This window comes from Ixodes scapularis, unplaced genomic scaffold (genome assembly GCF_016920785.2).
Source record: "Ixodes scapularis isolate PalLabHiFi unplaced genomic scaffold, ASM1692078v2 PGA_scaffold5__190_contigs__length_132052651, whole genome shotgun sequence".
NCBI classification, from domain to species: domain Eukaryota; kingdom Metazoa; phylum Arthropoda; class Arachnida; order Ixodida; family Ixodidae; genus Ixodes; species Ixodes scapularis.
In genome coordinates this window covers 12,107,254-12,251,432 of record NW_024609880.1, presented here as the reverse complement: position 1 = coordinate 12,251,432, position 144,179 = coordinate 12,107,254, and the positions used below count along the sequence as shown (strand labels likewise).

Sequence of the window (144,179 nt, the reverse complement as noted above, 5' to 3'; positions counted from 1 at the left end):
CTGGAGGACAGCAGCCTGTCGCTGATTAACAACATAAAGCGAGTATTTTGTCCCCCCCCCCCCCCCCCCCCCCAGTCTTAAGCGAGAAGGAAACACAGGAGAGTGTCCTCGAGACCCCTTTTAAAACCCCTTCCCCTGCCCCATCCGTACCAGTTCGAACCATTCTTGACGCATTGAGGTCAAGATTGTCAAGATTCCAGATTCAAAATCCACTAGTTCATAAATGACACCACCGTACGGAAAACTGGTTTCGAGGATTTGAACATGAAACAATGCGCGCATTCAGAACGAGATGAAAGAAACGCTTTTGGACGGGCTTCAAAACAAAAGTCAAGCAACAATAGCCAGATAAGGAGATTTGGCGGAGCCCAATCAGGGCCCCAGCAGCTCAATAAAACCAATCACAATCTAACTTTTCTTTCTTTTTCTTTTCTTTTTTGCCGAGGAAAGGCCTGTGTTCGCATGAAAGCGTTTTTGCGCATTTTCATATTGGAACCCTCTGAACCGGCGATTTCCGAACATGGGTCATTGTAATAATACATAGCGTTGGCGTCACAATTCTGCGCTGACGGAACCACTCTAGGTCCAGAAAAGGGGTGAGGTCCGAGTATAAAAACCGGATGACGTCAAAAGCACTTTGCTAACCCCAAGTAAAGACAGCTTGAAAAAAAGAAGTGCACAAGAGGACATCCTTTTGGTGTTATCCTCTTGGCAAATGTGGATTTCCATTTGGTCTTGGAACTTAAAGGCTGCGTTTTGCTCGTGCCTTGTTTTCTGTTTTGTGTTCGATCGCTTGGCTCCAAGTTTGCAATCAGTTCAGCTTTGCACTGGAGTCTCCTTGTTCCGTAGATTGTTCCAGTGAAATATTTTTTCAAGGCTGCAAAATGTTGTTGACGTATTGAGAACAAGATAGTAAGAAATGTAATTAAAATAAAGTAGAAAATCATCTAGAGTGAAAGTAATTTCAAGATATCAAAATACTTCCAAAAGTATTTTAAAGACACAATCTCGAGTTGAGTATTTGAGATAGGCACAAGTCTGCAAATTACCGATTGCAAAGTGAGAGCAAGTAAAATGCAGGAAATAAACATGCATTGCTCAACCTGCAGCCTCAATCGGTGGAACAGATTAAACCCAATGAACGCCGGGAGTGATACTGAGCACGACGTTTCATGTGCTTACGTCATGCTCAGTGTCAGGGGCAGACTTACTTTCAGGTTTCAAGTTACTTCCAGCCCCGCCATTCGCCGAGCTTCCTTTGCATATATCAGCGACTGGCCCTCGCGCCACAAGCGCTTTGGGGGGAAGTTTGCGGAGGCACTGGATTTTTTACAGCATGCGTCGGCAGCGCGCGCCGCTTGCAACCTTGGTTGCAAGCGGCGACACAAGACGACTCCTCTATATCCCGCTAATGGCCTCCCGTCGCGTGCCCGGTTTCCCATGCTATCTCTATGGGAGACATGCTTGTTTTTAAAGTCGTTTTCTGCGTGCAAAACGACATGAAGAACTTGGTACCTACGCTACGCGTGTTGTTTGACCCTAATTTTGTGACTCTACGGCGGCTGTAACCGTTTATCAACGCGTTGAAGAGAAGAAATCTCTGGCGTGGTGTTTAAGTCAGCGTCCGTCAAGGTCAGAGCAAGCGCTTTGGGCGGAAAGAGCGCACGGCCAAAAAAGATACCATTTTTTTTAAATTTTAGTGGCGCCATTTGGACGGCGAAGTCGCTGTCGTCAGAGGCTACTCGGGCTCACGCCAAGAGAACTATATCAGGTCCATCGCATTGCAGCGTTCGCCGTTCTGCTTTTTCTCACTTTATACAGTGTTTAATTTTAATGCGACCTGAGTTTGTTTTAAGAGGGTGAGGGTTAGATGAGTACCGTCACCGAAAATGTATTTTTCAGGCAAGGCGGACATTATACGAGTGTACAATCATAGTGCGAAATCGCCTAATTAACTAGATCCCTAGATTAACTTTTTAATTCTTGTTTTTTAAGGGTCATTATAGATAGGCAGCACACAATATTGGTGCGATATTCGCTTCGGGCCGGGAAAGTCGTGCGAGTATTGCCGATTTTTCCGTTGTATCGGGAAAATTCTGCCGGTAGCACTTTGATTCTGTCGATGTCGACAGAATATGTGTAATATTGCGGCGACGGAGCCATGATATATATGGTACACGAACCGCGTTTTTCCCTGAATATTGTTTCTGAATCGGCAATAACTGCGCAGTATTAGGCATTTTCGCCGATTCGAAAATGATATCGAAAGAAAGCTGGTACCATTTTGACACGGTCGATGTCCGCATAATATCTGTTATATTGCACCGACGCAATCCTGATATATAGTTTACGCAAACCGGGTAACCACGATTGACACGAATATTGCTTTTTTCTTTTTTTTGCCAAAAAGGTAACTTAGAAAGGAAGATGAGAGAGACGGGACGAGGCCAGTGAGAGAGGAGGCATGATAAGAGGGAGAGTGAGCCCAACCTTTTTAGTTCAACGAATTCCGAAACTATACGTAACCTCACGTGACCAGACTCGCGGGCGCCTTGGAAAGCAAACTTGTGAAAGGGAGAGGGAGAGTGGCATTTGTGACGTACCCGTCTTTGGTTAATCCTTCAAAATAGTACGCTCGGGCCCAACGCAAGATCCGGCTAGGTGCGCGCGCGCGTATGTATGGGTGTGTGTGCGTGTTTCAAGAAGCGAGACGCAACGGGCAGTGACTCATGGCTATCGGGACATGCTTTGGAGAAGGCGCCCCCCCCCCCCCCCTTTTTGGACGTGACAATCTGCTGGCCTCCTCCCCCTCACCACGAGCAAGAGGAGGACCACGTTGCCCAAGCAAACGGAAACAGGCGAGGGACATTCCAGCAGAGCCTACGACTGAAAAGATTTCAAGCTCTCCCCTCCTTTTCTGCGGGAGAAATGGGTCACCCCGGAGGGGAACAAAAAGGAAGGAAGAAAAAGGATTGGGAAGGAAGAACGGGGCCAGGGGCTGGGCGTACGGGACGATGCGGAGACCAGGAGGCAGATTTTTCCTCGGACGGGACGGCCTGGAGGCAGCGAGACATCGACGGACAGAGGGGATATTGAAGAAAGGCTGATTTCCAACGCCGTGGGAACTCGACGTGGCTTCTCCGAGACCACCAGATCTGCGAGTGCTTGCCAAGCTCCCCCCGCAAACATCAATCACCGAACTTTGAGTCAGCCACGAGTCTTTATCGCGGAAAGACTCTTCCATGAACTTCATGAAATGCTGCAGTCGATTTTTTTTTAAAATCTCGTGATAGAATGGATATTTGTTCTTCGTCGTTATCCGCGTGCTGTTACGTCGATATTTAAAAAATTGCGTGGTAATATTCTATAACAAGTTTGTGAATATTAAAAGCGTGTTGTTGGTGCTTATGTGTTTATTTATACTAATGTTACCTTAATGCCTTTACCGCGTTTATACTAGAATCTTAACTGTATTAAGCTAATAGTATTATTGTATACAAAATAAGTTATATTTTGTTTTAACGCAGTTTGAGCCCATAGGGAGAAGTAAATTAGTTGACTAAATTGTAACTTTAGTACCCCTGCCACACGGAAAAGTTAATATATTTTCATTAAATGATCTGGGATTTAATCAGTTTGCGGTCTTGAGTGATTATACAAGCGTCGAAAGCTGATTTGTGAACCCTATAATGTCATTCGATCGAAATCACATTATTATTGCCATGTGGCCAGGGTATAATGCAAGAATTCAGTGACTGCACGCGATAACAGTCACTTACATGATTCTAAATGACACTTGTCTAGCCGTGTCCGCGTTGACTGCGTCTACCTGATTCTTAACTGTGATTTGTTTTGCTGTGTCCAATCACTGCGTGTCTCGCCATTTTGCCGAAGTATTTCTGTATAAAACATGCATTCCTACTGCAATAATTGCATGACTCAATGTTTTCGACTTAAAACATTCCGATTTTTCTGTAGACGTCTTGTACGCATACCTCGTGCCATTTCGTACTGATTATTTAGCGGTGTAATGTTTTGCCCGTGTAATAAAATGTTCTCTAGATCCGTTTGTATGTGCGGCATTCATTTTAGCGAACAAGACACGCGTATGCGACTGAAAGCGCGTTACGACGGTCGATCCACGCGCGTTGCCTTCGCTTCGACGCGCGCCCCCAATGGCCTTCCGTTGCGACGTCACGAGAAGAGCGCTACGGCCTTCTTTCTAGGAGGTGTTGGTTAGTGTGCCGTTGGGCTGATGCTTGAATGTGCCGCGTATATGTGCGCTCAATGTATATGTTCAGCTGATGCTTGTGGTATGCATAATGTATCTACATGTGTGTGTAATAAAGGTGCCAAAAAAGCTCGAAGCGTAATGGTAGCGTGAGAAAATAAAGACATTTTTGTAGCACATAAATTGTGCGGTATCTATAGTCTGTTGCAACTCGAGACGGTGGGGCGAGGGTAAGACGGGCCGGGGAAGAGGAAGCAGACGGAACGCTAAAGAGAGAAGGAGGTTTCCCCCTCTCTTCTCCACCGTTCCGTCTGCTTCCTTCTCCCCGGCCCGTCTTACCCTCGCCCTACCATCTTGAGTCGACGCTCCAAGTACTCTGTAGATATACGTGCGATATGTGGCGGGTGCTCATACTGGATTTACATACGGGATGCCCGGGGGATACTCAGTCGACCCTCTAAGTGCTTTGTGGATACACGGGTGATATCTGGTGGGTACCCGGACGACAATGACGGCACTCGATTGACACGCGATGCCCGGCGGATGCAGAGCCGACGCTGGCAGTACTCCAGTGATATTGTGCTGGTACGGCCCCGCTTTTGAAACGATATTGTTTGGAAATCGAGTGGATGGGAAGAAGCGCATATTCGGAGTATTTGCCAACAATATTGTGTAGATGATCGCCTAATATTCTTGTGCCACTTGGGCGAATTTCAGTATAGACGGCAATTAAAATTACCAATAAACGGAAAAAATGCGAAACGACAACGGTATTTAGATATTAATCGATACATTTACGCGTTTCTTCGCCCGATTTAAAAATTGCAGACAAAAAGAGCGCAACAAGCCCTGCCCACAATGACGCTTGGAACAGTGACGAAGTCGTTTCAGTCACGTTGCCACCAGTGTCGTCGGCGCACCCACCAAAGACACGCTACTGAGCTACTGCAAAACCTTTAAGGTTCGAAAGCCCTTCATTTTTGCGAATTTTGAGTATTGAAAAATTCGCGAAATTTAATGGCACGCGAAAATTTCGACCTTTAATCGTTTCAATGCAGGCGTCTGGAATTCGCGAACTTTAGTGGCCGCGATTATGTCTTCTAGCTGCGACCGATCTGAGAAAACTATTGGCCGAGAGGATAAAGGGTTTTACATTAGCAGATTATAATTGAAACAACGACGTCATTCTTCCAAGCGTCGTCGTTGAAAGGGCAGGCGACACTTTTTTTCGGCGCAATTTTTAAATCGGGCGGTAAAAACGCCAAATATTGATCGATTAATATATAAAAAAAACGTTAGCCTTTTGAAGTTTTTTTTAATTGGCATGGCCTCTAATTGTAATGACCGCCAATACAGCACTTCTCCCATGTTCTCTAAGCCCACAATTATAATGTTAATGAAGATAATTTCGCTCATTAGTCTACTTACCGTGAATATTATCCCCTCATCTAATGTATGGTGAAGAGACAACTCGTCGTACCCTTACCCCTTACCTATGAAATTATGTTCGAACAAAAAGCAAACACCCTGTATATCTAGCACCATTGTATCTTGACATGTCCACAATTTTTTCCCAACCCCCCAAAAAATGTTTCGTGTATTTATTCCGAGGTGATCAAAACGTTTTATACCCGGCATAACCCCCCCCCCCCCCCCCCCCAAAAAAAAAAAAAAAAAAAATTTGAGGGCACGAGGCCGTTTTTGTTATGCAGACACCATTTAAAGAACTCTCGCTGCTAACTGTGATGGACCCTACTGGATATTTTGTACATCAAATCCAATATATAGACCGATCTCACCAAGCGTTCGCATGCGTGACGCCGCCATAACTGTAGTTCGTAGGAGGCAGACGCCAGTTCACGCGACAGCTCATGCCGCCTCGTGCTCTGCTCGCGCAGACCTCCAGCAGGGTTGTCGCGCGTGCAGAAAGACTACAGCTCCCACGATGCATCTCGGCAGCGGTGGCGAACTCAAACTAGCTGGTGAGATCGGTCTATTCTCACAGAACGCGATTCTTACCACGCTCCTATGCATGCTCCCACTCGTCACGAGGAGGAGCTCGAGGCTGTCAATTCATGCCTCATCCAAACACTCTTCTCGCTGACACGCGCCACAAGCCTTACAATGAATGACGTACGACTGATCACTGCCTGAATGGATTAAGGACAACACACCGCGCATTATTTTTTGCCGACTGCGCATACATATAAATTACACGCGGACGCTGCCAACACTGCTCGCGAGTCTTCGTGTGTTACATAATCTGGAAAAAAAAAAAAAAAAAGAACCTGGCCGAAAGCGATCGCCGATATTTCGAATTCCAGCGTTTGCGTCGAATGTTTCGCGCAAGCTATGTCCTGCAAAGAAGAGGCAGAGATGGTTGAAACACTTAAAAAAATGCATCAAAGCCCATATACATATTGCCTTGACAAAAACATATATAATTACAAATGCCATTACATTTTTTTAAAGAAGTGTTTTAACTTCAAGATACTAACACAACGAAAGTATTTGGTTCTCTTCAAATACTTTTACACATACCTTTTTCCCCACAGTCTGCCAGCTTAGGCTTAAATTTATCACCGGCTAAAAACAAGAGCTTGTCCTAACAAAGAATTGAGTCTATATATACCAAGAATTAAGCGCCAAAAGAAAGTTGTAACAATAAGAAATTAAATTGGTTTTAATAACGAGCGGGTACGCCAGGAAACACGATGTACTCAGTACAAACTTAATTTGAAAGGCTCACTTCAACTAATACCTCATTCTCGAACATCTCGTTAATGCGACATAAAAAATTAAATCAGCTAACGAAAAATAAATAATTTTAGCTTTACTCTGCTCTTGTTTTTTGTTATGCTTATTATGATCAAACGCAGCAAGTCTCGTGCTGTTCAAATATGACTGCCATTGCGAAAAGTACATAATATCGCATTGAAATGCGGTACTCGAAATTGTATTTGACTAGTATTTGAAATACTAAATTTTCAGTATTTACATACAATACTCAGATATGTTGGTCAAGATCTAATTAAGTAGGAAATAGAAAATACTGCAAATATTTTAATTACGTGTTTCATATAGCTGTGTATTGAATGCTGCTTCACCCTGGCCGAAGCTAGAAACCAAGCACAGAATGGAACGGTCTGGTGTCGCCATCTCTGAACCGACGCACCATCTATTTTGTAAAGGGGTTTAACTTTTGGCGGGAGGCTGTGCACTTCACTTTAAAGGGTCCGTGCAACGCTACTGGGTGGAAATGAGAGCGGTTTATATCGGCACAGCGAAAGAGCTTGTTTCTACACTTGCACAGGAGAACAATATCACAAGGGATCTATAGAGCCTGCTCTTTGCGACGGTAGCGTTTAACAGGTAGCGTTTAACGACACTAAAACGGTTTTTGCTTCAATTTCTAAAGCGGCCTTAGAATCTATGACAAAAAGTTATCAATGTGACTTGAGAATAATAAATTACAGCGAAACGTACATACACACACACACACACAATATATATATATATATATATATATATATATATATATATATATATATATATATATATATATATATATATATATATAAGTGCGACAACACTAAGGTGGCATAATGAAAATATAGAGGAGGTTACACAACAAAACGTTCGTTGTGTGTGGTTATGTCGAGAGTTATAAGTTGCAACACGCACATAAATAAGCTGAGCTCTGAGCTATCCCAAGACTTTGGATGAATTTATAAGATAAGAAATCTCATACCCTAATGGCTAAAAACAAATATATATTACGCATTACTTGCGTCCAAACTGCGGTTTTGAATTTTAGACTCGGGCACGACATCGGCAACCAAATATAATAGATTGATCATCTTAGAAAAACAAATTCTACGACTATTTGAAAATTATAAAGGTAAGCCTCGGGATCTCCTAACTGAGCCTCTATTCAGCAAATATGGCCTACTTAAAGTAAACCAAATTTATTATTTTAAATTGTTCCAGATAATACACACAAATAAATTCTATGTGATTCCGCCAGAAAACACAACCTATCATACACTTCGACATAGAATCAGACAACCTCCAAACAATCGTACGAATTATGGAAGACAAACGAGAAACTGTCAAGTCTCCAAAATTCTGAATGATACAGCAGATCTAATACATTTTAACTGCAATAAACTCCAATTAAAAAAAAAAAGACTAAAGACACTGCTGGTGGGCAGTGATATTGTGTTCTGATATGTGTGTATTTTATACTTTTTAAATCATGTCCATATATCCATTTTTGATATGTTAAAAATGTTCCTGATTAATTTAATTTGATCATTATTTGTTGAAAAAACATCCTGTGATAATTGATTGACCTGGTTTTTTGTTCGTTTCTGAGTTGTATAGGATTTTATAGCTTATTTTTTCTCTAACTCTCGTGTTCAAAAATCTATGTACCCTCCACTGCTATGTTAGAACTGTAAAGGGGACAGAGACCTCGTCAGGCCTCATGCCTTTAGCCTTTTCCCGGTCAATTTGGGAAAGGAGAAATAAAGAAAGAAAAGAAAATGCGTGGTGTCAAACGCCCAAGGGGACACTTCATGACATCGTGGCAGATATGCAACTACAACGGGAAGTCGAGAAGAAAATCCGTATCGCCCACAGATGCTTTGTTGAAAATACGAAGTCTGTTAAAAAAGTATCAGGCCTTATTTATTAATTTTTTTGCGAACACTTTCTGGATATTAAACAAACGCGGTTGCATCAGCCGACCTCGAACCTTCGTACGCATGCTTGAATTTTTTTCCCGCGTACCGAAAGCGTAGGTCGCAGCTTTTGAGTGAGGTAGTGTGTGGTGCTCTCGTCGGTTTGTTTAGTTGCAAGGGAAATGGCGGAGAGACTGGACCAGCGCTACTGCATCATATTTTGCCAGAAACTGGGCGACAGCCAAGTCGAAAGCATATGGAAGATTCAGAGGGCTTTCGGCAACGATGCTATGCGCAGCACAGAGATTAAAGAGTGGTACAACCGGTTCAAAGACGGCCGCACATCGGTGGACAGCGAGCCACGCACCGGTCGGCCATCAACATGCCGAAATGGCCAGGTCATTGCCGAAGTGAACGCTGTGGTGATGGGGGACCGTCGCGTGACCGTCCGATAAATTGCGGAAGAGGTGAGCATCAGCACTTTTGCTGCAGATTCCATTATGACCGAAGATTTGGCCATGAAGAGAGTTGCGGCGAAATTCGTGCCGAAGCTGTTCACGGTAGAGCAAAAGCAACTTCTTGTAGAAGTCTCACAGGACATGCTGGATTCCACAATCAGTGACCCCAACTTCATGAACACCATAATCGGTGGTGACGATTCATGGCTGTACGGGTGCGACCCGGAAACCAAATCCCATTCGTCAGAGTGGAAGCGTTCCACGTCATCAAGACCGAAGGAGGCCCGCCAAGTGCTCAGCAACGTCAAAGTGATGCTGACTTCTTTCTTTGACTCCCACGGTGTGGTACACCACGAGTACGCACCACAGGGTCAAAAATCCCCAAACAGTACTGGAGTGATGTCCTCCGTCGCCTACGTGATGCTGTGCGGCGCAAGAGACCGGAGTTGTGGTCAACAGGAAATTGGCGCATCCATCACGACACTGCTCCAGCACATTCCTCGCACTTGATTCAGAATTTCTTGGCAAAAAAACAGACTTCTGTAGTTCAACAGGCTCCTTACTCTCCTGATATGGCCCCCTGCGACTTTTGACTGTTTCCCAAAACAAAGGCGCCATTGAAAGGAACGCGATTTCAGACAAGAGATGACATTATGGTTGCAACGACAGTTGAACTAAACTCCATTCCGAATGAGTTGTTCTCGAAATACTTCCAACAATGCCAGTTTTGTTTTTTCGGCCGAATGTCGGATACTTTTCTAACAGACCTCGTATTGCCAGGAAAGTGGGTAAGGAACCGAAGATTTTCTAGACGTACATAAACTCACAGCGAAAACGGTCCAAGTGCCCTTCTCTTCTCATCAATGATGACTAGGTCTCCTCTCCATCTCTTCTCGCTAAAGCGATCAGCCACCACTACTCATCGGTGTGGGCAGCTGGTTCAGCCCCACCCTACGCCTTGCCCGGGCCAGCAGATAACGCTGATCCATCTATCGCACCCACACCTCCGAGACTGTTCACTCTGCGCAAATCTGGTGAAGACGGTTAAGAAGCTGTTTCCATATAAGTCCGTTCCAAGGTCCCGCGGTCCTGATGGTATCCACAATTTGATCTTTATATCCATGCGCAGCTCCCTTCATAGGTCATTTTTTCTGCTCTATGTTCAAAAATATTGTAGACCTGTGAGTGAACCCTGACGCATGAAATATTGCACATATCGCACATGTTCGCAAGGGCCCTGGTGCCCGTGTAGACCCGGTGTCGTCCTATCGGCCCCAACGCTTCCACCTCCATCATCTGTCGAAACTTCGAGTGAATTTTGAACACCAAGGTTCACGCCCACCTTGAGGAGCATGGGCTCTTGACTTCGGCCCAGGACTATTTTTGCCTCAATCGCAGCTGTCAGGCTGCTCTGGGAGCACTTGTACACACAGTCAGCGCCCTACTCGAGCAACGTACTCCTAGCGATCTCGTCCAGCTTGATCTGTCTCGTGCCTTTGACCGCCTGTCACACTCTGCACTATGTAGTAGCGTTCCCTTACAAAAAAAAGTTGCGCAGTCAATTGAAATCTTTGCGACTTCTTAACGATCCTTGCGACTTTCTTACCTACCCACTTTCTAACAACGTATTTGTATACATTGTGTATACACCTTTTTTAGACACGGTTCTATACACTGCAGTGGTTAATATTTTTATCGAAATTGGATTCATTATTATCGCCCGCCTTGTATATACGTTTTATCAATTGTATGTTTCAGTCTTTGTATAGACTTTGTTGAGGTGAACGTTTGCGCACTGCGGTTGTTACAATGTGTATCAAAATTGAATTCATTTTTATCGCTCGCTTTTTATGTACTTTTGATCAATGGTAGTGTTCAGACTTTGTATGGCCTTTGTTGAGACGAAAGCCTATACACTGCAGTTTTTCCAATATGTGTCAAATTTTGATTAATAGCTTATTAGTCATTCTACTATACTTTTTATCAACATCAGTGGTCTATGAAGCTAGATAACGTCACTATATCTGTAAAGTACGTAGTGTAAAGAAGTTAGCTCATTTACACTTTCTATGGACACGGAAATTATAAATACACATTGGGTAGTCCGATGCTGTTTTTAGTCAAATGAACACATATTTCACAAGATGGAGGGTTACATTGAGATCACATAGAAAGACATGTACAAATTACTCAAAAAAGGTAGTTAAGTTAAGTTACTGAGTATCGACGTTAAAAGTAATTGGAGTAGAGTAGAAATTACGCATTTGTAATAGTAATTGAGTAAACTACTAACTACTGTAAAAAGTAGCGAGTTACTTTGAAGTTACTTTCGAAGTTACTTTTTTATGTTTTTGTGGTAGCAAAATGAACAGCAGTTTTGATCAATGAAAAACCCTGCCAGCCTAAAATAAATACAGTCTATTTATGGCTTGCGTTTTCGCCAAAATAGTTTATTCGCTCGCAGAAGCAATTGACTTTCAAAGTTCTTGATAGGAGAGTTTTCTCCTTTTCCTTCTAAGGACCTCCCCAGCCAAGCTAAATAGACGTTCCACCGACGGGCTGGATGGAACGGCATGTTGAATTTGAGAAACCGGCTGCGCAGGGCCGGGTAAGCGAGTGTCGGCATCTTAGGTGTCTATCACTAAGCACGTGAGGTTTGCCTCGGGTAGATTGTCTTTTATAACAAACTTTCCTGATTTTTTTCTTTTTTCTTCGTGAAGTTGAGATTGTTATGACTGGTCCCTTTTTATTCCGACGTCGTTCTGAGTGTACGCTGAGCGAGTGCACCAGACCTTCAAGGGTTCAAGTCTCGCGCCACGGCGATGAGATCATCCGAACGACTGCGCCTCCCGTTGTAGTGCTAGTGCTACGCTACTGAAAATAAAATTGTTTTGGTTTAACAGAAGATGAAAAGAAGTATACTTCGCCGCTGACGCCGGGTCCAACAAAATGATTTCCCAAGGGTAACTCGCAATCCTCGCCGGCGACTACAATATTCTGATGCGCCTCACCATAGCCTCCACGCCTGACAAGTAAATCGTTTTAACAAAGAGGAGGTGTCCCAGGCATGGATGGTCGGAAGGACGCGAAGGATTACATGAACAAGCATCGTCGCTCGTATACAGTTGCAGCTGGAAGCGGGAACGTGCTCCCATGAACGGATTATCCGTGCCAGGGTTTGTGCGCGGGGAGTCCGGTTTTGCAAAGACGTATGCGCTGACGACAAGGCGACCATAGGAACAGGCGCCCAGCTGCGAGGTCATTCCAGTGGAGCCTCACGTGGAACCTACCGCTTGAGTCAGAACTCCGCTAAAGACAGACAACACGAAAACAACCCTCGGAGTGTCCCCGTCTTTCACGGTTGCAGCTGGAAACGCGGCGCCTGCGTGCATTACCGGATTAGGTCAATACCCGACCAAGGCTTGTTAAGCATCTCTTCCTGCGTTCGTGCGTGCCGGTGTTATATTTTGGCTGCTCGTCGCCACCTTGGCCCAAGGACGCCTTCCCGAACAAGGGGGCCCCTTGTTCGGGAATGCCACTTTATCTGCCGGCGTCTTATTCATTTCTGCGCTCAAACGTTCGTGATGGGCAAAATTAGAACTATATAATTTCGAAAGTAGTTAGTAATTTGAATAGAAGTTACCTGAAGAAAGTAGTTAAATTAAACTACTAATTACCCAAATCAAGTTGTAATTGAAAGTTACCAAGTTACTCGAAAAAGTAGCTAAACTACAGTAGTTTAAGTAGAGTAGTTGAACTACGTCCAAGTCTGCATGATAGAACCACTTTACGGTGTAAAGAGATAGGGATGCAAAGCCTGCTTTGGACAAAACCATGTCGGACGCAGTTATTAGTGTGCAATTATTCTATTTTTTTTTTTTTGCCATTACACTTTTTTATTTTAACATTTTGAGATAACTGTCTTTTCCGTGTTCCGAGATATTCGCCTCCGAATTTTCTACCTAATTTGACTTTTTTCCCCACTAAATCGGGCAAACTTTTGCTTCATTGGCCGTATAAAAGTGCGAAATTCGGGGTTCAATATCGCGGAACACACGCTGGTTACGCGAATCATACAAAATGAAATTCCTGGCACTCGACCGCCTTAAAGTTTGTAATATAAACATATATAGTAATTACAGTAATTTAAACGTTAAATACCGAATTTTAGTTGATTATTATGATAATAGTGATGGTTATACCCCCATCTAATATCCGTCGAGCTATATAAAAGGCCGTGAAAACCGCATTCATCTTACTTTTCCCCCCTCTATTTAAAAATGGGGCGTAGCTAATAAAAAAACACTGTGTTTTGACGTTAAACAGAGACTCCCAGATTCAGGACGAACGCAACCGTGGCGGAAAAGCGAGTTCCTCCAGACAGCGGTTTCTATCGCGCTGTAGCAGTCCGTGTCAGTCAAACCGGTTTCAACCCCCGCATACAGTGACATCGGTTGCCCCTGGCAGTGGGGGTCCTCCTCTCCCTCGGAGAAGCAGAGGGCAAAAGGACAAAGAGGATACGGCGAGAAGCACAGAACGGAATGGAAAACGAATCTGTGCACACGCCATTTTGACTATTGAACGAAAGTTGTTCGCAATAGAAATAATATAAGTGTTGTTCTTGTACTCAACGGAGCGCCTCATCTGCCAGCAAGAGACAACAGATGCAAGAGAAAAGTTGGTGCTGGAAACCCGGGATTACAGCACTGCGAACACTTGGAACGCCGAAAGAAAAGTGAGTGATTCTTCCTTTTACCAGAACGACAGCACAGAAGTTCACAAGAAAAAGCGCAAGGCGATTCGGTCACAATTGACGCGGCTAGTGAACGACGTTGAGGCGTTCCTACAGTCCGCGCAACCTAACAGCGAAGACCTAGAGCTACTTATCGAACGAGTGGTCCTGGAGCAAGTTCAACTTAAATGGGCACTGACAGGTCAAAATCATATGTTTTTTTATTATCTGAAACGGTTAAAAACCCTGTTTACACATTATCCTCAGAATTTGAAGCCTGGGGACTCAGTATTTGTGAAGTAAAAAAACAAAATCCAAAAGCCAAATTTGAAGTTCTCGCGCTCTACGGGCCAGAGGAGTGACGTCAAAAATTGAGGCGACCTGTGACTCGAGTTTTTCTCCTGCCTCCAAAACCGCCCCAAGCGGAAGTGGCGTTGCCCGCGGGATCCGCGCATCACGCATCCTCCTTCTCCCTTCTCCGTGCGTGTCGTCTTTCGCTGCAAGCAGACGACGCTGTACTTTCCAGTTCGAAGTTTCAGGGATTTCAAATTCTTTGAGATCCCAAATTGTTTGAAACTTTGTGAGGTTGAACGGGACGCGTAGTGGACTCGTGTCGGCGACGTGAGGGACCATGTCGCGCCGGTGCTGCGTGAAAGGATGCCCCGGCGGAATCGCAACCGAAAGCACGCTGCTGCACAGGTTTCCAAAGTGTGCGCCAGAGAAGGCGGCCTGGCTAGCTGCAATTCATGAACGACTACTCGAAGGCTTTGGATCTAAGTCCTTTATTTGTTCCCGACACTTTGTCGACGAAGATTACGAGGTCAGTCCAAGCGTATCTAGAGCGTTGGGGGTTAAAATGGTACCTCGGTTGAGGCGTAGTGTTGTACCGACGAACTTCCCGCAGCAGGTCACACCACGCCAAGCAAAGCGTCCAAGACTAGAGGTAAGTCTACCAAATATATCTCACTAAATGCAACTTGGACTTCACCAGAATCTCGATGAACGCCAGCCGACACTGGTGCGCGGCATGAATTAATATCTGCCTGCTCTTTGCTCGCCACTCGAACGTCGGCTCGTCCCAGCCGCTGGGACGGGCCAACAAATTTGCACCTCGTTAACGGAGCACACTACGTAGACGTTTAAATTTGTAACTAAAGCCGGAAGGTTGGGTATATTTATTTGCCTCAATTATATCCCGTTTTTTAACATCCTTACATATTAGTTTTAGAAAAAAGCCATGAAAGCTACACTCATGCGGTTTGCGCGAGTGAGTTATACGCCCAGGGGGACATTATGTGGGTGGCTAATTGTTGCGATAAGTCGGCTAATTAATTAAAATTCACTAATTAACTTTTTTATTAGTGAGAATATACATATGGTTCCAATTAGAAACTTGCTGAGCGTCGTCCTAAACCCCCAAAATCAGTAATTTTTAGAAAGACTGAGCGCGGGAGAAGAGCAGTATTGCGTTGAAGTTACCACTCGTTGAGCAGACAATATGTTTTGAATAAATTTCAAAAAACATATTTTGTGATAACAAACGGGTCGATGACGTGCTTATGACTACGGGGGGGGGGGGGGGAAGGGGGGGGGGGAAGGAAGGAAGAGGAGGAGGGGGGAGTATTTATTCATTAACATGTGTAAGTATTCATACTGCACTGAAGCCAATTAGCAGAAAATACCATTTTGTTGACCAAGGCGTTTGGGTACATGTTTGACCGCTAAAAGGTGATGTAAAAAAAAAAGAGATAAAAAAGGTCACTTTTTTTAAATTTTTTTTAATGATGTAGTTTTAAATCATTGCATTGGATAAAATTCAGTGATGGAATTTCGAATTTAATGCAAAATACAACGCAATTTCAAGTTAACCAAAAGTGCTACCATTCGATACTACACAAATATAGTGTTGAGTAAGCTGTGGGTATGATGCATCATGAGCTCTGAGGCCTCGAATATATCATGAGAATATCTGAATTTTGATATTTGTCACTTTATTTTGGGTATGTGTAAAAAAACTGCCGTATAAATGCAAAAATAGGTAGTGGATACCATACAGAAAACAAAAGGAATGCCAGATTTTTCAGGTGTTTGTAATTTATGCTGACAAAAAACTATCTACCTTGTCCATGGTAAACGCCACACTAACACGAAATAAAATAACTTCAACATTTTGGGTGCAGATTTTGTGAACCATACTATATGCTTTGTGGATTATGAAAGGTCACTTGCGACACGCGATGTACAAAGTGCATCGCAAAGATGTACTGGACAACTGTTGTATAGTACCCAAAGTGCACAGAATGATAATTTCATTACATTAGGAATCTCCGGGTGACAACGCTGCTCCAGGACTAGCTACTCCCGACCAGTCAGCAAGCTTGGCAGCTGGGCCAACTCATGTGAGTTCACACCAAATCACCATGACACCTTATACTTGTCACAAAGCAGCAAGAAAAATTATTAAAAATTAAAAGCCGTACTCCGAGATAAACTGAAATTACTTAGAACAGAATGTGTAGGTTAGACTGGTGACAGGCGATAGGTTCATTCCCAGTGTAGGAGCCAGAAAAAGAGGGGATGTCATCCAGAGACTTCATAGGATTCAAGGGGGGGGGCGACAGGCGGCCCCCCCCCCCCCCCCCCGCCCCTTCCCCCTTCTCCGAGGGCAATTTCACATGAGTGGACCCCCCGATGACATGAAGGAATGGGAAAATAGTCTTCTAACAAATTCACCCCCCCCCCCCCCCCCCCCGAAACGGAGTCCTGGATCCGTCCCTGGTCTTTTCTCCATCGTTATGCGATGGGTCAACACCACACGTGCACATGCCTGAACAGGACACACGCCACCAGCAAACACAGGGAAAACGGGACCGCAGCCCAAAGAAGAAAACAAATAAAAATTCCAAAAGAGTGCACCCACGAGCAGAGCCATGGGGGTGCTCCCCTCCCCACTACTCGGCAAAATTCCGCTTATGTACCACCCAAAAAATCACTTTTCCAGAGAAAAACCTTGGCGGAAGCTAACAATTCATAAAGGTACAAACAGATGTCAGGGTTATCACCCACATGACAGAGCAGTTCTCACATTCAATTGTCCCCGATGACAACCCACAAGACTGAAGAGCGACAGATATAATTTTTGTGGTTCCTAACCAGACTGAAAAATTCACACCTCTTTCCCACACAAAACACAGTACCTCGTCGCATTGGGGTGGGGCGGAAAGGTGTGCTAAAGATTAAAAGATTGAACCAACGGCTGCGGACAGTGCGCTCAGTGCAAAGAAATAAAAAATAAATGTCACCTAAACTCGTGACAATTGGGGACCATAAATTATCTTGTGCATGACCTATCAATTTAGAGAACCACAAGCACTGTTTCTAATGAGCACGATGTTGCACATCGAGTAATGAATTTTTCTGTGTTCGTCTAAATTAGGTGTAATGCAGCTAATTTCCTTTTCTTAGTGAGTAAGCCATATATCTTGAGGAGCCTGGAGGTGCAACTCCAACAACTTATAGCTGATTTTCCCCTACCTCCTCTCTTTAATTTGTAGAGGAATAAAGAATTTTAAGCTGAAATAAAAAAAAATCGAAATTTTTTATGTCGCGCCGTCTGGATTCTAAACATTGAGATATTTCATACTTCCAGGAATGTCGGGGCGAGGAGATACCTTCTCCAAATACTACTTCAAAGGATATCCACTTGGTAACTTGTGCCTCCACATTCAACACCTGCTGTCTTCCACTACAAGACGGAAGAATGATGAGGTTATTTAAATAGCATCATCATCTGTTCCAGAGGTGCGCTAACTGTTTAGGACTGCGACCCCAAAACCTGGGCCAAACACGCTTATTAAAGAGCACAGCCTGGTTTCGTTGACTTTACCCTCGGCTGTACCAGCCACTTTACTTAGGGGACCGTTATTTCTGTGCTAGCTTTATGCATAGTCATTTTTTTTTTCAGGAACTCTCCAAGGCCGCGTGACCTCGTACAATAGCCCGCGACTGTTTGAGGGGTCACAACACACACTTTCCACGTCTCTGATCTGTATAACGGATGCTGCAAAAGAAGCTCCCTCTTGAAAAGCGGGCAAAATGCATGGGCCAGGCAAGGGACATAGTTTTAAAGTAGCTTACCAGACTATGGAACTTTCCAAAGATTATTTCAATACATGTTGAAAAAATAAAGAAACAGACAAGCATTTTCATTTAAAAGCAGCAGCTGACACCAAAAGAGTGAAGACATGTGTTCATACACTTGCCCATTGCATTCCTTTCTTCATTCTTTTTGAGTGACACTACTCATAACTATGTGTAGTCATTGCTGTTTGCAAATATCGACTTTACTTGTGCAAGTAACATACTCGCATAATTAATTTACCCGCCATGTAATCATAAAGAAAGTTCCTTTTATTATTCCTGCAAAGATTTTCTAATGAAAAATATGATTGCAATCAAGTGGTTACTACAAGAACATGACTGAAGAGCTGCCAATATAAACATTGTTTTGTCCTGCAGTAAAAACATTGCTTTCTGTGGAAACTTTGTGTGCTTGAGCAAAAGCTTTTTTTTTATTTTTGCATTTAGGTTGTTGTGGTGCCACGCACTGAGCTCCCTACAAGCAAGCCACCACTGGATTCCACAGCCAGAAGACAAATGGGAACTGTAAGAGGTAAGCCCGAGTGTCTTTCTGTTTGAACGTAAACAAATTTAACAGAAGCCCCTCTGGTAGGGTTAAAGCCAGGAAAATTAAGAAGTCACCAACAAAAGACCAAGTTCCACGGTCCCAACATTTCAAAAATCGAATTGACTTCTTCAGGTGTGACTATATACAAATGTGAATGATTGCTTTCATAATTTGATTACTTCAAACATTACTAACTTTCTGGCACACCTATACTCTATCGAGCCAGCCATTCAGTTCACTGCGGAATGTGAAAAGGACGACACCTTGCTGTTTCTGAATGTATTTCTAAAGCGACAAAGAGAATATCTGAGGTTTACACCATACACCTTTTCATCTTAGCAGTTCCCTGACTGGCGCATAGTGTACTGCCGCCATTAAGTGGCTTCACTTCGGTCGGTTTTGGTTTTAGCGTACTCGTGGCTATTGTTCTGTGCTTTATTATATACATTTAATTTTATAATATAAATATCATGTAGCAAAAGAACAATCAAACAGTGTCATAGCTGCATTGAGAACTCCTACCCTTTTGCTTTTTGGTACACGTGGCCGTGTGCTTCCTTCAACGTTGACAGCCATGAACTGCCACAGCATTAGCAACAATGTTTTCGTGCTTTAGCCATTTATGCAAAAGTTCCCTGTACAAGAAACCAAATTACCAAAACCATGCAGTTCTTCGGACGAATAAAAAAATAAGAGTACGGAAAACCTAAAAGCTTCCGCTATCACACACGTGTATGCTTATAACCGCCGGCATCCATTGAAACTTTTTTTCAGTTTGTTTAAAGGCCCGAAAGATTGTGAACTCGCTGTAATTGTATCGTTTAAAGATTTAATAGCACCAGATAAAAGGCCGAGATAACCATCCACTATTTAGTGTCTCTGCGAGTTTCTCTTTTGATTATCAAAACTGCTTTCGTCTGCCTGGATGGCACAGCGCAAACATTTAAGATTTTCCTGTGTCTTTTTTTCTGTCACCTTCATTTCGAACACGAGGCAAGCGAGCCACAATCACTGAGCAGACGTTGCCTTCATACCAGTGAACTATACTTAGCCCTCGTGCTGGTCTTACCGTCAGCTTTCGATTCGACGACGTCAGAGCTAGCGCTAATCTCAGCATCCCGGCACACATATGCAGTGCGCCGTGGCTGGATGTAAAGAGTGCGCCGTGGCTAGATGTAAAGACAACTCTAGATATTGTTAAGATGATGATGTCCACTACTTGGAAAGCAGACATAAGCATGTAAAAAAGAATGCCACCACAGTAGAAAAAAAAAAAACCTGCTGCTCCTCGCATGTAAGTAGCCTCCCCCCTCAAAAAAAAAAACAAAAAAAGACAAGTCGGTTTTGAAACATAGGGACCCTGAATCTTTAAGGCTTTGTTGGCGAGTGTTTTTATTTTTTTTATCTTTGTGTTTATGAGTATGCAAATTTTCTAAGAGCAACTCACCCCAAAAAATTTCTCATTCCAGCGACACAGACTGACATGCTGACAGAGCTCAAGGTTTTAGTCAGCCGTGGCACTCAGACTGATTACATGCGGAGATCTTCGCCTGCCGGACTGGAGATCTGTCCATTTGACTTTGTACCAACATCACCTGTTCCATTTATCGATCCGGCATATCAGGTTCAGCCCGCAGAAGAACCGCAGCCTCAAGTGGAACCTGAGCCAGCCACACTGGCAGGGATTGACTGGTTGTTCTGTGGAACGGAACAAGACATGGAGGTAGAGCTGCCTTTAGAGATGGAACTGCCCTCAGAGCTAGATGGAGACGACTTCCCCACTGAAGGAGATTGCTGCTTTGAAGCCGACCCTGCCTTTGAGGATGGCCTCCCTTCAGAAGTAGACCCGCCCTCTGAAAGTTACCTTTTCTCCGAAGCCGACCCCCCTTCTGAAGCAGAGCCATACGTACGATGCCGCAGATCACACATACTACCCCTCGAACGAAGACAAGATTAACAGGTTCGCCTTGCTTGATATACTGCAATGAAGCTCTAAATAATTTATTTTAAGTTATGTAATTTGCAAATTTTATCATAACTGTTTGGTTTACTTCACACACTGTCTCAGTTATGGTGCTAATTGCTTTGGAATGGCACTTCCTGTGTTTCACAATCTGACCACCAAGCTGCACTAGTTTGCACAGCACATAACTATAGTCCGCCCATTTTCCTGCCTCAGATATTTATCCATACATGGCTTTATTTGGAATTTCAAATAAAGAATCATTATTTTTACAAGTAGTTTTAACATGATGCACAAAGCATTCAACATTACATGATCTTTTTTTTTAACTCTCTAAAGGTCTCCAGGCAAAAGCAGAGCTCCGACACCCGACAAGGAAAGGAAATATATAATCTATGGAGGATCCTTGTTGGTGCTGTTCAAGTTTTGTAGAGAGTGCCACAAGCCCTGCAAAGCGGAACTGCATCCTGACGGCACTTGCGTGACAGCGACCACAGGGTGCCAAGATGGACATATCAGGAAGTGGACAAGTGAGCCCAGTGTGTCGGGGAGGAACGTGGGAAGCCTTCTTCTCACCGCCGCAGTTTTCTTCAGTGGGCAAGCCCTGTCGTAACACTGAGGATGCTGCGGCACATTAACATTCAAGTAATCTCCGATCGCACCTACTACAGATATCAAAAGCATTATCTTCTGCCTTCAATAGCCAGGGTAAGGCTCTTTTTCAATACTATGTTATGATGGACAGTGTTCATAATGGGTGACAATCACACCCAGAATCTACAAGATATGGTCCTCACCACCTCAGACCACAATTCCAAATAACGGACGTTCATATCAAGAATTTGTTAAGGCCCGTTCACACACCTGCGTTCGGAGCGACCTCTATGCTTACGAACTAATGCAATCGCTGCGACTTCAACGACAACTGTGCGCGACGTGTACACACACATGCAACCGCATGCAACCATACGAATCAACAGCCAATGAGAAACGAGTTTCAGCTCTTGCTCGTAGCCAATAGTAAGCAACTCAGCTACGCTTACAAACATGGCGGACGGTTTCCTACCCGACGCGGGGTAGCGGGGCCACTGATCTCTATTGTAGTAGGCTGGATCACGGATCGGGAGCCCGTCGGTGTCGCCACCGGCGGCCATTGCTTAACACCAGGCAATACACGAAGGTCTATGAGAGAAACGCACAAAAGTAAGAATATTGAAGCACGTACGCTGTGCTCAAAGGCGAGTGTTTTATGGTGAGCTGCGATCCTTATGTCGGGTGTTTGGAGATCGAATCGGTATTTGTCAAACGTTCGAACCGTGATGGAAAAAAGGGAAACGTGCCGGAGCAACTACGGCTCTCGTAGTGGAGTAAACAAAGGAACTTGCTGTCAATGAGACCGTCCTCGGGGAAGCCCAGAAGTTGATGAATGACAAAGAAGTTCCATCTCGACAGCGGCTTTCTGGGAGTGAGCAAATTCCGCGTAGCAAAGGCTTCGAGCTAGTCGTCTGGTAAACCCAATTCAACGAAACCGCCACCGACTCCGCGGTAACTCTAAGTAACTCTCGCCTCATTGAGCTATACTACAGCGGAGTCACTCTCGACCACAAAATATTTCTTTAAAAGAACTGCGAGGGCTGTCAGTTTTAATATTTGTACGCAAGCTATTTGACGGGCTTATCGAAGAGCATCTTAAAAGTTTCAGTGCTACAACAGCTTAGAAACGAAAAAAACGGCAGTTTTTCTCGTTCTCCCTATAGAGTCCCATGCATTGGCTGGTGTCAATCAATGGCCGCCGATGGCGACACTCGGCCCCAGCTGCCGAGGCCGCGGTCCGCGATCCAGCATACTACAATAGAGATCAGTGAGCGGGGCCCTCACCGGAGCAGCCTGAGGTTTCGGCTACGGCGTACAGTCACGAAGATCTGCTGTGCGCCTACAATAGCTTTGTAAAGGTTGTTTCAGACATCTAATATGAACCCGTTATCCGCGACTGCGTCCGTTGTGACCGCAGTGACAGGAACGACCGCTCTGCGCCGCGCGTACACTCCTGCTGCCACTGCAACAAGCGCAGCGGGTCGGCAGCACGGCGACCGCCTCTCCGTTGCCGTCAGCTGTTTCAGCGGTGCCTCTATAAAGAAGGAGACGCGCTGCCACTCACTTGCGTAATAGAAAATAGAGAGACCGTCTTTTATGACCTCAAGCTTTATTACTGTTTTTTTTTTCAGGATACGCTTGCAGGTTAGTGCATTAGAAAAAGAAAACATGCAGTACGCCGTCTTGCACGATCACGACTTTAATACACGACTTTGCCAACAGTAGAAATCTCACCACAGTCTTTTCTACGATTATAAAAGATGATGTAATCTTAGCAACGCAACGTAGAAATATAATTTGATAGACGTTGCGAGCGTTCAGGATTGCTAACACTAATCACCTTTTTCGGGCGATGAAAACGCGTGAAAATTTGCGTCCTTTATACGGCACGCACCAGTAATACCTTGAACTTGAGCACACGCATGGAATGCGCCAAAAATCCGGGCCATGTGCGAGGACACAAATGCTAAGAAAGCACCACTATAGTCGAAGTAAACAAACATGACGACACGGGCGTCTCTGCCGTCTTGAGAGTGCCGCCACGAGATCGCCGCACGAGTAGGTGGATCTTCCCTTCTAGTACGTGCTGGGTTATCATAACGACACACAACGAAAATTTACAGTCAAGGATAGCGCTTTTACGGGGAACGATGAGCTTCCACCACGCCGTCCACGTCGAGGAGCACCACGGACGCCATGTTTGAAGATCGAAGGAACCCGGGACGACCGGCATGCAACACGCGCGACCAAGCTCTCTTAGACCTGTGATTGGTCTGTCGCTCCCGTCGTTCCCGAACGTAAAGAAAAAGTTCAGCCCGGCTCAACTCCTTGCGTTGCGAACGAACACGAACGAAACGACCGTTTGGCGCTTCGTTGCTATGGTAACTCGTCGTTCCAACCGGTTGCATTAGTTCGTAAGCGTAGTGGTCGCTCCGAACGCAAGTGTGTGAACGGGCCTTTAATGTTTGCGAGCCTCTCATGTGCTGCAGTCACTAGCATAATGAACATATTTTTTACCCACTAACAGTTACTCACATTTGATGCCGAAATGTCATCCTGCAGCAGTATTGCAGTGTTAAATCACATACTGGGTCCACTATTAAAATCTGGACAAAATTGAATTGGAAACTTCCACTCGACTACTGAACTCGAGAGCTTTGACTGACTATTTTCGCCTTACATGCGAGACTTCCTTTGGTTCATACCCGATTTGCAGGGACATTAGCATTGCTTTCTTTCTCCGTGCTAGAATTGTGGGGGGTTTGCAGTAATAAATAAAATAAAAACAGAATAATCTCTTATACCGTGAGGTTTTCAAATTTAATTTTGTCCAGATTATAGTGTTGGGCCTAGTGCTCCACAACTTTTAAAACGACTTGTAACGAACGACCGAGAGTATGCCCTCAAAGCAGTGAATGAAAATGGCAGCACTAATTATGCGTTTGAGTGGTGGCAGAAAAACACTACTTCAAGCTTCCTTGCATAATCCTCGCCAACATCCCCATCCGTAACACGCACCATCAACGTTTCACTGTTTACCTAAGCTTGGGCGCTTTCGTCAGGCACGAAGAGGCATTATGGGATATGCCGTTGTAGCAGGCGATGGAGGCACGGCAGCGCCTCTGTTGTCTGCTACGACCCGCTCTCTCTACTTGTGCCACGTGGTAGTAGGAGCAATGAAGGGGGTGAGGAGTAGGGTGCCCACCCGTCCTGCGACTCGCGGGACTGTCCCGTATTGAGGGCTCGTGTCCTGCGTCCCGCAAGAAATACCAAAGTCTTGAAAATGTCCCACATTTCACACTGCTGTAAACTTCACTATGCAACCCATGGCGCTGCTGAACAACTGGGCGCGTGGGAGTGCGGAGGTCGCTGGCAATTGTGTGAATCACGATGGTATAGCATTTTCGATCCAAGCATTGCGGGAAGCGTCCGTCGTTCTCGCATTAGAACTGACGGGCATGAGCCGTTGTTCCTCTCTTCTTTTGGTGGGAATATATTGGAGAGAAAATTGCTTGCCAAAAGTTGAAAATGAATTATTGTAATTATTTTCCAATCGTGCTGTGTCAAATGCAAAAAAGTGGCTGTCAACATTTTTTTTTTTTGTGAAGACGGTTACAAGACGAAACGACTGCAACTCACAACGGTCAAAAACAACAAGACTCAAAATTTCTGTTGGAGCATGTTGGTAAAAATAAGAATCAAAAGGAAACAAGAAGTTATAAAAGATTTACTGCTTCTTTTTTATTTCTGATGCATTGAATTCTGCTGCAGTCGATGTTATGGTTTCAACTTAGGCGCATTTGACAAAACGCCACGCTCGCAACTAAGATTTAAGGAAAAACCAAATCTCATATACTCGTGGCAGAATACACAGTCACACCCTTCGTAAAAAGCTTACTCTTTTGCCGATAATGACACGGACGTGTCACCAATGCAATCCATACCTTTTTCTTTTATTTTAAAGGCCTCGTGCAGCTCCCTAGGTAGCCGATTGGGTTATCTAGCCAAAAACCTTTTGTCGCTAAATGATGGTGCACAGGAGCAGAGGCTGCAATGTGAAGCAAATTGTCTTGACAGGTCTCTTCGTGTAGGCGCAGCATGTTCGCGCTTGTGATTAATAAAATATCTGCCCGTGTGGCCGATGTACGACGATCTGCATGACATGGCACTTTCATATACCAGTCCCGTGGTGCATTCTGTGAACCTGTTGTAGTGCTTTGTATCACAAGAATCTGTGGAATTTCGGAAATTGTTGATTTTGCGGCACATTTGCGATAGCTTATTGCGTGCAGAAAAAACAATGAGTGCATCGTACCGATCGGCAACCTTTTTAAGATTGTGGATTAATGAGTACACCCACGAGATTACCGCAGGACTTGCAGAGTCTCTTTTCCGAGGTTGCCTCAGTCTCTCTTTAGCTTTTTTTATTAGGCTGTCCACCACCTCCGCCAGAGCGCTCCTGCAGCAGCCCGGTTTCTGCAACCATGCTACCTGCTCCGTGAAGAAGATCTCTTAAGCACTATGCGCACAGGACCTTTTAAGTAACGCCTCGAAACATTGTTTCTTTGTGCCTATGTGAATGTGTGTGTCGGTTGCAGAAAGCGGGCTACCGTCGGAGCACTCTGGTGGAGGTGGCGGACAGCTTAATAGGAAAGAAAGGGACACCGAGGCAACCTCAGGAAAAAAACTAGGCGAATCCTGCATGAGCACTCATTAACCCGCAATCTTAAAAAGGTTGCCGATCGGTACGATGCACCCATTGCTTTTTCTACGGCCCAATAAGCTATCACGAGTGGGCCGCAAAATCAATAATTCCCGAAAGTCCACAGGTCCCTGTGATACAAAGCACTGCAACAGGTTCACAGAATGCGCCACGGGACTGGTATATGAAATTCCCATGTCATGCAGATCGTCAGCCACATGGGCAGATGTTTTAATAATTGCAAGCGCAAACATACAGCGGTTACACGGACAGCCCCCCAAGGGCACCTTGCTACACGTTGCAGCTACTGCTCCTGTACGCCATGATATTCCAGTTGGATATCTAGGGAGCTGTACGAGGTCTTTGAAATAACAGAAAAATGTATGGATTGTATTAGTGACTCGTCCGTGTCGTTATCGGCGAAAGAGTAAGCTTTTTTGCGACGGGCTACACCACACGTAGGCGTGACTGTGTATTCCTCTACGAGTATAAAGAGATTGGGTTTTTCCATAAATCTTAGTTGGAAAAGTGCCCCGTTTCGACCTTTTTTTATTGTCCTTGTGTAGTTTCAACTCCTTTTTATTGTCCTTGTTAGTTTCGGCACTTTGTAGGTGATAATGAGCCAACTAGCCCAAATCACCATTTTAATGCAACCGCTGTTTGTCTTTCTTTCTGTTCTCAGTCACGGGCTCTCGATGTGGAGTTTTGTTAATTATATTGCAGAAATAAATAAAATGATTCATGCCATTCAGGTCTGGAACGCCGAGCAGGAATGCATCCTTGAGGAGATGAGAAGTGCAGGAGGCGCCCATTTATCGGGTGATGGACGTTGCGACTCCCCCGGATTTAGCGCAAAGTATAGCACATACAGCTTTTACTCCAACACCCTGAACAAGATTGTGCACACAGAGCAAGTTCAAGTTGGTGAGGTGAACAATTTTATTCATTCATTTCTGTTATACCAATGTAGGACAAACCAGCCTCCATGTTAGCTAAAACTTCAAATTATCACTACACTTAAGTATCCGTCCATATAGGAACAATGCTGCAGTCCAGGCAGTGATAAACAATAAAATGATAAAATTGCCGCGATCAGAAAAGAAACAAACACTCAACACTGCATTACCACCAGAAACAAAAAAAACAGCACAACAAATGGCACACAAGTAAGTTATTAGACACAGTCGAAGGAAAAGAGGTACGCATGGAATAAAATGTAGTGGTGAATGTGTGTAAAGGAACGCTATGACAGCGCGGAAAAATTATGGAAGCGATTTCTACAAATCCATCTTGCATCCATTTACAAAGAACCTTACGTTAATGGCTTTTGGGAATGGATAGTGTGAGCGGTAACAATCACAACGGTGAGCTAAGAAAGGCAGGTTCAGAAATTTCTCTTTTGCTATAACGGACTGCGATACGACCAGTTGAGCTGCAACGACAGGTTGCTATGGCAACCGTTGCCCGTGCACATGGTGGAAGGAGACGAGGTTTGCTCCGTGGCGAGCCCACACAGTTCAGACACCTCCTCTATTCTTCTACCGCGCCTGTGAATAGTGCCAAAGGAAAGCCAAAATGAGCCTACCTTGTTACGGGTTTTTATGACAAGATTGGCAATACTGGAGCTCTGCATACACTCTGTGTCCTGGGGCTTTCACTAGTATATTTTATCTTTTGACCTTTGTGAACGTTTTTAGAGAACCAGTGTAAAATATTGAGACGAAAATGCATCTATCTGCATTAAGGTGGCGATGCAAGCGAGTTGGTTCATGACTTCGGAAATTTTTCGATAGCATGCGCTGGAGGCGCATGCTATCGAAAAAGCTGGCGCGGGGCACTGTGTCAGCCAGCCTTCGGTTTATCTGCACAAAAAAGAGATCGAATTTATAGATGCATGGTAAGCGACACGCCATTGGTTGTTTCGGCGTTGGTTAGCTGTGTGGTGTTTTCTTGTTTGAGCCGTTTTTAATAAAACTTCAGTTGATAGTCAGCGCTTGCCCTGTGCTCTTCTCTCGTCGTCTTCGTCTTTTTTTGCGCGCTGTTTCCAATTTCCGACATCGATCTGCCCAGTTTCCAAACTAGCTTTCATACTCTGGACTGCAGATTCCCATATTAATGGGACAGAACTTTGTGAGCAGAGACCAGTACCCCAAAAAATGTCTACATAACAAGGGGTCAATGTAAACGAGACATAGCTGTCTACCAGAATGTTACAAATGATGTACTTGTGTAATGGGGCAGTTCATATGATTGACTCACTGTATTTCTAAACATAAATAGATAGCATTTTACAGTAACTTGTAGTGAAGTTGGATATATTACCGACTGAGGTCACCACCTCACCTGCGCCCTTATGTTCTGTTTTTATGTCAATAGTCTGCATGTTTTATGGGGTGCTTCTTGTTTATTAGAAGAAAAATTGCAGCGATGAGCAGTCGGCATAGTCTTCCCGACGATGACATCATGAAGACCTAGACATTATTTTTTTAAATAACGAAGATGAGGGGAATACTTGTGATGGTAGCACCATTTTGCAGAATTCTGCCAACAACAAATACACTTTAAAAGGACTTGTGAGTCGCAACTACAGAAAGGCACTCCTAACTGTGACGCATCATCGTCAGAACTGTTGCTAGACGAGGAATGAGCAAAGCATTCCAGGTTGTAAACAAACGTTTCCTTATTTCGTCTTCTTTTCATTTATGCTTACTGGAAAGCATGCTAAAGAAGCAAAAGATTTGTGCAAGGAGTAGCTCAGCTCTAGGTGGAACAGCTTGTCATGTGGAGGGCCCGGCAGTGCACGCTGCATGCGGTACCGAATAGGTTAAGAGAAGGGCAACTGTGGTCAATGTATTTTTTACTCTGGCATTACGACTGTTTTTAGGTAAGTCAGTGTCCCTGAATAAAAAGGTACAATTTTGTTTTTTACATTGCGCATAGTTTATAAATATTACGGCTCAAAGTTTGCTTTTGGTCGTCTACGGCAAAACCAAAAGTACCTGTTAGAGGGATGGCAACACTGATCATCAGCCGTACTGCTGCAACGTGACGTCACAAGGGTGCTGCGGTACGTGGTACAACCAATGAACTGCAACTCCACCGTGGCATGACGTCACACAGGTGCTGCACCAGTTTTCCTTGATTAAAAGCTATCCTGCTTGCCGCGTGCTAAAGAGCAGCTGGTCGCGTCTTTAAAATAAGTTTTATTGGAGAATGCGGTTTCACTTTGACATAATATTTCAGCTGTGATCATATTTCGTTCTACTAAAGCGACACCAGTAACTTGCTTTGGTTTCATTTTCAACCAGAGTGGCCCTTTTTAGAGATGTTCCTGGCAATTGTGTACAACTCTCTTGCTTTTTTTTTTCTTTCTTCACTAGAATGACGCAGTGCAGGCAAGCTCGCACATGGAGAAGGTTGGCTTCATGAGAGGCTTCAACTACCTGCAAGAAAACAACATAGATGTGTTATAATTCACCACAGATCGGCATGTGTCAATCAAGAAAGAGATGGCAACTAATCATCCCGGTGTCAGCCACTACTTCGATGTGTGGCACTTTGCAAAGGGTGTGAAATAACAGAGCTCTGAACACATGCAGCTACCTGGACATATACAAAAGTACACAAAACAAAAGTGGTAGATGCCGGTATATATAATAAACTTTGCTGCTAGCAGATCAGATGTGGATAATAGGGGTTGCAGTTGAGGGCTGGATGTTACCCCCGTAAATCTGATATTATCATAAAATGTGTGTACTTGGGGAAAGCGTGTATGTGCAATTGAATGTGCGTCAAAAGTGCCTGTCAAGTTTAAAATATATAACGAAATGTTGTACATAGCTGGTTGGATGGATATGAAGCCTATTGGAGACTGGATGCAAATAACAAACCAGCTACCTGTGTGGCGAGATATTACAGTAATGAATATTCAGGAAAATACTGTTCTCATAAGGAAAGATTTGGAAGGGCCCCTACAGCACGGCATTTACTTTACCCTCGTCGTGCAGAATAAAGCTCACCAATCAGTTACTTGTTGGAGTTCTAATTACAATCCTCATTGTTCCATTCTACGAATACAACTCCTTAGTTCGAAGCACTAAAACCAGTCAAACTTTATAGCGTTTCTTCACTCTGTCCATCCAACACAGGCATCACAAACAAGCTGCGAGCAGCCGAGCAAACGCCCTCAGAACAAAGATCTAAAAAGATGGATGGAAAAAGTGACGAACCGCGTGTACTGGTGTGGAGCTATTGGGAATGGCGATGGCCAAGTGGTGCTTGATGCGTGGAAAACAATCAGGCGCCACATCATCAACGTTCATGACGGGCATGAGGGCTCCATCTCAAGATGCATGCATGGGCCGTTACACAACAAGTTGTGGCTCAATGCAGGTGGGTTCTTTTTAGAAACTGTTCAGAAGCTGAGATGACAACTAACAGATGCCATTTTTCTTTTCTTGCTGACGCTGACGATATGCTGACGAAAGAGTCATCAGCATATCAGGCTTTCATAAAATTTGCACTTGCCTCACTGCTGCTTCGGGACATCAGGCAGCTTTCGCTTTCCTTCTAAACCTACAGCTTGGAGTCATTCCATAGTGTGCTCATGGGATTCGCACCAAAGTCTACCGTATTCACCTATGAGGGGATGCGTGCCCGGTATGCTACGCCACACCTCACATCTGTACACTGCTCTGACCATGTGTAAATCTCTTCCAGAACCCTACTGGCTGTGCTGCATTTTAATGTAAATGCAAAACGCCTGCAGCCCACAACCAAGGACGGCCAGGGCAGGTACAAGGTCAAAGCATTAAAATCAAGGAAGGATCATCTGGCGGCATTCCAAATGGCAGAAGGGGCAAAAGTCGGTAAACATACGCAAAATCTCACTCTCACTCAATGTGTAACCAATAGCATTGAAATCTTCTCTTTGCAGAGTATATCAGTACACTGATGAACGTGCTTGAACGTCTCGAGCGTCTGCCATCTTTCAGGGCAGCTGGTTCTGAGCTGTCGACTACTCCCCCTCCTCCACCCATGATTGCCCGGGTGCAACCCAGACCGTCTAAGGCAGACTTGGTAGCTGTACACAAATCCCGGTTTGGCAAGGCCTAGACACCCATCCTATTCAACCTTTTCTGCCCCAACGTTACTAGATCGGCTCGGTTGACAAGCTCCGCATTAGCCGCGCTTGGGAAAGCCAGCCCCCTCCGCTCATGCGAGCGGGGTGGGCTGGCTTTCCAATCCGGACATTACCACAATGCAACAGTTGTTAGTAAAACACTTTCTAAACCCACACAGAAACTATGTGACTTCACGGTGTATCCAAGGGTACCCAATCGTTGGACCGAGCGGGTTGTGTGGGCTGCGACACGAATGCCGCTACACGGCAGTGAATGGCAGCGCGTCACTTTTTTCTCTGACCTTGCCAACTTAGCCGACCCAGTAACGTTGCTCTTCCCTGTACTTGTATATAACTCTACCTCGAGCTAGTTTGCTTTCTGTTGTGTAATGGTACCTTTTACAACTGTAGATAGACCGTAAGGCCAGCAGGACGTGGCCGGCTGAACAGAAATAAAGACGAGCGAGAACCGAACGAAGATTGCGAAGGCGATCCGGGTCAGACTTGCCAGTGACAAGAATGTCCTCAAAGACACAGCAATGTGTGGCTATCCAAAAACAAGTTCTCTATTTCTCGCTGGAAGATAGCTGGAGCAGACGACAGTCCGAAAGGAAGACGGGTGTGCTGGAACAAGCCCATGTGTGTTGAAATGGTCATTTATCAATCAGTATTTATATATACATTATTTACATATCAAGTGCAGATTGCTGTCACGGCCTTCGGAATCTAGCCGCACAACTTGCTCGCGAGCCTCTTCTACGTGTCGTCCTCTTCTTTCCTCTTTCAAGAGCTGGCGCGATGACCGCTACAGTACCCACCCTCTAGTCGGTTTGACGATTGAAGGTAGAAAAATGAACTTTGCGGTGCGTTGGTTTGAACACTTTAGTCTCTGGGGACTCCTGACGTGACGGTTGGATATGCGCGGGCTTGAGCCTGTCTATCGATACATTCTCTGTTTTCCCGTTTAACAGTATTTGGAAGTATTTCGGTGTCCTCTTCAAAACCGGAAATGGACCATCGTAGGGTGGTTGGAGACAGCGGCGTAGAGCGTCCTTTCTGACGAAAACGTGTGTGGTTGTTGACAGTTCGCGGCTCACAAAAACAGGGCGTGTCGATGACGGCCTTGTAGGTGTGGGGCGAAGTTGTGACATAGCATCCCTGAGACGGTGAACGTAGTCGGATGGATCGGGGGTGACTAGTATGTCAGGCGGGATGAAATATTCCTGTGGTAAGCGAAGCGTCGTTCCATAGACAGGTTCGGCGGCTGAGCATGAAAGTTGGTCTCTGAAGACCGTTCGAAGACCCAAAAGCACTAGAGGTAGCGATTCGGTCCGTTGGGTGTGAGCCTCGCGTGCGATGAGTGCGGTCTTCAGCTGTCGATGAAATCTCTCAATCATTCCGTTTGCTTCGGGGTGGTAAGCTGTGGTTCTCAGCCTGCTGATACCGAGGAGAGAAGTGAATGCCTCGAAGAGCGCAGATTCGAATTGTCTGCCCCTATCCGTGGTGACAATTGCTGGTACACCGAATCGCGAAATCCACACGTGTAGAAATGATTGTGCGACTGTCTGAGCCGTGATGTCAGAAATTGGAAGCGCCTCTGGCCATCTCGTGAACCGATCAATGACCGTGAGAATATATCTGGAACCTTGTGATTCCGGCATGGGCCCGACGATGTCTAGATGTACATTTTCAAAGCGAGCTTCAGGAAGTTGGAAAGAGCCTGTGGGGCTTTGTGTATGTCGCTGAATTTTCGCTCTTCGACATGCCAGGCAATTTTTGGCCCAGCTTCTCACATCAGTGTTTATGTTTGGCCAGACATATCGAGAGGTTATGAGCTTCTGTGTTGCTCGTATGCGTGGATGGGATAACCCGTGTAGCGATTCGAAACGTTGCCGCCTTAGCGAGTAGGGAACGAATGGGCGGGGAGAGCCGGCAGAAATGTCGCAAGCCAGGGTCCTTTCTAGCCCAGGGAGACTGATGTCTTTGAGGTGTAGTGCTCCCGGTGTAGTTCGAAGTCTATGAAGTTCTGAGTCCATATGCTGGGCATCGACCAGTGCGGCCGGAGTCAGAGGCGCGGCATTACCACCAGTGACTGGGGCTGTGCTTGGTCGAGACAGTGTGTCTGCGACTACATTCTCCGTGCCCTTTATGTGTCGTATATCCGTTGTGAATTCCGAGATAAAAGACATTTGGCGTAGTTCTCTTGGAGAATGATGTCCGCTGTCTGGCGTGAGTGATTGTATGGCGCCCGCCAGAGGTTTATGATCAGTTAGGGTGTGAAATGATCGAGCTTCCAACAAGTGTCGAAAGTGGCGGATTGCCGAATAGACGGCGAGGAGCTCCCGACCGAAAGTGCTATAGCGTCGCTCTGTAGTTGCAAGTTTGCGGGAAAAGAATGAAATCGGTTGCCATTCGCCGTTGATAAACTGCTGGAGGACAGCGCCTGCTGCGACATCTGAGGCATCAGTAAGCAGGCATGTCGGCGCGTCTGCTTTTGGATGTCGAAGCAAGGTGGCACGCGCGATGTGTGTCTTGATGCTGGTGAATGCCTGTGTAGCCGCATCACTCCATTTAGGAAGGCCTGTTTTCGACGGTGGAAGAATATCTTGAAGAGGCTGAAGCAATGTAGCACAGTGAGGAACAAAACGTCGAAAATAATTAACTAAGGCTAGAAAAGCTCTAAGAGTGCGCGCAGACTGAGGTTACGGATACTCTCGTATGGCGTCCACTTTGCTGGGAAGTGGTCTTAGGCCATGACGGTCAATTTGATGGCTCAGGAAAAAGACGCTCGTTGCACCGAAATGACATTTGGAAGTATTAATCATGAGGCCATTTTCGTCGAGTCGTTGGAAGAGGCTGCGAAGGTGGTGCTTGTGTTCGTCTTCGGATCTGCTCGCAACAAGGATGTCGTGGCGTACACAAAAGGTAATCCGCGGAGGACCTGATCCAAAAAATCTTTGAAAAGTCTGGGCAGCATTTCGTAGTCCGAAAGGCATCCGAAAGAATTCGAAGAGTCCGAATGGTGTGGTGATTGCCGTTTTTGAGATATCTTGAGGTGCGACCGGTATCTGATGGTACGCGCGAACAAGATCTACTTTTGAAAATATGATTGCACCATCGAGAATTGACGCAGCATCGTTGATGTGGGGCACCGGATAGCAATCAGGGGTGGTGGCTTGATTGAGGGCGCGATAATCCCCGCAGGGGGGCCAGTCGCCAGGTGTCGATTTTGGAACCATATGTAGCGGTGAAGTCCACGAGCTGGAGGAGGGCCGTATTATGCCCAATTCGAGCATATGGTCGAAAGCTTGCTTGGCGGTCCGGTGTTTTTCGGGAGGAAGCCTTCTGGGTCGTGAATAAACGGGGGGTCCTGTCGTCTCGATGTGATGTTGGACGTTGTGTTTGACTTGACTTGTGAAAGTGCAGGGACGTACTAGGGAAGGGAACTCTTGCATAATATCAATGTAGGGAAAATCTGTCAGGACGAGCAGTGGAGCCAGTCCAATTGATTGCAGCTTCGTGCGGGTCCCTGATACAGAAAGGAGCGTAGTGGCATCAATGAGACAACGGTTGCGGATGTCCACAAGGAGGTTGTAGTGTTGTAGAAAATCTGCTCCGAGGATTGGATGTTGGATGTCTGCGATAGTGAAAATCCAACGCAAAACTCGACGCAATCCTAGGTTGATCGTGAGAGTGCGGACTCCGAAGGTGGGAATGACAGTGCCGTTAGCTGCCTTAAGTTGCGAGGGTTGCTGATTACGACGATCTTGAGCGGTTGGAGGCAATACTGACACCGCGGCGCCAGTGTCAACTACGAAACGAATTTTTGTGTCCTTATCTGGGAGAAAAAACAGGCAAGGACGACGTTGCAACCGGCCAGGCGTACTCGTCGTCGCTAGTAGCTGGCGTTGCTGTTTCCCGGCGCCGTACAAGTGCATTTCTGGGCGCGGGAGCCGAATGTACGATGATACCAACATTGTTGGTTAGCAGGACTGTAGGACCTGCTACGTCGGCGGGCTGGCGAGTTACTTCGACGTTGTGATGGCGATCGTGAAGGGCGAAGAGCAGCCACCATTTCTGTCAACTGATCCATCGTCGCTCCATGGTGGTGCAGAAATCTGAGGGCTGTTGTGGAGATCGAGTTGTTTCGTAAACTTCTGGGCCCGTTTGCTCGAAGCGCTAACCGCGGCTAAAGTTAGCCGCAGTACCTAGGAGAGGGATTTTTTTAAATCACGTGACTGGCTCGGTAGGGATGCAGGGAAACATGGCGGTGCACCAGTGAGTGAGCGCCGCTCGCTTTGGAAATAATATGTCGTTGTAGCTGCAATATCGGGCGCGTTAGTCAGCAACGAATTGTGCAGGAGGCTTTCGCCTTGCTTTATTTCACTTAAACCACAAAGCATGGGCAATGACATCGCCGCATTTTTTAGATAGTCTTTCGATTCTGGGCATTCCTAAGCCTAAATGAACGCGATAATTGTCGGCATGGCAACCTTTGGAAAGCAGATTGTTGATAGCACACAGAAGCAGACAGCGTCCCAACAGACCTTTTTTCTTAATTATGTAAGCACCGAGGTGCATGCTACGACTGTAGTTGCACGCGTCGCACGTGCTGGCGTCTGCAGTAGTAACCGTTCTAAAGCAAAAAGTATAAAACAAATTTTGCATTGCACGCGCGTTCGTTAAAGCCTTATTATGATTTTTTACTTCGAATCTTTTATAAGAGGAAGGCCAGCGCGCGTGGACCGTAGAATTACACTTCCAGCGTTCTCCTCGCGATGCTTGGATAATTTAGAAGAAAGTCTGTTGGAACGCTGTCTGCTTTTGTGTGCTATCAGTACCCGGCCGATTGAGTCGAGGCAATCCGCTTTCCAAAGACGTTGCCATGCCGACAATTATCGCGTTCATTTAGGCTTAGGAATGCCCAGAATCGAAACACTATCTAAAAAATGCGCCGATGTCATTGCCCATGCTTTTCGGTTTAATTGAGGTAAGGCAAAGCGAAAGCCTCCTGCACCATTCGCTGCTGACTAACGCGCTCGATATTGCAGCTACAACGACATATTATTTCCAAAGCGAGCGGCGCTCACTCGCTGGGGCGCCGCCATGTTTCCCCGCATCCCTACCGAGCCAGTCACGTGATTTCAAAATCCCTCTCCTAAGTACTGCGGCTAACTTTAGCCGCGGTTAGTGCTTCGAGCAAACGGGCCCTGGACGGCGTGTCGTTGATACGTCGACAATGCGATCTGCCACCTTTGCGAGGTCATCCAGGCTTGCGCTGTCTGCTGACGCGAGCATCATACGGACGTCGTTGGGCAGACGCTGCAGGAACAATTGTCGCAGAAGTGAGTCCTCAATGGTGGCGTTTCCCAACAAGTGCCTCATCCGACGCAGTAACTGAGAGGGTGTTTTGTCTCCCAGCTCTTCTGTAGTCAGGAGCTGTTGTAGCCGTCGTTGTTCGGATAGGCTGGCGCGTCGAACTAGTTTTGCCTTCAGGGTGTCGTAGGGTGTTAGCGTGGGTGGTGCTAAGATAATATCGCGCACCTCCGCTCGATCTGCTGATGACAACGCGCTTACGACGTGATGGAACCGCGTCTGCTGGTCCGTGAGGCGCCGCAAGGCAAATTGTGACTCTATTTGCGCAAACCACAACTGTGGATCCGCGGGCCAGAATGGCGGAAGGCGGACGGCGAGGGCCGCGACTTGGGGCTGCGGCGCTGCAGGAGAGCCGTCCGTTGCCATTGCTGCTCACCTTGGTGTTCTGTCGGGACGTCCGGGTCACCACTTTTAGTAATCAGTATTTATATATACATTATTTACATATCAAGTGCAGATTGCTGTCACGGCCTTCGGAACCTAGCCGCTCAACTTGCTCGCGAGGCTCTTCTCCGTGTCGTCCTCTTCTTTCCTCTTTCAAGAGCTGGCGCGATGACGGCTACAGTCACATACTTTTTGGAGTCTTGTTCGAGAACTACTTACTGGTAGAGCTGGAGCAGACGACACTCCGAAAGGAAGACGGGTGTACTGGAACAAGCCCGTGTGTGTTGAAATGGTCGCATACTTTTAGAGCGCAGCTCTTAGGCGCCCGTTTCCGGCTTGAGCGGCGTCGCCGTCGCCGTCGGCGTAACCAAGGTCACCCCAACGTCACGTGACCCCGAGGTCACGTGACCCCTCCCAAGGTCACGTGACCCCCCAGGTCACGTAAGCCCTCCCAAGATCACCTCAAGGTCACACGACCCCCCCAAGGTCACCCCAAGGTCACGTGACCCCCCAGGTCGTGATCCCAAGGTCACGTGACCTCCCGAGGTCACGTGACCCCTCTCAAGGTCACCCCAAGGTCACATGACCCCCAAGGTGACCTCCACGTGACCCCCAAGGTCACGTGACCTTGGGGGGGGGGTCGTCCCCCCAAGGTCACGGTACTGAGGGTACTGAGAAGGAGGGGTCTACCCTCCCCTCAGTACCCTTCCCTCCTCCTCAAGAGCTGCGCTCCAATTCGGCGTTACGGGGAGTTGTAAACGGCTTTCACTTTTTGGAGTCTTGTTCGAGAACTACTTACTGGTAGGCATCCCTCAAATTCAACTTTGTGAATTTCTCGCCCCCAAAAAGCGTGGCCCACAGATCTTCGATCCTTAGAATGGGGTACTTCTCTAATGTTGCCACTTGATTTACAGTAACTTTAAAATCTCAGCAAATCCTCACACGGCAATCCTTCTTTGCCACAGGAACAATGGGTGCAGCCCAGGTTGAAGTTCCTGACCGGTATAATAACACCCTCTCTTTCTAGCCGCTGGTGCTCTTGCGTAACTCCATCCTTCAAATCAGAAGATAGCGGGTGTGGCTTGAAGTGGGGTGCATGAATTGTGGCTTCGGTGCTCTTGAAGGTGCTAAGGCTTTTCTCGAAGACTTCCAATAACTCGTGAACTAGACCTTTCACATCCGAGAGGGAATGAACGGTTGCCTCCACCTCCGAGAAATTGATTCCCAGCTCTCGAATCCAATTGCGTCCAAGCAGTGTAGGCGAACCATCTCCTGTACTCCTGAAAACAGTTTTTTTTTTTTACATGACGGACAGAGTTGCTTTTGTATCCATCTCCATGCAAAGTGGCTTGCTGCACACATTGACAGTGACGGTGAAAGGCGGTGAGGACGCAGCGCTGTCAATTCGCCACATGTCAAAAACCTCGGGACGATGTCACTCCGGTATCTTCAAGGTTGTCATCAAGAACGTTCATTGGAAATGTCTGAGGTGGACGGGACTTGCGTCCTGGCCCTTAAAAATGCTGCTTCGCAGGTTTGTTCTTGGACGATTGGGCGTTCTTCTATTTTGAATTACACTTTCAACAGGTGTACCCGCTGCCTGCAGTAGCTGCACGTGGTATTCAAATGCTTGCAGCTGTATGCAAGGAGTTCATCTCCGCAGCAGTAGCAGGTGACGTCTCGCGCCAATGCCGTGACACAGTGAGTCGTGAACGGATTGCTGCTAGGGCTTGCCTGGCGAATCTCTCCAATGTCCTTCTTCGCTGCTTCCATGGCCAAAGTGGTCTGTACAGCATCCTCGAACGTGAGGTCCAGCTGCTTCAGGAGCCTGGTCCAGATTGTAACGCTGATTATTCCTCAGACTATGCTATCTCTCGGCATGTTTCTTAGCGCTGTTCCGAAATTACAGTGCTCTAACAGGCTCTTCAATGCTGCAACAAAATTCCTTACGGTTTCCCCTTCTGTGGGAACACGCAAATTGAAACGAAAACGTTAAACTATACAAAAGGTTTGGGGCAGTACTGGCTCCCGAGAACGGTAAGAACTTTGCCTAAAGACTTATGTTGTGGTTTGGCGGGCTACACCAGATCTCGGAGTAGGGAGTAGGTTTCCACGCCGCAACTAAAGAAAATTTCCTTTTTCTTGTCATCGTCAACATTGCTCGTTGAAAAAACAAAAAACAAAAAAAAAAAAACTCTAAGACGTTTGACGTATGATGGCCTCTCCTCACTTTTTCCCTGAAAAGGTTCAATTCTGCCGAATGTAGGCATGGCTAACTCAGAAGCTTGAAGAGAACCTGATAGCTGTAGAATATGTCGTGAACTTACAATGCCCGAAGAACCTGAATGAATAGACCGATCTCACTAAGCGTTCGCCGCATGTGTGACGCCGCCATAACTTTAGTTCACCAGAGGCAGACGGCAGTGCACGCGAGGGCTCCTGCCGTCTCGTGCTCTCTACACACGCAGACCTCCAGCAAGGTTGACGCACGAGCAACGAGGCTAAAGTTTTCTCGATGCATTGCGGCAGCGGTGGCGTAGTGAAACTGGCTGGTGAGATCGGTCTATTCTTTTTCTCTTCATCAATCGTTCACGTGTAGACAGAACTTGTGACGCCTGAAGAACCTGAATGAATTATTTTTCTCGTCACCAATTGCTACAAGTGTAGATAGAACTTGCGACGCCTGAAGAACCTGAATGAATTCTTTTTCTCGTCACCAATTGTTACAAGTGTAGAAAGAACTTGCGACGCCTGAAGAACCTGGATGAATTCTTTTTCTCGTCGCCAATTGTTACAAATGTAGATAGAACTTGCGACGCCTGAAGAACCTGAATGAATTATTTTTCTCGTCACCAATTGCTACAAGTGTAGAAAGAACTTGCGACGCCTGAAGAACCTGAATGAATTCTTTTTCTCGTCGCCAATTGTTACAAGTGTAGATAGAACTTGCGACGCCTGAAGAACCTGAATGAATTCTTTTTCTCGTCACCAATTGTTACAAGTGTAGAAAGAACTTGCGACGCCTGAAGAACCTGGATGAATTCTTTTTCTCGTCGCCAATTGTTACAAATGTAGATAGAACTTGCGACGCCTGAAGAACCTGAATGAATTATTTTTCTCGTCACCAATTGCTACAAGTGTAGAAAGAACTTGCGACGCCTGAAGAACCTGAATGAATTCTTTTTCTCGTCGCCAATTGTTACAAGTGTAGATAGAACTTGCGACGCCTGAAGAACCTGAATGAATTCTTTTCCTCGTCGCCAATTGTTACAAGTGTATATAGAACTTGCGACGCCTGAAGAACCTGGATGAATTATTTTTCTCATCACCAATTGTTACAAGTGTAGATAGAACTTGCGACACCTGAAGAACCTGAATTAATTCTTTTTCTCGTCGCCAATTGTTACAAGTGTAGATAGAACTTGCGACGCCTGAAGAACCTGAATGAATTCTTTTTCTTGTCACCAATTGTTACAAGTGTAGATAGACCGCAAGACCAGCAGGACATGGCTGGCTGAACAGAAACATGACAACGTTACTTTCACTTCTGGACATGATGAAGAAGTGCTTTAATGTCTCGTGATGGTGATCGCGGTAGCAGACAACTACCACTACAGAATCCGGCAGTGCTACTAGCTTAATGGAGATTGTGACAGTACCCTATTGCTGTTCACAGATGACATCGGACTCTTCTCAGTGTTCATTCTCTTGCCAACTGCATTATTCTGATGTAGAGCAGCGACATGGCCTTGTGTATATTGTGTAATGCTTGCTCCTCCTTCAATATATTTTTATGTTTTTATCTGTTAATTTATGCAACGAAATGAAAACTGTATAGTGCTTCAATATATTTAGATTTTTTCATCTGTTGGTTTATGCAACGAAATGAAAACTGTATAGTTGTTTTGTGGCATATGAAAATAAACATAAGTAAAATTGTTGCACCAAGACTCAGCTTGGAAACCTTGGGTACCTAAACCCCGTCTCCTCTTCACTAGGAAATGCCTCCCTGATTGTCCGCACAACACAAGAAGGCAGGACAAACCTGGTGCCCCTGCCAAGTCGCCCCCACACCCAGCGCACAAATCGGCGATAGGCAACATACCTATAACGCCTGGAAGAAAAAAAAAATATACTGTAAAACCCTTAATGTTCGCGAGCCCTCAAGTTTCGCGAATTTCGCGAATTGTAGAATTCGCGAAATTTAAGGGCGCGCGAAAATTTCGGTTCTGAAGATTTTCAATGCAGGCGTCTGGAATTCGCGAAATTTAGTGGTGGCGATTATGTCATTTGTGACCGATTCGCGAAAAATAGGGGCCGCGAAAATAAAGGGTTTTACAGTATCACAACATAAGAAGAGTCCCAGTTTCTTCTGTCACATGTTGGGTAGAATCTATTCGACCCATTAAGCAGTCGTAATAAGCGCAACAATGGCCCAAAATTAATTTTGATAATTTCGAAAAAATGCCTTAGCAAAAATTTGTGAACACACTTTTTTTATGAGTGTTATGTGTTTATACTTTGAGATAATTAATCTACCAACCACCTGCGGGCACCTCTGTATAAATAGCAGCGTGACACGTTAAAAGGCCAATTTATTCGGTCACATCGGAGGACCAACGTGAACGCCCGAGAGATCGCATCAACTTCGCCGAGTCAAGTATACAGAATATATTACCTATGCATGTCGTGGTGCATGGCGAATCTTCGGTCGTGCAACTCGAAGTAGGCTAGCCTGAGCATCACTAGGTTGAGGCACACCAGGGGAAACTCCTCGTGCGTCGTGATGCAGCCCAGGCGCTGAGTCCGAGTCAACTTGGGACCCATATCCCTGCAGCAGCGGCACTCGTCGGGCACGAAGCTGGGCAACACAGCACATCGGCTGCAGCTGCACCTAGTGAAGGCCACGAAATAACAATATCACTTGGGTGAACTGATCTATGACTTTTAGATTGGTCTCACCAGTCAGTGTTGTCGAGACACCACAAATCAGGATGGGGCGAGAGCTCCGACGACTCGGAGACGGCGTCATCCGGATCGTCCCGTTCCCGATCAGGGGTATATCGTAAGGCACCAAACCCAGTTGTTTCGATCGTTCGACTATTTGTTTCTCTAAGTCTGAGAGGTCGTCGGGCACCGAAAAGGGAACTTCGTCCGATTCTCCGACCATCCTCACTATGGTCATTGCTACCCGAGTTCCGGCTCTCACTGCTAGCCTGCTACAGATGCCGAGCTCCGCCATGTTAACTGCGGGTGGATAAAATGCCAGGAGGCCGCATAACTTCTGGACTCCCGATTTCGGATATTTAAAAAAAACGGTCGATTAACGTTCAAAATTGCATTAAAAACATGTTTTACGAATGCCGGTATTAAATGTTATAGAAATGGAGCCTACAAAGCTTCTAAATTTTATGATTTTTGACGTCACCGATCAAAAGAAGGGAGGAGACGAGAGGCGGGAGAATCAAACGCCAAAAATAAAAAGGCGCGTGCGCGCGCGGGAACTTTTTTTTTTTCGCGATGCGTTTTTTTTTGCGTGCCTATGAATGCTACTTGTATCGTTTTAGACTATAAAAAAAATACGACCTTTGGGGTGTCAGTGCCCCTTTAACACCGCCGACGCCACCATCGAGCCGCTCATTTCGGAGCAAATGGAAACCTCAAATTTACCCACGTCCTCGAATATGCGGCCAAGATCGTGACCTACATAACAAAGTTGAAGAGCCAGCTAAAATGCAGTGCGGAAGGCGGCAATGCATCCAACAAAAGTAACGTGATCGGGAGCACAAACAGATCGCCAACGCCAACGAACTTCTGAACTTGAACTTCTGAAATTCAGCTGTCAACGGAAGAAATTTGAGCCTTTTTGGGACCAGCTCGAGAACGTCACCCATCTGAACTCGGACCTATTGCCGGCGGAAAGGTTCAACTATACCTGCGATCAGCGCTGAGTGGCGAAGGAGCAGCTGCCATTGCCGGCTTAACAGCCCACCACACAGTGCTACTCCGACGCCGTGGACCTCCTGTGGACGACGTTCGGAAGCTAGGAAGCACTCATCCAAGACCACACGGAAGGCCTGATAAATATTTTTCATGTGTCGTCGTCACGGAACACTAAAGTCCTCGTACGTTTGTACGACAACCTACACGTGAGCGAGGACTCAAGGAGTTGGGGGTGAGCGAGGACTCCTGTGCAATGCTCCGCCCGGTCCTACGTCGTGCTCTCCCAAATGACACGCTTCTGGAGTACAACCTAAAGATGGCTGCGGTAGACACGGAGGACGACATCAGCCGGGGCCGGCCACTTTGGATACAAACTAAATGGACATAAATCTCTGAAACTTCCAGAATAAAAGTCTACTGGAGTTCTAGCAAATATTTTTTATTCACAATGTATCCACCTTTTTATCGCGTTTCTTGAGCTAATTGGCCGACCACTAGGGATCGCAAAGCTGTAGACTGAAGTGTCTGAACTTTGAATAGAATATCTACAAACATTCTACCAGTATTTGCTATCCACAATGTATCTCCATTTTTAACGACTTTCTTCAGTTGATTGGCACGTCAATTTAGATACAAAAGGTATGCACTAAAGTGTTTTAACATTGGATAGAAAGTCTACAGGCATTCTATCTAAATCTGAGACACTTTAGTGAATAGCCTTTCGATTCCGAGTGGTCGGCCAATTAGCTCAAAAAAACGCGAAAGGCGGATACAATCTCAATAGGTAATCTATTCACTGAATGCACAATTGGGTATACAAGTTGGGTACACAGTCACTCATTTTTTTTTTTTTGTAAAGGACAAAAGACAGGGTGGTCTCTCCAGACATCACGAAGGAATCATCAGCGTACACACCTCATGCATGTTCCGATCATGTTTGCTTCATGTTCGTCTGCAGCCAGCTTTTGTGTCCCCAATATCATACAACAAGAAACACGCTTCAGTCAGACTGTCTTTTGAATGATGCTTTCATAAGTTTATTGCAGGTTTTCTTTGCAAATCATACAGTGTATTCTGTCTTACGAAGCACTTCCTTGCTTGTATGTGAAGATAGGCAGTTCATAAAATATCAAATGTCACGACTGTCACAACAGCCACGATATACTGTCACGATATACTGTCACAACTTTCTCGATATATTGTAGCACTAATCTGGGTACCGTTTCTTGCTCAATAATATTTCAAATTGCAAGATTTACTTTATTTTTCCTCTCATTCGTACATTTGTATGTACCTGCTCACATTCTTTGCGCCGGACAGCGGTATTCACAAGCTGCTTTTACAAGCACAAGTTTGAGTCGGCACCCAGGTGTTCTGTTGAACCTGATGCCGTCCATACGGATTTCCAAAAACATCTAGTTTTCAGTGACTTAACAGCCAAAACAGGCAAAGGTGAGCAAACTCTATTCAGTTTCTAATTAATGATTTCAGCTAACGCAGTGATGTGATTGGTCCAAGTCATTTTGAAGCGGCTAAAAGAACCTTTGGAGCGAAAGCATACACACAAGTCTCGTCCATTGCACAGCAAAAGCAATGTTAGGAGTTGGCTTCTGTGTTTAAATGACAATGCCTTTTCGCTTCTGCATTTCTGTTTAACCACTCTCTTGAATAATCTTGCACAGTAGTTTTATTGCCTCAAACACTGAACTAGTTTCGTTGTGATTGAAAGCACAAGACAAGTCAGCAATAATGCCGTGACTCAAGCCATTTTAGTTATTTAAAAATGATGACTGCAACAGCTTAAATATACTAACTTGCTGAAGGAATGAAAGAAACTGCAGGTTGGCTATTAGGGAATGGTTATTTTAAGTATGGAATCAAAGCTTAACAAAATAATTCCACGTATATAATGTTAATTTGCAGAAAAACGTTGACTATCAAAGTGGCTGCTCAAACCAATGGCCTGTTAAATATAGTTTTATCAGAATAAAATTCAGAATATGGGGTTAAATGTGTCTAGAATAACCCCGCCTAATTTGGTCGTTGTAGCGCTTTTATTCTTTAGCTGATTCTGGGTTAGTTACACGGGTACTGACTATGCACTGAAACATTGGAGGCACTCATATATTGTGCCTTCAGTTAAACATATAGCGGAGTCGAGCTTCATTTATAGTCACCGACAGTGGGAGAACGGCAGGGCGTGGCCTGATACACATACCATCGCTCTCCATCGAGCCTGACTGTCTCACAGCGCCATCCATAGAAGCCCATAGACTACCTAGTATTTTATAAAACACAAATCAAAACATAATCGATTGCTCCGCCCATCACACTACCAACGGGTAGCGTCTTCCTCTTTCAGGCCGTGTCGTCTGTTGGCAATTCGTCCCTTCATACGAAGGATTTGATTCGTGGTATGCGTGAGACGTTGAAGCGCGTGTGATCCTCCGCCGTGTTGTTGGAGAAAGAGGCCGAGACTCCCAATGCACGTCACTTGCGGAATGACTTCATTCTCGAGTGTGAGAGTAAGCTGTGGCGGGTCATAACGAACGTTCCGGCATTTCTTCTTTACAATGAGCAGTTGCGATTTTTCAGGCGCGCACTGAAGACCGCCACCACGTGCATACCTTTGAACCACGTCGGTCGCGCGCTGTAAGGCATCTTGGATCTCCCCGTCAGAGCCGGAGGTGGCGTGATAGACACCCTCTATTTCCGCGAGTTGAGCAGGGAGCTTCGTTATCGCCACGTTAAACAACATAGGCGACAGAACCGCTCCTTGTGGCGTTCCCCTGTTGGGAGTGGGGAGAGGCTGGGTCCAAAGGTCGCCAATGCCGATCGTGGCGGTGCGGTTTTGTAAAAATGCTTGAATGTAAGCAAAGGTTCGTTGACCACAGTTTTGATCACTGAGATAGGTAAGTATGGATGTCGTGACTCTATTGTCAAATGCCCCCTTCAGATCCAGCGTCAGGATGGCTCTAGTGCTGTGACCGGATACTTGTTGATTGATATCCTCTTGTAGTTGAAGGAGGATGTCTTGCGTACTGAGGTGTGGACGAAAGCCGAAGATTGTCGGTGGTAGGAGGTTGTTGCTCTTGATAAATGGCTGGAGCCGGTTGAGTATCACGTGCTCGAATAGCTTCCCGATACATGAAGTGAGGGAGATGGGCCTCAGGTTCTCCAATTTGGGTGGTTTGCCGGTCTTGGGGATCAGGATGATATCGGCATGTTTCCACTCTGCCGGTAATGTGCCTCCCTCCCAATGCTGATTAAAGAAATTGGTGAGGGCTTGGATGGAAGGGTCCTCTAGGTTTCGAATGATGATACGGTTTGTAATCTTGTCCGCACCGGGGTTGGTATTGCGGGTAAGAGCCTGGATGGCTTGATTACTTCGGTCAAAGTGATTGGATTATCAAGGTCCGCGTAAGGGGCACCACGGTATTCCATGGGCTGAGAGGGCGAATGTTGTTGCCCTATGTACTTGTCCCGCAGTGCCTTCGAGAATGTCCTTGTTTGTCCCCGGATATTGATGTAGGAGTTTTGTGATGATATGCCGGGTGGCTGACTTGCTTTTGTTGGGGTCAAGCAGGTGGCGCAGCACGGACCAGGTTTTGGCGGTGCCCAGGGTGCCCTGAAGGCTGTTGCAGAACTGTTGCCAGTTCTGTTGCATGAGGTCCACAGCGTAATGAGCGGCCTCCTCTGTGAGCTTTGCTATCTGAATCTTGAGGGTCCTGTTTTGCTTCTGCCGACGCCATCGCTTGATCAAGCTTCGTGGAGCTTCCCACAGATGGAGTAAGTGAGGGTCAACGACTTGTCGTTCGTCGGTTAACATGATATCTTTGGCATAAGCGGAGACGTCGTGTTGCAGAGTGCTCACTCATTCGCCGAAGGAAGTGATCTCTGAAGTGGAAGTGGCTTCTTTCTGCTTACGAAACTCGTCCCAATTAACGAGTCGTGTCTTTTTGATGTAGGTGTTCTTGCGAATGAGGGGGACCGTAGTGATGAGAATGCAGTGGTCACCCCCGAGCGTTTCCTCGGTGATGCACGCTTCAGCGTCTGCGAGCCTCTTGGTCATTGTCAAGTCGGGGCACGTGTCACGCGACACACTGTTGCCAATCCTGGTAGTGCAGGCAGGGTCTGTGTGAACTGTGAGGCCCTGTTGATGGATGAGCTCCCACAATTTATTGCCTTTCACGGTCGCCTTGCCGTATTCCCAAGCTGGGTGCGCCGCGTTAAAGTCGCCAAGGACGACGACCCCGTTCTGCTTTTTGCAGGCAAGATCTCGATAAGGTTATGATCGATGTTACTGCCATCAATTTGGTGCAGAACAATGGTGAGTGATTTGGCAGTGAGTGTGGCGACTCTACTATCGGCGGAGGTTGTGTGACAGTTGTAGCCGGATTGCGATGGAACCGATCCGGTTTCTTGAATTGCTATGACATCAGGGGGGGTTTCGGCATCGCGTATGTATTGACGAAGAGAGGCATGTTTTTGTTTGTACATGCGACAATTCCATTGCCAAATGGTTAGGTTGTTGGAAGTTTGTTGGGCCTGACCGGGTGTATGACCGGGTGTATGAGTAGGAAGGGAGGGGGATTCTAGGTTGGGTACTAGTTTTGCTTTTTTTTGCGGTTTGCGTGGTCGGAATCTACAGTCGTAACGAGAGTATGAAGGTGCTGGAGGGACTGTTTCATCTCTTGCAGCTGTTGTTGGGACTGCTGTTGGGACAGCTGCCTTTGCTGCGGGATCTGAATGATTTGCTGTTGCATTTGTTGTTGTGACTGTACGAGTGTTTCTCCTAGTCCTGTTTCTCTTTGCGAGGGCATGGGGGCAGTGCGTTCAGAGATTACAGCCACTTCATCGGAAGCTGACACTGGTAAGGGTGTTGTTTTCCCCGGTTGTGGTTTGATTGCGGGTATGACATGGGAGGGGTCTCAGGGTGGCGAGGATCTTGAAGGTGCGAGTAGTGTTCGGAGTTGCCTATTCTCCTCTCTAAGTTGCCGACTCTCCTCTTTAAGTTGTTGATTCTCAGCCCTTAGTTCCTTTAACTGGTTTAAAATTTCGGTTAGCTTCTGGCTAACATTCGGCGCGCAGGACGAGGAGGGAGTGGTCCGCTTCTTTTGGTTGTTTTCTGGGAATAGCCGCGCTTTCCAGCTCACCGTGTTGTTGTCTGTTGGTTGACGGAGTGCCGCTGGTGCCTTGTCGCATTGTGGGTTGCTTGATCATGACCTGGAATTGGATCTTGGTCTTGAGGAATACCGTTGCCTCAATCCTGTCCTTTGTGGCCCTCTGGAGCGGGAGCGTGACCGGGAATTGACGCGAGTGTCCTTTCGTCTTCGGTGGTGGTTCGAGACAGATGTTGGTGGGCGGTGAGCCAGCTTTTTAGGGCACTCCTTGGAGCCCGTAGGGTGGGAGCCTGTGCATAGAGCACATCGGGGCGTAGACTCGTGGCCTTTCGTAGGGTTGGAAAGGCCACACGTCACGCACTTAATAGTGTCCGGATTCGGGCACACATCGGCGTGATGACCGATCTCGTGGCATATGTAGCAGGCATGACGGGTGGGTAGATACCAACTGCATGGAAGTGCTGCGCGCTCGAAGATGACGTATTTCGGTAATTGCTTGCCGGTGAAAGTGATAAGAGCTGTCGATGTTTTTCCGATCATTTGGGCTGAAAGAATTTCATAGCCCGGCGAGTAGAGATTGTCGATTAGTACTTGGCCAGTGGTGCCGGGCGGGAAGCCACGCACCACGCCGCGAGCCGAGTCGTCGGGGGCGGCAATATACGCGGTAACTTCATATTCGTTTTCACCAAAACGCAGGGTTGGAATGCCTCTGATGTGTCGGGCAAGGTCTTCACTTGGGGTGTTTGCGATGGCGATATTTTGTATTCTGTCCGTGCGGACTTGGAATGTTGTCGAGTTCGGTCGGTCGCGGATATGTTGCTGAGGTTTCTCAGCGATGGCGCGAGAGAGGTGGATAGTCTCGAGGTTGGCAAGATTTAAGGCTCCTCGCGGGCGAATAATAATTTTGAAATCGTCTCGAGGGAGAGGAGGTAGTCTTGGTTGTCTAGTTAGGGCCCTCTGCGGCGTCGGTTGAGAGACTGAGATTGTGGCTTTGGTATTTTGTGGCTTTATCTTTTTGGATCTTCGCCTGCGTATTTCTACCCAATCCTCTCGTTCGGGTTGGTCTTCTTTAAGAAAAATGCCCGTAGCATCGCTTGCCTCCATGGCCGTTGCCATGCTTGGGTTGTAAGCCGGAGGCGGCGTGGGACGAAGGTTCACGGGGATAGGCTATCGCAGGTGCACCGGGTAAAATGCTGCGTACCTGGTTAGGCTTACCGTGGCGGCCGTCGCTTGGGAACTTCGAGAAGTGATATTTCCGAGGAAAATTCACTCATGCGCTGGATGATGGTGTGCACTTGTTCCTTGCGACGAACTGCGTTGATTGAGACCAGAATTGTTGTTGGATTATTCCTTTTGCCGGTGATTGAGACCTCTGAAAGCGGCAGCCCGTGAATGGTACATTAGCGCCAGTTGGCCCTCGTCTTCTTTTTATACACTGGCGAAAACAGCTTTGAAGTCAATGATAGCCTTGGCACGGCAAAAGACGTGCCACTTGAAACCTCGTTCGATAGCTGCGTAGCTTCTGATGTGGCTTGCTCGTAACAATGCACCTTAAGCCTGCCTTAGAAGGGACAACTCTCCCGCAGGTTCGAGGTTGCTGGCGAGTTGTTTCATAGATCCTCGCGACACGAATTGCTGGGTTTGGGTCCGTATCGAAACGGGCTAAGAACTAAGAGCAACTTTACTTTTGAAGCAGCATCAGCAAATCGGGAACGCGTTGGTTTCACGCGGTACTGCAGGAGTGACAAGTTTCAAAAGGCTAGAATTCATGGAGCGCATATGCGGCGAACAACCGACGAACTTCGCCCCTCGGCACGTTCGCTCCGCGCGCGGCACAACAGCTTTACTAAGCTAGCTACGCAACAGCTATAAACGCGCTAAACGGTCGTCGCCGGGCGAAATACGTCGCTCAACCGCAGCGTATTGACACCGTGACGTCTGTGTCCCAAACAAACCGTTGCTATAGTCGGGGTCAACTTTCTGTGGCAATGAAGAGAAAGCTATGGAGCGCAGCTAACAGCTCTGTGTTTCTCGGCTACGTAGTTCCCGATAAATTGGTTTCGGTTTCGGTATGGGCGTTGAAGGCGCTGAACCGCGATTACCGAGCATGCAGGCACATCGGCGTGTCCTTCCCTACGCTTCACCTGTTTCTAAACACACACAAATGCTTTGATTGGGGAACTCGGACCGACTTATAAGGAAATTATACCGTGGACGATATCGTCAAATTCTGCCTGTCTTGCGACCGACGCTAATATGCGGCGTCAGATTAAGAACTATCTTGAATTTCGTCACCACCGCAGTTTTGAGGGCGCTGATATGTAAACTCTTCTGTTGCTTAAAACTGGGACATGTGTAGCGTGCTTACATAGCGCGGGCGTGGTATGCCGGAATAGGAATACGCGCATCACTACGGCGAAAAGTCAAATGCCATTTGAATCGCGTTCAGTTACCGCCGGCCAATTGTCCTAGCGCCCCGCAGCACGGAAGGAGCATAGCGAAAGCTCGACCTGCAGAACCCATGCATCTTGTGCTAAATCCCCACCCGTTCGATTCGATCTTTTTGATGAACATTGTACCGGCGTCGACTGCACTCGACGAGTTGCTCATCTGCAGCATAGAGACGTGTCCAGCCCTGGATGGCTGACAAAATGTCACGCCGTCTAAATATTCTGCAGGTATAAAAGGGAGCACGTTGATCAGGTTATTGTCAATGAAAAAGTAATTGACGAAAGTATGGAGATATCAAATCAATTTAAAGAATTCTTTCAAACAGTTTTACGAAATACGGCGGGAGAAGACACATTACAATAGCAACCATTTCAGCGTAACCTCAGGTGGCCGGACTGACTACAACATATGACGAAATTTCCAAGCATGGATCCCAAAAATCTCAGGGCCCATATAATATTCCAGGAGAATTTCTTAAAAGATACGCTGAATGGTTCTCCTATCTTGAGGCAATTTTTAAGATGTCCTTAGAAACTAGTTCTCTTCCTTCTGATTGGTTCGAGGCTAAGGTGATATCGATAATCAAAAATGGGAATTGTTAAAAGATAAATAATTACCGTCCAGTCTCAAAGAAGCACCTGCTGTAAAGTGATGAAGCATTTAGTTGCAAAACATAACTCAATACCCAGGACAGCACCGCATTACTTAATTCAAAACAGCACGGCTTTAGGTCGGGCTTATCAACGACGACCGAACTGGTTGAACCTTTTCACGAATTAGCCACTGCAATGAGCTCAAAAACACAAATTGACGTCATAAGTACTGATTTCTCGGAGGCATTCGATCGCGTTTCGCGTGCAATTTAGTAAAACATATAGAACATTTAGGAATACATAAATATATCACCAGTTCGATCAAAGCGTACTAACGAAAATATCACAGACAGTTGGAATTCGAAAAGCCTCATCAGACTCCCTAAGCGTAAAGTCAGGTGTGCCACAGGGGTTTGTGATGGGACCGCTATTGTTTCTTTTTTATATTGATGACATCACCAAAATGATTAAACCTCCAATGAAAATCAACTTATTCGCAGATGGCTGCCTTATTTCTTCACCAATCAAGAGGTCTGACGACTAAGCAGTGTTAAACCAATTTCTGGATGAGATTAGTCCGTGGTGCCTTCATTGGCAAATGGAAAGTAACTTCAGCAAGTTATCATGCGCCCAAATCACAAAGAAGAGCATAACCTCTTTTCAGTATAAAATTGCGCGTTAAGAACTGAGGAAAGTAGAAACCTTTAAGTATTTAGGAGAATCAATAAGTCAAAATTTGGAAGGGCGGTCAAACAATATAAATATTTGTGCGACAGCGTATCGCAGATTAAGCGTGTTGAGACGGAAACTTAAGGATGCCAATATTGAAGCAAGACTCACAGCTCACAAAACTCTCATCGGCCGACACTCGAGTGTGCCTCCGTTGCTTGGGACCCCGTTACTAAGACCTATTTAAACATACCTTAGAGAACGCAAAGACAGTCTGCACGCTCTATACAATCTGATTACAGATCCACCTCGGTTACGTAAATGCTAAACGAGTGCCAGAGGGGTCAAAAGAAAAATATCGCGCCTCATGTGTCTGTTTTGGATTTTTCATGCTTAGCTAAAAAATAGATCCTGATGTTTACTTTGAACCTGTTATCAACCGGTTTCCTCATTTATATCATTCCAAAGCACTGCTATTATATTTTTTAGAATTGACCTGTTTACATACTTTGTTTTTGTGAAAACAATAAATTACTGCAACACACTTCCTGAAAACATTGTTAGTCGTGACGTGTCCGCATTTAAAAATGCGCTTCCACTTTTTTTATTTAGATTTAGACAGACGAAGCTTTCAAGTTCTCTGCTATAAGTTAACCCATGTATATGTCCAGCAATGAATTGCTTTCGTTGCTATGTTTTCAGTGTGTTTTTTTTTTGTATGATTTGTTTTACATTTCCGAATTGTGACACACCAGAACACGCATTTCAAAGATTTTTTTTTCGCATGTGCTTGTTTAATCTTCAAAATGCGACGCATCCGACTTGTCTTCAAATAAGTGTTTACTTTTATGTTAACAGAGAAATAACTATCATGTATGCTATATCTGGTATATTTCCCTGTAATGGTCCATTGGCATCTGAAAATAAACAGAAAAAAAAACAATAATTTTGAAATTTTAATTCATATACCGACTAAGTTTTTAAGAAAATAAAACTTGGTTTATTAAATAAAAATGGAACGTGTAGACATGCATGACTTCGGAGCGAGTGTTTGTGACTGTACGACCTCGCTTCATAACGGCCGCGCTGCGTGCGAGCGCCTTGCAGGCTTCGGGTATATGACGCCACCTCGTGTGCCGGTGGCAAACCGTAAAGTACACTCCATGGCCTCCAAGATTCCGAAGCGCGCGAACGCTTCTCCGGCCGTCCCTTTCGTACTGAGGGTGCGTAATCGGAAAAAGAGAAGGAGGCGGCGTTTCTCCGCGGGGAGGCGCTCTCAACCCAGGCATCGACAGCATGACGCGAGAAAGAAGAGTTTAAAAAAAAAAATTTTTTTACGTCGACTTGCTGCAACTTTTACTCACATATCTTTTTGTGTTTCGCGGTAGAACGGTGAACAGCTGCTCTGGGGAAATAAATAGCAAAGTTTTGATGCTTATTTAATTTGATATATTCATCTGGACATGTTGCCGCTATAGCTACAAGCGCGCCTTTTGATATATTTGAATGCAATCTGTAGGGAGTATAAACAAAAAGTAGCTCCGTACATGAAAAAAATTCGGATTTCCCTTAGTAAAAATAGTCATGCTGCACTTTCTTGTCTTTTATCTCCACACACTACTTGACGCAGCGTTTTGAGCCTGAGTTCGAGGTTTGATACTATATAGTACAGTCCGTGTTATAGTTCTTTCTTCTTTTTTTATATTTTTAATATTTATTACGCAGCTTTGGCGGGTAATATTCCGGTGTTCGCTTCTACTGGAAGCACCTTTAAAAGCAGGGGTAACACTACTTACACGTTATAAAAAATATTAGTCTGCAGATATCTGTCACCACGATTATCCGTGGTTCATTGCCGTGCCGCATTCGAACGTCAGATGTCGTGGTGACTTGTGTTTAAATCTGTTTGCAAACTGTCTTTTGTATGATGTATAAGCAGTGTGCCGCCGGCGTGAGGGAAAAAAGTATGGCGGTGAGATACGACCACCTCGTAAGGATTTCACCATTTGTTTATGAACTTTGTGATATTTGTAGGTACTGATTCAAAAGGTGGGGCGTTATCTTGTAAATGCCTAGTTTTTGGCACATGTAGCACACACCATTGTATCCCCTTATGCATTTTGTGATGTAACTTAATTGATATGCAAACCGAGAATTTTAGATTAGACGCGAAGTACTTTGCAATGCAGTGGCTTCGAGCAGTTTCTTTCAATACGCTACCCTGTCTGTCATAGTCTTGCCTATGTTGACCAGGAGTGGCCGTACAAACGTCTCCATTATAATCCTAGATTGTTTTTCATGGTTATCTCTTGTAGTGGAGATAAAAGTCCAGAAAAAAATTAGCATCATACAGGAAAAAAAATAAAACATATATATATATATATGTATGTATGGTCTCCTGTCTCCAGGGAAATATATACATTGTCTCCTGACATATATATATATATATATATATTTCCCTGGGTAGAAACAACCATGTTCTACTTTTTATATCCGCACGTTGTTTGGCGTATCTTGTCGATCCTAAGCACAAGGTTTGATAGTACAAATGTACTGTCCTCGTGTCATCCTTCTTTTCAAATATTGTTATCATTTGTTACGTGAATTATGCAGGCAATATTGTTGTTGGCTTGTTATGCAAGCACGTTTATGACAAAAATAATGGCGCTAAGATATGACCGCCTCGCAAAGATATTGCAATTTTGTTTTATAAAGTTCGTAATATTTGTAGGTACTGATTAAATAGAGGGTGTTTTTCTAGTACCTGTCTAGTTTGTGGCACATGTAGCTTATACCATCACATCCCGTTATGATATGAAATGGATGATTTTAGTATAAACATTGATGGTGTGATGAGTGCTATTCATCGGCTATCCACAAAATCAAGCTCAGGGCCTGACGGGGTATGTTCCAAGCTACTAAAACTGACTAAAAGTGTGTCAGGCGTTGTGCTTGCCAGCCTTTTCCAGCAGTCACTTGACACCGGTTGTGTGCCGACCGACTGGAAATTAGCAGATGTATTCCCAATTTTTAAATCCGGAAACCAAAACTGTGCAACAAACTACAGACCAATATCCCTAGCATCTGTTTCATTTAAGCTTCTAAAACACAATATATGCATCAGTGATGAAGCACCTTGCTACTAACAATACACATTTTCCGACCCAGCATGATTTTCAACGCGGTCCCTCATGCGAAACTCAGCCATTCGAGCTGATAACTGACCTGCACACCACCATCTATGCATCCTTGCAAATCGATGCAGTTTTCATAGATTTCGCAAAAGCCTTTGATCGCGTACCACACAGTCGTCTCATTAGGAAATTGCAATATCTTAAAATTAACACAAAGGTAATTACGTGGGTTCGAGAATACCTCAGTAACCAAAATCAAACCGTAATAGCAAATGGCATAAGTTCAACCCCCCGTAAGTACTAAATCTGGAGTGCCACAGGGATCTATTCTTGGGCCACTTTTTTTTTTAGTTTATATAAATAACCTCCCTAACAAGGTTTCATAAAACATTCGACCTTTTGCCGACGACTGTGTGGTATACCTTCATATATCAAATCAATCAAATTGCATTGCCCTTCAAAAAGACTTGAATAGCAAAATTCTATGGTGTGAAACATTGCAAATGCAAATAAATATAGAAAAAACGAGAACGATGACATTTATAAACCGTTCTTCCATCGTACATCATAACTACACCCTCATAGATTCAAAATTAGATAAAGTAACGTCCTTTAAATATCTGGGTGTTCATCTAAGTCCTAATCTTTCATGGAATAATCATATAGACTACATTCTTAAAAGAGCAAATCAATCTTTAGGATTTATGAGAAGACATTTGTACATGGCAAAAAGCAAAGACTATAATCTTTTCTATAGGGTTTTCCATGTACCCTCTTTTCGGTAGCACTTGTACGTTTCTCCTGTATTGATTTTTAATCACTTACACATTATTACATGCCGGTGTGCGTGACCATGCACCACGTTACGGGTATTTAGTTCTTTTAGCTTGATTATGTTTCCTTTTATATTTTCATGCAATTGCAACATTGTACGACTATTATGATATTCCATGTTCTCTCTATTTGATGCCCCTGTGGGCCTTTAGAGGTAATTAAGTAAGTGAATAAATAAATAAATACCTGGAACTTTGTGATGTAACTTGTTATGCAAAGAGACAATCAGATCTAAAAAATAATTATGGTTTATTCATAAATTCTAACCTTGTTCCTACCTGTATTTTGTTTTTTTATTATTCCAACTTTCAACCTGGTTTATATAGAGATTGAATGCTGTAAGCATCTTTTTTTTTTTTCTGCTATGATTAGTCGGACTAATCTGCAGTCCTAGGTAGGTTGTTAGGAAAAATCACCCCGAGTGTCCTTTTCTGCGACCAAACCAGCGCGGAAAGAACGGTAAAACACAAATGACAAGCAGAAGTTAACAAAACCATGTGTCAGAGTTGAATAAAAAGGGAAAAGTTGCGACGGGTTCGGACAAAACACGAACAAAGTTCTGAATTAGCGACTCTCTCTGCGTACAACCTAACAAAAAAAAAAAAAAAAAAGAAAAGAGATGGTCTTCGACAAATTGTTCAGGAAAAGCAGCTCTCAAGGGAACCTCTTCACCCATATTGGGCAAGCAAGCACTCGTACGCACAGGTTGTTTACACCGGCGGGGGTGCGCATTGTCTAGGCGCGTAAGTGTGCGTGTTAATGGGTGATCAATGTTATTAAGGTGGCGCCGCCGGGCACGAAAAGGAACGCCGCGCCGCTAGTCTTCTGGAGGAGCATTCACTGCACGCACACCGAACCGTACAAAACATGCACGCACATACACATGCCTCAGAATCTGTTTCTGCCGTAGTGTGGTTCCTCTCCCAACCCCCCGAACACGCTTACAAAAAACATGTTACTACAAAAAAAAAATTAATGGCTGGTTTGGCCCGCTTTGGCCCGCAATGTAGACTTGAATGCAAAGCCCGTACCCAGTCCGGGCCCTATTGATGTAGCTGTGAAGCCCGAGCCCGGCTCGGGGGCCGAGCCGGCCGTGGCCCGCGGGCTGGCTTGTACCAGTGCAGATTTCTACCTGCGACGCTGACGGCACGTCGCTTTGTTATGACTGGGCGGACGTCTCAACTTCGCGGGACTGCCAGAGAAGCTTTCGCGCGCACGCTTCGGGATCTCGGAGGCTATGTACACTCGGCCGTCCTGATTTACCGGTCGTCCCGGTCGGAATCTTCTGCGGACTCCTGCAAATCAAAGTCGTCTGTTCTCCACGGCCTGAGCTTGTCCACAGGCGAAATTCCGCAGTTGGGTCTTCGGTATCGCTGACTCCCTAAAAGGCCTCCGATGCGGTAGCTACCATCGGGGAGCCTTTCCGTGATAATGTACGATTTCTTGTACATTCGTTTCACTTTTTTGGACTCTCCGCTTGCTGTAGACTCTCGTTATACAAGTACTATGTCTCCTGGCTCGCATGTCGTCGGCTGAGATCTCTTGTTTTAGAGTTCTCGCAGCCTTTTTTGGTCTTCGCAGCTGTTCTGGATCGCTGTGGTTCTCTTGGCTTCCACCCCGCGGTCGAATTCCTCTGAAAGGGCGCCTTTCACACAGTCACCAGTAATTCTACGTATACGATAGTTGAACAGGAGTTCAGGCGATGTAGTCTTAATCACCGGGTGGAAAGTAGTGTTAATTCCCCGCTGTACATGATGCAATGTTGAGTCCCAATCCCGGCCGTCTTGGTGCGTGGTGAAACTTGCCACCGCCGGAGTTATCGTCCGATTGTACCGCTCAACGTGTCCGTTAGCTCCAGGCGTGGCCTTGGCATTTTTGACGTGCGTGATTTGGAAGGATTACATTGTCTTGAATTTTTGCTGGTGAATGCAGTTCCTCGGTTCGTGATCACCAGAGTCGGGGGCCCAAAAGTGCTGACCCAGCTGACGCGTTGCGAACTGCTCTCAACAGAACACACTTCTCGAAGCCGTCAATGGCTACGATTATGTACGCGTTGCCAGACTGGGTTCTGACAAACGGTTCGAGGTGGTAAATATGGATGGTATAGAAGGTTTTCTCGATCTCCTCAATGCTTGCAACTTTCCCGGTTTATTCCTGGAATGCGCGTCTTGTGGAAAAGACACTCGGTGCAAGCCGCGACGTATTGCGCACGTAGCTTTTCCTACCTACGAACCAATACGCCTCTCTGGGTTTCGCGAGGGCCTTAACCACGGCAAAGTGTCCAATGCCATCGTGCCTCCTCTTCACCGCCCTCCAACGTGCCTTGCTTGGAACGACACAGAGAGGTTCCCCCACAGAGTGGCTGTCTCGAAACTTCCTGAAGGCCTTACCGTGACGCCATCAGTATTTCTTTCGAACGCGACGGTTTTCTTTGGTGAGGTGTTGCTTTCTCTCGAGTATCCCCTTCAATGCCATGATATTTGGAATCATTCCGCTGGGCGATAGCGAGGCAGTCTTCGATCCCGACGTTTGTGGCGAAGAACTGTAGAACGTTGAAAACTTCCATCCAATCTGGAGGGTCATAATTACAGCAACTTAACGAGTCGGTATGAACCATCGTTGTCCGCTGCTGGAATTTGATTTCAAAGGTAAACTGCCGGAGACAAAGCCAACACCTGCCTATAAGCGTTATTTTGCTCATAGTTGTGTTCACTGCATTGCATTTGGTCACCACTTCGAAGTTCAGTCCAACCAGGTAGGTCCACAACTTTTCGAGCGCCTACGCGACTGCTAACGTTTCCAGCTCATGCAAGTGATGTTATGCGATGGAATTAATACTGACAACCTCAACGAATACAGACACAGGGACACTCCTTTGGTTTGGAAAACCTTCTTGTCTTCTTCCGCTTGCCGTGCGAGTGGTCGCGTAACACGAGGCACACACAAAATATCAAATCTCCCCCGAATGAGCTGTCGAACCTCATTAATTACACAAATCTAAGGGGTACAACAACTTGTCCCCAGGGCAACAAAAGTCTGCAAGAACGCAGCCTGCCATCCCTTCCCATGAACGGCTCCTTGATTCGGCACGTCCTCCAGAAGTGCCTAGGCAGGCGGTCTTCTTTCAGGAGCGCCAAATCACTCACCTGGAGGTCGCTTGACGTGGCAGGTCTACAGAGCTGCACCGATCTCAGCTCCAGTAGGTACTCCCGATGCCACCTCCGCCAGAAGTTTTCCATGGTGGTAGGACGGTACCTCCAGCGCCGTGACAACTGTGCGCCGTGGTCGCTGAAACCGCTGGTAAGCGGTTAAGTTAGAAATAGCTCGTGCCGAAGCCTAAAACATGTCGCGGTTCTCAAAAGCACCCCCGTTTTTTTAGTTCGGCGTACTTGGACTGAACTATATCACTGTGGCGGAAACAGTACAGCTTTAAATAAGATTCCATGCACAAAAAAACAAAAATAAAACAAGACAAACTTGGAACGTAAGACGGACCGAACGGAACATCTCACTAGAACTGAAGTTCACTCATTAGGTCCACAGTCGCGAGATATGTGGCCCTGCTGGCCGCAGATGTAGCACGTCTTGCCGTCATCGGGGCGCACTGGCGATATGGCCGGTTACGCCACAGTTGTTGCAGGACATGGGACCCGAAGAGAAGGACCGTAATGACCCATCTGCTTCGAGCCGCCTCGTATGCCACCAGGACCACCAGGACCACCTCCGCGACCACCACGAGAGCCGTACCCGCCGGAACGGTAGGAGCTGCCGAACAAACCACCGTCCGCGTAGCCGCCACCACTGTAGCCGGCTCCGCAACCGCTGTAGCTTCTGCCGCCGCCGCCATAGCCGCCGCCGCCATCACCACCATATGCGCCTCCGCCTCCGTAGCCGCCGTCTTAGCTCCGGTTTCTGTTGCTGCTGCTGCGTTTGTCACCTTCCGGGCACTCGCGGGCGAAATTGCCCTGCTTGTGGCACCTAACCACTGATGTCCAGCTGTCTCGGCAACTAGGGGCGAAAAAAACTCGAGATTCAAGCGGAGAAGGACTTGAAGCAACACGCCGGTCGGGTTCCTTGCAGCGAACAGATTGCCTTTGATTGGGTTGTTCCGACCTGGCCCTCCGGAATCCATCCAAACACCGTGTCGACTGCCATCAATTTGCGGCTCAGGCGCATCACGCTTCCGGTGACGACATTCCAGTAGTGATTGGCCCCGATCAGAATCCCGATTCCGTCCTCGACGGCATTGTCTGGTGCAACGTCCGCGATGGTCTTGCCCTCCATATTCATCTGTGTCCCCACGACCTCCAAGGGGGCCATCATGAGGTCAGCGCAGATGCAGGGCACCTCGAGAGTCTCCACCCGGACTTCTTTCCTGTCGAGCCAACTCTGCAGCCAAAAGCTTCACCCGGCGGCACTTTGCTGGATTTGTCGTTGCGTTCCCGCCAAAGGTAAAAATGCTGAGGTCCTCCTCGCCCAGCATCCTGAGATGCAGCCTTTCTGATATGTAGCGTCGGACAAATGTGCGCTGACTACCACCATCCAGCAGGAGTCAGAGGAGCGTAAGGCCCTAAAGACCTTCGGCCCACACATCTGCTGTCTGCAGGAACGCCTACTTCATGCTTGGTCCGGTTGTGTTGTCTTAGATTCCGAGTGATGATTGCAAAACGTCTCCTCCCGCTACCTCCTCCTTCACCGCTGTGATCGCTGCGTCCCTTTCTGCTTGCGCACCGCGTCTTGTCACGTTCGGACTGCACATGGTGGTGACGTGTCGTCCGCCACACCGCGCACATCTCAGCGATCTGGCGCCTCTGCAAACTTGTGACAAGTGCCCTCTTTTTGGTGCAATGAAGACAGCGGTTTTCTCGCTGCAGTACGGCTCTTCAGTCTTCCAGCGATATTCCAGAAGCACAGCCGTCCGGGCCGTGACCGTTCGTGCGACAAAATACGCAGTTATTGTCTGCATCGGTTCCTCTGGTCAGCGCCGCCGCCGATGCAACTCGGGGTCCCTCTGCGCTGTCGCTGTGGCTCCGCCGACGTACCGTGCCCTCAGTTGCCGGTTGCATCGTTTCGCCACACTCCACCTCACCTTTCAAAAACCTCAAGAAACCTCGCAGCCTGATCTCTCGGTTTTCTGACTGCGTGTTCACCTTCCGGCTGTACTCCAGCCCAATATCGGCAGGTGTCGCCTTACGTAACAACGTCAGGAGCAGCACTGCATACGATTTCTCGTCGAGCCCGAGGGCCTCAAGGCTGCGGACACCCGTCTCGATTTGATCGTACATCGTCCTGAGTCTCTCGACGTTCCTGGATTCGTGCACCGCTCGAGTAGCCATCAACCTAGACATGTGGTCTTCGACAATTAAGGCCCGTTTGGCCAAATCTTTGGGTAAGAAGGGCGAGGGCAACCTTTTAGTTTTCGGTTGTCGTTGGAGTCACCCGATGGGCGACGGAAGTCCTACCAATGAGGTAGCTTTTCAGGTATTTACATTTGTCAGTGTCGCAGAGCGACTCGTTCTAATGGATCGTTGCGCGCAAGTGGCCCCAGAAGCCGGACCGTAACCGAATGTCCCCTCCGATTTTAGTGATCTCTAATTTCGGTAGCCTTACTGTTGTCAGGGTGTGGTTAAATGAAGGCTTTCCTGAGTCGCTGCCGTGTGTCTAAGAACCGAACGCTGTATTACTCATCGTCTCGTGTTCCCTGAACTTCCGCTTCACTCGTGTTTTTGGCTACGCTGATGCGTTCAGCATACCCTGCAGAGCCACTCACTTCCTCTTCCAGAGCTTCACATTCGACCGACGGCCCGATTTCTCTGTCGAACTTTTTTAGGGAGGCTTCTTTTAGAAGAAGAATGTGAAGCTTTTCTTCCAGCTCACCTATTTCAGTCGGATCCGAAGTCAGCAGGGCGCCGATCTCGTTGATCACTTACGCTGTGGCGGCGCGCAGTGTTCCTTTTTTTTAGGGCGGTCGACACTTTCCTGGCTAGTGTGCGGCATGTCCTGGTTGTAGTTAATTACCGGGTTTCGGTACCAAATGTTATGTGATGGAATTAATACTGACAACCTCAAAGAAGACAGACACGTAGGCGCTCCTTCAGTTCAGAGAACCTCATTCTCTTCTTGCGCTTGACATACGAGTGCTCGCGCAACACGAGGCACACACAAAATACAGCAAGTGATGCCTTTCTTCGTAGTCGGTTGTCCGTCGGCTGGCGTAGATGATTGGGAGGAGCTCTTCGTTCGCTTGATCTTCTAAGACGATCGCCCCCGACCTATACTTGCTTTCACCTGCACTGACTTGTGTTCTTGAGTCGAAGAAGAAATGTACCAGGAGAGGCTTTTCAATCAGTCTCTTTTTCAGCTCGTCAACCGCGGCCTCGTGCTTCGTCGTCAATCTCCGGTATTCGTTCTTGAACGTCAGCATTGTCAGAGGCTTAGCGATGATGGCGAACCCCTTTACAAATGGTCGGAAGTAAATCGTAAGACCCAAAGATGGATGCACCTGGTGGACGTTCATGGGCTTTGGAAAGTCGAGGACACACCTTAGCTTGAGTCTTTCAGGTCACACCCTTCCGACAAAGTAGCGATATCCGAGGCAGTCCACTCGGTCCCCCCCCCCCCCCCCCCCAAAAAAAAAAAAAAAAAAAAAAAAAAACTTCCTCAGGCGTAACGTTGGTCCTGATCCCCGGAGGACGTCAAGCACCATCCAGAGATGATCGAGTTTCTCCTCTACGATCGCTGTCGAGAGCGAAATGTTGTCCATGTACGCGAGTGCCAAGGAGTAAGGCAGGGGTCACAGAACAGCGTTGATCATCCTCTGGAACCCCGCCGGAGCATTTTCAATTCCAAATGGCATTCAGACGAACTCGTAATGGCCGTCCAGAGTGACGGATTCGGTCTTGTGTCGCCACTCTTCTGACATGGGAATCTGGTAGTATCCCGACGCCAGATCGACGCTCGTGAAGAAGCACATTCCTCGAAGACAGTCCAACAGGTTGTCAATCAGTGGATGTGGGTACCTATCTTTCTTTGCCTGGCGATTCAAGGCGTGATAGTCCACGCAGAGTCGTCGCTCACTCGCCTTCTTCCGCACCATGAGGATAGGGTTCGCGTATTTCGAAGGTGAATCGGCGACGCTTCCCGCTTCTTTGAGTCCTGCGATAGTGTCCCTGGTGTGAGCTCATTTCGAAGTCGCCAGTTTGATCTTTATTTCGGCCATTTTCGCATGACGAATTTCAGAAATATTCTGTGCGTAGCAGTCACTATACTCGTCGATGCGTTGTTCGAGTACCTCTCGCTGCTTTGAATTACACCCTGTCTCGTTTGGATTTTCTCGTTTGACACGGGCTGCGACTCGGCCAACCCACGGTTACTTACACAGATAAAATGGAGTCGATCTCTAGGCAAGCTGGGTGCTCAGCAGCGCTTCTGTGGTGGGAGGGACTCATCACTGCAGCGAGTCGAACACACGTTGCTCAATCGATCAATTGCAAACTGAAATAAAAAGCAAACACCATGTTCATAAAATGGTACGCTAACGTTTTAACAGCCCCTTTCGACGCCGTCGAGCTAGGATGAGCGGCTGCTTAGCCGTCTGCGAAAGCGAAGCCTTGCAACATTTAACCTGGCGCAGGCACTCAGACGTGCCATACCGCTGCTCCCTACCAAGGTACCGGCGGTACCGCTGCTGCGGTAGGTTTCACTTTGCAATTTACGGTTCGCGCTTTTCATGCCATTTGTTATGGTGAAGAATCGCAAGTTCTGCTTGCCTACCTTGCGTTCAGCAGTTGACAGTCCGCTATGCTAAAAGCTGCTCGACTCTTACCACTTATCATTTCCGTTGCTGAAATTACGAACGCACAAGAAGGCAAGGAAGCCCTGGATAACGCAAGCGCTCTATAAACGGATTAGTGACCGTAACATGTTATACGACAGATTCATTAAGAGCAGAGACAAATGTGTTCTGGCAGAGTATAAGAGGGTGAGAAATAAGGTTAATTGTGAGATTAAGAAAGCACGACTGGAATATTACAAGCATAAGTTTTTGAGCATTCAAGGCAATCCAAAGAAGATTTGGGAAACAGTATCAAGCTTTAGCTCGAAAGATGTACATAGATTTCCGGACCAATTAACGATTGATGGTGTCCTGTTCTCTGGTGAATCATTAGCAAATAAGTTTATTTCCCACGTTGTAGCCTCTGGTGCATCACCATTCTCGAGGACCACGATGGAGCGGAATCTTACGTAAGCAAAAATGTACCTGCCTCAATTTTTCTGTCTCCTACATGTGAGGAGGAAATATTTACTATGATCAATGCTTTGGCTAACAGTACCGCAGCTGGCGAGGATGAAATAAAAGCTGAACCGATTAAAGCGGTGTCTAATTTAATTTCAGCACCACTCGCTCACAATTTTAACGCCGTATTAAGCTAAGACATTTTCCCAGAGAGAATGAAAATCGCTAGGGTGTGCGTGTTGCATAAAGGGGGAGCACCAAATAAGCTAAATAATTATCGACCAATATCGGTTTTACCATTGTTCTGAAAAATATTAGAGAGACTTGTAAACGCAAGACTTACCAGCTTCCTTACAGCCAATACTCTGATCGTAAACCAGCAATATGGGTTTCAAAAGGACAAATAAACCGAAATGGCGTTATCGAAAGTAAAAGATAAGATAATCAGCAATATTGAAAATAAAATCTTTACACTTGGAATTTTTTTAGATTTTAGAGAAGCTTTTGACTCGATTAAGCATGATATTCTTTAAAAAAAAAATGCCAAAATGCGGTATAAGAGGTACAGCGTTGGAGCTAATTCGAAGTTATCTGACAGAACGGTCACAGTATACGGTAATAAACGGAGTGCAGTCCAGGCTTGAAACTATTGAGTATGGTGTACCTCAGGGATCTATCTTAGGTCCCCTGTTATTTCTGCTCTACATAAATGACATTGTTAATCTGCCACAAACACCCGACATTATTATGTACGCAGACGATACAAATGTATTTTTTTTTTCATTTGAACTTGATGGAACTAGAATTTTTGTCGAATGAGTGGCTGAACAATTTGTCACTATAATTGCGGTCCAATAAGCTTAAGCTTAACACTGGTAAAACAAAATATATTCTTTTTAGACCAAAAAATAAACCGGTTATAACATGAGTATCACATTTGAAGGAACTATTATCGAAAACGAAAGCTCACATAAATTTCTTGGTGTCTGGTTTGATGAAAGTTTGACTTGGTCGCGCCATGTTGAACACCTCTGCTCGAAACTTTGCCAATCTGTTGGCATATTACGCAGGCTTAGATTGTTTCTTCCATGTTGGTTAAAACGTCAATTATATTACGCATTGTTATACTCTCACCTAAACTATTGTTTACTTATCTGGGGTACAACAGGAACTACGAATTTTAACAGGTTACTTGTTCTACAAAAGAAAGCGATTCGATGCATAGACAATTTAGATTTTTGCGCTCACGCCGCTTCTTCTTTCTCCAAATACAAGATTTTTACAATTCAGCAACAACATAACTTCAAATTAGCAATATTAATTTATAAAGAGATAAAAAACAGCGGGTCCTTGTCTATAGATCTATATCCAAGGAAAATTACGACATATAATTTACGGCAGGAGTTATTCCTTCAGGAGAGAATTCGCAGAAATTACGGGTCAGAGAAATTGAGCTTTTTGATTCCGGAATATTTAAGCAAATTTTCAGAAGTATTAGATTTTATAAATTGCTGTTCTTCTTTGTGGAGCTTTAAAAAGGAAATAAAAGAGCACATTTTTACACTCTCGGCTTAAATATTGGGCCGCTGCTTCTTGCTCTCCAGATTCAGGAGATTACTATTTTATGAATACATTTATGAATCGATTAAAGGCAAATCATCTCAGTTTGTGTCTGGTTTGTGTTTAGTTTGTGCTTAACTTGTGTTTTGTTTGTTTTTAATTTATGTCAAAACAGTTTCTGTGAAAATATTTTCACCTTGAATTTTATATGTATGACTTCCACACTGCTGCTGCGACCGCTGTAGCGCCGAAAAGGGGAGTGGAGCCTCGTCAGGTAGCTTCGGCAACCTTTTGCTCCTCCCTCCCCGACATTTCATATGTCAAATAAACTTCAATTTAATTCAATTCAATGCTAACGGACATGTCGTTGGCGTGTTCGAGGGAAATGTAACAAAAACAGCATTGTTCGTACTGGTTGACACATTTATTCAGTCATTTGCATGACAAGACAACATTACGCCGTCACTTTGAGCAGGTGTTTCAATGAAAAGAATAAATAATAAGCGCAGCATCTACGTTAGCAAGCGGTACTACTGTGAAGATACAATGAAGGGCGCTCTTAACGCGAACACGACATAAATTCTTTTTTTTTTACTTTTAAAAGCTATCAGTGCGCACCAAACATTATTAATTAGGTTAGTTCTTCAGGTAACTGTTTAAAATTTTGTACACACAAGTGCAAATATTACGCTAGAACATCTGTCTTTGTGATTTTAAAGCAATAGTCTCATATCTTGTAAATATGGACCCTGTTTGTATTGTATGGGGAGTGATATCTGTCCCCATATATTTCTAGCTCGCTATGTTCATACAAAAACACGGACTATGGAGAGCTAGTTTGGGAACGAATGGTTAAATACATGTTCTTTTATCTTTTTTATTGTCAACACCTTTGTAAAGGCGTAACAAAAAACGCAAAAAAGGAAAACAGATTAGTGAAGCCTTTGGGTTACAGAATCCACCCAGAGCCTCACTATTTTCAGATAAAACTTGGGCACTGGAAAGGCTTAAAGTTTTAAGGCTTTGCGGCATGGGTCACTTGCCTTTCTTTCCCTATAACGGTGACAGATGACGATCGTATGGAACAAACCACTTTGTTTATTATTTGTGATCTCGGCTTGATTAATGAATATGCATGGCTAAGAATATGGACGATTGTTCTGGGGAACGGAAGGGTCCATATTACCGTGACATGACAGAAATAGCAAATAGAAATGTCCGTTCCCGCGTCATAAAAACACAATTATTATAATTTGTGATACTTTTTACATCGAAGCAAACCCAATGTGAAGTGAATGTGCAGCCCTGTCGGAAGGGGGTATGCAAACACCACTATCGGTGAGGTATGTCTAAAAAGATATTTAAACTGATTTTAGCTCCAATTGCTCATTCCTCTTGATGTTATTGACTGTGAAATATCAAATACCACCCTGTATGTAAATTTGTGATACAAAGTCAATTGTTTTAGCTGTGTAATAAAACAACAAAGAAAGTTAGGTGGGCCAGATATTGATCAGCAAACTTGACATCTGGAACAGTTCAACTATCAAAGTAGTCTAGATTCTATCTGCCATAGGTCTTGGTATCACCGGTTCGAGAAAACGAATGTTCCTAAAAAAATACACCCAAAGATTGTCGACCACCAGCAGGGCAACAACTCGTCTGAAGAAAGTGGATGCGTAGAGGCTTCTGTTATCTGTGATCTTGCTCCAGAGAAAGTACGTAAGGAGAAACCTGCAGACGTAGTGAACAACATTGTCCCTCACTACCGAAGGGTCTCAAGGAGCGCAGCTGACTGACTTTCTGCCCAGTTTGAAGCTCATATCATTCTGACTGTTCCATGGAAATAAAAAGGTAATACACGGCAGTATTATTCAGCCAGACTTCTACCTTGCTTTCAAATAGGCCAGAACCAAAATCTTTCAAGACATATTCCTCAATGCTTTGTAGAACTTGCTGTCTGTAGACCACTTTGGGTTTATCATTTCTGTCGGCGTTTTGATGGGCTTCCAAAACCTGTCGCTTGTGCCGTCAAGTTGAACTATGAGTTATGATGATTAGGTTTCCTTGGTGTTGCCACCGAGATCCTATGGTGCGCATAGAATGGGCAAGTCACAACATTGTTCTTTATCATTTTTGCTGGATGTGTGTTCTCTATACTCTCACGGTCTGCACAGGACAATGTATACTCACTAAACTGAGCGTGCTGGTAAAGTTACGAGGATAAAGGTAGGTGATTAGAACGCAGGAATGTTGGTTTGCTTTATCCTCGTGACAATTTAAAAACACATTAGTTTTGTCATGTCACAACACACACTTACAGACGAGGAACTGGGCTACGAAACATTACATATGGTTGCTCCTAAGCTTGAGACTATCGTTACGTTTTTATTATCAGTCTTTTTCCCTAGCCATTCACGTTTTCAATTACAGCTGATCATAAATTACACTCCATAAGTCACTATGGCAGAAGCTACCATGCTGAAGGTTACATATTCAGCTTGACAGGCCGTCCAGCAATCAAGTGCACTCCACGAAAATTGACCACGGACACTGCTTTCTATTTTTCTGGGTACTTGTCCCTAAGGCTTGTTGGAGTAATTTGCATTCCTTGAAAACATGTACGGATAAACAAAAAGGAACACAAAATGCAAATAATGCTATGTTATGTGCTTTAAAAGAAACAACGTAAAACGTGAGTTTTAGTTCCTTTGAGGTGAGTGCGCTAGTGGGTGTAAAAACTTAATTACACAGACGAGGACGGACTGCACATCTCACGAAAGCTGTGCTGTGTGTGTTCTGTTCATCTATCTTCAATCCTCACCCCTGCCCGTTTCGTTTTAGATGAGCATCGTACCGGCGTGCGGTCGTGTATCTCTACTGCGTGATGCACGGTAAAGAACCCAGGCTAGCGGTTGCACTGCACTGGCTAAATTGCTCATCTACAGCTGAGAGAAAAGTCGCCCGTTGAGGCAGGCCAAGTTCAGGTTGTATGAGCATACACACACCCCGATTCTATGGCAATTCTTTTGTGAGTTTGAAAGTCTTTCGGAATGAAGTTATTTTACTAACCTTTTATACATTTATCAAATAAATAAGCATGGTGGAACAGTTGCAGGAGTGCCGTGGCCTCTACAACAAATAAACTAGCACAAACAGGCAGATATTGTAAGATATGAACTCTATAAAATAATATAAACCTGGAAGAGCTATATTTATACGTAAGCTACAATTTACTCGACGGAGATTTAAACCGTTCTGCGCAATAGTGTGAATCTCTGCCGAGATTTACACTGTTGCGACCAGAGTTTAGAGAAGGGGAAATTGCGCCAACAGATCATAACATATTTGCAGGACGATCTTTATCCGCAGAAGCACGTGCTGAAAACGTTCGCCGAAATGTGTGCTGTCGCAATGAAATCACAGTGGTATCTTGTGAACTTCAAACATAAAGCGATATGTACAACTACATAACCTTCAAATGATGCATGTTATGGCTAGACAATCTGTTTAGGAAAAGCCTCAATAAAGGCGCAACGTTTCAAACTCACCGTTGTCACTTAAGATCCGAACGAACTGCCGCTTTTTGTCTCCAACGCTGCTTGCGCACAATTTTGCGTAACCGCACGAATGACGCAGTCCAAAGACACCGAAAACATTACACTCGCCGTATCCAAAATCCAAAACTCGCGCAGAGCGATGACCGACGCGTCGACGCACCGAAGGAGAGCGAAAGCGCCGAGCAGACGCCAGGATGCACGGACTCCAGAGCAACGGCCTCCAGGTTTCGGAGCGCGTTGAGCACAGGCGCGAATGCGCACAAGTAGCGGTTTCGTTTTAGAAGCGCGAAAATAAAATCCGACTAAAAAATGTAGCCAATTCGATAATGAAGAAAACCTGAAAAAAAAAATACATTGTCACGAATAAAACATAAAATCGATTGATAAAAACTTGCAATGAACGCTTAATGCGTCAAACTTGTGCCAAGAAACCTAAAGTGAATAAGACCGTTCAAACTATGACGGCGACGGATGGACAACTGACTCAAGCAGCCATGTAAGGCTGCTTTTGTAAGCGCGTGGGTAACTAGAAGTTTCCGAGCTCGAGCAAACAAGAAGATTCTCGAGTCATCTGTAACATTCCAGTCATGCGAACACAATAACTATAAAGAGGACAAGCGCTGGCGGGGATTCAACCCAAGCCAGCGGCGTGGGAGTCGAGCCCGCTGTTGACTCAGCCATTTGCACGCCGCAATATATGTTATAATTTTGGAAATACGCCATTTATATTTATTGAAATAATATGCAGTTATAACTGCAGCTAAATGAAGTCTGATTCTTTACTGTTTTCTTTAGGTTTTATAAATGAGCGCCACCCACCACACGAGTGCTGCTGTACACCTTGATGGTGGCGCCATCCGTGTTCGTGCTGCGCAACTTCTTGTCTGGAGGTTGGCTAGGCTGCGTTGATGTTAAGGTCTCTTTACATAAAGGGCTCGTCGTCTGTCTGGATAACCAACTTACACTCATGCTAGCCGTTCGTGCTCTATGATGTCGAGGTTTGGACTCGCCATGTTCATGATGGGGGGGAAGGGGGGTGTTTAGTTGACCTCATCGACGCTTGAGACGCCGCATGCAATGCAGTGCTCACTTCATTATTGGCATCTGCACTGTGCTTCGACTACATATTCGTGCGGGGTGCCCTGCCCGTGATATGGAGCTTGACGAATCCTGCATACTTCGGGGGCACTACTTGGCTCAGAAACACAGATGTTTGCGATAAGTCGGGGCTCTCGATTGAACGGAGCGTGTCGTCGTTTTTGTGGACGTTCTCGCGCTCTTCGAAGATTCTAACCCTGTTCCGCCGTTTTAAAATCGTAACGGGCGATGGCTCCGTGGAGGGCTGGTCCACCAAATGTGGTATGGACTGTGCTCCGCTGGGCACGACATTCACTTGAACGTCCGCCGTCACTTGGTTGACCGTGATGGAAACATTTGCCTCGCCGCATAGTGTGACACGTCCAGATCCATACCCTCCGACGGTAAACGGCGTTACCAGCTTCGTGTAGGCGATTCTCGGGAGCGCGGGCGGCCAAATCACAGAGCGCTCGGCTATCGCGTCGCGATTGTTGATTCAGAACTCTGCCTACCCCATGACATGTGCGCGGGTGTTTATAAACGGCTCCTCTCGACTGCACGCGGGTGAAATGAACCAAAATGAACAGCTAACAGCGCGATAGGAATCGGGAGCAACGGTAGTACTCACCCGGGGAACGACGCGCGAAGCGGCGTGTTGTCCGTCGGCACTCCCGTCGAAAAAGGCGAAATAAAGACATAAATACTATATATATACAAGAAATACCGCGCGCAGAAGAGAATAGAAGCACTTAGAAGTAATAAAAAATATACTTGAATAGATAAAAATTGGTAATGGAATCGAAAAACAAAGGATTCAGAGGAGGCAAGCAACAAGGCAATGCGATGTCAAGGCGGAGCGGCCAGGCGAGGGACAAGCTCTCCCATAATTCCTCGCGCGCGGGCCGGGGCACTTGGGGGATTTCGCAAAATGTCTATTTAGGAGTGTCCTGAATTCCCCTGGTAAAATATTTGCTAGCCTCCTCGTTTCCTTCTCCGTGACCTCTCCTCTCTCGTTTCCGTTCGTCTTTATTTTTATTTGTTGGCTCGCGTGTCGTTGTGTAGGGTGCAGAGGGCGTGTGGCACTTGCTTCCGCTTGTCTCATGCGTCGCTTTCGTATGTTGCAAACGGCGATATCGTACCGTGCCAATATCCGAGTTTGGTGTGCTACAAATTGCGATGCTTGTTCACAAGCGCACAGCCCACTGCCCCGCCGATGCAATGAGATATATTTGGAAGAACATTGGGATGCATTTAATTTGACACATTCTACAAATCAATCGTTCATAGACTTGCCAGAACACATTACGATAAGAGCTGGACAAGTAGTAAGGTAACTTCATGTGAGATTCAGGAATAGCAATAAATATATAAAACTGCATAGCATAACAGATGTTGCCTGAATGCCTTTCAAATTTTTCTCGGTTGTTTAATGCGTTTTGCAAGATATTAAACAAAGAAATATTCAAAATGCCAGACACACAAGTTTAAACCCCAGCTCACAGCAGTCAATTAAAAATTTACAATATTCACACATGTCAAAAAGCAAACTTGAAGCTCCAGCTCCTTAATACGGACACAAATGGACCTTCGCACACGATGTTAAGAGAAAAATATGTACACCAAATGAAATTACACGTAAAAGCAATTACAAAGTTACTTATAGAGGCAATTGCTAAAACCCCGAGCTACAGAGAGGCATCAGCTTATTTAAAATGTTTTAAGAGCCAAAATGTACACCAAACAAATGAATGGCACGAGTTTAAAACATAAAACCATTTACTGACAAAATTTTTCAGTTACAAGTATGTACAAGTACCCCTAGCTAAAAAAAGTAGGTGTCAGGTTGTTTGCAAAATTTGAAATACTAAATATTTACATTAAATAAATGAGCAACATGAGCCCAAAAGAAATTAAGCTATTTACAGGACTTTAAGTACGAAATGTGCACACCGTACCACCTTTAAATGCACGAACAGACACTAGTACAAGTCTAACCTAAAACAATGAATCAGCTAGCTAGTCGCAAGGTTTCTAGGCGCAAGGAAAACTACAAGTCATTCTTACTGTCTGGAGACGTTTTAAAAAGTGTAGAACCAAGAAACGAGATTGCATACAAGCTGTAATAGAATTTCAACTAAGCAGAATATTTTAGCATTGACAATTACGACGAAAGTGTTTTTCGTTTCCGTTGCTCAGGTGGTTTAGGGGCATGAAACTTCAGTATTCTTAAATTTCACAAGTGCCACCGTAAACGCACATTCACATAAAAATCAAGAAAGTGCCCTGGTACAAAAATGATGTTCAGGGGAAGACATCAAGATATGTAAAACGCGCTCCACAGCTGTTGGCATGAGAATGTGGTCCTGTACGCGCTGAAAAACAATGTGTGATAAGCCCCTGAAGTACTCGAAAAACGAAGTGGAAGAGGCGGAGAAGGAACCAAAAATTGAGCCTCGGACGTGTGCTTAAAGGCGAGAATGAAACTGTGCCTCTGATGTGCAGTTCTCACTTGCAGCCTTCAAAACGTTTTGATGAAGCTGGCATGAGCTTTTCTGAAGGAGCGACTGAACCAAGTACCCAGCAAAGCGATAAATAACATTTGCTTCCACAATGATGTAATCTGGTTCATTAAGTGGCAATTCGATTTCTTAGCTTCAGTGCCAATTGAATCCAATGGTTCATGGCTGGTAACTGACTGCAGTGGATACAAGGAGACGCCTTAATCGGACCAATTGTGGTGAAGTGTCCCATTCACCGTTCCCTTTAAGGGAAAGCTGGAACATGTTTCCGAGGAAAATCTGTTTTAGTCCTTCCACAAACTGGAAGGGTAGGACGTCTCGCTGCATTCATGCTGCTATCTGATCATGCCGAACATGTTTTCCAGTGGGTCCTGGTTCCGTCGCCTAGTTAGAGGGTGGTTGGATCCGAAGTTTTGGCTCAGATTTTCCCACAGCGAGAGGATGACATTAATGGTAGTTTGCAATTCTTTCACTGTGTGAGGCCGTCGTGGCAACTGAAACAGATACTGCGAGACCCTTCAGCTTTTTGAGAGAATAGATTCAGTATCTCCAGATGAATAATTTAAAGCAGATCTCATTTTTCGGCGTACCGACTGCGTGCTTGAACTGTTGAGAAATCAAAATTTTGTCCATATCTTTGAGCAAGAAGCAAATATTATGTGCCGCCACTTTTTGGTCAGCCCGGGAACCTCGGAGCTGCATCCGGCCGGCGGCTCGTCAATTTCACGGACAAAATTAATGCAATTTGGAGACAGTCTCCCTTCAACGTCTATGAAGCCGAGGACTCCATGCTACTGTGGCGCATTTCTAAGTGGTTCAAGCAATGAAAGCAATTCTTGTGAGGGCTCATATGTGCGCACGCTAACCGCTTAAATAGCGTTTTCGTCGCCGAGTCTGGTAATGATGTATTCGAAGCACGCCTCGTCATTGAGGTTACGCCGGCGAGCTTTCCAAATGTACCTTAGTAGTACGACTCCATTGGCTCACCTTGCTTGCAACGCAAAGCTTACATGTCGCGATGCACACACTGCACCGATACTGTCGATGGAAACGCACGCTTGAACTCTTCCTACTATTCCGTCCACGTTTTGTCCACCAACAACAAGGAACCCTACCTGCTGTTCGCTGGGTCCTCGAGCTTCGTGTGCGTGTTACAGGACGTCAACCTGTCTGACGTCCTGCAACTGTCTATTTGTAGATGTCCGCAGGGTTGTCAGTTCGTAGCATCCACGCGCCAACCGTCGGGCATCTCGTTGAGAGCATGTCGAAGGCATCAGCCGGCGCCGTCTCCTCCGCGCCGATGACGGGCACAGCAACCTCCGGCTGCGTCAGTAAAAGCGCCATGCCACTGATAGCTTCTCTCACAACCGTCTGGACTGCCGCCTAGACAGTTGCCGTTACGTCGGTCTCTGAATCTGGTCCCGTCGCTGACGGAGTCAGGAGTTCGTTCCCAGAATCGTATCTGCTTGCGTTGCCAGTCCTTACGCTTTGTCTTGGTTCCCACCATTTTCTTCGCTGTTCGTGGCGGTCAAACATGCTGCGTGGCGAGTCACAAAACCCATTGTCGGGGTGAGCAGACGATCTTTTACGTTTGGGGCGTTCGCTGTTGACTTCACTTCTGAGTATTTAATGCCGGATAAGGGAAAATAAAACTGGGCTTAGTACCTCAAGAAAGGAACGGCGTGGAGCGACATAGTTCCGCTCCCGCGGCCATAGCGAGTGTAGGTGAGTATCAGAGTCGTTCTTACCTTGGGGTAGCGCAACACCATCTAGATAAGTAGAAGGAATTCACACAGTCATCACAGTCAGATCGATCGAGGCCTGAGATTTGGCACGAAAGCTGCATCAGAGTTCGGCCGGGGCTCGTGTTCAATCAGCGCGTCAAAAGTAGGACTCGGACCCAATAGCCGAGTCACCGCGATCCGACTGTGATGATGTTTCATGAAGCGAGAAGAGGCGATGCGGAGGCTTTGAATATTCTAGGTGGTGTTGGGTAGCGCCGCTTGCGCGCGCCCCACAGGCTTCGAGTATGTAACGCAATCTCGCGCACCCGTGGCAAACCGTGGGCTACAATACAAAAGAAACGAATTAGGTTCAAAGACTGATCTCTTAGGAGGATTCCGAAATTCACCTTAACTATTTTTGGTGAATCAACCCCCCCAAAACGAAGTTTTCATCGTGGTTGTTCAGGTACCTTAGTAAACTTTTGCGAGCTTCTGGCTCACACTATGGGATATATCGGGTCATCACATAAGGTCAAGAAGCAAGCAATAGCATTAGGACCGTCATAAACCTAGGCCATTGGGATATATATAATACTGGGTAGCGGTAGCACAGAGCGGGTGGAATCATAAAAAAATAGCCTTAAAAAAGAAACAAAAATGTTCCCTTTTTAACCCTTACGTTCATAGTTAAACCTTGTGAGGGGTATGATCTATTAAATATGAAACGGCATTCACGTAACCGTCATGCCTGTTTTTATAATCAAAATATTCTAATTAAAAGAAAAACGTTATATTAAAATTATACAGTTTCGATATAAACAAGCTATATTAAATATTGTTAGAAAGGATCTTAAAGGAATCATTACTGTAATGAAGTTATAGGACACATCAAGATGTCAAATTAAACTCGTAGTTAAAAAAAAAAGAATACCCGCAAAAGAGTAATTTTGTAATGGAAGGATACTAAAGAACAGTAAGAAGCTTTAACTCTACAATTCAGTTTGAGTATCATCTTCAAAGTGTATGTTACTAAGAACAATGATAATCGACGTGAGAACAGCATTTGAGAATAGGAAAGTACTAGTAATCCATCAAATCATGTCATTTGCAAAATGACAACTAGACCGGCCTCAAATGTTTCCTCTTTTCGAGCTATATAACGGGTGCCGCAGCTAATGCACTGCAACTGCAACCTTGATTCATAACATACATTAATTACGGGGTAAGGGTTGTACAAATACAGATCGAGTTAGCGCACTCTATATCGAAACATATATGCTGTTGGAAATGAGATTCGTCTTCAATTCAACGAACGTTTACTGCTTGTGAAATAATGAAGGGAACGCTGATTATAAACATTTGAAACGTTCTTACGGCAACAACTAAGCACGCTAAGGTTTTCTTCAGAATCTTTAAAAAATTTTAATCGAGAGGCTTATGCCTCACGTTTATACTCTTTTTCTGGAAAAACACTCACTCATCGGCATAATACCTCCATGCCCCGAGCCACCAGAAGAAAGGCGACACGTTCCGCCCCTGCAGTCATGCGCACGATATGGCAGATTATACACATCCGCGCCTTGAAAAAGTGCCATCCGGGTAGGCGTGGCGATGACCTCGACATTGAAACGCCGGCTGCCAGAGAAGGGCACCCGAAGACGGAGCTGCGATAGCGCGGAGCAACCGACATGTAAGCAGCGCCGACATGGAGCGCGTCCCACGCCTCTCCGGCGCCTTAACAATAGCAAGTCAGGTACCATCGTACGTCAGCCTCGCAACCTTGATAAGTAGGCCTACAGCCGCGGCGGAGGACCTCGACCATGGCGGAGTGAACGACACGGCGGGTAATGCGCGAGTTCATCCGGACTCCCTGGAGCGGAGGAGTCGGTGCTCGGCTCTTGCAGTAACCGGCCCCGACTTTGAAGCTTCGAAGACGGGCGCTTGTTTCTCCCAGCGGAAGGCTTCGAAGATGGCCCGTGCAGCTGCTGCGATTCAGGCTGCTGTATCAACGGGAATCGGAGTGAGTCTGGTTGTGGGCCTCGTTTCCGCCATGGTGATGCCCGGGCTGTGCCCTACGCTCAAAGAGAAGGACGAGTTCGAAGTGAACAGGGTGAGTTCTCGAGGAGGGGCTCCAAATCAGATGACTTTGGATTCTATTCAAGACAGCCTTCAGCAGATTATCGCGGATTTAAGCGGATTTAAGCAGATTTAAAAATAGTCTCCTTCTGACTCTTGGGTACTACCTCATGTCTGACCCTAGGCGAGCAACGTAACTATCCTCCGTCTCTATATTGCATTTGGTTGGTTCGCTGCACGGATTACATATGCCAGGGTGCCGAGTTACAAACATTACGAAGCATTGACTGCATTTACATGGATGCGACCGTAGCGTATCGAGTCGAGATTTCACGATTTTGATTGGTAGCGGTTGGGAAGAAGAGGAAGAAGTAAGAAGAAAGGCTGCGTGTGATTGGTCCCTGCTCGATTCGATGCGCTACGATCGCATTCATGTAAACGTAGCCATTGTCAAAGGGACTGTGCTCCGTAACAATACCTTTTGCGACGCAATAGCACGACACAATATGTTGTACGGATCGTACTACATGTAGTGTCGTGATTGGTACTTGTAAGAAGAAGGCCTAGCGGCTTCACCCCAGCTGAGGAACATGACCCTAGATTATTATTAATCACATGTATCAAGTTGTGGGAAATATTCCTCTCTGTTTTCATTGCTGCGCCGCCGGAGGTCCCATGCTATAGGGGTTTGCCCCCTTTTAATTCAAGACTGGGCGCTTTGCAGTAAGCTCTTTTCTTATAGTACCTGGTTTCTTTTCAACAAGGTTATCTTGAATGTCATCTCCGTTTGATATCGAAAATATGCAATACATATAGATATATATATCCCAAAACAGTGAAGCAAACAAAATGTTCAAAACACGAATAATAGGGGTCACAGAAGTGTTTTATTATTTTCTGTAAGCAAAATATAATAAAAAAATGAAAACCGTTTCCGATCCCCTGTAACCCCGAATTAGAGCGCAGCTTTGAGGAGGAGGAGGAGGGAAGGGTACTGAGCCGAGGGTGTACCCCTCTTTCCTCCTCCTCACCTCCTCATCCTGCCTGCTACTCCTCCCTCCGAGCGGCGTCGGCGTCGCCGTCGCCTTCGGCGTAACCGTGAAGTCTAGTCACCCTCGTGATGTCGCGTGACGCTCGTGACCTCACGGGAGTCACGTGACCTCACGAGAATCACGTGACGTCACCCGGATAATGAGACCTCACGGGGCTCACGTGACTTCACGGGGGTCACGTGGCCTCACAGGGGTCACGTGACGTCATTGGGCTCACGTGATGTCACCGTGGTCACGTGACCTCACGGAGAGTCATATGACCTCATGGTGGTCACGTGATGTCACCAAGGTCGCGTGACCTCACGGTTACGCCGAGGGCATCACCGACGGCGTCGCCGACGGGGAGGGTGACGTCGACGCCGCTTACGGCGGGAACGGAAACCTAATGCCCTTGTACCACTAGAGCGACATACAGAAACAAAAGACAACGAAAAGCCTGAGACCAGAGTCTTTCGCGATTGAGAGGCTTCGTAGAATGAAGGAGGCTATGCTCAAACACGAGCATCATGCACGCGAGGGTATTTTTGGCAGGCTTGCAATCGCTTGTGCTTACTTCACGAGCACCGAACGACTAAACGCCTGTCAAAGGTACCATCGCGAGCATGGTGCATGGGTTTGAGGCTTGTCCTTGTCATTTTTCTCTGTCTGTCGCTCTAGTGGGAGACGGGCATTCGAGCTGCGCTTTAAAGTTGCTTTCATCCTTTTTGAACCAACCCTCAAGCGTTTTACCTGTATTCCAGTCGCTTATCGGGTACCGCGGAGCTGAGAAATATAGGACATGAATGGGCATGCGATTTCATAAAGAAATTGTGGGGATTGGCGGTTGAAAAACAATTCGCATGATTCATAATATTAACGCCTATATCCTAGCCACTACCTAGTTTTTCGCAGTGAAGCAGTATCTATGTTATTGGTTGATATTTATTTATTTATTCGTGTTTCTTGCATTTTAATGACGAGGTGGGATTGTACTATTTTTTTCGCAAGGCATAGCATATGCTGCGAAATGATTGTAAGGGATCATGATTATACACGTGGATGACACCTGATTGTAAATAAATAAATATATGTTTGAAGCATTTGAACATTTCAGAAAAGTTTCAGAAATACTTCTCCGCACAATAAGGCACATTAAATACTAAATCTTAAAAGCGCCTAAGTACTGTTAGTGAACACGTTACTTCAGCTGTTAAGCCTAAATCCAAATATTTGAAAGGGGGGAGGAGGGAGGGGGACCTTGATGCTATATCTACATTCTTTATGAAATTCTTGGGATGGTGTAAAAAGTAGTTTTTCATATTTCAGCACGGTCAAGTAACACATGACTTCATATATCCTCTACTTTAAAGAGCAGCTCATAAGAACATCACTCTAAGTTTGCTGACTGTTTTGTGCCATGAAATTTTGCTCTGCTCGTTCAATTTGCGATTGTTCCAAGACGCGTTTGTAGTATCGACCACAAGTGGTTGGAAGCAGACATTTACACGTCACCCAAAAAGTAACCAGATAACTTTACTCATATCTCGCTCAAAACGTACCTTAATATGTTACTCGTTACCGATTCTCAAAAGGAACGCACTACTTTACCTAAAAAGTAGCTTATATTTCTCGTTACTTTGACGACCAAAAATGCAACTTATTTTGTTTTATTGTGTATTGTTTTGTTTTCAGCACTTCTTGCACTTAAGCAGTAGCTATAACTCGAAGTTTTTATCAGTTATGTTTTCCCGCTTCCTTAAAAATGCATCTACGGCTACGCTGAAGAGTCGTTCTCGTGACGCGCTCGAAGGTACGGCAGTGTTGTGCTTTAGGAAGAGCTGGTGAATCTGGGATCCCCCTCTCTCTTTTGTTCTGCACGCTTCTAAAGTTCGAAGCTGACAAGGGGTTCTGTGCCTTCCTGTGTTGCCAGCCACTGGGTTTACATTCGGTCTGCACACAATATTGAAAGGTTCAACCAACAAACCTTATTTTGTTCGCTGGGTGAAGGACATTCCAACCTGTAGACTTCAACTTACCTGTTCAGCGATAAACGTTGCAATACTGTCATACTGTTTAGCTTCTTTTCGGGTTGTCCATCTGCCTTTTTTTTATAATCGACGCATACTCAAGTTAGAATTACTCGCTACTTGGCCTTAAGAGTAACTAAGTACGTTACATGTTCCTTTTCGAAAAATGCACCAGTCAACGAAAAAAATAACAAGGTAGAAGTAACTCGTTACTAGTAACACGTTAGGTACATGTCTGGTTGCAAGCACATTGAGTGACACATATTACAGTGGTATATATTGTGGAAGGTGCCGGATAAGGATTCCGTGTTGAATATGGGGACTTGTCATATCTTTGAGGATAACGCTGGCAAAACATGTCTTTCCGGTGCAGTTCATGGGAACCTGGTTTGAAATCTTTCGAACGCCTTTCATCGTCGAGTACATGGTGAAATGCGTCAGGTTCCACTACTTGGACAAAGGTGAAGAACAGAGCGTCGCCGTCAGGCTTCTGGGTGAACGAACCACGTGAGCATATTGTACACATTTTTAGGTGACAGAATTTTTATTTCAGCGGTGCAACATATGACTAGAAGATAAAGGACGTTTTTTTGTCATTGAGTATTCGATTCCGACGATTATGAATAGCTCGCGTGGAAAATACCTGCTACAAAAATTTGGTTGATAATATGTTTACAATGATTTAAACAACCATAGATCACAACATGCAGGTTACATTTGCATTCTTTAAATGGTTGTCATATCAGTAGGTGGCATCGCCACGTTACAGAGGATGCCAAACGGTCACTTTTATTATAGAGTAACCATTAAAGCACGGTTTGCTGAGACGAAATTGCGTTGGCAGTAGTCGTGAAAATGCATATTTAAAAAATGTGCGACCGAAGATAACAAGTAAAGGAGTGCGGTCATCAAGAAAGATACGTCAATTTATGATGAGAGAACCGGGCATGGCAAAGTCAGTTATAAGCAAAATTTTTCATTTCACAAAACAAAGTGTTGCAAAAGAAAAATCAGTTATTTGCATTTCTCTACGATTGATGGATATATACTTCTGTTTAATGTTTTAAAGTGGGGATGCAGGTGAGACTGTTGATGATAATGCCGTGCGCGCAGCTATACAAGTACGCAGCATGCCCGTGGCCGAATGGTTATCGTGCTTGGCTCCCATGCCAAGGACCGAGGTTCGATGCATGGGAGCGGAGCATTAGCCCCGACGCCATGACGAGCAAGTGCCATCCGCCCACCAGAAGTCTCGTGCACCCTGGAAGACCGACGTGCGGGGAATCGCCGACCGTCGCCCTTTTTGCTACCATTGCGGACAGGCCGGCCACTTAAACCGACGGTGCAGCTTCCGCCAGGTGGCCCTCCGATGGTTTGTGCCGAATGATCCTCGGCCCCGCCTTGGTGAGCGGCCGAGAGACGTCGACAAGTACCGGCTCCGATCGCCGTCCCCGATGTCGGCTGCTCCCCAAGGATTTCTTTCGCCGTCCCCGCGACGTCGAAAGTAAACACTTCACCGTTCCCGCCGATAAAGCCTGTCGCCCATACCAAGCCGGGAAAACTAAGCGCGACAACTCCGGGAGGTGGAGTTGCCGTTCATCGACGAAGTAAAGATCCTCCCCAAACATTGTAGGTCTCCCACTCTAACGACGATAGGCCACGGAGGAACGCCTCTGCGACGGTGCCGAACAACCTCAACATAGTTATCGATGGCCACGACGCGACGGCACTCATCGACACCGGAGCAGACTACTCGGTTCTCAACAAAAATCTTTCGGTGCTTTCGAGAGGTTACGACTCTATGAGATGGCCCACATATACGAACAGCTGGAGTAAACCCGTCACACTTGTCGATGCATGCACCGCTCGCGTCGATATTCAGGGCGAACCTGTCAGTTAAGATCGCCGCTCTTGAGGACTGTGCGGGGGTCGTTATCTTTGGATTGGTCTTCTTGTGAGTGCCGTTGTCATTGATCTGGGAGCGAACAGGCTGAATATACAAATACCTGTCCCACCACCGGAGGAAACGAAAACGACGTCATCCATGGTCCGTGACGTTGCCGACCTTGTAAACCTGACTCTGCGGTCAAGTGTTTTTGTCCTTGTCGGGACCAATAAAGCTTCCTGCGTCGACGTTCTGCTTGAGGGTAGCGTCCAGTAGAATCTAGGAAGGGGGCTCGGAGTCGCAGGGGGTTTAACAGAGTTGGAGACGGGCGCGCCACAGTCCTCATTACAAACACCTGATAAGAACCACAGCTCCTTACGAAAGGTACCGCCATGGGCCACGTAGAGGGAATTCAGGACTCAGTCGCCATCACTTCACTTTCGGAGGAATCGAATTCATCGCCGGCGCAGAGAACGCCGCTGTCAGAATTGGGCATCGTTCTGAAACATCCTGCAACAGAGCGACGGCGCATCCTTGAACTCCGCGGCGAGTTCACTGAGTCCTCTGCCACCTCTTCAAGGGCGCTACAAACAACGGTTGCGAAGCACCTCGCTGTTACCGACGACGACGCGCTCCCTGTGCGCTATTCGCCGTACCGAGTCTCCATAGAAGAAAGAAGGTAATCCAAGAACAAGCACAAGAAATGCTCAATGACGGCATTATTCAGCCTTCAAGTAGTTCGTGCGCGTTACCAGCCGTCCTGGTAAGGAAAGATGAACGCCGTGATGGAGGAAGACGTCTACCCGATGCCCCGAGTCGACGACACCCTGGACCGGTTGCGCCACATCTGATATTTTTCGTCGATGGACCTGAAGAGTGACTTTTGTCAGATCGAAAGGATTAACGAGGCCATGAGAAGAGGAAAAATGATTTGTTGGCCTAGTTGGTTAAACATTACGAAAATTAAAAAGCGCAAAAGACAAGGACAAGAGGGAGACAACACAGGACAAGCGCTTACTCGCAACTGACGTTTTAATTCGGAAGATAGGAAGATGAAGAACCCTAACGTTAAATGTTAGAAATATTTATGAGAAAGGAGTGAAAGGATCTGAAAAGATTGAGAATTGAAAAAGAAAAAAAAAATGTGTAAAACCAATAGGAAATGGTGGGCATGATTAAAGTAACAGTGAAAGAAATGAGTGAGTATATTAAGAAAAAGAAAGAGGAAAGTAAAGCAAATTAAGAATATCTAAGGAAAATATTTCATGTACTCTAATTCTTTTGATGACAAAGTCGCCGAAGGAGCACTGATGCAGGCGTTTCCTTTGGTCGCAATCACTTCAGCCTCAAGAATTTCTCGAGTTCGCTTATCTGGTTACCTCTTCAGGATCCTTGTGCTGGACAGTAGCGGGGCGCATCTACAGTCCCTCACACGTAGAGCGAGATGCCCCGACGGAGAGGATTTTAAAGATAGCGCATGTTCTCTAAGCCTTACGTTGATGCATCTTCCCGACTGTCCTACACACCGCATCTCTCACAACTTCAAGAGAATAGCCTTTAAATACGAAGTGCCGGTTGTGTTTTCAGCCCCCAACAAGCTTAAAAAGCTCTGCGCCAAAGTCAACACCCCGCGCACAAAGCCTGACATATGCAGTGTCATGCAAGGCAACAAATACGTCAACTGTTGCAGCGCGGTAGTGTATTTGATCCCGTTCACCTGTGGGAAGATATATGTAGGACAGTCGGGAAGATGCATCAACGTAAGGCTTAGAGAACATGCGCTATCTTTAAAATCCTCTCCGTCGGGGCATCTCGCTCTACGTGTGAGGGACTGTAGATGCGCCCCGCTACTGTCCAGCACAAGGATCCTGAAGAGGTGTCCAGATAAGCGAACTCGAGAAATTCTTGAGGCTGAAGTGATTGCGACCAGAGGAAAGGCCTGCATCAGTGCTCCTTCGGTGACTTTATCATCAAAAGAATTAGAGTACATGAAATATTTTCCTTAGATATTCTTAATTTGCTTTACCTTCCTCTTTCTTTTTCTTAATATACTCACTGTCATTTCTTTCACAGTTACTTTAATCATGCCCACCATTTAATATTGGTTTTACACATTTCTTTTTTTTCTTTTTTCTTTTTCAATTTTCAGTCTTTTCAGATCCTTTCACCCCTTTCTCATAAATATTTCTAACATTTAACGTTAGGGTTCTTCATCTTCCTCATCTTCCGAATTAAAACGTCAGTTGCGAGTAAGCGCTTGTCCTGTGTTGTCTCCCTCTTGTCCTTGTCTTTTGTGCTTTTTAATTTTCATGAGAAGAGGGCCTTCGTCACGCCCGACGGGTTGTAAGCGCTTAAAGTGATGCCATTTAGACTTTGCACGGCGCCCGCAGCCTTTCAGCGTGTCATGGACACCATGCTAGCATGTCTGAAATGGCGTAGCTGCCTTGTCTACATAGACGACATTGTTGTGTTTTCACGAGATTTCGACGAGCACCTGAGACGCCTCCGAGCAGCACTACAAGCGATCAAGACTACTGGATTCACACTAAATTCACACTAAAGTCGACAAAATTCCGTTTTGCCTATGACGAACTGAAGTTCTTAGGCCACGCCATGAACAACGAAGGTGTTCGTTCTGACCCCAAGAAAATGCGGGCCTTAACCACATTTTCGTCGCCACCGGACAATAAGGCCGTTAGGAGAGCCATGGGTTGATGTGCCTAATATAGACGCTTCGCTTAAGGTTTCGCCAAGCTTTCTGCGTCGCTCACGCATCTCAAAAAGGAAGCTGTGAAGTTCCAATCGGAAGAACAACAGCGGGCATTCGACGAGCTTAAGCAGCTACTCCAGACGCCACCGGTCCTCGGTCCTTTCGACCAGTTCGCAGAAACGGAAATCCACACCGACGCAAGTAATACCGGACTGGTCCAAGGGCAGGAGGGCACAAGTCGAGTAATCGCTTACTCAAGTCGGTCGCTTTCTAAGACGGAGGGAAACTTCTCAACGGCAGAAAAAGCGTGCCTTTGTCGTTGTCTGGGCGATAACGAAGTTTCGCCCGTACATTTAGGGTAGTCTATTCCGCGTAATCACAGATCACCACTAGCTCTGCTGACTCGCGAACCTAAAGGATCCCCTGGACGCCTTGCTCGCTGGAGTCTCCGAATGCAAGAGTTTCAAATGACTGCCTGTCGAGAGCCCCCGTCCGACTGTCTCTCGAGAGCTCCCGTCGAGTCACCACCTGCCAGAACTGACAACGAGGAGATTGAAGGTTTCCTGGGCCCAGTCGAGGCAGCCGACATGGCAGGCATTTGGCGTGACGACTGCGAACTCCGTGTCATGGTTCAGCACCCGGAAGGCCAAGGAAGTGCCGTACCCTGCGTTTTTCTCCAAGGCTTGTCAAGCTTCGCCATCTGACTGGGTGTTCTCTAAACAAAAGGCTCGAGGTACACCTAAGCACTTCTTATGAGCTCTGAATGCGAAAGCATGTACATCCTTCCTCCGCGCCGCTCTGCTGGCAAGGGCTGTTACCTTGGACGTTTCATGTTGGGCAACGCCATGGGGTGGCCGGTCGTTGAAACAGACGCGCAGCGTCCGTTTCAACGACCCCATGGCAGTGCGTGCCCGGCCAAAGGAAGCCTCGTCGACGCGAGCCAGTCAATGGAACTGAAGCCGAAAATTCATCAGCTTTACTCCGCTGCTTCAGGATCGGGTAATTTTGGTGTTGTTGGTTAGCTTTGCGCGTGGTTGTATAGCTGGGAGCTAGCTTCGATTGGAGAAAGGATTTAAGTTGCCGTTTGGCGCGGTTTCAAAGCTGAGGACGTCGGCTCGCTCCATGAGACAAATAATGCTTTCGCATTAAACACTTCCGGATCAGCAACCTGGCATGGCTACCAGTAATACCTAGCAGACTCAGGGAAGAAATCTTCCCAGCCTGCTATGATGATCCGACGGCTGGGCACCTTGGCTGCAGCAGCACGCTTGCCAGGATTCGTGAAACGTACTACTGACCGAGGCTCCCAAGACCGTTCACCTCTACACTCGATCGTGCCATGAGTGTCAGCGACGCAAGAAACCACCGACGAAGCGGTCGACTTATGCATTCGATTGCCCCCCGTTCATGCCGTTTTAGCAGATCAGAATGGATTTACTTGGCCCTATTCCACCGTCAACGTCGGGAAACGGCTGGGTAATCGTCACCACGGATTGTCTCACGCGGTACGCCGAAACAAAAGCTGTTCCTTCAGGGCCTGCTGTGGAAGTTGCCAAGTTGTTCATCGAGTCCACCGGGCTCCGGCACGGCATTCGCAAAGTTCTAATTACAGATAGCGGGTCATTGTTCATGGCACACCTGATGCAAAAGATCTTTCATCCCAGCCATACCAACCACCGGTAAACGGCACCCTACCGTCGTCATACTAATGGAATGACGGAGCGCGTAAACAAGACCATCGCCGACATGATTTGATGTATGCAGACGTGGAGTGCCGAGATCCTCCCGTATATCACGTTCGTCTACAACATAGCCGTTCAAGAGACCCCCGGTGTTACACCATTCCATCTGGTGCGTAGTCGCAAGGTGACGCCGATGCTTGACGCCATGCTACCTCACGAGCCAGCTGGTGACGGAAGTGACGACGCCCAGGTAGTTGCGCAACAAACAGAAGTCCGCCAGCCCGCCCGAGTCCGAAACCAAAACCAGCCCGCTAAATCCTTCGTCGTCCGGACGTTCACTTCCAGCCCGGAAACCGGGGTGTGAACACCGATACGACGTCGTGGCCTCAGTGAGAAGCTTTTAAAGCGCTACTTTGGAGTATACAAGTTCCGTCGGCGCCTGAAAAATATCAACTACGAAGTGCTGTCCAAAAAACAAAAAAAAAACGCATGCATCATCATGACGCCGACGGCTACCCGAGGTGGTTCACGTCGTTCGTCTCAAGCCCTTCTATGCTCGATAGGATAGCAGACGTTTCGTCTTCGAGGTTACTCTTCAGTGGATTGTTCCTTTTTGTTTTGCTTCATTTAGTTTTTGCAATGCATCTGAGTGATGAACTTTAAAAGTTGGCATGCCGCTCGCGAGGGCAGCAACCACGGGCACGCGGCAGTGCGCGCCCGTGGCCGAATGGTTGTTTTGCTTGGCTTCCACGCAAAGGACCGATGTTTGGTTCCTGGGAGCGGACGCCCCTTCTGTTATTTCTCTAAGTCGGGGTCTGGAGTATTCGGGAATTCGGTTGTTTATTCGAAGTAGGAACCTTCCACGCACCGAACCTTCTACGCCGATTGTTCCGTAAGCCCACGCGAGTACATAAGAAGCTCCGTGTGTCGAACCGGTGTCAGCCTTTTGCAAGCGCTCGAGCAAGCGACCTCGCCGACGCCCGCGACGCCCTGTTATTTTTTCTGTTATTTCCCTGTTGCGTTTAGTGGCACAAGTTGGCCATTAAACTTTAGTTTTTTTAGTTCTCGACCGCTCCATCATTCGTCACTCGTGACAATGTAACTATAAGCAACGCACAAATAACAAATACAATGAAGGTGTAGACGGGATAAGTGGTCGACTATAAACTATTTATTTAATAAAAAGAAGGAAAAACATAAAACTACTTATCCGCAAATCTATCGCGCTGACGCGTGCTTTGAAACGGCTACTTCGTTCTTATGTAAACAAACCGCAGTTCGACTGACGCAAGTTGAATTTTTCTTTTCTATCTCAAACTAATCCAGCAGTTCTCAGTTTTCTCAACCGAGTTCCCCAGAATCGTGATGAAGTAAAAGTTTGGCTTACACATGTAAGTCACACAGTGTAAATGTAGGTAACCCTTCTACTGTTGGTCTCAGCGACAACGCGTGCTCGCGCGTTCGGTCTATGACGCAATGGCCCGTCTGTCAAGTGTATGCTCTACCACAACTCAACAGTATTTGATACATAACGCCCACGGTATTCGATAGACCACGGGGGGAAAGGGGTGTATCGAATCCCGTTCAGATGGGTCGTTGTGTCATCGACTGAGTGCGCGAGCACGCGTTACCGCTGGGATGAACTGTGGGAGGGCACACATCTTTACACTGTGTGGTTTACAAATATAAGCCACACTTTGACTGTATCCACGATTCTGGGGGAATGTGGTGGATAAGACTGCAAGACAACTGCTGGAAGCCTTTGAGATGGGAAAGGAAGGCGCAACATGCGTCAGTCAAATGTCGGTTAGTTTACATAAAAATGAGATAGCCTTTTCAAATCACGCGTCAACGCGATAGTGATATGAATGGTTATTTTTACGTTATTTTTATTTTTTATAATTGTTTATTAGGTATAGACGTATGTTTTAACAGTATCTAGTACCCTGTTTCGGTGAATCCCGTTGAAGATTACGATGTGGCTTGAGAAGTCGCAAGTTGTAGTTCTGTTTAATGCACCGTTGTCCTCGACAACTCAGTAAACATATGATAAAAAACAATGAATCTATACAATCTAAATTCGTATATTTTGTAAATAGAGCTAGCGCAAGGGGCAATTTGATGGGCGGGCTTTATTTGTGGCGGAGTCATATGTCTTTGAAAGGGTGTATTTTAAGCGCCAGTTTTTTCATGAATGAATGTATGTTTCAATGCAAATTATTTTGTAATTTATTTAACTTATTTTAAGGTTATATATACAAAGAAAGAGTATTGGAGGCACAATTGAACTCAACTGAAGCTAGTGGCTAGAATAGCAATCTTTCCAGGCAGTTTACATCGCCAGCTCTTTCGAGCTGATCGAATAATCGTACGCAGTAAAGGACCAAACAGAAGGCCGTCTAAGCAGGTTCAAAAACAGGTTTAGCCTTTATGGGCCTTTAAAGGGCACTGACACCCCAAAGTTCGTATTTGTTTACTATTCAAAACGATGCAAGTTAAAGTAATAAACACGCAAAAAAAAAAAAAAAAACATCGCGAAAAACAGTTTCATTACGCGCGCGCGCGCCTTTTTATTTTTGGCGTTTTTCTCTCACGCTCCTCACCTCCTCACTTATTTTGATTGGTGACGTCAAAAATCATTAAATTTAGAAGCTTTATAGACGACATTTTTATAACATTCAATAACGGTAATCGTTAAACATGTTTTTCTAACGCAATTGCGAACGCAATAAGGCCCTTCTTTTTGAAATGCCAAAAATCAGAGGCCGGTGTGATGTCGCCTCCTGGTTTTGTATCCTCCCTTGGAAAAGTTGGTAGCGCTCGAGCAGAGGATGATTGGTGAGTCGGGGAAACGGACAAAGAAACCGGTTTTTCCCGGTCCGCCGGCGCCTTTCTCTCCCGCTCCTGACCACCTCGCTTCAGGTTGCGCTGGTTTGGAGAGGAGGTGAGAAAGAAGGTTGACTCACAGGAGACCGCAAAATTCTACGTCACTGCGCTGGCGCGGATCGCTGGTAACTTCAAATTTGGCAATTTGGAAATTGTTTTTTTACTTCACAAAATACTGAATTCCCAAGTTTATTTTGAGGGTAATGTCCCGGTATAGTTTTGAATCGCTTCGGATAATAAAGAAAAGATGATTTTGATGTGTCAGTGCCCCTTGAAGCTTTGAGTAGAAAGCATGAGGTCTTGCGTTGCAGGAGGTATAGCCTCTGTATTAAAGACACAGCCTCACTAGATTTGTTGCTGTGAACAAATACGAGGCATACGAAATGTTCATTAAAACTGGAAGTCATACGTAAAATTCTATCAAGAGCTTGTTCCATGATAACCGTGTGTTTTTCTCGTTTAGGATGTCATCAATATTCACAAGTGGTAATAGGTGAGTACACTTAGATGCTCAAGTAAATATTATAATATATATTTTGAATGGTTTTAATAAGCCAAATAAGCGTAAAAACAGAAAATGTGCGCGCTAAAAGGTTTTATAAATTTATTTCATAGATTCTTACAGAATATAATTCACTGCACACCGTACTCCTTATTACATTTATTAAGTAGTTGCAAGACGAGCACCTACTTTTCTGGATTAATTTTTTTAATTCTCACGGCATTTATGCTTGTATTAAGCTAATAATTTCGAATACGCGAGGAGAAATATTGACATACAAATGCCCCATAAATGACAACGATCTCGTTAATTTTAGGAGCATCCAAACACGAAAAAGAGTTGAAGAAGGGGAGGTTCAACGAGTTCCGCGTTATACGCGCACACATTGCTTTCAATTCTACACCATGTGTGGGCATTGCGCGTGCGCAAAGACTAAATTCGCGTGAGATAATTCATCTGCGCATGCGCATCGCCGACAGCAGCGCCGCCGCGGTGACCAGACGCCAAAGGGTTGATTTTGTCTATAGTTTACTTGCGTGTTTGAAAAACAATTTTTTACGAAATAAAATTAACAAACTTGCCCACGCGTTTAGATTTGTTTACTTTCAACTTCTATTGGCTCGTGTTTTTTTCTTGTTTTGTTTATAGGGGAGATGAAATCACAATAGATGGCGAACTCTTAATGAGGGATGGAAATGCACCTTACGGAATCAAGTTAAAAGCAGGTAAGTATTATTTATTTGACGTGTTCCCTATAAATTAAAGTAACAGCTCTGAGATCCATGGGGCTGAAGTGATGCCTAAGCTCGAAAAAGTGTAATTACTCAAAATAGATGTTGTTTTCTTTGTTCGGGAGTACGTAGCAATGCCTTGAAAACAGTAGCTCGGTATTTTGTACATTTATTACACCAAAGTATATATTTTTTTTCTATTTATTTTGTGTTAGACTAAGGCATGCATAACACAAGGGTAGGTAACCTTTGTCTGCAGCGAGCCGATTAGGCGCAAATCGGAGATCGAGCGGGCTGGATTGAAAACTGGGGAAGAGGAAGGGGGTTAATCGGGAAAAGAAATTGTCCCAAGATCAAAGTGACGTGAACATTTTTTTCTTTCTTTAGGCTCACGTAACCTAAGATGTCTCTAGCTCCCTTTCACTCTCAGCAGGAATTGTGATGTTTCATGTTGATTGCCATGATGTAAACATTTACATTTAGGGTAACTGCGAGTGGTAGAACTCCCTGGAGGTGCTCATTTGTCATTTGTCATATGCTGAACTTTGTGATATTATTATTAAAAATCATATGTTCTTCGGTGTGCGTATTGTAAAGAACACTGCAACAAAAGCTGCTGCGAGATTTTAGCGTTGAGGCCATTGATTCAGGAAATTCAGAGTTAAACCGAACAAAGTCGTTCGCTGGGAATTCATCCTACAATTTTTTTCGTGTGTTTAGAATGTCAACGATTCCTATCTCGCAGGCCTCCTTAACGTCGCCGAGGTCTGATTTGAATGCATTTGCGAAAATGTGAATGTCATTTGAGTATTTAGGAAAATAAGGAAATCCTATATCGACCCTGTTCAGATCGCGTTCTATCATACAAATACTTTCTTTTATAAAACAGTGTGCTCCTAATTTCACGAAATTCTTTACAAAGAAAATTTGATAGCTTTCTTATTGATATAGCGCCCTGGTATTGGAAGATCTTGAGGCAAAGCTCGAAAACGTTCGCATCTGAGAGATACCGCCACGAGTTTACGTTCGCTTTGTAATTTTTCGTTCCTGTTAGTAAGTTAGGGTGAAATATAATAAGGATATATCAATCAATCCATCAATAAATCAACCAATCACGACATCAATCAGTTAATGTGGGTGCACTGAATCAATATATTTTGTATAAAACTACAAAAATCAGCTCACATGAGCGAATAAAAGCCTATTAAAAGACACACACATGTCATGCATAAAAGCCCGGCGGTGCTACGGCCACGACCAATTTTTAGGTAGAGGGGAAAAGGAACCCAGAGTATAGAATTTGCCTATGAACAACACGAAATAGTGCAGGAAACAGTAAAATAAGTTAAGGTGTGAAGGTTTAGTGCTTTAACTCCGGTGCATTACTGTTAAATTTAAGCAAAGGTGTCTGAAAATGAGAAATTATAGGTTCGTCCAATGCTCGACATGGGATCATTATTATTAATTAGACGCGCATTGTAGAATGATGTATTTCGTCTCGTCGTTCTTAGAAGAATTTTCAAATGTGCTTTAGACACGAATGCAGTGCAGTCAGTGACGCCGTAGATAAGTTTGTATAGAAATTGAATAGATTATTCTCTCCTAAGCCGGAGAGTAGGAAGCGTCAAGCTACATTGAACTGGGACGGCTAGGGTTGTATTCCAAATCTTACCCAAAGGGATCCGAGTTACTTGGCGGGTCGTGTCACGTGACAACACTGATTGAAAAGCGCTGGGCGCGGGTAGGTTTTGGAACGCCAAGGTACAAATCCCCTACCCTGGAGTAAGATCGAGTAAATTTTGGAACACGGCCTAAGTCATCGACTGTACTAGACGCGTTGCCCGGTCCGTAGCGATGTCCGTAGAAAGAGAAAACAACTTGTTCTGAACAAGTTCGATCCCATTGGAATTAGTCGAACGAATTCTATTCGAAGCAGCAAACTTATATTCGAGGTGCGGTCGATACAAGGCACTGTAGAGTGGGAGAAATGTGCAAGGACTATTTACCTAGCCTGCGTAAAGCCGCACTTACAATTCCATTATAATGACTGAAGACACGTAATGTACTGTCCATATACCACTCCAAGATCTTTGATTTCGTTCACACCTGCCAAAAGATCTGAGTCAATGTGATAAAAAGATATAGCTTTATGTGTCTCTCGAGTGTACGACACGACTTTCGTTTTTAACCTATTTCGCTTTAAGCCTTTATGGGTGCCCCATTTTTTGGAAGCATTTATATCATTCTGTAGGAAGATATGGTCGCGTTCGTCTCGTACCTCTATAAACATCTTGGTATAATCTGCCTACCCTAGGAAAGACGAGTGGTGAATCGCAGTTGAGATATGATTGACAAAAACTTAAAACAGAAGGATATCGAAAACAGATGATCGAGGTACCTCAGGTGTAGCCTGGTAAGTAGCAGAATAATTACAATTCGAGCTAACAAAACACTTTTTATCACGCAAGTGACCTTTGTGCTAAGAAAGTAACGAATTCTGAACATCTAGTTTTGACCGCTTCGCTGGCAATATCTCAGAATTTAAAAGGTCAAACGCTCTACTTAAGTTAAAGCAGGTCACGTCATATTGGCCTCTATTAAAGACGACATGAGCAGCTGTTGAAATGAAAAATGTGAGATTAGTTGTGGTCGAGCGGCACGCCATAAAGACAGGTTTGCTAGGGACAAAGTAATTTATGAGCAGAAACGGCACTATTTTGTGCAATACTATTTTGAACAGTCGCGAATCTGCAAAAAAAGAAGCGATATACAGTAGTGAACAAAAAGATATGATATTTCGTTTCTTTTACAGAAGTATTGCTGGACGTCTAGTGAATAGCCAGTAATATTTTTTTTTAGATATCATGGCACACCATAATGCAGCCTTTTTAGCCACCAGGGGTCGGTTGTTTAGCCACCAGGGGTCGGTTGTTATATCTGTATCAAAGTTCGAAGAAACATTACCCACGTAGAACCGAAATATCATATCTTTTTGTTCACTACTGTAGGTCTGTAGTCTGAAACGTTTGTTTTGGAACTAGATTTATGTACCGGTACGACATGTGCTGTTTCCCACCCGACGTAGAAAACGTCAGTTTTTATACCATTATAAAAATGAGTACGAGGACAGTGATGAGCACTGCACTATAGTCCTTCAATACGTCTGACAGAATGCCACCGTGAGCAAATGACCAAGGCGGCTTGATCCTCATTACACATTCATGTAATAGCTCTTCATATGAAACGCAGTGCAAGTTGCATTACGAAAGGCGGCTGGTGGGGAAATATTGAGAGAGATTTCGGGTCACGCCTAAATACGGATTGGTAGTGGTAGGCACATATTTATGGGCAAGTTTCCTGGTGAGTTCAAGAATGTGATCTCCTTCATACCTTTCGTCTGGGGTCGAAAGCGAACATATTTCGAAAACTCGTTAGGATTTTGAGTTAAATGCAATTCAACGGAATTAACGACCATCTGATGATCACGCTTCATGATTTTCTTCCAGAGAGACCTGAAGCGCGGAAATTGTGATTATTTATCTAGAGAGATCGTTATTTTTGAGTTTTTTATGCGCATGCAGCCTCTTATTCATTAAGTTGCGCAATTCATGTGTAAATAAAAAACGACAAACCTAGAACCTGTGGTTTATTTAATGGGTTGAACTGGTACATCCCCTCTCGAACGATGCGAGGGAAATCACGAAACTGCTGATCAATATCAGTGCACCAAATGATCGATGACGAATCGCAATCAGCAAAATTGTTGCACAGACCAACATAATCTTTAGCGGAAAATGGTGACTATTCACATCAAAATAATCATGATGATAATAATTTTTTTGGTGCCCCCAAACGCGACCAGAAGGCCGTCTATTGGGGGCATCAACGCAAGCACAAAGCAGAAAAAGCAACGCAACCTTGAATATTTTCACAGAAACCCAGTAATAAACAGAACTGCAACAAAAAAAAGATATGATGTTAGCACAAAGTCATTTAGCTGATGGCGATACCTGAAAATAGGAGTGCAAATGTCGGTGCGAAATGGCACAATGCTGATGTGTGGCGTCTCTATACAAGAGTGTGGTGAAGGTACAAAGGATGAACGAACATCGAAACAAATGAAAGGCCTTTTAGGGCGAATAGAACGTTCAAATTAACTCAGCTAAGAAGCTGAGAGAAATAAACTAAACCAGTCACAATCCTGTTCATAAATACTAAATCCCGCGCAGTCATTCTGTTCGATAGAAATCTCAACAAAAATTGTGTTAGTAAATTGTTTGTAATTATAATGGTCGCGCCGTCAAAACTATCTGTCGTAAATAATTCGAGAATGTCTTTTCTGCAGATGGGCAAAAGCTAAAGCCTAAGTCAGCGATAATTAATTTCAAACCCCAGACGCAAATTCAAGTCTTGAAATAACTGAAGAATTAAAAAGTTGTATCAAGCAATGGGGCTTTATAAAATGCTTCGTCAAATGCGTTATGATTCCCCACACTCGCATTACACTACCCAGTTCAAAATAAACATGATTTTTTAATGTTGAAGCATAATCAATGAACACTCCAAGATCCTTCACAAGAAATACTCCTTCGATCGGATGGTAAACAGGCCTTCTCGGAGAGGTACCACGATATAAAGGAGGGCGGGGGGGGGGGGGGGTGCGTCCGTCAGGCGAGACTAAACTTGAGGCGCACTCAGTTATATCTATAAAATCTTAATTCAAGAGGCGCAAACCGAGCTTGTTTCCCTGGAAATTTGGGATACTATTTCATTGCTTTGAAGTTCGTAAACTATTCAACGTTAAGAGAGACAGTAGATTTCTGGGTAAGGTTGTAATTACTGGAACACGCTGTGGCTGTTTCCCAGCATATCTTAGGATTGAAGTCACCAAGAAGCATAAAGTGGCATTTGTCTAGAGCGCAAGTAGTATTTTCAATAGCAAGAACGCATTAGCTAAGTTCATCAGGAGAGGTGTTAGGGGGCAAATAATACGCGCCCAGCAGAATACGCCCCCTATTGGCACTTCGCAGTTCTACCCACAATGGCTCAAATTATGTCTCAAGACCAGGACGTGGAAGTATCTTAGTTACGCATCAAGTTACACCAAAAAGCCTTACCCCGTCTTCTTCCTGGTAGAAATTTGGCGATCACTTCGGAATACCGCAGAATGTGGAGGTGAAAAAGACACAAGAAAAAAACGTTGCGATAAGGCCAAGTGTCAGGGAGCCCAGAAATGGTAGCGGTAGTTAAGTTTGCTTTAAGAACGAACATGTTGGCCTTTGTGCGAAGACCTCGGACGTTTTGGTACTCAAAATCAAGGTAATGTAGCTTTGTCGTCATCATCGGGAAATGGCGCCGTTTGGCAGACCGCCTGACTAGTGCGGCTCTCAATAAGCTGGCCAGTGAATTCCTTAAAAAGGACTATCCTCTGGCCAGAGAAGTGGATCGAAAAGATTTTCCGCATCCTCGTCTGCAGCAGTCGTGTAGAAAGAGGATTAACCCTTGTGCCGCATCTTCAGTCAGGCGCACACAAGCTTTGCTCGATGTGGGCTTGGAGGCTTCGGCGAACATGTCACAGACACGACACGTTGTCGCAGGGGTTGAGGGGGTGGTGGTGCCACAGGGATATTGCTGCTGCCGCGCTGCTCCCCCGATATAAAGGAGGGCGGGCGCTTGTCTTGCGGGAGCCCCCTCCATTCAGGTTGGTCCGTTCTTAATGCCGCGAATGGCCGCCGAATCAAGAATGGGGCTGCGGTGCGTGCCCCTCTGAGGACAGCAGACACAGCGGCAGCACCCGACGCGCGTGGAGTAGCATCCATCATGGGCGTTGGGTGCCTCCTCATTCTCGCGCCGAAGCAGCGGGATCCTGACGGCTGGTCGACGCAGCGTACGAAGATGGCTTCCTTCAGCCTTGGCTAGGTTCGAGACAGAGGATTTTCTGCCTGAATTTGGAAACGCATGATTGCCTGGTGCTGCCAGTCATGCTTATGCTCTCGACAGAGTTGCGCGTTGTCGTCTCTCGAGGCACCGACCTGGGCAGTGAGGAACGAGATCCATTTGAGAGCGTCCAGCAGGGAGGCCCGTTGAGATTTAAAGCCCCCGCTGCAAACGTAGTGACAGAAAGAAGAGGGCTCCTCGGGACGAGCGGAACCGGTAGAGCTGGGCGACTCGGAAAAGTGGGAGAAGGTCGCCAAATTGTATGGGTCTCTGGAGACCAATGTCCGCGCATTTGGGCTGGCACAACCGCTGAACTTTCTACAGCTTTTGCAGGTGAACGAGGGTATGCCGAATCGAAGAAAGTATTGTTCGTTATTGGCGGCGTGCGCGTACAAAAGGGGTCGCTTCTCAAGCTATCTTCATCATCGTTTGTAGCGCCGCGGGTAGGACAGACCGGGAAGATCTGGGATTCCTCGGCTCGTCAGCTCGCTTCATGCGCTGTTTGCGTAACACGCGGTAAAGCCTGTTTCACACGTTGTGTTTATTTTATGAGGTAGTATTTGTAGTAGGACATTTTACCAAAGCTTAAAAAAGGTGGCAGACGTAGTCGTGCTAGAAAACGCTTTTGGCGCTGAGGTGTCGAAGCGCTCCGATGGTAGTGTGCTGTTCCATAACCCGGTACAAAAAGCTTGATAGTGAACAGAGAACATCCAGCGCTTTTCCCTACTTCAACATCTATCGCGGTGAACAGGGTGCATTTTTATATTTCGAACGAAATAAAACTGAAATAAAACTGAGAAAGGAATGTCTCGTCATATTGAAAATAGGAAAGCAAAGTTCGAGAAACTCTCGCGTGTGTAGTGAACATTTTGGTGAAAGAAACTTTGTGTATCCTGTGGGGTTCAATGTGTTCTGTGAGGGATAGTCTCTTAAGAGTTTCAAGTTTGTTCCTTTTTAAATTTTGTAAACTAGTAAACACACATTTCCTAAATATAGCTGGAAGGAAGAAGCGGAGTTCTATCAATTAAATTTCTGCTTATTTACTCGGTCGACGCGAAACAAGCGTGGCCCCTTCGCTATCAAGGTCTGTTATATCTAGTAAGTCAACACTTGTGCGTACCCCCCACCCCTGAAAAAAAAAAAAAAATACACTTTCTGCTAATGACTACCGCTTGTATGATTAATTTTGCTGACCCAAGGAATGGCGTATACTGCGCGATGCACTTCTCAGCGAGTGATATTTTATTGGTAAACAATTCTTAGTAAAATTATATATAACAAATAATCAATCACCTGAATTTGCCGGGCAATGGCCGACAATTTAAGAAGTTATGCAAATTTATGTTTATTTTTCAAGCAGAACTTGCGATGTAACAAACTTCTTTGCCACGTATTCGATGCGGAACAAGCTAGGCTTCAGTTGCTGGCGAGCTTTTTCTAGGCAGACGCTGTCAAACCACACCTGGATAGAAGCGTCGGTATAGGCAAGCTCAATGTAGATAAAAGAAATGTGCGGCGCTTTGAAACACAACTGTGCACGTGCACAGCTAAGATGACAGCACGTCATTTGCTCTAGTGAATGCAAAACCTTTTGCCACAAAAACCTCCACAGATACGAAAAAAAAAGAATCAGAGAGGCTGTGAATAGCCCTGACGCACCCAGCGCAAGCTGTATTGTGAAACTTCAGGCTTGTTTTTGAACATTTTATAGGTTTTTAATTTGAAAACGCCACTTCGAAGCGCTGTCATTCATTAAAAGGATCACACACAAAAAACATCATACACGCTTTTTTAGTAAATAAACCGTTTTTAATCGACATAGATGCGAACTAACATATCCACTCCGTGCTATTACATAGCGCGACGTCTGCTCGCATCTTACCCACGCCGTCACAGGAGAGCACCCGCAAGGTGGCGCCCCCAAAACATCTCGTCGTCAATAGCTGATTCACACGACAGACCGAATCGAGATTTTCGTCTGCAGACCCTGTACGACGGGACAGGCACTTCGCCGATTCTTTGCGGTCATTAGCAGGCCAGCCTACGTACTTGGTGTGAGCACGACCCTTGCATCTAGGGAGTGCAATATAGCAATTTCCATAGAAATTGCTATATTCCATAGAAGCAACGGGAGAAGATCAGGCACGCGAGTTTGCTGAATAAAAATATAGTTAATAATAGTAATAATAATAATAATAATAATAATAATGAATTTTATTTCCCCTTCGAAAAACACGAGTTCAGGAAACAACGATAAAATCTGTAAAACAGTTAACTAAGCTCCTTACGTCCGTGTAGTTCCAGAGGCATAAGAAATTCGACACTGCAAGAGCAATAAATATATCTCCACAATATATATAGTATTGAATACAACTTAACATGCGAACCAAAACACGTGAACCTATTTCAACTTGAAAAAAAAAAGCCTTGGACTGCCAGGTTTTACTTTTTGTCGTCGGTGCCATGATGTAAAGACGCAATTTGAGCGCGATGCGTGGCGGCGAACATAGGTTTCGCGTTTTGGCCCCAGGGCGCTCACATGCTGGCACGGAGATGCGCTCTGACAAGAAACTGAAACCACCTCGAAAATCTCCCAACTAATGCAATAATTCGGAACGCTGTAAATTGTTGCGCGTGCCTTGTATCATCGTATTATGCGGGGATGGATTACTTTCGGATCATTCGCATCAAATTTCTTAGTGAAACCGTACCTTCAAAGATAATAATTTGAATTTGAGTCACTAATAGCAACTAAGTACTAAATTATACTGAACGTTACTTATTTTCCTTAATAGGCCTCAGTAGTGGAAAATGGGTTAGTTGGTACATAATTCTTTTTGACAAGAAGCACCGCAAGACAGGGACATACATTAAGAGACGCAACACAAAAGAGCTTCGTATTCTTTCTCTTACTTTCTGTCAGTGTATTGCGGCGCTTATTGTCAAAAGGAACCTTTACGGGCCCCTTGGCGCAGACAACTACGACATAAACCATTCCTTTTTCTGCGGTACGTAGTATCCGCAGGAGGGATTTGGCCCGAGTTTTCAGTTTACACCCCGTGTAATCAAAGTCAAGGGAATTAATCACCACCATTTTCTAGAACCACCCGAGACTGGTTGGAGAGCTAGAAAAACCAAACGTGGAAGGGACAGAAAAGACGCCTTTTGTCCTTCTGTACCTGTACCTTCCATTTTTGCTCTTTCTAGTTCCCCACCCAGTCATCATGTGGTTAAAGAAAATGGGAAATTTACACCAGCTCGGAGGCCTGCTCCATCACAGTCTTATCGTTAATCGCAACCATCGAGATTCACTAAGGGTTTCATTGGGAATCGAACCCCGCCTTGCGCAATACACAGGCCGGCACCTTTGCTCGGCACGGCAAGAAGGAGGTGAAAGAGAGTGCAAGAAGCTGACTAAGCATGACTTGCCACTGACAGTCATCTGCGGTAGCGTGCGACTCTGCGACGAGTGATCTTAGCCCAGGACGTTTACTACGCAGACGACCGTCGGCGGCGTGCTATACTTAGCCCAGCAAACTTTGTTATCAAGCAACCGTCGAGGATGAGCCCTACTTACCCAGTTGACTGCCCACAGGTGACCATCGGCGACGAATTATACTTAGTCCTGCATACTTACTTTGCTCATGACCGTTGGCGAGCGCAGCAGGCTCCAGAATGACGAGGCGTAGCTCCCCGCACGGATTCACATGAAGGCGCGGGTCTTAACGTAACAAAGGATAGCGCAGCAGGTGTATGACGTCACATTTTTGAGATAGGAGTACCACATGCAACTCCTCGAAATTCAAGAGCACTAAAAATTTGAGGCCCTACAGCACCTACAATAAAACATAACCCATGGAAGCTTTTTTATAGAAGCATTCTCATTATACACGCCACGCCAAGCTAAATTGAAACTTGTCTTAATCATTTTTATAAAGCGGGAGGCCACGAGAGTCTCTCGTGTGTAGAGCGTATCTGAATTCATCCGAGGCCAAACATAGCAAATTATAACAAGCGCATGATGCACGTGCGACACATTCTGTTCTCTCCGTGTATATCAAAACGACCAAATCTTTTTTTTTCCCCTTTTTTTTACCAGATTTTTTTTTCAAAATGTACACTCAGTCCATATAAACTGCATCGATTTCCTCCTCTCCTAAAGCCAGGTGGCGATTTGCTCCTTAAAGGAGGCTCGCATCTCTCCCAACACACCCCCTTTCTCTGTACCTCAACACATCACCTAAAATCAACTTTGTATAATTACGAACGGTTTGGGACTGGTAAGGGGACTTATGGATATTAATGCCGTTTTGTAATATGCTGACTGCACTTTTTTCCGTATTTTAATTATGCCCTGCCCAATCTATCTCACGTTTTTTTAAGCAATATGCCGATTCGTATTTTTAGTTTTTATGCTCAAAGATGCCGCTAGGCGAGAGAGAAATCACACTCACTAAAGTGCATGTTTTTATCCACTAACTATTTAATCAATACTATTGCCTAAAAATGCAGGTTTCCTTTAGACGTTTTTCGAATTACAACAAAAAGCTGGAAGACATGGACTACTTTATTCACCGCAATCGGTGGAAGTTGATAACACGAGGGCATCGCAGTAATTAGTGCCGCAGTGGAATTACGGTGGTGTATCTTTTTTTTTTTTTTTTGTTCTACAGCAACGCACAACGATCAGACAAGATTTTCCTTCGGATGAGTACTTGTAATACCTATGTAAAACCCTTTGCACATTGTAAAAAGTACTGCAAATAAGACAAGGATGAGAGACAAATGCAAAAGAGAAAAAACGGAAGCGCGCCGGGGCCCGTCGATAGGAGCCGGTAGCGAGCTTGTGGGCAATCAAACATCGGTGAATAATGTATAAGAAGAATACACATAGGAATTCCTCTGTTAGCAAAATAACATTCTGGTTTTCTTCGCAGCCTCCTTCCAGTACTCATCTCCTATGTTGGTGCTTGATTCAGACTACAGCACATACGCCGTGCTCTGGGCTTGCGAAAACAATCTGATCAGTGGCATCGTGCGAAGAGGTAAATGATTCTTGCTCAATGACATCTCATTATATTTATTACATTATGATTAATTATCACTAGCTGGCTTGAACACGCACTGTTATATTCTCACTGTGACTGCTCCTGTTTTCTTTGTGCTTCTTAAAGCACCATTTTGTGTGTGTGTGTCTGTGTGTGCGTGTGTGTGTGGAATTTGGCTCATGAGATTTTTAAATAGAACGGAATTTCGATTTGCCGCGTGAAAAACATGTTTAGCGCATAGTTACCAGCGCTATTTTGAGTTAATTTTAGAAAGTACATATTAATGCACGGAAAAAACTATCGCATTATTCATTCCTCGCCCCAGTGATCCCACACAAGATGCGAACATTCAAACGCATCCTTTCATAATGTAGATGCATGTACGATAAGAAACACCATAAGCGTAATATGACAGCTCCCCTATTGAACCCGAAAAATTGAATACACAATATATGAATCACATTGTACAACAAGGGGTGAAGTTCTACTTCTACTTGTCCTTCGCTTTTTGAGGCTGTTTTTGCACCTCAACACACTGCACAACTTTAAAAAAATGTACACGTAGTTGGATTTAGCTAGTTTCCTTTTCTGTGTCAGTGGTAGCAAAAACATAGTCGTTTAGATAAGTTATTCGCCTGTATGACTTGTTTAAATTCTGTCAGATGACGTATAATAAGGATAGATACCAAACGAACAAAATTTATTACTCAGATGCGAAGTTACCAGCCTATGGCTACACGTGCCGTAGCCGCACTAAATTGCGCTTGTAGGCTGTTGTTTTCTTAAAGAATTAAATAAAAAAAGAGCCTCGGTCAAAGTCTACTGCGAAAATGTACCAAAGCAGCAAGGCTGACGAAGCTGTTCAGAAAAGGCGGCTCGTCTACGCGCTACGCGTGCAGAAAAAAATTTAAAACGATATAAATAATTGTCAAAGCCTGAAACCTGTGGCATGAGATGTTGATGTATGTTTATTTTTTATCTCAGAAAAGGGATTTGATTGTTTTTTTGATGTTTCAGAAAACATCTGGGTGCTGTCGAGAACTTCAACCTTGAATGCCACGATGCAAACCTTGATCATGGACCACCTCAAGAAACAAACATACAGCTCCTACTTTCTGATGCCTACCGAACAAAAATCATGTCGAACATATGTTTGACCCATCATCAAGAATTGAAATGAACAGGCAGCAGTTTGATTGTATGATACCACCTGTATAATTCGAACACCTAACCGCGTTGCCGTCATTCGGCGTCAGGTAATGATTTCGTTTGACATGCACGTATTATAGCGTCTTACGATTAGCGAGAACCTAGCGGGTTGTGCCACATTTAAAAACCTACACCGAAGCCAATAAAAAGCCTGACTTTGTTTTACTTAATTCACCAGGCTTTATGAGAATAAACCGCATGACTTTTTTCTAGGCATGTGCATTTCATTATATAGTTCTTAACTTATTTTTGATAAAAGATGTGGCATAAAAAGGCAGGCCTTTTTATGTCATATCTTTTTTTCTCGTCTTTGTGTCTGCCATGAGCACACCCCACAGTTATTGGCGCAAAGGTTTCTAAAGAGAGCGTTTAAAAGTGAGTGCTTCCCGAAAGCACGATCGATCTCATCAGAGACATCCCTCGCCTGGATTCAGGAGCTCCTCGACTTCAAATAAATGCGTTGCGTGATACCGCGATCAAGCCGCATCATCATACTTTGTAAAAAAATTAACAGCATTTTTTTACATGCTAGGAAACGTGAAATGAATTAAAACGTACAAAACACTTGCTGGAAGATTCTACTGACGTGGACGCGCAGCCAGAAGCACAAACAGATCTGGGGCACTAAACGCTTCGTGGACGTACATACCTGTTGGTGGCGTTTGATCGTGAACATTGCAAGTGTCTGCATAGGGGTCTGTGTTTTTCGAAGCCTGTGTGTTTCATAACTTAGCGAAGAATTATGTGTGTCTGTGTGTGTGTGTAGGGGGGTTAAAATATTTTATTTGGAGACTTTATGTTAATCCAATAAACTTAATTTAATTGTTCAGATTCATGTTTAGACAAGGGAACCACTGCAATGTCACTGTTGGATGTAGGCAATTCGACAATTTCCCTGCAAATGCTAACTTGGGGTACTCGCATCGATCGGAAGTGATTGAATGCCCACACGCCCGATAAAGAATGTACAAGGAAATATTTAGAGATATTTGCCTGCATCGCATTTTATATAAGTAGGGTTTTGCTTTTCCTTTTTAAATTTATTTGAAGTTGCTGTTAGGCTGAGTGTATTCGGGTGGCTCATGGGCTTTGATACATGAACGCATTATAAAAATTAAATGTTTAGAAAGAAACAGCTGGTGTCCTAATAACTTTTTACCTTTTAATTCGTCAATTCTATGGTCTTGGATATTCATATTTGGTTGTCCCGTCTCTTGTTTCTTCACAAATGAAATGGGAACGGACGTTTAAGCAGAAAATTTCTTAATATTATATATTGTAAGCACTATAATGGAAAGTGACAAGTCAATTCTGAAAGGCGGGGAGAGGAGGAGGGCCGAAGACATATCATTTGTTAAATTCTAGCTGAAGTACTCATTTTTAACCGCCAAGAACATTTCAACATGGAGCTTCTGAGAACAAAGCAAAAGGCAAACTTAACACGGATCTTCGTTCAGGTTAGAGGAGGACAACTTTTTTTTCCCTCATCACTCCGACAACAATTAAACTTAATATAGATTCAATATACGTCATAAGTATATGCTTTAATAAAACTAATGAACAGCAAAAAACCGAAGTTGAAATAGCTTTAGAGTTTTTTTTTTTTTTTATTCGGGAATTGCCCGAACCGATACATGACCAAAAGAGAAATCTAAATTATCTATGTTGTCTTTCTCCAATCTTCTGTCGAGAATAAACAGCGTCTGTGCTCTTCCACGCGCCCTTGTTTTTTTGCGTCTTTTGTAACATGTACTACTGGATCCCACAATACATACTAAAACTACAAACATCACACTTCCATTGCGTTATAAATATCCTGCCAGACACGCTTCTATTGTTGTTGCTCCAGCTTCCTCATGTAGTCCCGGTTGAGCTGGTAGAAGCTCCAGCCTTCGACCTCATTCAGGTCGCTGGCCTGATGCTTCTGAAGCAGCCTGATGAGACCCTTGTTCCTCGCCCTGGGACAGCAGTCGATCCGCTGACATCCCACGGCGCGGCACATCTGCGAAACGGATGCACGTGATCATATCGTCTGCTCAACCGAGTCAAGGTGGACCATCATACCTCACTAGATTTGCTAGAATGGTCTTTGTTTCAAGATATTAGGCAGATATTAGCAGCATCTGACTAGGTTGTGAGAACGTACGTTAAGTTACTACCGCTAGTTACATAGACGTCGCTGTGAAGCGTGGAAACAATGCACACGAGACCTACGCAACACGTATACTGCGGCAACTCGCGGTCTTCAGTCCTCGTACCGTAGTCAAGAGCAACTGCATAAATTGGTCTTGAGTCTTGACTCGCGGTCATGTCTTGAACTCCTCATGGCGATGTCAAATACTACGACGTGTAGATCCAGGTCACTCTTGGGTACCAACGCCGCACTTTAAGATCTCTGCTTTGGTTGGATTGAACGGGTCGGTGAACTTAGGACCTCCTAGACACGCTGTATGGTGCCCGTAACAAGCTCCAACATTCGGAACAGCACAGCATTCAGAAGCGAATTTCAATATTACGCGCTCGAAATCACGCAAGTATGATAAAAAAAAAAACAAAAAAAAAAAAAAAACGCAACATTGAGAAACCGGAAATACATATATCGCCCGAAAGCTGCCATCTCGTCTCTTTTTACTTAGCTTAAAAACGTATGTATAATAAATATGTGCAAATTTAAAACAACCGTATCGTTTTCGTTTTTTTTTGTTAACAGCTTTATATTTGATGAACAATTTTTGCCAGTTTTGAAGCGAGCAATTTATGAAGAAACTATCGTTGTCGGTGTAATGAAAATACTTGTCGTGACAAAAACGTCGCACCTGACTTTTGTGAGCTAAATGTACTGCCTACTTTTCCTGTGAATTTGTTGCCATGTCGAAGCTACTTAGTACATATGGTCATTGCATATTTAGTGGTTCTCTCTCGAATTGTCTCTTATAATCACGACGATGAATTTATGCTAAGCTATCACCGGAGTCAAAGTGCCAAGTACGATCTGACATGGTGCCCTGGACCCAGTTAATACCGGAATAAATATGGCTAGTCGACCCTAGAATACAATTTGTGCACAAAAAAAAAGGCATATGAAAAAAAATATCATCTTCTGTTTAAATCTTATATTTGTTTACGCCCAATTGCGAACCCTTATTTGGCCTGACAATTTTAATCCTAGTTTTGATCGGCCATTTTTTTACAATCCTGCTCTGAAGGAATATGCTTTTAGCAGATTGTCACGCTGCAGCGTCCCCAAGTTCTCACAACTGAATCGTGTTTGAAACACTTTACGAAACCTTTAAAGCACGCGGAGACGCGCTACAGCAAATTGTGTCTAGATTTGATTGCCAAGTTTGGCGTCAGGACCTCGGCGGTTTCATCTGAAAGTTTTAATAACTGTAAGTGAACCTCGACGCGAGCTTTTAGGAATATTAGAAAAATAACTATTAATGCGTGTGACACTAATGCAAGCATGGACTAGCGCTATGGTGTTTATCTGGCATGTTTTGTCATTCACTCAGGGAAGTTGCAACATACTAAAAAGAAAGCAACGTAATGTTTTAGATACCTCTAAACCTGTCTTGTAGAATAATGTAGCTATTGATATCACGTAGAAAACAATAATCTGCAGGAAAAAGACATATTTTACACACAAGTTTTGGGCCGCTATCACATTCACTTTTTTTTTAGTACAGGAAGAAACACGCCTACAGCTTACTTAGTTCTTCAAACAAACAGAGGAGCTGTACTCATAATTTTTATCGTTTGTGTTGTGACGAACTTAACCTGACACTCTAGAACTGTCATATATAAAGCAATTGCACATCTTATAAGCATGTCATTGCTGAATTGGTTTTTGGCATTTAGTCTGTCCTTTTATATGTTTCCTAAAACACTAACTAATCTATATAAATTATTTCTGCTATCATTCTAATTTTGTGATATAGTGAAAGCTGCAGATTTCTTCCCACTTGCTTTAACGAAATCGAATACCACAGCAGTAGAATGTTTGGTGTGGCCAGAAGATCTTTCCTTATACTGTGTTTTTGTGTCTCTTTTATGTAGTGCGTTTAATGCCATGCTAAATGGTGCACATGAATGACTTTTAAATAACTAAAAGTTACGGGAACTGAAAGGCCTGCTTCATCTGAAACGGTGTTCCACATATCGATACATAGATCACTTTTCCTATAACCACCTTCTTAAGGTGTGTGGAACAGCTTTCTAGATGTCAGTATGAGTAGGGCTGTTTTTTTCTACCACCCTCCCAATTGATCTGAAACAAAACTCTGAACAAACTAAGATGTTTATGCAACACGGTTCCTCTTGAATAAGTGGAACTTTTTTGCAAAAACGTGCGGGTCATGATTGGAGCCTAATCGGAGCGAGGTTAAGAGTGTAGTGCACTATAATATAATGCCGGAATGCAAGATGTCAACAAACGTCACGCGTCAGCATGACCCTTCCCAATGGCTCTGAAAAGAAACCATGTCAGAGCGCTCGGCGACCGGGCTGGTAAATTAGTTTATGAACGACTGCTCCGAATCGGTCGTTTTTTCGGCGACGACATTTGGTTGAGGATCAAAAAGTTTTCGCACGACTGATGGTAGCCGGAAGTGTGAACTTCGCTATTGATCGTAGCAGGATGAGTCCGCTTTCGTTCTCCGTTCTTGCGTGGCGTTTAGAAGACGACTTTGTTTTTTTGCGAGACTTTGTGGAGACAAACAGAGCACTTGCAGCAAGCATTTGTCTTCTATCATATTACAAATTCATGCAGAGTTGATATTGACTGTACCATTTGCATCAGACTGTAGGTCGCACCATTTAGCTTAGAAACTTTAAATTTTGGTATACATTACGTCTCTCGTTAAATCATCCATCCCATCAATTTTTTTGTATCATCACGGTTTTTTAGACCTGCTACACGACAGAAATGCGAACTTAAGAATATCTAACACCTAACAGTGTTGGGATATATCCTACCTGAATAACGCTTCTGAGCAGTGCCGTGCCGACACCCTGTCTCCTGAAGTCGGGTACCACGAAGATGGTGTCCAGTCGGAGGCTTCTTCCCTCCCACGTCGAGTAGATCCGGGAGAAGAGGACCCAGCCGACGATGGAGGCGCTCCCTGACGACACCACTGGGAGTTTACCAAACACTCGGTTCCAAGCCCACATCTTACAGTCAGTCGCGTGCAAAAGCCTTCACTCATGATACCTTCTCAAGAGGAAGGCCTTAAGGTCACGGATTTTCGGCCGAAGTTTCGGGCGCTTGTGCGTTATGATGTTTTTCTTTGGGTTTGCCTTCAATTAATAATTTAATTACGTTTTTTTATTTTTTTATTTATGCTTTAGACTTAAGCTGTGGCGTTCATAACGCAATTTACGGGGTATAGCTCCGAGCTTGGTTAAGCTCCCATAGAATAATCAAAGCCTGCGCCCTACAAATGCGTCAGCGTGACTGGTCCGTACCAACCCGTTGAGGACGCTCGGCTCGGACTTGGCATCAATTATTTCATTTGCACCATCCGACAGGAATCACGTTTCCTGGAGGAAGATAAGGATGTCCGAAGGGCCTTAAATGTTCTAGATGGTTTTGGCTTCGTGACCAAACTCTTATGGACGATAATAGAGAAAATAAACGACTGTTGACTTCTCCCAACGGCGTCCGGATCAGGCTGTCGGCTACCCCTTTGGCGGCTTGCGCCGTTAATGATCATTACAGCCACGTGTCTGCATTGGCAATGCTCAAAGCACGTGCTGTGCTCCGGAAGCTGTTGGAGCTCAGTGATTTCTGTAACCGCACTAATAGGCAACGAGCTTGAAGTTGCCGACGGATTGATTATTATCCAGTGTAATGGAAGCGATAAAACAGTACTCGCATCATGCTCACTGATTTAGTGGAGCACTGGAAGTTCAGTTCTGTAAAACAACAGAAAACGGTCAAGAGACAGAAAACGGTCAAACGGTCAAAGACAACAATGCTTTCTGATTTTAATATTTTGCAACGACAACTGTACTTTGGACCATTATTTTATTGCATCTTCCTGTTTGTGTTGCGAATCATCTTATATGGTTCCCACAACAATACCCCTGAAAATACTTGATGGGCAACTCTGGTCGAAAACGAAACCAGAATAAATGACTGGAATCGCTGTAGTGGCACGAAATATAATCACAGCCGGAAAGATACGTCAAAGTGAAGCCGCCTGGTCCACTGAAATGGATTTTAAAGACGCGACCAGCTGCCCTTTAGCGGGTGGCAAGTGGGTTAGGTTTTAGTCAATAAACACTGGCGCAGCACCCTTGTGACGTAACGTCGCGGCGAAGCAGCGATTGATTGGCTGCACCGCGTACCCCGGCTGCCTTGCAAGGTCACGTCGCGGCCGTACGGCTGATGATCAGCTGTGCCATCCCTCTAGCAGATAGTTTCGGCTTTGCCGTAGACACCCGAAAGCAAACTTTGAACCTTGATATCTAGAAACCTACAGACAATATCGAACAAAAAATGTAAACCCTGTAGTTCAGAGACACTGCTTTAGTTAAAACAGTCGTAGTACCAAATTCAATATATATATATATATATATATATATATATATATATATATATATATATATAATATTGACCGGAGTTGCTTTTGAAGGCCGGCTTACTTATACCTTAATTAGAATGTTACTCTTAACTGTGATTAATCTAAGGACCGCGGACCGCTTGCATCCCCCAACTGTCATAGAGCTCAACTAAGTCGTCGGTGTTACATGGTACATAGGCCTAACAACGCCAGTTGAGATGCTCGTCAAGGGACACAGTTAGAACCGGAACCAACCAAAGCTGATGTCACATTACCTAATTTAAGAAGTGATGCAAATGAATTATTTGCACACTTTCCATTCATTATAAACATTTAAAGCAAAACGATAATCAGAACGTTTCACACGAATTATAGCAAAAGAGGCATGAACAAAGTCTTATCGGCACCGAGATCCTCATGGCCATCCTCGCAGAGCTTTGACTTCTGCGATTTGCCATGATCTTTCTAGAGAAAGCTCTGGCCTCGAATCATACCTCTTTTGCACTGATTTCTGCCACGATACTACTGAAACACTACCCTCCTCCATTTAACAATTTTCTCTTCTATCAGCTGGTATCCCCTCCCCTAACTAACAATGACCGTTGGGCCTCTGGCTGAAACCCCCAAGTTAGTATTTCCTCTTTTGCAAGTCTTCTCTCTCTCTCTCTCTCTGTAATAGTAAGTGCTTCACTGGCGCTGGCCATAGGCGGCGATGCGGCGGACGCCGCCATCTTTAGCTCTATTGGGGCCAACCCCCCTCGGTTAACTGAGGTAGGCCAGCTCAGTTGAGCTAAATGATCGTTAGCGGCTAATGACAGTTAGCGTCTTTGGGTAACTCCGGCCGATCGCGATTAAGTCAACTGTTGTTGGCTTAATGATAGTTAAGAGTGCTAGTGTAACTAGGGTATTATATTATTTAAAATGTAAATTGTCGCAGAAAATATTATGATAGATATTTGCATGGTAAGGACGATTCTAAAACGTTAGTGGTATTGGCTGTTGTTCATTAGTTTCATAGGCTTGTGTCCCCTGAACAAAACTTTGTAAACGAATTTTCCTTCACTCTTTCGTTTACTTGCACGTTTATTTATCTCTGTTTATTGATTAGATCACAAAACATTAGTAGCATCAAAACTGTCGTATGGCCTTTTGATGCTACATATGGTACAGCCAAAATGTAAATAAAAATAATTTGCCCTTTAATATACATTTACTATAATACAGTTGATGCTGCTTTGAACCATACAAAACTAGATTGTAAAAACACAGAGCAAATTAAGATTAAGGATTACATTAACAAAAAATGACTACACGCCATTAAGTATAAAATAAGACTCACCTTGTTGCAACCAGAGTATTTTGCTTAGACTGCTGAATTTAACCATTTTTATATATTAGCCAGACTGAACATTTTAGAATCATTATACGTTAACGGAAAGAACCCCGGATGTGTATTCGTTAAAGCAAGGAATAATGTTCAACAGAACAACCTAATCCCGAGTATTTGTCTGTCAGTCTTGCATGTCCCCGCAAAATTTAGAGTGGACATTTACGTCATATGCTGGCAACCGGACTTGAGAATGGGGCGTTGAGTTTCTCGCTAAACGTAGACGGGTAGTTGATGTTAGGTCACATGACCACGACATGTCACCTCAGTTAACGTGCCATAAATGTTCCCTTGAAGTTCAGTTGAGATATTGACGGCAGATGACGTGATCATGTCACTTGACCCCACGACTTGACAACGTGTCTTCAAATTAGTCGCTACATTTAGCGAAAAAAAATTGACGTCAAGTACCCTGGCGTCATGTGACATTAGGCCCCGTGAGACCGTGACGTCAAGTCATAGGAGCACCTCACGTGACCACAGGTAACGTGAAGTCCATTTTCGCACTATATCTAGAGTAAAAAAAAATGACGTCTCTTAAAGTCATGTAAAAACATACCTTGACTGACGTCAATATCCTCCCCTTTAACTTTAGCGGGGAAATTCATGCTACGTGACCTGACGACATGCGAGGTACGATCAAGCGAAACCATGACGTCACGCCACGTCGCCTCAAGTCACATCACGCCTTAGTATCACTGGTTATCGCGATTTCTCAACCTCAAGTCATTTCACATTAGGTCACGTGGTACAGTGACTTCACGGTGCCGAGTCGTTGTGTCGCCTTATACCACGACGTGACATGATGCCAGGCCGCTCGACGTCTATTCCGTTAAAAACTTTAGCGGCGACATTAAAAAAATAAATATGTCCCCCCCCCTCCCCCGTCCCCCCAAATTCAGAACAAATTTACGATGATTGCTTTCCTGTCTCCCGACAACTTAGTTTTCTGGACACCTAAATAAATAGGCTGCACATGACCGAATATGTACGAAATGCCTCCCTACCCCTGCTACGAAAACGAAAATATTGAGGGTTGTTGTTAACGCAAAAACATACTATATTAATATTTGGCGGTAAGCTTCCATCTCGGAATACTCATTCTCCACCCAAATGTAGCATTAGCGGTTTGAATGAGATGCCAAGGTTTAAGAACTAATGGTAATCGTATTAAAGAATCATGGGCGAGTTTCTTAAGCTTGAGAATGGCAGTATATGGCGTTCTCCAATTAATAGAAATGAATGGTGCCACTTGCCAAGTACAAACACCAATTTCCGATTAGAATTTGAAAAAAATCGATACACTTTTGATTAAGATAACGGTTAGTTCTTAAACATTGGTGTCTGGTTTGGACAGCTAGCGGTATATTGGGGCGGAGTTTATTTTAGGGCGATAGCTTTATAGGCGACACATTGCAGAGATTTTGTCGTCGTCCCTTGTCGTTACGGCATGCGAGCAAAAAAAAAATCCGATCTTTTTTTTTTTTTTTTGCTTTGAAGAAAGTGAAGTCTGCACTTCCCGTACGCTGTGCCGCGTGAAGAGAGCGAAGAGGGCAACACTGGCGTCCAGCCAAGAATTGCGCAACGACGGAAGGTTCATCGTCTCGTCTGTTTGAAAGACTTGTTTTCCAATATTACTGGTGTTATGCGAGATCCCACTTTGGCAATATCCAGTTTCTACGCGTAATGGTGTATGTTTTTAGAAACGTTCACCGCCCTTACCCACTTCACGGATCACTGGTGGCAGTCGACAGTGGCATCCAAGGCGCCAAACATGACTGCTATGAGAAATTATTACGTCGCAACTCCTTTTCATGTACATGAAGGCACCATTCCACCCGCATTGTGCAACCGTGCCACAGCTACCGCTTTCGTTTCTTCGTATATTATAGGATAGAAATAGGCCTTTTCAAATTAAAGACCGCTAAATCTTTTTTTTCACACATGACATTACACATGGATGACTGAAATGAACCCTTTTGTGGATTCTCAGTTGGACAGGTTTTCGGTGTAATGGCAGCGTGGCACAAGCGGACGCGAACATTTCTTCAAGCGACGACGTTGGATCATGTTGGCTCCGTTCAGCCGCGGTGGCCTAGATTCAGCTTCGAAGATATCGGATTTGTGCCCACCACAGTTTATCTTTCGCCACTAAGTTAGTACAAACAAGCTTTTCTACTGCCGTTCATACAGTCGCATTTTATGTTTACACTTATAACTTGTTTAATGCTCCTAAAATAACGAAGTGGTTCCGAATGATATCGGGCAGCGGAATATCCACACCAGCTCTCGCCAGTCTCGTGCTCTGGTACTCTTTCTGGTTTCGTCGTCGTCTCCTACTATTGTCCACTACAAATGCCCCTCTCCTAGGAAAGCAGGCTGCAGAGAGGCGTAGCCCACGTGACGTGACGACGTAGGAGCTTGTGTTTAATGGTGTAAAAAGGAAATGGAGACGGTTGGCTAGCTGAAATATGACGAGATGGGCGAGTCTTCGAGGCCGTTTCTAAATGGGCCTGTTTAAGTCGTTCAACAGATATGGTGTCTGTTCGACAACCTTAATCCAGAAGAAAATGCTTGTCTAGTCGTTTCATGACTTGAAAGAATCCGTCATATGGCTTCTGTAAGGGCAATAGAACCGGATCTCGTCGGACGAAAAGATGCGTGGATGTTTGAAAATATTGTGACACATATATTGACGGCTTTTGTTGGTACCTTGGTTGCACTGCCCGAACTTGTCTTCTGAGAGCTTTTAGTTCGCTCGTGGAGGTTCCGGGATCAAGCTCGACTTTATGATAGGGGTCGGGTAAAAAATGTCCGGGAAAGCGTAGAGGAGTGCCATGGACGAGTTCTGATGGTCTGCAGTTGAGATCATCTTTGACTGGCGATCGAAGTCCAAGGACAACTAGAGGCAGTTCTCTGGCCCAATGTGTTAAATCCCCTCGTGCTTTGAGTGATGACTTGAGTGGTCGATGAAAACATTGAACCATGCCAATTGGCGATGGATTGATTTGAGGTTGTGTGTAGCTGTTGTGCACCGAGAAGTTGTGCCAGTGAAAGAAATGAAAATGATTCAAACTGTCGTCCCGGTCTTTTTTTATGCTAAATGGTACACCAAACTTTGTCACCCATCCGCTCACGACTACATGTGCGATGGTAGCAGCTGTACTTTTGGGAATCGCGAAGGCCTCTGGCTACGAGAAAATTTGTCAATACAGGTAATTATGCAGGTGTTGCCCTCTGACGGAAGTAATGGACCCACGATGTCAAGATGAGCGTGATCGAAGCGGTTGGTCGGTACTGGGAAGGATTGAAAAGGTGCTGAGGTATGGCGATGAATCTTTGACTTTTGACCGCCTATACAAGTTCGTGCCCATTCCCTGGCGTCCTTATTTATGCCATGCGAAAGGAAACGTTCAGTGACCAAGCGTTGTATCGCGCGTATGCCGGGGTGTGACAATCCATGAAGTGCATCAAAGACCTGGTGGCGGAAGGCCACAGGGGCAACTGGACGAGGCATTCCAGTTGATATATCACAAAGAAGCGGATAATCGCCAAGCGGGGTTGCGATATTCTCAAGCTTCAACTTGTTAGAAAACTGACTAAGCAAAGGATTGGTCTTGCAATTGAAAGTATCTGAAATGCGCGAGAGAGCGTCTGCTGCTAGATTGTGAGGTCCCTCGACGTGTCAAATGACCGTTGTGAATTCAGCGATGTATGTGAGGTAACGTATTTCTCGTGCAGAAAACTATCGGTGTCCGATCTTAACGCAAAGGTCAATGGTTTGTGATCCGTAAGTATACCGAAATCTCGTCCTTCAAATTTTTGTTGAAGTGCTTGATGGCGAGGTAGATAGTGAGGGGCTGACTGCCGAAGATGCTGTAGCGGCACTTTGCAGTTTCCAGCTTATTTGAGAGGAATGAAATTCGGTGCCAATCCGTTCCGACATACTGCTGCAAGATGGCCCCAAGAGGAGTATTAGAAGCGTCAACCATAAGATTGAGTGCAGCATTCGGCCTCGGATGGAATAGGAGAGTGGCCTTGACTAGCGTTTGTCTAGCTTGGTCAAAAGCTTGCGCCGTTTCGGCAGACCACTGAAGCAATGCCGAAGGTGTGCGGGTGCCTTTGAGGGGGTCATTTAATGTTTTGAGTGTCTCAGCGCAGTTAGGAATGAGACGTCGGTAAAAATGATTCAAACCCAGGAATTCCCGATGTTTCCGGATGCAGGTAGTACGAGGTAAGTCTTGAACAGCTTTGACTTTCTCGTCGAGATATCGAAGTCCATGCTGGTCGAGGTGGTGGCCGAGAAACTTGATTTTGGTGACACCGAATTCACTTGGGCTTGTTCATTATGAGGCCATATTTATCAAGCCTATAGAAAAGAATTTCGAGATGTTCCAAGTGTTCTTTGGGGTCAAGGTTGTAGATGAGGACGTCATCACGATATGCGTAACAAAAGGGAAAGTCTCAAGTTATATGGTCGAGAAAACGCTGAAACGTCTGAGCAGAATTTCTTAGGCCAAATGGAATTCTGGCGTATTCAAAAAGACCAAATTGGGCTGTGATGGATGTCTTGGCGACATCAGCAGGGTGTACAAGTACCTGATGGTACGCTTTGACGAGGTCTCTTTTGAAAACGATTTTAGCGCCATGAAGGTATGCCGTGATTTTTTTATATCTTGGAGAGGATAGTGATCCGGAACTGTTGAGTTCTTCAGGCCCCGGTAATCACCACAAGGTCACCAATCCCCAGGTGTCTTTTCCGCACCATCTGTAGAGGCGATGCCCATGTACTTGATCAAGGGACGTATGAGCCCCAATTCAAGCATGTGGATGAATTCTTGTTGTGCCACCTTTAAGCGATTCGGGTGTAGCCTACGTGGTCGAGCATAAACAGGTTGGCACATTGTAACACTGTGCTGGGTCACGTCATGTTTGATTGGATGTTGAAAGCTATAAGGGCGAGTTAACGATGAAAATGCTGAAGTAGCGTTTCGTACCTCGACTCTGCCCCTTGGTGCTCTCTAGGACGTGAATCAGAGGTAGTGATTGCTACTCCCTGAACCTTGAAATCAGTGCCTCGGTCTGCTAGACGCTTGTTCAACATATGAAAGCAATGATGTGGAAATGCGTGAGAAATTCAGGACCCAAAATTGGGTAGCAACGTCTGCGATTAAAATTACTTATCGGAAAACTCTTCGTAGTCCGCTGATGCCTGTCAAAACTCGCTCACCGTAGGTTGCAATGGTTGTTTTATTGGCAGCCTGAAGGGAGGCGTGCGGTTGCTGAGGCTGACAAGGAAGTGCAGATGAAAGCAGTACGCTTACTTCAGCGTCATTGTCGATAAGGAAACGCTGGCCGGTGTCGCGATCGGTGACGAAGAATAAGCGGCCATCATCCGTCCCTGCTCCACTCGCCGCTTCTAGTGGTGGGAGTTTTCATTTTCCGTCGCTGCGCACGCTGGTGTGCAGTTTCTGGCCCTGTCTCCGAAATTCTGGCTGCACCAGCAGAATCTGGATTGCGGTGAAATTGAGCGGTTCCTAGGATAGCGTTTATTCTTGCGTTGCCGCGCTGTCGATCGAGAGCGCAACAAAACTGCAGCTATTTCGTATCGGAGTTCATTCACCTCTCGTTGGAAAATATACCGTAGCTAGTGCAGCTGTGTAGAGAAATTGGTAGATGGTGAATCAACAGATGCTCTTGTCGATATTGCAGCGCGCACGGCCGAGAAAGCAACGCTCGGTCACAGACTTCTAGAAGGTTCACGTTTATTTTTGCTCCGGACATAACTTCTCTCATTTATTATTGCTTTTGTTCTAGAAAGTGCCTGTTCATTCTCACCCCGAGCGCGCGATGCTCGAGCCTTCTTCGCCGAATCTTCGAGACAGTGACTCACTCTAGATAAGAGGCCGCCCGCGACCTTGTCGAGTCAGTCTCGCCCCAGCGCTCGATTCTGCGGTTTCGCCGACATCGACGCCCACGACGCTCTGCTGTTTTCTTCTCTTCCCTTTTTATTTTGGGCACAAGTTTGCCCCATTAAACACTCAATTTCTTCAGTTATCATCGCCTCATCAATTGTCATTTGTGACATTTTCGTGGACGCGTGGGGTAACGCTTTCTATGCCCGCGAAGCGTACACCTACAAAGACATCCCGGTCAACTGAAGTGCTCAGCCCCGGAAGGCTGCCCTTCGTAGAAGACACCGACGCCCGATCAGGTCGCCGTAACCATGGAATACCTCGGGAACTCGGTCCCCTGCCGAAGAAACAAAAGAAGATGATCGCAACAATGACCGCTCCACCCGTAGTTGTCCTACCCGTCGCCGCCCGTACGCCCGCGTCCTTCCATGGTGAGCCTTATGAAGACACCGAGGACTGGCTACAACAATACGAGCGAGTGGCCCAGCACAACCGATGGACGGACGAACAGTGCCTACAGAATCTTCACTTCGCGCTCAAAGGAGCGGCCAGGCACTGGTTCGAGAATCGCGAGACTTCGTTAATCTCATGGACCGCCTGCAAGCATGCGCTGACACGGATGTTTACCAACCTATATCGACAGGAAAGGGCATTAGACCTTCTTCGAACGAGGACCCGCGGTGCAAACGAGACTATCGCCAGTTTCGTCTAAGATGATCTGCGGCTGCTCGCTCACGCCGACCCTCAAGCCACCGACGAAAAGAAGTTGCGGATCCTGATGTAAGGTGTTGAGGATAACATTTTCGGATGCCTCGTTCGCAACCCGCCGATTACCTTCGAAGCCTTCGTCACGGAGGCAACCAACATTGAGCGCGCCCTCCATGCGCGCGCCTCCCACTTCCAGCGACATCCAGGCGTCGCTGCACCCACGCTGCTTAACGTCGAAAACACTATGGGTACGCGGGACATCCGGGAATTTATACGGGAGGTCGTCCGGGAGGAACTGCGAAGGTTGCTGCCAACCGCCAGTCGTCCGCTAACCCTTTCTCTATCCGAGGCTGTCCGAGGAGAAGTGCATCGGGCGCTCCAACCAGAGGTTCCCGTCACCACGGTGGCACCGGAGGAACCAACGTTGAGCTACGCCGCGATGGCCCGACGACCGCCGCAAGCTCCCTGCGAAGCCTCGGCTCCACCTCGAAGAGACGCCCCAACGCCGCAGTACCTCCGACGCCAGGAAGATCAGGCCTGCGTTCACCCAGAGCAACCTGCGCCGAGGAAGACCGACGTCTAGAGCACGGCCGACCGACGCCCGCTGTGCTACCACTGCGTTGAAGCGGACCGCATCTACCGACGATGCCCTTACCGCCAGCTGGGCGTACGAGCGTTTGCGCCCACGACCCTCGACCACGTCTCGGAGAGCGACCTCGGGACATCGAGGACTACCTCCGCCGCTCTTCATCCCCTGACTCGTCTCCCCACCGAGGATTCCGTTCACCGTCTCCCCGACGCTCGCCATCGCCCTTCCGCCGGTCTCACCGAGACAGCCTGTCACTTATCGCATCCAGTCAGGGAAATCAGGCGCGGCAATGCCGGGAGGTGGTGTTGCAGAAGACAAACGATGCCAAGATCCTCCAAGATCGTCGGAGCCCTCCCACTCTAACGCCGCAACGCCCCAAAACGACGTTTCTGCAGCAGTGCCGAATAACCTCAACGTTATCATCGACGGCCACAACGCGACGGCGCTCGTCGAAACCAGAGCAGACTACTTGGCTTTTAGTGGGAGACTCTCTCGCCGCCTTCGGAAAGTTACGACGTCGTGGGAAGACCCCAGATACGAACGGCCGGCGGGCATCTCATCACACCTGTCGGCAGGTGCACTGCTCGCGTTGAGATCCACGGTGAAACCTGCCCTGTGAAGTTCGTCATTCTGCAAGACTGTACGGGGGACGTCATTCTCGGAATTGACTTCTTGTGTGAATATGGCGCCATCATCGGACTTTGCGGAGAACAACCTAACGCTTCGGAAATCTGTGCCATCGGCGGAAAAACCGAAAGCGACGTGAGCTGCAGTGCGAGTCCTTACCAGCCACGTAAACCTGCGCCGCTGTCGAGCGTCTTTGTGCCCGTCGGGACCGAAGAATGCATGCCACCTGCGGTGTAGCACTGTTGGAAGGTAGCGTCCAACTTCTCCTTGGACGAGGGATTGGCATTCCAAGAGGCGTAACTGAGCTCAAGGACGGTTGTACCGTAGCCCTTGTCAAAAACTTCTGGCAAGTGTCCCAGCACCTTACAAAGGATACAGCTGTGGACTACGTCGAGAAAATTCAGGACCCAACCGCGATCGTCGTCATCTCAGAAGACGCCTCTCCGACACAGCACAGGAGAACCACGCCGTCAGACCCCGGCATCGACCCGTGCCCTCCAGCCCCATAACGACAGCTGACTGACGTTCTCGCTGAGTTCAGTGACTGCTTCGCCATATCGTCAAGGCTACGGCAAACAGCGGTTGCGAAGCATCGAATCGTTACTGACGAACGAGTGCCCCCTATTCATCAGTCGTCGTACCGAGTTTCGGTTAATGAGAAGGAAACCATCCAGAAGCAAGCCAGAGAAACGCTTGAAGACGATATTATCCAGCCTTCAAACAGTCCGTGGGCCTCTCCAGTCGTGCTGGTGAAGAAGAAGGACGATACTTTTAGGTTCTGCGTGGATTATAGGCGGCTGAATGCTGTTACAAAGAAAAATGTCTATCCGCTTCCCCGTATAGACACCCTTGCCCGATTACGCCACACCCGATACTTTTCGTCGATGAACTTGAAGAGTGGCTACCGTCAGATTGAGGTCGATGAACAGGGCCGCGTCGTGCCCGATGGACTCTACGAGTCAAAGGTGATGCCCTTCAGACTCTGTACGGTGCCGGCGACTTTCCAGCGGGTCATGGATGCCGTGCTAACGGGACTGAAGTGACAGAGCTGTCTGGTTTACCTGGACGACGTCGTGGTATTTTCGCACGACTTCAATGAGCACTTGAGACGGCTTAGGGCGGTGCTGCAAGCCATCAAGACCGCAGGGCTCACATTCAAGCCAACGAAGTGCCGCTTCGCCTACGGCGAACTCAAGTTCTTTGGCCATGTCGTCAGTAGCGAAGGAGTACGCCCTGAACCTGCGAAGACTTCCGCCGTAGCCGAATTTCCTCGACCGTTGAGCAAAAAGGCCGTCCGCAGATTCCCGAGGCTGTGCGCGTACTACAGGCGCTTCGTTCAAGATTTCGCAAACATTTCGGCGGCCGTCACATATCTTACGAAAGACGCCGTGAAGTTTCAATGGACAGAACAAAAGCGGGCGTTCGATGAACTGAAACTACGACTTCAGACACCTCCAATCCTTGGACATTTCGACCAGCACGCAGAAACCGAAATTCACACGGATGCCAGTAACTCCGGACTTCGCGTGGTATTGGTACAGCTACAAGAAGGCACGGAGCGAGTCACTGCCTACGCAGGTTGGACGCTGTCGAAGACGGAGAAAAATTAGTCCACGACGGAAAATGAATATCTCACGGTCGTACGGGCGATCACAAAGTTTCGTCGATATATATACGGGAACCTGTTCTGCGTGGTCAGGGACCACCACTCGCTCTGTTGGCTTGCAAATCTCAGAGACCCTTCAGGACGCCTTGCTTGATGGAGTCTTGGACTGCAAGAATTTGACATGACCGTGGTCTAGAAGTCAGGACGGAAACATAGTGACGCCGACTGCCTGTCCAGAGCCTCCGTCGAGACTTCTAGTGGTACCGACGACGGTGACGACGAAAGTTTCCTAGGTGCCATGGACACCGACGACACGGCAGGCCTTCAACAAGACGATCCGGAGCTCTGCGCCCTGATTTAGCATCTACAAGGACGAGGAAGTACCGTTCCTCGTGTCTTTTCACGAGCCCTGCCGACCTTCGCTATTCGACGAGGTGTGTTTTATAAGAATAATTTCGGAACCAGTAATTTGCCGTAGCTTCTGGTAGTCCCTACCAGCCTTCGAGAAGAGATTTTTGAAGCCTGCCACGACGACCCGACTTCAGGACACCTGGGTTACAGCCGGACACTAGCCCGAATACGTGAAAAATACTACTGGTCCAAGCTTCCAAAAACCGTTCATCTCTACACACGATCATTCCATGACTGTCAGCGGCGCAAAAAACCGCCGTTAAAGCCAGCAGGTCTCCTTCAGCCGATTACCCCTCCAACCAAGCCGTTCCAGCAAATTGGAATGGATTTGCTGGGTCCTTTTCCACCGTCGACGATGGGAAACCGCTGGATAATCGTCGCCACAGATTATCTTACTCGTTAGGCCGAGACGAAAGCCCTTCCGTCGGGGACTGCTGTCGAAGTCGTCAAGTTCTTCATCGAGTCCATCGTCCTGCGGCATGGCGCCCCCGAAGTCCTGATCACAGATAGAGGCTCATCGTTCATGGCACAGTTGACCCAAGAGATCCTTCGTCTAAGCCACACAGACCACCGTAGAACAACTGCATACCATCCGCAGACCAAAGGGTCGACGGAGTGGATCAACAAAACAATCGCCGACATGGTCTCCATGTACGTCGACGTGGAGCACAAGACCTGGGACGAAGTGCTGCCCTACGTCACGTTTGAGTACAACACGGAAGTGCAAGAGACCACAGGAGTGACACCCTTCCAGCAAGTATATGGCCGGACGGTGACGACTATGCTAGACTCCATGTTGCCGCACGAGCCAGTCGACGACGACAGTCATGACGCCCAGGTGATTGGTGACTCGAGATTGGATTTTTGCCTCCACGTCTCTCGCATTGTTGGACAAAGACTTCGTCAACCGGGTGTAATTTCGCGGCTGACAAAACAATTTCGTCGCTCTGAGTGTCTTTTATGCCTGTATTGTGCATTGGTTAGATCACGCCTCGAGTTTGCGTTTGTGGTTTGGAACTCTGTATCGATGTTACATAGTAATCTTATTGAAAACGTTCAGCGTAAGTTTATAAGAATCTTAAATGACCAATATATCGGCCGCCGCCGTTTCTGCAATTACCATTCCCTGCTCACAGACCTCGGTCTAGTGCCTCTGGGCGATAGACGAATTGCAAGAGACATACATTTCCTGCGTCAAATTGCGCATGGTACTCTTGATTATGCCCAGCTGCTGATGTCGCTGAGGTTCCGGGTACCGTCAGGGAGGACATCGAAATGCAGAGACACGTTTTATCCTGATGTGCGGGCCACTTGCCCAATGACGCGTCTGCAACAGACTAACGATGCCTTTTTTGGTGAAACAGACATTTTCGCCGGATTGTGTTTTTATCTCATACTTTTATGTATCTGTGTACAGCAGACTTGTGCCCGTTACTCCAAAAAAGTAATTACCTACAATTACAATTACTTGGCCTAAAAATAGTGGATTACCGTTACAAAATACTCCCCGTAAAATTAACTAATTAATTACTTCGTCACTTTAGTCAATTACTTTTGTGTTACTTTAAATAAACACGCAAAATACCTGCAATATCTACTGCGTGTTTGTGGGGGGAATTTCGGGCCCCTATCAATAATAAAACAGATTCAGTACTATATCTTCCGATTATTTTAGGATAATAATTTTACGGCGATGGATCTATAAAGCTCTTAAGAACTGGAACAGGTGTTCGATATAAAACGAATCTTGCGCTGTTCACCCGGGACAGAACCGAATCCCATGAACATGCGACGAATGCACATGGGTGGTGGAGTCACGCACACCATTCGAAATATGGCAACGGCAAACTTTAGAACACGACTCTCTTGAATATGTGGTTTTTCTACAGTTGCTATATATTGCACAAATAGAGGCTGGTTCAGCCGCTAAGACCAACTGGCTGTAAGACCTACATGCGGCACTTGCGTCTGGGCAGATTTCAGAGTACCGCTTGTTGAAGGTTGTTATCCGGCCTTGACCCACTTGATCTTTTTTTATCATCAAAGTCAAATTTGGGGGTTTTACGAGCCAAACCAACAACGGGCATCTGGCACGCCCCAGTGGAGTTTTTTTATCATCAAACTAATCAAAACTGAAGCTTCACACGAAATATTCATCCACAATCTTTCAGCTAAGCTGATTTTTCCGTTTAGAAAATATTAAAAAAGCAAAATTTTCAGTGAACAGCCGCTTTGCGCTGCCTTAACTCCTGTGTAGGCACCCTACTGTGTCCAAGTCAGCCACTGTTTATTCTCAGAAAACTCGGGCTGTGTTTCCTTTCCTTAAAATATCGGAGTAAGTTCCCGTAGGCACAATCGCTGACGAGAACCCCAACATTCTCGTTTCTAGGAATATGGGTTCAGCTTCGAAGTCCCAAGCCATTTCGGCTGTGCTCCCCGGCCACCTTATCGCCTGCTGTCTAAAGTTACTGTTTGAACTGACAGTAGTGTTGGTGCTACATCTTTTTCCATTCCAATGAGCTGCTGCCATCGCTTCCCTTATGTTTGTGCCTTACGCATCCGCTAGTAGAAGTCAAGTGACAGAAACCACAAAGCTGGTTGGTTCAGCCAGTATTTAGCTTTCACAGTGCTGTCAAAGATGAACAGGGTCAAAATCTCGTTACAATTTTTTTTCTGCGGGGTGTGTGTGTGTGTACGCAGAACATCGACAAGCAAAGTACGGCCTCGTGTGACAAAAAAAAAATGCTGATTTGTTTTAGGTGGACAACACGCAGGGGATAGGGCGAAAAGGAAGGGGGGGGGAGGAGGGGAGGGGGTGAGCGGACATCTGCACCGCGGTCACAGTGTCCACGTTCGTACTCTTCACGACTCCCACTCGATGGTTTTATGGGCCATTAGTTTTCTGCTCTTTTGTGCGCTCGAAGCAGTCCGTTCGTCGTTCGAGTCGAAGCTTGTTGCCTTCATGTAGACAGTCGAATCCTCCCAGCCTGACTGACCGTACGAAGAAGTCCAGAAACAGGCTCTGGCTGGGCTGTCACGGTTTCCGTGAATTCCTTTCCTTCGCCAGCACTAGATCTCTTCGCGAGAGAACCCCCGTCTTGTGTTACCATGCTAAAAGCGCGAAGGCCGTCGCATCGCCCTTCCTCCTCTCTATTTTTCCCTTTGACGGGGTGGAAGAATTGTAACGAGTAATTTCAGTAACGCGTTACTGACAAAGTAATGAAATTAGATTACAAAATACATTTTCAAAAAAGTAACGGATTAATTACGAAATTAGTAGAAAAGTAATTAATTACAAGTAATTTCGTTACTTGTAACGGATTACATCAGAGTCTGGGTACAGGACAGTACACTGCCGCTCAGGCCACTTGGCTGTTTGCAGGCACGCAAATAAACCCCATCTATCTATCTATCTATCTTTTGTTGAACGAGCAGAAGAGGTCCACCAGTTAGACAGACTACGGAATCAAGACCAGCAACATATTGACGCCGGCCGCTACAATCTTCGCCGGCGTGACGTCCACTTTCATCCCGTGTACAGAGTATGGGTCTGGATACCGATTCGGCCACGTGGGCTCAGCGAGAAGCTTCTCAAGCGCTACTTTGGACACTACAAGGTCCTTCGCCGTCTCGGAGACTTGAACTACGAGGTGCTTCCCGACGGAACTCGAATATCAAGACGACGCCAGCCGCGACCCGAAGTAGTCCACGTCGTGCGCCTCAAGCCGTATTACGAACGATAGATGTTTGGACTCTCGTCAAACTGTGAACTGTGGCTCGCGATTATGCTGTGCTTCTGTTGTGGATTTGTGTTTTCGGCTTGTGGTGCATCGAGACGATGCGCTTTTAAAAGGGGAAGAGGGGGGGGGGGGGGGGATAATGCCGCGCGCACGGCCGAGAGCGCAACGCGCGGTCACAGACTTCTAGAAGGTTCACGTTTATTCTTGCTCCGGACATAACTTCTCTCATTTATTCCTGCATTTGTTGTTCTAGAGAATGCGTGTAGATTCTTGTAGAGCCTTCTTCGCCGAATCTTCCAGATAGTAACGCACTCTAGATAAGAGGCCGCCGCGACCTTGTCGAGTGAGTCTCGCCCCAGCGCTCGATCCCGTGGTTTCGCCGACATCGACGCCCGGGACGCTCCGCTGTTTTCTTCGCTCCCATTTTTCTTTTGGCACAAGTTCGCCAAATTAAACGTTCAGTTTCTTCAGTTATCATTGCCTCATCAATTGTCATTCGTGACAATATTTGCGATTGATGTAACTCTGCTACCAGCGGTGTGGCAACCTCCAGAATGGAGTCTGCGAGCTGTGCCATGGCGGGCAACTGGAGGTCTGACGTCGTGGCAAGCTCCGCGCGAACATTGGCCGGTAATCGTTGAAGAAAACGTTCCGTCAGAAGTGACGTGTCGAATAATTCTGCCTTCTCGCCGAGGAGCTGTTGGAGGCGTCTGAGCAGCTGCGACGGTTTGCGGTCGCCGAGTTCTCCGCTTGTCAAGAGTTGTTGTAGGCGGCGCTGTTCAGATTCCGACGTGAGCTTCACCAGTTCCGTCTTCAAGGTGGTGTAAGGTTCGTTCGGTGGTGGAACGAGGATTAAATCCCGTACTTCGGTTGCGATTTTGGGTGGAAGAGCGGCGACGACGTAGTGGAACATGCGGATTTGCGAAGTGATGCGATACGTGGAAATCTGGCTTTCGACTTGAGCAAACCATACCTCCGGATCGGTGATCAAATACTTAAGAAGACGAACGTGTACGGATGAGATTTCGTCTGCCGTAGAGTCTTCGTTTTTGCTCATGACGGTGCACCGAAGGCGAAGGTGCTTTGTCCGGGTCCCCACTCATAACTTGTTCAATGCTCCTAAAATAAACGGAGTGGTTCCAAATGATATTTGCAGCGGAATGTCCACCTGAACTCTCGTCTGTCTCGTGCTCTGGTTCCCTTTCTGGTTTCGTCGTCGTCTCCTACTATAGTCCACTACACTCTCATCAAATTTTGTACCATGATAATCCTTAGACAGGCGGCACCCATTTATCCGAAAAAAAGTTGATTGTTAAGTGACCAGAAAGTTTAAAGAACGTGGTCTCTTTTGCGAACATTAATATATCTTAACGTCTGCCTTGTGTACGGGTTCATTTGGCCAAATATGTTGATGAGATAGCTCTTTGTTGGCAAGGAACACAGAAATTCATGTGCTTGATAGAGCGCCTACGAATAACTTGGTTTATCCCACGCAACCAGGCCCTTCAAAACTAGATGAACGCAAGACTTCTTTTAGTATCTAAAACTTCCTGGTAAGATTGTTATTGAAAACAAAAAAGAAATGACTTGAGGGCGGGCTATCTCCACAACGTGGTGGTAACCATTGACGAAACAGGGCTCGAACAGTTTAAAAGTACACTGACACCCCCCCCCCCCCCACCCCCGCCCCCCACATATTTTTTGCCGGCGGTCTATTATGATTTTAGAAGAGTACACAGTCAATATTTTGCTACAGAATAGGTATACTTTAATAAAGCAGCAAAAGGTAACTGCTTGAAAACGAAACCACTGGACTGGGGAGAAAGAGCAAATATTAAGGAGGAGAAAGGTAAAGACCGTCAAGTGGCTGTGCAAATTTTTTTTTACATCAACGTATTTGCAGTTTTTTAGAACCCACAAAAATGGGTATCACATTTTTTGTCCATTTCTAGTATTGAGTGTGTGCCTTCGATGACTCTCGGCTTTGATTATTTTTTGTGGTAATGTCTAAACCATAGAAAACAAAACGTGACCATGGAGAAGAGAGTGAGCGCGACTCAGACCGTAAAGTCCTTCATCGGCGGTTTTCGGGCGGAAAGAAAACGAATTTCGATCCGCAAATGGTGCTTTGAGTAGTTGGGCCCTCATATGTAATATAAGGGCAAGGCGGCAGCCGAACGATGCAGCCACGGCACAATTTCTTCGCTTTTTTCGTCCAGGTTCTTGCCTCGTGCATCGACCCGGTCTCGTTCGGTGATGTCGGCAGCGCGGATGATTCCTGCTGCGTCAAGTGCGTCGACACGGTTTCTTTCGGAGATGTCGGCAGCGCGGGTGATTCCTGCTGTGTCAAGTGCCACCAACCAGTACCGATGACAACGTTCGACGATGGTGATTCAGCGGTACAAAACGGAAGCATCGCTCGATTTTTCGAACTTTATCCTCTTCGAGACAACATCTTCGAGACAACATCGACACCAACAGGACCAGCGAGCAACGCCCCTCAGGCTTTTTTCGTTAGTGGGCAAGGCGGCAGCCGAACGATGCAGCCACGGCTCAATTTCTTCGCTTTTTTCGTCCAGGTTCTTGCCTCGTGCATCGACCCGGTCTCGTTCGGTGATGTCGGCAGCGCGGATGATTCCTGCTGCGTCAAGTGCGTCGACACGGTTTCTTTCGGAGATGTCGGCAGCGCGGGTGATTCCTGCTGTGTCAAGTGCCACCAACCAGTACCGATGACAACGTTCGACGATGGTGATTCAGCGGTACAAAACGGAAGCATCGCTCGATTTTTCGAACTTTATCCTCTTCGAGACAACATCTTCGAGACAACATCGACACCAACAGGACCAGCGAGCAACGCCCCTCAGGCTTTTTTCGTCAGTGGGCAAGGCGGCAGCCGAACGATGCAGCCACGGCTCAATTTCTTCGCTTTTTTCGTCCAGGTTCTTGCCTCGTGCATCGACCCGGTCTCGTTCGGTGATGTCGGCAGCGCGGATGATTCCTGCTGCGTCAAGTGCGTCGACACGGTTTCTTTCGGAGATGTCGGCAGCGCGGGTGATTCCTGCTGTGTCAAGTGCCACCAACCAGTACCGATGACAACGTTCGACGATGGTGATTCAGCGGTACAAAACGGAAGCATCGCTCGATTTTTTGAACTTTATCCTCTTCGAGACAACATCTTCGAGACAACATCGACACCAACAGGACCAGCGAGCAACGCCCCTCAGGCTTTTTTCGTCAGTGGGCAAGGCGGCAGCCGAACGATGCAGCCACGGCTCAATTTCTTCGCTTTTTTCGTCCAGGTTAGTAGAAAGCTTTCTACTAAACAATTGAAAAGTGATTGTTTATGTTTGATTGTGCTGCCTTGCCCAGGCGTGTTGTGCGATTGTATAGCGGGTTGTTTTGACTGGTTTTGTTTTCTTATTCTTCTTTTGAGCGGGGATGTTGAAATGAACCCTGGTCCAACTATCAACGAGCAGTTGGCACAAATCATTGAAAGTCAAAAAGAAAACTCGAAAGAACTAAAGTCAATTCAAGGAAAATTAGACTCGCACATATCGGAAACAGATAAAAGATTGACTTCTATAGAGGGAAAGCTGGAGTCATTTTCGCGTACAGTAGAAAGAATGGATGACTGTGAGCATGCAGTGAACAATCTAAATCATCAGGTTGCAACGATAATGAGCAAAATAGATGATCTCGAAAACCGCAGTCGACGGAATAATTTGATTGTATACGGGGTAAATGAACGTGAAACTGAAACGCCCAATTCTCTCCGGGAATTTGTCTTGTCGGGAATATTTGAGGAAAAGCTGGGCATTAAGGTCAGCAGCCTCGAACGTATCCATCGCTTGGGTAAAAAGACACCAAACAAAACTCGCCCTATAATTTTGCGTTTGTTTGACTTTAACGAAAAAATGGAGCTGCGAAGAAACTCAAGGAAATTTAAGGGAACGAAAATTTCAGTCTCGGAAGATTTTTCGCTTAAAATTCAGAACATCCGGAAACAGTTATGGGCTACAGTTAAAGATAAAAGAAAACCCGAAGATAAAGTATATCTTAAGTATGATAAGTTGGTTATTAATCAGGATGTGTATGTGTGGGATGACGTAAATTGTCGAAGATGTAAGCTAACGGGCTCTGGGATTGATGACGTGAACGACGCACAAGATCATCTTGCTAGCACTTCCCAGTCCGGAAGAGGTAGGGACGGTGACAGGCTGCCCGAACACACACGCGAAAGAGTGGCCAAATCTATTCCGGGCGACCGTGACCGAGTACGTTCAAATGAACAAGCGTATTCCACCCGTGCTCGTAAAAATCAGGCAGCGACATCTTCGAATTCGCAGACACTGTCAGAAGCGTCATAGCTACGTGCAGGAAGTGGTGGCGAACATGTTACTTTCTTTCCATCTGTTTCAGTTACGTTTACTAACATAAGAAGTGTTATGAATAAACGAGATCAGCTTAACTCTGTTGTCAGCTCAACGAACGCAGACCTAATCTTTCTTACGGAAACATGGCTTAGTAAACATGTCTGCAGCTCTGAAATTTTCCAAGGAGATAAAACATATAATGTATATCGTTTTGACAGAGATGGTAGACATGGGGGTGGCACACTCATAACCGTATCACAGAGCATACCTTCATTTTGCGTAGATGTTCTTTCCAATCTAGAAATTGTTTGGGCTTGTATCACTTTAAATAACACAAGAATTTTATTCTGCGTCTGCTACCGCCCCCCAAACAGCGCAGTGACATTTATTGATGATTTACATGACGTTATGAATTCTATTGTTTGTCAGTATCCCAGTTCTCCTATTTTTTTATTAGGAGATTTTAATTTTCCTGATATCATGTGGTCTGACCCACCTTCTTTTCAACATGTTTCAACTCAGAGTCAACTTTTTTTGGATCTGTGTGCGTGTTTTAATTTGACACAGCTGGTAATGAAACCAACAAGGTATGTCAATGATACAGCGAACACACTTGATTTAATTCTGTCCACACACCCTGACCTTCTATCTTCCCTTACGTATCTTCCAGGCTTAAGTGATCACTCGTTGTTAAATTTTGATCTCAAAGTTGCTCCCCCAATCAATAGTAAAAAAGTAAAGCTTATTTCTGATTACAATAAAGCCAATTTTGATCTTATTAATGAAAAACTGTGCAGCTATCTGGACACATATCTGCCAGAATTTGATCAGCGAAGCGTGCAGGAAAATTGGAGATTATTTTGTTTAAAAGTAAACGAACTGATTGATGCGCATGTACCCGTCAGGCGTATTCAATCTGATGCTAAAGCACCTTGGTATACTAACGCCCTAAAACGTCTTTCCAATAAAAAACAGCGACTTTTTCGTTCAGCTAAACAACGTAACACGATTGATAGGTGGGAAGCATACTTTGCAGCTGAGGTCGAATATTCCCTAGCTGTATCTGACGTCAAAGAGAATTTTTTTAAGAACACTTTACCGGGTCTATTGTTGAATGACCCCAAAAAGTTCTGGAAGACTGTTAAACTAAATGACGACGGCTTAATTTCTCTTAGCGATGAGTCTGGGGCGTTAATCCCTCCAGCAGAATATCCATCAGTGTTTAATAATGTTTTTTCAAATAGTTTTTCTGTAGCTGATGGAAATGTATCGTATGACGTTCCACGTTGTGAGTTTAGCCCTATGTTTCCAATTTCCATGGAACCTACTGGAATTGTAAAGCTAATTGATTCTTTGAAAGTATCATCGTCATGTGGAAGCGATAATATTAACTCAAAATTTCTAAGACAAACTAAAATGTACTCATCCTTTTTTTTGGCCAAAATTTTCCAGCAATCTCTTGAGTGTGGAACGCTCCCAATAGAATGGAAAACTGCGAAGGTGGTTCCACTGCATAAGTCCGGTAACAAGCATTCTCCATTAAATTATCGACCCATTTCACTAACAAGTATTCCTTGTAAAATAATGGAGCACATTTTGTACTCTCATATTTTCAATTACTTAGAATCCAATTCATTTTTCGCTCCTGCTCAACATGGTTTCCGTCGCTCATTTTCTTGTGAAACGCAGCTGCTTCATTTCACCCATTGTTTGCATGCTATACTGGACAAAAACCATCAGGCTGACTGTATTTTTCTCGATTTTTCTAAAGCATTCGACAGGGTTAATCATAAGTTACTAATGCTTAAACTTTCTTCATTAAGCCTAGATCCTAACTTGTTAACCTGGCTGGAATGCTTTCTAACCAACCGCTCACAATATGTAACTCTAAATGGCGTTAATTCATCCCTGACTGATGTTGTATCGGGCGTACCCCAAGGTTCAGTTTTAGGCCCGCTTCTTTTTCTAATATTCATTAATGATTTACCAAGTTGTGTTTCTTCCTCCATGCATTTATATGCAGATGACTGTGTAATTTATCGGGAAGTTCATGATGATGATGACGTACGCATTTTGCAATCTGATTTAATTAATATTACTCTTTGGTGCAAAAAATGGCGTATGGAATTAAACCCTAACAAATGCAAACTAATGCGCGTTTCCCGGCAAGGCGCACGCCCTTCAAAATATACACTAACCGACATTCAACTTGAATCTGTAAATTCATACCGTTATCTGGGTGTTACTATATCGTCGACATTAACCTGGAAGCCTCATATTGATATAATAATCGCCAACGCTAACCGCATGTTAGGATACTTACGACGAAACTTCAGAACGGCCCCAGTTAACTTAAAACTTCTTCTTTATAACACTCTTGTACGGTCAAAATTGGAATACGCAGCCTCTATTTGGGATCCTAACCACACGTTTCTGCATAAAGCTCTCGAACTAGTTCAAAATAACGCCGTTCGTTTCATTCTGTCTAATTATAATCGAACAGCTAGCATATCATCAATGCAATCCAGTTTATTGTTACCCTCTTTATCATTGCGCAGAAAGTTTTTTCGACTTTGCCTGTTTCATAAAGTGTATCATCATCAGTCGCTGCGAGACCATTTCTTTACATTGCCTAGCTATTACTCTTCCCGTCTGGACCATCGGAATAAAGTTGGATTAACACGTTGCCAAACAAACACTTTTTTTTATTCATTTATCCCGCATACATCAAACGACTGGAACCACCTTCCAGCAGATATCGCAACTATACCTGATTATTCTCTTTTTCGCCAATCTTTGTCTACATTTCTGTTTGGTGAGCCAACATGAGTCATTTTATTTTGTTTATTTTTTTCCGTAAAATATATTGCTTGCCGCTTTTGCCAATGGCTGTGTGTTTTTGATATTTCAATTTCTTGTTGTTTGTTTTTTATTGTTTTGTCAGTTTGTTTTATTTTGCTTTGCCCCTCCCCTCTACAATGCTTCGGCGCTTGAGGGTATGTACAATAAATAAATAAATAAATAAATACAAATAAAAACCGTGGCGAGCATAACTGCCCTGTCAGTCTCCCGTTAAGGCACGCGTGTGACAAGGCAGTGATAATGTTGTTGTTTAGAAAGCGCCCTTACATTGTGGAGCACTAACGTACAGTTTAAATTTGATATACTTATAGTCAAAATACCTCTAGCGGTGTCCTCTGCGATGAAAATGGAGAAAACCGGCTTTTCTGAAAATCCGTTTTTTGTCAGACCTAGAAAAAAAAAACAAACAGAAAGCTGCGCTATTAGGGATTGTCATTCACCAAAAATACCCGGAAGAGTTTATGCAGAACACAGTGAGGAATGACGATAGAAATGTGACTTTAAATGCCAGTGCAGCTGTGCAGCAACCCCCACGGTACTAAGTAAACTTGTATGCGCAAACATAGAAGACAAACACGAAGGGTGGATTAGGACAGGCCCAACTTTAAACTAGTTTCATTCGCGGCCAAGAGACCGCGAAAAGCTCAGAAGGAGAATGTGCTGCACTCTGAAAAAGGAGGCCAAAAAAAATAAGAACCCATAAAAACTAAGAAATACCCTTCTGAACTTTTCGCAGTCGCTTGGCCGCGCATAACAAAGTCTTGCTTACCGTCGTCCCCCTTCATGTTCGTCCTCTGTGTTTTCGCATAGAAGACGCATTTTGTTGCGATCATATTTAGACATGTTTGATGCCAGCACGTCTCAACGGATGGCTTGTCTCTTACCTGTAGATGAAAAATTCAGCGAGTACAGTACAATCGCTAACCTGCAGCCTTTAACGTGTACCACGGAGTAGTGATTACACAAACGCTTGTCAGTGCGAAACTCACCCAGATCAAAACGGGCAGGGGATGGAGATCAAAGCGCGCAGAGGATGGAGATCGAACCCAGTAGGTTCTGCAGCCCAAGCTTTTGCTGCACGCCCCGAGCAGAGACGCGTTAGCCCACTTGGCCACCGATTCCACCTGTTTTGTTCTCACATTCAAGTTTACTCAGTGCCTTAAACCAACTACCTCAACCCAAAGACTTGCTAAACCCACTCTGTGCATTTTTTTTATGGCGGAAGCAATAAAATAAAATAAAAGAGGCTTTCAAAAAAAAAAAAAAAAAAAAACTTGGGCTATTGTTGGAAGCACCTTTCCAAGTTCAACGATTTCTCCTACCAGGAGAGGGAAAGTAAAGAGTTGCACTTATGGGCCTTAAGGTGACGTGCAAAGGAAAAACATTTCTTTTTAAAAAGCCTAAATGAAAAAAAGGATGTCATAAAACAACATTTACAGCGAAAAAAAAATTACAGCTATATCTGGCGCCCGCTGGAGCCCGCAGAAGAGTGGCCGCTATGGTCACGTGACTGGCCGCCATGGTCACGTGGTCTTTGCGCTCTTTCGGGAGCTTCATACGGGTTCTAAAAGTTACTTATTATTCTTCGTTTGAAGTGTCAACAAAGGACCCCGAAGGAGGCTCCTGAAAGAGCGCAAGCCCCATGATAGACCTGCGCGTTGGTCAGAAATTGACGGCGGCGTCGCGCCGGCTGCGGCGGCCGCGGCGGCGGCTGCGCCGGCGTGGAGAAAAGCGTTCAACCGACGGTGCGCCACGCTCAGCGTACGACGGCGGCGTGACTTTGCGGCGGCGCACAGGTCTATCACGTGACCAGTGGCGGCTCTCGCGGGCGCCAACTAGAAATTCGTTTCGCGCCAAAAATATAGCTCTACATTTTTCTTTCGCTATAAATTCATATTTTTGGCTTCCTTTCCCCGTTAGGCTGCTTAAAAAAGTTTTTTTTTTTTATACTTGCATGTGTTCTTAGCGCGAAAGGGTCTCTTCTTGGATGTTATCGGCTCAACACAACTCGGCATTGGGGTCTCTTGTTATAAACCACTTCTGTGCGTCCATTGTCGGCAACGGAATGTCGACTGACCCCCTTCCTTGGTGGGCCATGGCAGCAGATAAACTGCCCGTTCCCACACACAGGCACGCATGTGCCTAAGTGAGACGGATTTGAAAATTGTATAATGGACGAAAACTGAAACAAACTATTCTGTTCTATACCATTCTATTCTATTCTATGTCAAGAACGGATCTATGGCTCCGCTTCCAGACACCCATCGATTACTCTGTTTCCTCACAAAACCTTCCTGTCAAACATGCATAAGACCTCAGTCGGATTCACAAGTTACACCAACACCCGCAACAAACACAAAATACACAAACGGATGACAGATCTACATCATCGAACCACCCAGCGCAATAGCATTTGACTATGTTGCGGGGACATAGGCTGAGAAACCGCTGGAAGTTACCGGAAACTCGGAGCACTAAATTTCGAGTGGCAACCACTATAAAGAGTAGCATATGGCACACAGCATCCAAAGCACAAATGTCCCGGTAAGTGGCACTTGTTTCTCGTCATACCCTCATACCTGAGTAAAACGTCACTGCGGTAATAGAACTCATTCGGTAAAAAAATAGTACAACTGGCGATAGGTTAAGGTTACGCAAAGTGAGAGGCTCGCATCACAGGCGACGTCTGCGTCCTTCAGTTCCCTCCACTGCCGACAAAATATTATGTCTGCACTCGGACTTCATGCAGGACCGGGGGGGGGGGGGGGGAGGGGAAAAGGACAAGTTTTGCTGATTCAGAATGATATTTTCGAGCCTGGCTGGACTTCTAAGAATTTACTGAGATGTGGGGGACATACGGCATAAGCCGACGGTGACTTTCTTAACACCCCTCAAAGGGGGGGGGGGGGGGGGGGGTGGAGGGGGAGGACGAAGCAATTATTATTTGCCTGCAGTACCATGCAACCATTTGCCTCAAAATAGTTTTTTGTCGACGCCACATTCGGCAGATGAGAAAATTCTGCATTCTATGGCTCCGTCGTCGTCCTGACAGGCTTTGTGAGTATAGAGGAGGCTATGGTAGTGCGTCGCGAAACCGATAACGGTCGGCGGTGGAGCCAGGCAGGTCTATTTTATCGGTACGTGTTTTTGCTCGCGTGTGTTCACGTGAGTCGCCAAACCCGGCGTCGGAGTCGTGCGTCGAGCGTTTGGGAACACAAAACACTCAGGTGGATGCACACACGTGAAGGAATGCCCGGTCGATACCTCGCTGAAATGATGTCGTAATTCTCGATTCATATCTTGCGTTTTTACTTTCAATTTTGGAATTGCGATGTCGCTTGTACGGTAGAATTTACCATTTCAAAGCTGGGGCACTCGACGTCGGCACGGCGAAATCGGGCTTTTCGAGGTGTACCACGTTTTGCTTTTGTTGTCTTCGTCGTTCTTGAGAGACCATATGGTCCATTTGTTCCTACTAAGCTTAATGCAAGTAAAAGAGATTCTCTTTCAGTATTTATTTGAGCTACGAGCTACACGCAGCAAAATAAAAAGGGAGATGATAGAAGAGGATACAGTGGCTTCGGCGGCGACAGGTTTTGACATCCTGAATGGCTGACTGTGTCACGGCGTTGCACGTTATGCATTGTTCGTGCGGTATGCGTCACTACCGGACGAATTTCCCGAGTGTTGAACGCGCTGTACGGTCGCGGGGACGCAGGAGTTTCTTGAATTCAGACGAACAGTCAGTTGGTGACTTGTTTACGAGGCGTGTATGCGCAGCATAATGCCAACCGGCAGGAGGGCTTGTGTGGAGGATTTGGTCGGCGTAATGTTTGTCAGTCCTTCAGAGGGTCGGGTGCATTTCCACTGTATTTCAGTATATTGCCGGCTAGTGCAGCTTGACTACTAACTGCACCACGCTGTACGCAGAACCAGAAGCTGCGTGCGTTCATGTAAACACTACTGCTTGGTGCGCGTAAACATCCCAAGCTATACTCCGTTTCTCCTAAGGATGGATCGCAGCCGATGCTCTTTTCCGCTTGCCGCTAAAGCTACAAGCGCGATATAGCTCGCTCTCCTAACTTTGAGATGTTCCTCTTAGCACGAGGGCTCGTTTAGCGGACGAACGTTTCAAAGCGGAGATCTCGGGCTCTCATGCTTCCGGTATCGACTCGACTCGCAGCTTATAAGGGTGAACGGAGTACAAAGCCTGTCCCAGAAAATCCGGCGGTGCGAGAGCGCCACAAGACATCTCGCTACACAGAACCGGAAAGTCACGTGATAGACTCTCGGTGCAGGATCAGTTTCACTGGCTCGCAGCGTCCGCTACGGCCAATCATAAGGTGAAACCGAGTACAGCTGCCGCACGGCCCTAGCTACATTACTAATTTTTGGGGTCGAGACATGTCGCGCCATGAATGTCTGCCAAGCGTCGCGCTGTATCAATGCTCAGAAACACCAGACAGATTTGTGTTGAATGCGTAAGATTCAGCATCTTCATTTAATCTGTCCGATCTTTTTCGGATAAAGAAAAAAAAATTGAAGAGGGTTCTCGTAGCTGGTTGAACAACGAGACCCCAACGATAACGAGCGTGTCTGTCAAATCAAGTGTCCGCGGGAAAAGATTGGGACCTCCAAACATGTAGGGCCGTCATTGTTTTGCGGCACTCACTGAGTTAACTTTTTTGCACCAGATTCTCGGGTTTTTACATATTTCGCATAAGCTATAAATCACCTACAAAATCATCCATAATACATGTGTTTAGCGAGCATAAACGCGACACAATCACATTTCAAAGACGTGCGAATGCCGTCATCTTTCATGGCCGTGGTGGGGCCTTTTCCTGTAACATATAGACAAATCGATCACACGACTGTTCATTGCGAAATATACATGCACTCTGTGTTGATCTTCTTGTATGAACTAATTTTAAAACAAAAATCTACCCTATCATAAGCTGTACTGTCACATGCACGGTAAGTATGAAGCTAGTCAGCATGCTTTTCAAAAGCATGCGTTTCTAACCTGCCTATTAAATCGCGTTCGTCAGTAATATCGTGTAATATTAAACGGACGTCGTACGTCGTCTTTAGAAAGTTCGTTTCATAAGCTCAATCTTGGCATTTCGTAGATGGTTTCTCCACCTCAGACTACGCGACATCTCCACAAATATTTGTATACCCTGGATCTCGCACAACACCTATTGCGAGGTTTGGACTTTTCTGCGGTGTTTCTGTGAGCACAAATGAGGAGAAACTCGGTTGGACGTATTGGTGCTTCATTCACATTGGTAACATTATCATGCTTCACCGGAAACGTGACACAATAGAGTTTGATTCGCACTTTCACGCGTGTCATGTAAATTATGCTTCTCACTCAATTTACCGTCATGACTGAGTTGACGTTCATCAACTTAGCTCTGCTGAAGAGAAGCTTGATTTATTTTCACCACTCGGACAAAGTCGGTACACACAAAATGTGCTTCCGCAGAATTGTTTGCGGTTTGTGATTTATATTTCAGTTTTTATTTAATAACAGCAAACATGTCTACGGGCAAGATATCATACGAAAAGTGTAACTATCGAGTGTAGCGAAATTACTTTACACGGACGCCAGCGAAACATAAACGTTACATGGCCCATAGAAGGCAAGCTATTAGCATCCGAAGCATCCGAAGCACATGAAATACATAATTAGTCCTTGCATCCTAGAGCATAGTATATCTTTGCACATTCCTGCATTTTATGAACCTAATTCTGCCAAAATCTCACAATCTCGGGGCCCTAAGCAGCATCAATATTGAAAAGAAAAAAAAAAACAAGAAAATGAAGCAGAGACTTACGTATAGTGAGAATATCGATATCCGTCTCCTGATTTTCCGGCCACGTTTTCTAAAAAAAGGAAACAAAAAAAAAAACATAAGTGGTCAGAACGGTGGTTGTGCTTCCTATTTAATGTGATCAAGCTATTGTCATTAGAAATATGCGTATAATGTCAATGCATTTCTTATTATGAATACTTACCATTTTACGTCATTTCAAAACCTTAAATGCACAAACCCTTAGACTGCATAGTACCGAACTAATAGCAGTAGTACAAACATAATGACGTCAATTTGTTCTAGTGTCTGATTAAAGAACGAGAAGGTAAACAGGTCATTTGAAATTACAAGAGCGCGTACAATATTACATCCCACTAAAATTTACCTGCGTATAACTTTTGAGTCGACTGTTATTCCTACATTTGAACTCCGACATACAACGTTGAAAGCGATTGGATTACCAGCGTACGTGCTATACCAACACATAGTCATCGAAACCTTGAGCTTACCATAATCTCAGCCAGCTGTCCGCAGTCGGCTCTCCGCGCGGTACGGATAAAAAACATTTCAAGGCTAAGTTATGAGATTGTGAAATAAATACAGCTCTCGATTGAAACGACGGAGAAGTATTGAGTATTTCAAATACAGAGAATTCGGCGGTCACAAAAGCCCTCCCGATGGCAGTCGCCCGCAGATAAAGCCGGCTGCTGCCTCGTTGTACGCTACCGCCATGATAACATAGCAATACGTTCAGCTATCAGTCAAAGCAAGTCTGATATGAGGACAGGAAAAGAGATAACCGCGCACTCTGAACGAAAGCCGAGATAATAGCTAGTTTGCCGTTCACGAGATAAAATAAGCGCCACTAGTTCTAAATATAAAAAGGAGACAGTAGGGTATTGTTAGGGCAAAAATGACCTAAATCAGGGACTTTAATTCACGCTGATTTTAAATTCATTGAGTTGCTAAAAAATTTTAAATTAATTGAAGTCTAAGAAAAAAAGGTCACATTATGTGCCGGGTTGGTTTTGGTGCGCTCCAAGCTGACATCTGGTTTTCGATAAAAAGACCTGTAATTTTCTTCTGCTTACTCTGACGCTATTTGTTATCTCGGGCTCAATATTTCCCCAATTTTTCAGTGTTTGTTACGTGAAGGTTTTTTAGGCACAAACTTTTGGACATATATATGCTGTTTCCTTCTCTTTTTGTAGGATCCCAGAAAGCTTTCACCTGCTGTGCAGCGAAGGCGGCAACAACAAGATGGACTATGCTCTTAAATTTAAAACAAGTTCTTCTAGGACAATAAAATGTAGCACAGTGCAGCAAAATGCAGGGCAATGTGCTTGCGGTTTGTTTTACTATATGGGGCATATATTAATTCACTGGACGCCATATTTGAGGTTGATGCGTAGAGCGCATGCTCTGAACGTGCGCATGCTCAGGATGCGTGCTCAGAACATTAATAGGATGCTAACACCGGCAATCTTGATGTTTCAAAATGCATGCTGCAAAACAACTTTGGAACCTCGCCGTCAGCTCGCGCAAGCCCGAGTAGCAGTTGCGTACGCAACTCTGGCCGCCTGTGATAACTTCCAGTAGGCCACACTGGTAAATCAAATATGGCTTTGTGGTCCGGGTCCGGATGGGGTAGGACATGTCGAACATTTAGCTATATTAATCGAGCGGTTGTCTTGAGAAAGCACGTAAAAAATTCCCCGGAGTCGACTTCACGCACGCTGGCGACATCCCAGAACGTCAACGTCAACGTCAACTTCCCTGATAAAACTTGGACCCTCGGGCTCAAGGGACAACCGTAGAACCAAGAGGAAATGGGAGTTGAAGCTATATTGAGTGAAGCGCAAAAATGTACTGCTTTAAGCAGTAGGTGATATACGGCGGAACTCTTTGAGTCGGGCGGCAGCTTGGGCCATCTAGAGGTGAACGAAAGCAGTAGCGTATTCCAGCGAGCAATTTAAATTATCGATGGCGTTTCGATGTTCAAGCAAAATTACGTGTTTTTACAGACATACGTACTTTTTATTGAGCGTGGTTTGATCATGGAAAATGGCACGAGTGCAAAAGTTTAAGATAGCTAGGTGTGAATTAAAAAAAAATTGTATCGTATATCTTCCATTGGAACATGGCATTGCAACTCAGTGCTGGCGTTCTTAACGGTGGTAAAACGCGCGTTGTTCCTTTTTGTATAAAGTTTCAGTACAATCTGTAACTTAACGACCAAGCGTCTACACGGCCTAGTCCACCGAGGACGTTCAGGAGTGGCGGGCCAATCGGTGTCGTCTAAGTTTCACCACTGGAGTGCAGGAGATTATGACTGGAAGCAAATGCGTCCAGGCATCAGCCTCAACATGACAAAGCAAGAAAAAAGGTACAAGAAAGGTACAAGCGTGAAGGAAAGGTAATTTAAAGGTTATTTTACAGCCAAAACACAAATAAACCATTTTCTTTGTGGGAATTTCATTTGTGAGAGGTATTCTTGGCGGGGGAGAGGGGCAATGTTTTCTTCCGACACCCAAGTTCGTTGAGGCAGGTGACATTTTTGTTGTTCGGAACTCTGAGGAGATGTTCAAACTTTTACAGGGCAGAACCTGGGAATAAATAACTGAGTTTTCGACTGGCATCAACTCCTATTGTGTTCAGCGTGAGCAATCGCTTACAGCTGCCAAACAAGGCATTCAGTAAAACGAAAAGGTCGTCTTTGATAATCCGCGTGGTCTTTCCATGGTTTGCTATTGGAGTGGCTGAACCATTATTGTAATTGCCTCTCTCTTCCCTACGAGAGACACGAATAGTAAAGAAACGCTCTATTGGTAGAGGTTCGAAAGTGACACCGGTTTGCTTATACTTTTCTTGCCTATACTGACACTCAAGTAAGTGAAACATTTGAACAAAATGAATATGAAATGGTTTTTAGAATATTTATTAGATAATCCGCGCAAATGTCCCAGTTTCCGAAACTTTATCTAGTCAAGCTTCCTGCTGCAAGCTTTTTGTCTGCTGTCCTCGGCACAAATTTGTTCTAATAGAGTACACAGTTCAAAGCTTCCTTCTAATGAATGAACAAATAACATCATGGCCAATTAAATCCTTTACTAGCTGTGCATGCAGCTCACACTTACATTTCACTCATAAACAACGGTCTGAGGCAAGTTACAGTTCTTAGATTTGGGCACATATTTGAAAAATAAACGCGTGTTGGGGTATCAATCACACTCCAGGAAAAAAAAGCTACTGTACAACTCGGCGCACTCTAAATTTGTGGAGAGAGGGGTATTCTCCTCCGGCGCAAGGGCCGCTGCGGAAAAATCATGTCATTCCCAAATGAAGAATAGATTTCATTCACAGCTGAGTAGAAATGAAGAGGCTGATTGTACCTCTTACTTTCTCATAAGAGTTTCAAAAACCTCACCAAAAGGTAGAAAACAGCGACATATGATAGTGGGGCAGGACTATCAGGAAAGAGGGCAGACCCGTGGTCCTACCTTACACACACAAGACGTCACATAGTTTGATTAATGTGATCAACTGGTTTCGCATTACACTACATTTCTCAGCGCCAAATAAATTATCACCCTAGAAAAAATTTCAATAGAGGATCCTTTTTGTATAAAAATATGGTCCAGTAAACCTATAGACCAACAGAATCCTATCCTAACCAACAGGTGTGACCTATCTGTATATTAGAATCCTGTTGGTGTATTCGCCCGATTGAGGCCTACTGATGTATTGGTCCTATAGAAGCATATTGGTGCATTGGTTCATTAAATTTCGCAATAAACCAATAGCCTTTATAGGAACAGCCATCCGACTGGTGTGCTGGTCGGGTCTTCATTTATGGTTCCTCGATCTCCGTTCCATGACGTCACAGTTTTGGCCTGCTGTACTCTGCCGCGATATTGGCCTTGGCGCAGCAGTGGAGCTGGAGAGAGCAGTCCCCTTTTTTGTGTGGGTCGCTATCAGCTTGACAGTCACAGAAGCATTATCGGCAAGAAAGTGTGTCGCTGTGACGAAAGGGACACTTTCGTTTTGTCTTATTTGCTGAGACGGATAGGACAAACCACCGGATTTGCGACATCCTAGCGCACGACATGCCAGCTTCTACGACATATTTTGTAACCACTTCGGGGCCACTTTCAATATAGAATGCCAGAAACACCAGTCAAATAGGCATTCCAGGCACCTTACCATGCACTATTCATTAGGGCCACTAGGCATTAGAAATCATGGTCCCAGAAAAAGCATGAACAGTACAAGTGGCATAACCAGGGAATGCGGTTAGCAAGCCTAACATGCATGCAATGCCTAATGTAGAAATCATCTAAGCTGCAGATATTTAGTTTAGCTTTATTGCTTCGAAGGAAGTTGCGGTTAAACTTAAAGTTCTGCAGTTTGAGATAACAAGTGTGTAAACACTTTAAGAGCATGTACGCAAACTGCTCTATACCTTTCACAACAGGGCAATAAACATTGTGTTCTGGACATTTTATTGAAATTCGAAAGTGGTAAGCATATTCAGGGTTTATCATGACTGAAAATATTTGTAAAAAACTAGCAAATTAATAAACATCTAAAACACTGTAGAAGAACACAATCAGAAAAAAAATTGCTCAAGATACTTGTGATAATAGCAATTGTTTTAAAATCTAAAAACTACACCTGTACACTTGCTGCATGAATTTGACTATAAATTTAAACTGCTAAATGAAGATCATACTTTAAGCGGGAATTGAACAGTATGCATCTCTTGTAGAATAAAATTGACTAGGACTTGAAACATCTAAATGAATGTAGTACTCTTTAATCGAGATTGAACATTGGATAACGGTTAAACAGCGCAACAGGACAACAAACAGAAAGAAAGACACAGAAACAGCGCTGTGTCTGCGTCTTCCTTTCTGTCCGTTGTCTTGTTGCGCTTTTTAACCATTTTGAATCACCAACTCACCCTAAACTCCACACTTATGAATATTGCACTTATTCTTTGGCCTAAAACTGATACAAATAAATGAAAGTTGTATTTAAGCTTCTATTGAGCACATTGCTTGACAAATGAAAGGTTTTACACCCACAGCTCTGCAAGTCCCAAACCGCAGGCAGGCAAAAACATAATTGCAGTGCTTGCAAAAGACCCTTGCAAATATTTTGCAAATTTTTGTACTTCGTTTATAAAAGGCTGAGGAAGTGGAAGCAAATAAAAACATGAATTAAAGCGCACTAGTGATTCCTTAAGAATATATATATATATATATATATATATATATATATATATATATATATATATATAAAGATGAAGACAGAACAATTAAGAGATCACCCCAACTGGCTGCATATACATTTTTGAAACACCTGCAACAAAGGAAACGGTTGTAGTAATGGCCTGGGTGAAGAAAGGTGACAGGAGAGTAAGCAAGGGAAAGGAAAGGGAAAGACGAAAAGGAAGCGACCCAGAAGACTGGAAAAACCAGGGTGTAAGATAGACAGGTGGGGAAACGAGAGCCAAATGAGCGACCGAATTGTGTCCCCCTCGGGTTTCTCCTTTTCTGTGGCGCCATCTATGTGGAGCACCGCGTACTCTCACTCCGGGTGGGCAACCGGTGGCGACCGGCTAAACTGACGGAGATGGTTTCTCGTGCATTTTAAATGGAGGACTGTCAAGCACTCGGTTTATTTTGCGCACTCTCCCATAGAGTTCCATGCAAATCCGATTCCAATTTTTTCCCTCTCGCCGCAGCGCCATCTGTCGCAAATCGGGGGTACCCGCAACCAGACGAGTACACAATCCGGTCACGGCGCTGCAGTAGGCTTCTATGGGCCGTTTTCCCACCTGTCTATCTTACACCCTGGGAAAAACTGAGCGTAGAGACTTAACTCTAGACCTTCGAGGAAGATTGTAGCTCTGGACGGAGATATGCTCTTGGAGTTTAGTACTGCAGGCAGGGGGGGGGGGGGGGAGGGGGGGGTCCAATATTCTCCAGAAAATGACTCATGAGAAAAGGTTATGGAGACAACTAAAGCTTTCTCGATGTGTCATTTTCCAGGGAACTGGGAATCATCGTCTCTCTGCTTGTCCTACACCGAAGTATCATATCTTTGTACACAACTACAGCCCTCTTATGTGGTCTAGAGTCACATCTTTATTCTAAGTTTTCTATCTTCTAAGTTACTTTCTTTTTCATTTTTCTCCGCTTTAGTTTTCCTCAGCTATCTCCATTTTCCTCTTTCTCTCTACCCTGTAAATGTTCACACTGCGAGAGTAAAAGGTGTCTTGGACTCTCTTGATCCTTTTTGCTGCTTTTCATTTATTCTTTATAAATATAAACAGCACGAAAATGGTACTGTGACAATTGAGCTTAGCACTTTTGCTGGCTTAATACTGTGACTTGTAGATTTTTAAAAATGTAAATAAAGGTATGAAGATTTTACAGTAAGTGTCTCTCATGTTAAGCTTGCATACTTAGCGAAGTGGTCACGAGAGATGTCTGTCAGTTCTTGTGATAGGCAACAACCAATCTGTTTTCAGTGAGCACGTTTTTTTTCCCCTCAGGTGTGCGCTGTTGTTCCAGGTAGAAGTTGAAACACCTAACAATATTAGAAGATCCTATAATGCAAACAATTAAACTCCATATACATTTCCTTCACAATATTATTGCTTGTTTTGCGTCTAAGAAGCTGGGCAAACATTTAGAAGACATTTAGGTTTCAATATGTTCATGCAATTTAAATGGGACCTCTGCACAATAAAGAAGAGGAAAAACAAGTCTTTTTTCTTTCAATATTACATGATGCAACTATAAAAATTGGGAGTTTCTTTTTTCAAAATAAGCCAAATGCATAAGCCGAAACTAAGCCTAGTTCGACTGAAATTCAGAGTATATCTGTGGTTTCATCCTTTCTAAAGGGTATTATTCTGAAATCGGTCATATTCTGCGAGCAAATGTAATCTAAAGGCGGCCGCGGTGCACAGCTCAAAACTAGTCCGAGAACCACAGATTTTTGCTTATGTCAGTTTCACTTCAAATAAATTTGGCTCATTTCGAAAAAAAAAAATCTCCTGAAATAATTGAAAGCTAGATAATAGGAATTTAGTTGGTATAAGGAGAATGAGAAGGACAACCTGCTCACAAGTGTCAAATACAGTTGGCAGCGGTCTGTGTTGTGCAACCCATTGATTATTGCACCGCCATCTTCAGTATCCACATAAAATAAACTGCCTTCAACACATCAAGTGAGAAATATTTAACAATATGTTGTTAACAGCTTTACATCTGTGGCATTTATTGCGAGATTTAAATTATTTTGCTCAAAAATGGGTCGGTTTGTAAGCCTAGATCAACGATGAGGGAGGGGGAAAGGACCAAGGCTCTGCTGTGTGGTTATTTTGACCGCAAAGAACCATCCACTTTGCGCATACTCAATCTCTGACAGGATATAATTTCTCGGGTTCAGTGTATGATATATATTGCAAATGACTTTCAGC

The 144,179-nt window shown here is 45.3% G+C and overlaps 2 protein-coding genes, 1 long non-coding RNA gene and 3 pseudogenes across 3 annotated transcripts; 4 read left to right on the top strand and 2 right to left on the bottom strand.

The window, feature by feature from the left end:
- Positions 1–9,098: 9,098 nt before the first annotated feature.
- LOC120843744 lies at positions 9,099–9,687 on the top strand (annotated as a pseudogene).
- Positions 9,688–17,781: 8,094 nt separating this feature from the next.
- LOC120843745 lies at positions 17,782–20,287 on the top strand. The gene is made up of 3 exons (XR_005716250.1): positions 17,782–17,812; positions 18,694–18,778; positions 20,263–20,287. It is a non-coding gene; the product is annotated as an uncharacterized LOC120843745 (long non-coding RNA).
- Positions 20,288–29,972: 9,685 nt separating this feature from the next.
- On the top strand, positions 29,973–31,167 carry LOC120843740 (annotated as a pseudogene).
- A 28,038-nt stretch (positions 31,168–59,205) lies between these two features.
- LOC120843741 lies at positions 59,206–60,001 on the bottom strand (annotated as a pseudogene).
- Positions 60,002–76,326: 16,325 nt separating this feature from the next.
- Positions 76,327–102,266, top strand: LOC120843746 (lopap-like). Its single transcript, XM_040215197.2, has 6 exons — positions 76,327–76,467; positions 79,865–79,998; positions 89,118–89,147; positions 89,805–89,881; positions 100,762–100,869; positions 101,890–102,266. The coding sequence occupies exons 1-6, from the start codon at positions 76,327–76,329 to the stop codon at positions 102,027–102,029; spliced, it is 630 nt and encodes a 209-aa protein (XP_040071131.2). The 3' UTR covers positions 102,030–102,266.
- Positions 102,267–103,687: 1,421 nt separating this feature from the next.
- LOC120843747 (thialysine N-epsilon-acetyltransferase) lies at positions 103,688–137,398 on the bottom strand. The gene is made up of 5 exons (XM_040215198.2): positions 137,194–137,398; positions 136,706–136,754; positions 131,183–131,251; positions 107,056–107,213; positions 103,688–104,083 (listed from the first exon to the last, which is right to left on the bottom strand). Exons 1-5 carry the CDS (start codon positions 137,248–137,250, stop codon positions 103,913–103,915), a joined length of 504 nt encoding a protein of 167 aa, XP_040071132.1. The 5' UTR covers positions 137,251–137,398; the 3' UTR covers positions 103,688–103,912.
- Positions 137,399–144,179: the final 6,781 nt, after the last annotated feature.

Bases quoted from the DNA above. Each gene is read 5' to 3' on its own strand.
- LOC120843746 (XM_040215197.2), top strand. From the start codon at position 76,327: ATGGCCCGTGCAGCTGCTGCGATTCAGGCTGCTGTATCAACGGGAATC. The intron at 79,999-89,117 runs GTGAGCATATTG...TTTCTCGTTTAG, and splicing joins CTTCTGGGTGAACGAACCAC to GATGTCATCAATATTCACAA. The intron at 89,882-100,761 runs GTAAGTATTATT...TTTTCTTCGCAG, and splicing joins CGGAATCAAGTTAAAAGCAG to CCTCCTTCCAGTACTCATCT.
- LOC120843747 (XM_040215198.2), bottom strand. From the start codon at position 137,250: ATGTTTTTTATCCGTACCGCGCGGAGAGCCGACTGCGGACAGCTGGCT. The intron at 136,755-137,193 runs GTAAGCTCAAGG...TCCTTTTTTTAG, and splicing joins GACAGCTGGCTGAGATTATG to AAAACGTGGCCGGAAAATCA. The intron at 107,214-131,182 runs GTATTTTGACTA...GTAAACTCCCAG, and splicing joins CGCAGAGGACACCGCTAGAG to TGGTGTCGTCAGGGAGCGCC.